This window comes from Anguilla rostrata, chromosome 5 (assembly GCF_018555375.3).
Source record: "Anguilla rostrata isolate EN2019 chromosome 5, ASM1855537v3, whole genome shotgun sequence".
Classification (NCBI taxonomy): domain Eukaryota; kingdom Metazoa; phylum Chordata; class Actinopteri; order Anguilliformes; family Anguillidae; genus Anguilla; species Anguilla rostrata.
The window spans coordinates 26,810,753-26,928,995 of NC_057937.1; the positions used below are offsets into that span (position 1 = coordinate 26,810,753).

The 118,243-nt window shown below is 40.0% G+C and overlaps 1 protein-coding gene across 2 annotated transcripts; it reads left to right on the forward strand.

Annotated features, from left to right (window-relative positions):
• Positions 1–12,139: 12,139 nt before the first annotated feature.
• On the forward strand, positions 12,140–102,841 carry LOC135255009 (CD81 antigen-like). Of its 2 annotated transcripts, none has more exons than XM_064335683.1 (8): positions 12,140–12,415; positions 41,291–41,405; positions 77,164–77,261; positions 80,574–80,648; positions 95,530–95,628; positions 97,431–97,520; positions 97,842–97,934; positions 98,175–102,841. In XM_064335683.1, exons 1-8 carry the CDS (start codon positions 12,350–12,352, stop codon positions 98,235–98,237), a joined length of 699 nt encoding a protein of 232 aa, XP_064191753.1. In that variant the 5' UTR covers positions 12,140–12,349; the 3' UTR covers positions 98,238–102,841. The 2 variants fall into 2 exon arrangements, with proteins under 2 accessions (XP_064191753.1, XP_064191754.1); XM_064335684.1 differs by having other exon boundaries at positions 12,141–12,415; positions 97,851–97,934.
• The last annotated feature ends 15,402 nt before the right edge of the window (positions 102,842–118,243 follow it).

The following is a 118,243-nucleotide window of genomic DNA, read 5'->3' on the forward strand; positions in this document are numbered from 1 at the left end:
GAGAAAACAAGACTTGAAAAGACTAATAATTTATTTTAAAAGCACCATCAGTACAAAAATGAGTAGTGGCTCACCTTCCCTCTCTCCTGTCCCTATGACAGACACTTACAATAGGCTGAGCCAATCAGTTGCACCTGGGTTTCAATTACACCAACAAGTGAAATCAATTAACAAACACAATCAATTAAACAGCCAACAAGCCAGTGAAGGGCCACTCCTTCACACTTCCTCCCCCTTCTCCAGTCTTGCATACCCCGATTTACAAGACAAGGGGCAGGCGCTTCCGAAGCAGTCAGTTCCTAACGTTGCATTCAACCAGAAACAGCCCATGATAGTGCAGATCACATCCTCCCCCAGATTGTCGAGGCCAGCCCCCCGATTAGGGACATCAGGTAGCTTCTCCCTCTGGCATCAACAGTTCTGCGGGGCCAGGACACCACCTCCCAACAGGCTATAGGCTCCTCATACTGGTTTCCAGAGTTTCTGTCCCACGGGGCTCCAGACCATTACCCCTTCCAACAGAGCCAGCCACAGCTCCTCAGCCAATCAAGGGTTTACCAGCTGCTCTATCTGGGGTCTGCCCTGGTCCATCTTCAGCCCCACCTGGATCTTCCTTCGGACCTCTCAGCGCTTTGCGTCTCGGCATGTGCTTATCCACAAAGCACCTTCCATGTCCAATAAAAACTCAGTGTAAAAATCTTTTTTTAAAAGCCTTTTAAAAATGGGTCACCCTACATGGATAGTGGCTAAATCCCACTTCTGACACCAAATGTAAAAAAGGCTTTAAAAGCAACTGAGAAAAAAAAGACTAATAATTTATTTTAAAAGCACCAGCAGTACAAAAGTTAGTAGTGGCTCACCTTCCCTCTCTCCTGTCCCTACTGACAGAGAATTAAAATAGGCAGAGTCAATCAGTTGCACCTGGGTTTCAATTACACTAACAAGTGAAATCAATTAAACACAATCAACTAAAAAATTAAACACAATCAATTAAACATCCAACAAGCCAGTGAAGGGCCACTCCTTCACAGGGCGGCACAGTGTAGTACAGTGGGTAAGGCTTGTGACCGAAAGGTCATAGGTTTGATTCCTGGGTAGAACACTGCCGTTGTACCCTTGAGCAAGGATCTTAACCTGCATTGCTTCAGTATATATCCAGCTGTATAAATGGATGCTATGTAAAGTCGCTCTTGATAAGAGCATCTGCCAAATGCCTGTAAAAGTTATGTAGATTGTGTGTATGACCACTGACTCGTTGCCAACAGCTCTGATTCTTTCCTTTTAACTTAGCCCCAGATTTTTGGGTTTCTGACCATTCACTCTTGTATTTGTTTCCGATTCTCACCTAGCCCCTCTGCTTTGTTTGCTGATTGATTGGATTTTGTGTTTGACTGTACGCCAGGGGTGCACAACAAGGGCCAATCCATTTCAGGATTTTGTGCGGACATTTGCCAACATTTATTTAATTAGCCCAATCATATCTTGATCTGACATGTGTATAAGTACCAGCTAGAGCCGCAGACTGTAAGTGTATCCTAGAGATTGTACTGTGCTCAAGTACAGGAATGAAGCAGTGTAGTTTATAGAGCTGTAACAAATGGTAATTGGTTGGAACAAAAACCAGCACACAGGTCGGCCGTCCAGGACCAGAGTTGTGCACCCCTGCCTTACGCTCATTCTTGACCTTGACTCACTTTTTGCCCTCTGCTCGCCATATAGTGCTTCAGTTAGTTAGTGTATTCTCAGCTGGACTAAAAATACTTCCATCACGAAACAAGTTTGTTAATTTGCTTTGTTATTTTTCCTTTATTGTTTTTGAAGCTACTCTGCGTGCAGATTTAACGCTACGTAGGGGGTACGATATTCGGGCTTTTGGTTTCTGACTATCAGATAACTGTCAGGAGTTCAGTGCTCAAAGCCGCCCCGTGCCCAGTAATCTCTGAAGACTAGCCAGCATTCAGTCAGATTTGGATAGGCAGATAGTGACCGGAGTTACTAGTCGATTTTCTGTACGATTCCCTTACCTATTTCCCTTATCATTTACCCTGTTACAGTCTGACATTAGACCAGGTCATAACACAACCTTTTATTTTACGCTCACTGTTCTTTTTTTTTTGCTCACGAGCTTGGGATCTGCACGAGTACAGTTTTATTTTTTGCTCGCAAGCCTTGTAGCAGGGCATGCAACTTTTGGTATTATTCTGACTGCATACTTTAAGGTGTTGCAAGCATTTTTTACAGATTGATCCAGGCATTCTTTTTTACTGTGAATAGGGGCAACATTGTGAAGTATAATGTTGAAGCACATAAACAAACTGTATTAACACAAATTGTAAAGACAGTGCTATGACTTGGCAAAAATCTATTCATAAATAGGCTATAAACAGTGCAAATGTTACAATATATCCATCCACCCATCTATTATCTATACCCGCTTATCCTGGGCAGGGTCACAGGGGGTGCTGAAGCCTATGGAGGGTATGCACGTGACGTCACAGTAAGTGGAAGTCACTGCAGTTACACCCACTGAGTGGCAGAAAGAATACTGAGTGGCAGCGCTAGCGTTCAGCTTGACTGCCGCGAAAACACAAAAAACACATCTAAAATGGGAAAGAGCTGTTGTGCGATTGACTGTACAAATAGATTCAACAAGAAATCGGAGCTATCTTTTTACAGACTGCTGAAAGCTAAAGAAAAGAGAAGCAAATGGGTCGCTGCAATTCGCAGAAACAACTTGAACTGGCTAGAAATAGCTGTACAAAATAAGTATTGTATCTTACTGAAACTGTGTTTAGTAGTTGTCTATGACCATGAAATGCACTTTTTGTACGTCCCTTTAGATAAAAGCGTCTGCCAAATAAATGTAATGTAATGTAATGGAATCCAGGCACCGAAACGTGGATTTGCGGTTGTCGTTTTGTGTCAGGTATGTTGGATTTTTGGGTAAAATCATACCTAAGTTATGTACTGTATTGACTACTCATCAATTAAATATTTATCATCTTTCATTTATATTCTGTGTAACTGTAAAGTTTTTGTCAGCATTTAGCTATTAGAAAAACATCCATGATGATGAGCCTTGTGTTCTACAAACAAAGGAGGTATGGTTAGATAGTGTTAGCTAGCCAAGCATATAAATTAAGGTATGATTTTACCCAAAGATCCAACATACCTGACACAAAATAACAACTGCAAATCCATGTTTTGGTGCCTGGATTCCAATTGTTTCTGCGAATTGCAGCGATCCATTTGCTTCTCTTTTCTTTAGCTTTCAGCAGTCTGTAAAAAGATAGCTCCGATTTCTTGTTGAATGTCCATGGACCACTGGTTCTTTGGTAAATTGTAAAGATCACTGTTGAGTCCAACTGCCTTTAATTTAAGCAGATAATCGTTTGTTTTACTCGTTTGTTTTGCAGTTTCCTCTACTAAAGGCAGCCATGTCGCAGCATGTTTTGCCACTCAGTCCGACTGAGGGGGCGTATTCCGGTGGGAAAGTGACGTCAAAGCATGCCCTCTATCCCAGCGTGCATTGGGCGAGAGGCAGAAATACACCCTGGACAGGCCACCAATCTATCGCAGGGCGCACACACCATTCACTCACACCAACCGGCAATTTATGGTCTCCAATCGGCCTACCTGCATGTCTTTGGACTGTGGAAGGAAACCCACGCGGACATGCGGAGAACATGCAAACTCCACACAGAAAGGCCCTAGATTCGAACCCACAACCTTCTTTCTGTGAAGCGACAGTGCTACCCACTGCACCACCCTTTCATCAATAATAATTATAATTAATATTTTCATTATGGGGTACTGTTGAGCTTCACAGAAACACACACGCTAAGGTGTATTTTCCTTATTATAATTTTGTTGAAATGGCCTGCCCACTTTTTACACAAACACTGTGCCGCCCCTGTTACATATGGCAACAGTAATTATCTTATAGATGGGCATTCTATATCTGCTAGTTTGTACTGATACAGAGAATTGAGTTTGTATGGATTCAGCCTGATAGCCTGTGCTTAGTCTTTGTTTTCTCTCCTCTCTCCTGTCCTCCTCCACTCATCTCTTTCTGCCCTCTCTCCTGCTTCAATCTGCTGTCCTGCTCCACTCGCCTCTACTACTCCTGCCTCTCTACTTGTCTAATAAGGTTACATTTGAGAATGAGTAATGTAAGATAATTCTATCACATCACAAATGTTTGATCATGCAACCAGTAAGAACATTAAAATATTGTAGTAGCCACCACTAACGTTACATATTTTAGAACTAGAAGGCATTTCTTTCCCTTCAAAACTTTGGGGCGTAGCTAAGAACCTTGAGCCCCTCCCTAGCTAAAGTAACGTTAGAGCGAGAGCACCTGTTAATGACCTGGACCGCTAGTGTATTTACTTCGTATTTATTAGAGAGAACTGGACATTGTTACTGTACCACACGCAGCTACTGAAAGCAGAGGAATAATAAATAAACAATGTAAATAAACGCACAGTTCACCGAAAATGGTTCCTGCTCATTGATTGCTAGGGTTGCTAATAAACTTTTCTGTATCACCCGTAGTTGCTGTGAACATCGCGGTGAACAATCTGTTATACCGATAATGGCTATCTTGGCTGGCTGTGCAATGAGGGGAAACAGTACCTTATGCCAGGACGGCAAGCTGGGCGCTGGGCGCGGCGAATGCAGGCCTCTTGCTTCGGCGTCCACAGGGGAGAGCCCAAGCCCTCAACGTTGTACTGTTCAAGTTTTGTTGTTTTCCTAAAGCCCCGCAGCTATCTCGATAAAAACACTCTTCTTCTGTAGGTGTGTGTGTGTGTGGAAATAATCGTGCGTTTAACTCTGGTCTCAGCGCTCTTGGTCTTGAGTAACTTGGTTTTGCTTCAAAGGCTCAAACTCTGTTCCTCTTCCGTTTGGTGCTCGCTTCATTTCTTCTTTCTTTTTCCTTCTTTTCTGCACCGCGAGAAATCCCCGCCTCCTATGCAACCAGCATCATCCCCGGTTACCGTTTCCCGGGGTGAAGCTCCAGAGCGCAAATACATTTGAAGTGAAACACACACATTGCACATGCAAACCAAGATAGCCATACAGGACCACTACTATGGATATATGGGATTGCTATAATAATTATTAATACTAACAATAATAATAATAATGAAGCTGGGGGCATCAGTCATGTGGACACTAGCCTCGGAACATAGACCGTAACAGTACCCCCCCATAGGCCCAAAACACAAAATGTACCCACTATCCTTATACATAGTATCACCATTTTTTTTTTTGGCAGAGGGGAAACCGGGTCTATTTCCAATCGAACCACTCTTAAAACTAACAGGAAAATCACTGCACATTCCATAGAAAAATCACATCTACAAAACCACATCTAATAACATAGTAAATGGGGTGCAGGCGCAAGAGTTACTCCAGGCCTTGGAGCAAAGTGCTTCTCCCCCTTTCCCCTTACCCCTGGGACGCCCCCAGAGGGAAGCTCAAACACCTACCCAACAAGCAGAAAATGATCCTCATCAGAACGTGTCTAGACCTCAGGTAACACCCCTGGACAAAGCGTCCGCGATCACATTGTCTTTTCCCGCAATATGTTTAACCACCAGTCCATAAGGTTGGAGGATCAAGCTCCAGCGGAAAACACAGGCATTTGAGCTCTGAAACTTTGAGGGTTGTGGTCGGAATAAACCACAATGTCTTCTGCCACACGAGACACATAAACTTCAAAGTGCTGGACCGCCAGCACAAGGGCAAGGGCCTCCTTTTCAATGGTGGAGTAAGCTCTCTGAGGGCGGTTGAGCTTTTTGGAATAAGAAGCCACTGGCCTCTCGATGCCATCAGCCACTGCCTGGAGGAGGACGCCCCCTACTCCCACATCAGAAGCGTCCACCGCCAGACAGAAAGGCTTCTGGAAGTCAGGCGCCATGAGCACGGGCTCGCAGGATAAGATAGCCTTGGATGCAGTCAAGGCCGTCAACAGGTCAGTAAGTGGTGCAGTCGCGAAATTTGGAACAAACTTTTGGTAAAAACCACTCATACCCAAAATGCGCATCAACTGATGGCGGTTTTGAGGACATGGGAAGTCAGCAACAGCCTGGACCTTGGCTGACCGAGGCAACACCTGACCTCGACCAACCCGGTGGCCCAGGTAGGTCACCTGTCCCTTCCCGAACTCACACTTTGGGAGGTTGACCACCAGGCCAGCGTCAGCCAGTCGCTGGAAGAGCTTGCCGATCGTCTGCATGTGGTCTCCCCAATCGTTACTATACACCACAACACCATCGATGTAAGTAACAACGTTGGGTAGCCCAGCGGTAACGAAATTCATTAACCGTTGGAAAGTTGCTGGGGTATTCTTCATTCCGAAAGGTAGCACCCGGCAACAAAACAACAAATCGTGTGTTGCAAAGGCTGCTGCCTCCCTGGCGTGAGCGCTCAGGGGGACCTGCCAGTACTCTTTTAACCTATCCTATCAATGCGGTCCTCAATGCGGGGGATGGGATAGGCATCAGTTCTTGTCACCGCATTGACTTTACGATAATTAATACAGAGGCGGTGAGCCCCACCTTCCTTGGCCACAAGCACCACAGGCGAACTCCATTCGCTCACACCAGGTTCTATTGCACCTATGGCGAGCATGTACTTCAACTCTTGTTGTACAACCTCTCGCTTCCAAGGGTTCAGGCGGTAGGGGTGTTGTTTAATAGGGACAGCTGTCCCAGTATCGACGTTGTGGGCGACCAGTGTTGTCAATCCCGGGGTGTCCTTAAACACTCCCGGGAGCGACTCCACCAGCCGCACCACATCATCGGCCTGGGACAACTCAAGATGGATCAACTGCTCTCTCAGAACCCCCTTAGCCTGTGTGTTCTGAAGCCGGGCACTCACCGGCTCTGGGGGAGAGTAGTCAGGCTCCTCCACTTCCTCAGAGTCACTGACCACAACACAGCACACGGAAGCCACTGGTTCACGTCCCACATAGGACTTATATATATATTATATATATATAATATATATATATATTATATATATTCACGTGGCACAGCCGTGACTTTACGCAGAGGCCTTTGGTGCCAACCACATAATTACATGGCCCGACTCGCTTGAGGATGGGATACGGCCCCTCAAACCGTACACCCAGCCTCACACCTCCAACTGGCAGCAGGACCAGCACTTGGTCTCCTACCTCAAAGGCGCGGGGCTTTGCCCTCTTATCGTATTGTTTCTTCATGCGCCCATTTGAGACCTCAAGGTTCGGCTGTGCGACCTTGCACATGGCCTGCAACCGGTCGGTAAAGTGGGCAGCATACTCCAATGTATCCTCTGGGGGTTGCCCACCCACCAGGCGCTCCTTCAGGAGGCGCAGGGGACCCTGGACCTCATGTCCATACAGTAACTCAAATGTAAAACCGGTGGACTCGTTGACACTATCCCGAACTGCGAACATCAAGAACGGCATGGCGGCATCCTACTCGATGGGAAACTGGTCACTATATGCTCTAATCATGTCCTTCAATGTTTTGTGAAACCGCTCTATGGCGCCCTGAGATTGGGGGTGGTACGCTGATGACGTCACCTGCTCCACGCCTAATTCGCTCATGACAGCCTGAAACACCATGGAAGTAAAATTTGTGCCCGGGTCAGATTGAACCTCCCTCGGTAAGCTATTAAGAACTGAGAGAGAACCTCAATGACCGTGCGGGCCCGAATGTTTCGAAGCGGAACAGCCTCAGGAAAGCGAGTGCTCACATCCAAGATGGTAAGCAAATACTCATTTCCCCGCATTGTCTTAGGCAAGGGTCCCACGCAGTCCACCATGACCCGAGAGAATGGCTCTGAAAAGGTGGGTAATGGATTGAGGGGGACCGGTGGCGGTGCATGGCGGGACTTGCCTGCCCACTGACATGCACCACACGACCGACAGAATGCAGTGACATCCGCCCTCAAACCAGGCCACCAGAAATGTTGTGTGATCTTCTCCATAGTACGGCGGACACCCATATGCCCTGCCACAGGCCTTTCATGCGTACACTCTCTCGATAAACCTGGGGTAGCACTACCTGGTGCACAACATTCCACTCCTCAGCAGGCTCCGTAGAAGACCGCCACCGCCACATCAGGACACCATCCTGTAAGTAGTAGCCCTCCGCTACCACCACATCACCGGCCTGCTTGTCGGCCAAACGGAAAAGGGGAGCCAGGCTGGCATCGGCTGCGTGAGCCTCTACTAATGAGTCACGGCTTAAACGGGGGTTGCCTCTGGCTTCCTGAAGGGTGGTAAGAAACACATCTGCCACACTGGCTGTTGGCTCCCCCGTGTCCTGGGGAGGCCCCTCACTGCCGGCCCTCACCTGGGTACGGGTGAGCACACAAGCTGGGAAAACCTCTGGGAACTACCGCTCAAGCTCCTGCGTGTCCAGCCCATCACACGGTTCACTGTTGGGCCTTCCCCACCAACACGCTCTGAACCAGCAGCAACTAACGCTCCGACGGCCACTGGAGTTCAGTCGCCACTTTCTCGAAGGCTTCGAAGAAAACGCCAACTTCCTCCTCATCAAACTTTGGCATGAACCGCACAGCCGTGCCAATGTTAAAAGGCGGCTCAGATGGACCAGGAACTACACCTCTCTCTAGCCTCAACTTCTCCATCTCAAATGTATGTCCCCTTTCCTTTTCCCGCTGCGCTAACTGCAATTTTTCCAGCTCATATTGACCTTGCCTTTCCTCGTTATCCTCCGTCTCCTGACGCTCCCTTTCTAATTTCACCACCTCCAACTCTCTATCCTGTTCTGCCCAGAGCTCCTCCAAACTGAAAGACTCCACGATTAACTTCGCCAGCTCTTTCTTTGTTATGCTTTCCGACACCACCTCTCCATCCATAGCAGCCATTTGCGCCAACTGCGGCCTTGTCAGAACTCTAAACTGGGTGCGAGTAGATGGCACAATTCCCCCCTTGACACACAATTGACACGCTCATGTCCCTTGCCAAACGTCCACCACAAATTGAACAGGTGCAGAGAGAGACACTTGCATGCGTCTTAGGGGTGCTACTCTGGTAGACCTCACCACTACCAGCACTAACACAACACGTGCACTCTGCACCGACAAGCGAGACCTTGCCCGAGGACACCGTGCGTGGACCTGGACTAGCTAGCACGACAGCTGATCCAAAACAGAGTCACAAACACCACACCTCCGCACCAGTCACAACACAGCCCACACATTTCACCAGAACGCACTACACGGCCTAAACACAGGGATAACTCTCCCAGCAGGTGCGCCACCTTCACACTGCAAACACCGCTCTTTGAGGTGCACTTCAGAGAGACGGATGACACCCCACAGAGTGTCACACAAGCAAATGCCTGGAAAAGGAGGGTGTTCAATAACAACTAGCCTAGCTAGTAACACATGCTATGCAGCAAACAAATGTCCACTAGAGAACAGAAACACTGTTTCCAAGAACATCAATAATACCAAATCACTCAATATTACACATTAGTAATAGCTGGACCAATAAAGCATGCTATTATTCCCACAATTCGCACGGTTCGCGGTCTCAGCGCTCTTGGTCTTGAGTAACTTGGTTTTGCTTCCAAGGCTCAAACTCTGTTTCTCTTCCGTTTGGTCCTCGCTTCATTTCTTCCTTCTTTTTCCTTCTTTTCTGAGCCGCAAGAAATCCCCGCCTCTTATATCATCCCCGGTTACCGTTTCCGGGGTGAAGCTCCAGAGCGCAAATACATTTAAAGTGACACACACACATTGTACAAGCAAACCAAGATAGCCATACGGGACCACTAATATGGATATATGGTATTTTTATAATAATTATTAATACTAACAACAATAATAATAATGAAGCTGTGGGCATCAGTCACATACACACTGGCCTAGGAACATAGACCATAACAGTTACCTATTAAAATGTAAGTCCTGTAAAAATACACATAATAAACTGTCTAAATGTAAAAAACCAACTTCATACGTATACATTTAGTTATATTAATACAGCCTTATTTACTATTTAAGACAAGCAACACGCTCGGAATTATCTCATCGCGACCCATTAAACCCAATGGCGCAGACGTTGCTTCATAATTTCAAACTGCTTTCCTAACAGCTCCTTTTGCCTCCTGCGACTTGGGTTGCAACTGTGAATATGTACGGATTCCTGGACGTGCCGACAGCGACCACCCTTTCTCATATGAATCTCAAATACGCAAGACAGGACAGTTATACAGTATGCTAGAAAATTTAGGTTATGTCAAGTTCCATTCATTTATATGGGGTGGTCGATACACGTCCCCTTAACAACCGAAAGCTAGCGCTGGGCCACCTCTGACTTATTTGCTGGCACTGAAAAAAATTGCAAAAGTACTGAAAAAATAACCAATGGAGGATAACAAGGACATTTTTCCCTAGATAACTAGGTACAGGTTGTTACCAATATTTCGCCTATTTCATATATAGTTGCAAATCTGTTTACGTTTTCCTGTCTATCGAACGAAGGTGGTCGATAATAGGTGCTCTCACTCCACCTGACTATCTTCTTCATCGACATCAGGCATCTTTCTCTTCTTGGAGAAATATTTTAACAAATTAATCTCAAAATGCAATCAGGAATATTTTAATACATAGCTTATATAAACATCATTGACAATTATTTTACCAATGTTTACTGAAGTAACGTTACCGGTATTATGATTCACTGAATTCGCTAACATTAACGTTACCTAGCGTTAGCTGGAAAATGTTAAACTGTAAAATCTATCTAACTTAACGTTAGCTAGTTAACTTCACCTTTTTTCTTGTTCTCCGGTAACGTAATCCTATCCTCTGCCTTGTTTGTCACTCTGCCTGAGGAGAAAATGCTGTACTCGCCCTGTTGTTTATGTGGTTGTCATGACACGTGATCCGGCCGACCAATGGTGTAACTTCATCACTCAGTCACCCAGTCACAGACATTCGCGTTTGTAGGGCTGGCCCCACTGTTGTGGTCCAGCCAAAAAATGGTATGTATAGAATTTCAATTTTTGGATTTTACCATCCATTATTCCAGATTCCTACTGATAAAACGCACACAAATCTTTAATATAAATTTACATTGTGCCTCAATAATTGTGCCTTTTTTGAACCACTCCCACTTTTCATTCACACTCTTGCAATCAAGAACTTGCACCCAGTCTATACTATTAAACTTTTCTTGCATCATGTTAAAATTAGCTTGTCAAAACATTTAAAAATTCAGGCCATATAGGAGGTCTTGTTAGTTTGCAAAAAAGTAAATGCAGAATGATCACTAGTCCCAAGTGGCTCAATTACCTCTATGCTGCAAATTCTGTCAGGATCATTACAAAGCACCAGATCCAGAATTAATTTCCCTATTGCAGGCTGACTAACATACTGTGCCAAAAAGGGTATTCTTCCTCACTTCTTCCTTGTCCTGTCATCAGTTCCCAATGGGTAGTTGAAGTCACCCATAATAATAGTATCAACTTGACAATCTTGTTTTATGTTTCCAGAGAGCATTGAATTCACAGTACTGTCTGAAGCTGGTGGTCGGTAACACACACCAGCCGTAAGGCCCTTTTCATATTCCTCTATGAGCTTAATCAAAATATCCTTTGCATGATCTGGTCAATTTCTGGAATTTCATCCCCATCCTCCTCCCCAAGCCATGTCTGTAATCCCAACAGTGTCATAGTCTCCACTATTCATAGCAGCCTCAAGTTCCAAAAATATATTTCTTATACTTGTAGCATTTAAACCAAGATTTCAGATTATTATTTCTACACATCCTCTCCCGTTCCCTTACTAAAATGTTGCTTAAATGTTTTATTTCGGTGTTGACATACGATGAGTAAGCCAACAATATGTATTTAAAGTTTAACTGGGTTTAAAATATGACTGTAAACCGCTTAGTAAGAAAAGGACAGGCGTTCCATTCTAGCCTATGGGGAAATCGCGAGTTGTGGCGCACTGGACGCCATATTGTTTTCTGCAATTTATACTCCTCCTGCTTCTTAAATTCGTGTCTACTCCCTGCCTGGAATTGGGGGATTGTCCGAGTAGGTCGCACTGAAGTTGGTAGGCAATCTTTACGTCTCACTCACGCTTTCTTTATTAAAAAAAAAAAAAAAAAGGGGGAGGGGGATATCTGGGTGTTGCCTGTATGCGCCGACAGACATAGCGGTTCTCTCAGTTGTGACGACCAGTAAGATCTTATTCTTATCCCTACGCGTTACTTTGCTAACTGTCCGGCCTTGTATGTTCATTGTTACGGGGACATACTTAGAACGTATTTGTGGTGTGCGCTAAAAGGGACATTGTCAAACTTAATACAGCAAGGATGGGAGTAGAAGGCTGCACTAAAGTCATCAAATACGTGCTTTTTTTCTTCAATTTCTTTTTCTGGGTGAGTAGTTTTTCTTCTAAGCTTGTACATTCAGCATGTTTTTTTTATTGTTTTTTTAAAAAATTTTTTTACATTTAGCACGTTCCTTAGTCAACGTGTGTGTTGCTATTTTTGTTTTCATCAGCAGCTGGCTACCAAACAGCACCCCGCAAAATTATTCCACCATGTACTGTTTTAACATGTAATACTAGCAAAAATTTGCACGCTATAACCAGTACCAATATTTTCTTCTGTATATTCGAGGTTCTTAGAATATACTTTTTGTATTTTTTTGCTTGGCTGCGTTGGATAGCGGGGGTGTTTTGTGTGGTTAACGGGATATTCGCCGTATGGTGTATCTATGGTGCAAATTATGGATTTTATTTAATATTTCTGACTTAGCCCACTTGCCTGTTTGGTTATGAGCATTTGTTTCGTTAATAATTGTATCATTTGTCATAATGTATTGAAGTGATTTTCTTCTGTTATGTTTGCTAAATAGGAAATCATTTTGGGCTTGGACAATCGTTAAACCAGCTAGGTTAGCAATACCTTGGCTAGCGAAGGCACGTTGACCAGATGACGATGCAAGTGTACTATTTGTCTTTTAAATAAAGTAAGAATCAATCATCATGATCATGGCTGCTTTAGAAACACTTGTGCGTTTTACATTAACCAGTTAAAAGTACAAATGCAAATGTGTCGTTAGTTCCATTCGCTCTGCCTGTTCTAGACGAATACGTAGGATCTAACCGTTACCCAAATCGTATGAAAGCGTGATTTGGCTACCATGATGCTAGCTAGCGTTATGTCCCTTGCACGGAATCACTATTAGCTAAATTTGTAAGAGAGTGCCGATCACCAGCTATACATGAAACCTCGTCTGCCGACATAACTCCAGATGATCCGTGTAGAACATTTTTAGGTTTAATTTGGCTAACTTCGAACTAGTTGTCGGGGTTCCCAAAGTAATCACTGTGTCATTAATTTGTAAAGTTGTGGAACTATTGGTATTTCTACTTAAACGGAAAAGGAAGCCACGCCTTTATTTTGTTGTTTGTGGGTATGTTTAATCATTCAGAGCAGTGGACAAAGAGCTTGTAGAGTGTTTAGTTTTTGGTTATAGAATCGTTTCTTGCCTCTGAACCTTTTAACTCTGTTTTTTAAAAATGTTTTTTCAAAATGTCGGTGCTCTAGAACTCTGCTTTCAGCTAACAGTAATGGTTGTTAGATAAGCATTCGAATGTCCAGGTAAGAACATTCTAATCACATATTTGTGATCTTACACCTTAAAGAGTAATTGCATTTGCCCCACCTACTGCACAATTATGAAAAATGCCTCCTGAGGTGGGTGGTGTAGGTGTGTCCATCTTTTTTGCATAAAGTATACTGTGTGCAGTTTATTTGTACTGTGTAGGCTAATGAAACTCAGTTCAAACTGTCAGACAAGTCATTGCGGATCAAATATGAACCTAGATTGAGCAATTACATGGCCTATTTCTTGCCTCAAATGTTTTCAGAAACATATTTTAGTGCACCGTTTAGGTGGAATATGAGAATATGTGTTTCTGAACATGCTGTCTTGTTTCTCCGGTTTGTAAAGTGTTGGTCCCACAGACTATAGAAAAATATGGACAAAGTCACTGACTCTCCATGGGCTTGGTGAAAAGGGTTTTGAAGCCCGGGAAGTGTAGTTTGTGGGTGCCGCCATGTTGTACAAATTAGAGATTGCAGTAGGGACTCGAAGTCCAGCTGTCCACTAAGCGTGTGAGATACAGTGACTCGGTAGTGACGCATGCTGTCCCTGATTCATCCACAAAATATTACTAGCTTGTCTAAATAGCACAATAACTTAACAAATCGGCATATTTATGAGAAGACATTACAGATAGAAAAAACACCTATTGCGACTACTTTTTCTTGTGGAAAAAAATGATTGTTTTTTTGACCGCATTGTTGCCATTGACTTAGATTAAAAAGGGTGGCTGAAACACCTATACTGGAGCCAACCATAGTGGCGCTATTGAGCAATGTCTCTCAACAAGACAAGGAAAAGAGCTGGCAGTGTTCCATCGTATTAAAAAATAAATGGGCAAATTTATGAGCAGCAACAATTTTCCACTAGATATTTTGATTGACGTGACGTAGTAGTATTTCCAAAGAGGTACTCGGATATCAAGATTGGGGCGGGCTAGAGTGGAATGCAGATAGCATTTTTCAAACATTAGGAGGCAGAACCTGATTTTTTTCTGATGAAATTAGGTTATTTAAGAAATACTGAAAGAACAGCAGGGATTAAAATGTTTCATTATAAAGTAGGCATATAAACACGTTTACAGCTACAAAGTTATCTAGAGTGTAATTACCCTTTAAAGTGTAATTGCACTCACTGTTTCAGCCTGGCTCTGCCTACTACGCAGTTCTGAAAAATGCCTCCTGGGGAGGGTGGTGTAGGTGTGTCCATCTCATAGTATTCTATAACAATTTGCATATAGCCTAATATTCCCCTAACAAAAAGAGTAAATACAGGCATGCATACAGTATATTAGTTGTATTGTAGGAATAACACCAAATATTGGTTCATGTTGCTGAAGAAAAAAAATGATGATGCCTTTCCCCCCCAATGATAGTGATTGCATGCAGAGTGAAGCGGCTAATTTTTATGTTGTATTAATGCAAGCAATCATTATTATCTGGCTAGTCAGAAAATGTTTTCATGACTTTTTTTTTAAGTTGGGTAAACTTCTGGATGTTCTTATTTAAGCAAACTCAATAGTACAGGCATAGTCTGACAGAATGACTTAAAATTTAGGACAGTTTGCTGAGTTTGACTTAATAAATAATTGCAGGCTGTTTGAGCCATTTTCTTCATGCCCCCACTGCCTGACAATAGTCAGGTGTTGATACCGAATGCGAATGTGTCTCCTCTGGCACATCTCTCCTCTGGCACTATGTAGCAACTGAACGATCAAACATTATCACTGGAATAAACTATATTTACACTGTAGGCTGTTGTGCTACCATGGATAAATTGACGACAAATTTGCGCAAAGCAATATATTTGAGGAAAATAGTTCTAATGATATTGAAACAGTAACAACAACAGACCACTGATACTGTAGGCAAAGCAGCGGAATGAAATAAATCCAATGAAATTTGCTCCAATGAAATCACAGAGGCCTACATTCCAGTTGATCCGCCTTGCAATTCCACAGTTGGGAGCAAAACGTTGTTCAGTAGTCAGCTTGTAAGCCCAGAATGTCTTGATGGCTTTGTTTGGTCGTGGGTTTGGCTACATAGTGTACTCCTTTATCGTATGCCAAACCAGCTCAATGGGATTCCCATTACTCATTTTCGAAACAAAAGGAACCCAAGCAGGTTAAGTGGAGAATTTTCCACACATCAAAATGTTAAACAATAATTGTTTATTTGAATAATTCAATAATTTCAGTAATTGTTCTATACGAGGAACTAGACGCTGACAGGAAAGACGTGGCTATGGGTAATTTATCTTGAGTAAATTCTACATTAACAATTTTACTGTATAGCTACTTGTTGCAGACGGGGAGAGTTGGTATAAATGTAGCCTAACAGTTTTTGAATTTTACTCATCTACTCATTAAAAAATGTTTAGCCTAGCACTATGAAATTTTACTTTAAACAGCTCTGGCATGTCAGTAGTAGCCTACATACCCATTTCAGTTTGCCTACGTTCATAACTTAATCAAGTCAGATTAGTTATGCTGGATTTTTACTACCATTACTGTAAATGACTGTACATCAAAACTTCCTGGTAGCCTATTGCTGTAAGACAAATGTACTGACATGTGAATTAAGTTATGTTCATTGTTTTACTGTATTGCAAAAGGATGCATTTATTGGAACAAGATTAGACTATCTTGCATAAAATAAATAAAAATTTAATTTGGCCGTAGCATATTTATGCATTAAAAACAAACACAAAACCAAATAGCAAAAGCAAAAGTGAGCTGCGAGGTGGGAGCTGGGATCAGAGAGCTGGGATCAGTGAGCTGCGAGGTGTGAGCTGGGATCAGTGAGCTGGGAGGTGTGAGCTGGGGTCAGTGAGCTGCGAGGTGTGAGCTGGGATCAGTGAGCTGGGAGGTGGGAGCTGGGATCAGTGAGCTGCGAGGTGTGAGCTGGGATCAGTGAGCTGGGAGGTGTCAGTTGGGATCAGTGAGCTGGGATTAGTGAGCTGCGAGGTGTGAGCTGGGATTAGCGAGCTGGGAGGTGGGAGCTGGGATCAGTGAGCTGGGAGGTGGGAGCTGGGATCAGTGAGCTTGGAGGTGTGAGCTGGGATCAGTAAGCTGGGAGGTGGGAGCTGGGATCAGTGAGCTGGGAGGTGGGAGCTGGGATCAGTGAGTTGGGAGGTGGGAGCTGGGATCAGTGAGCTGCGAGGTGTGAGCTGGGATCAGTGAGCTGCGAGGTGTGAGCTGGGATTAGTGAGCTGGGAGGTGGGAGCTGGGATCAGTAGCTGGGAGGTGGGAGCTGGGATCTGTGAGCTGGGATCAGTGAGCTGCGAGGTGTGAGCTGGGATCAGTGAGCTGCGAGGTGTGAGCTGGGATCAGTGAGCTGCGAGGTGTGAGCTGGGATTAGTGAGCTGGGAGGTGGGAGCTGGGATCAGTGAGCTGGGAGGTGGGAGCTGGGATCAGTGAGCTGGGAGGTGGGAGCTGGGATCAGTGAGCTGGGAGGTGGGAGCTGGGATCAGTGAGCTGCCAGGTGTGAGCTGGGATCAGTGAACTGGGAGGTGGGAGCTGGGATCAGTGAGTTGGGAGGTGGGAGCTGGGATCAGTGAGCTGGGAGGTGTGAGCTGGGATCAGTGAGCTGGGAGGTGTGAGCTGGGATCAGTGAGCTGCGAGGTGTGAGCTGGGATCAGTGAGCTGCGAGGTGTGAGCTGGGATTAGCGAGCTGGGAGGTGGGAGCTGGGATCAGTGAGCTGGGAGGTGTGAGCTGGGATCAGTGAGCTGGGAGGTGGGAGCTGGGATCAGTGAGCTGGGAGGTGTGAGCTGGGATCAGTAAGCTGGGAGGTGGGAGCTGGGATCAGTGAGCTGGGAGGTGTGAGCTGGGATCAGTGAGCTGCGAGGTGTGAGCTGGGATCAGTGAGCTGCGAGGTGTGAGCTGGGAGGTGGGTGCTGGGATCAGTAAGCTGGGAGGTGGGAGCAGGGAGGTGGGAGCTGGGATCAGTGAGCTGGGAGGTGTGAGCTGGGATCAGTGAGCTGGGATCAGTGAGATGCGAGGTGTGAGCTGGGATCAGTGAGATGCGAGGTGTGAGCTGGGATCAGTGAGCTGGGAGGTGTGAGCTGGGATCAGTGAGATGCGAGGTGTGAGCTGGGATCAGTGAGATGCGAGGTGTGAGCTGGGATCAGTGAGCTGGGAGGTGTGAGCTGGGATCAGTGAGCTGCGAGGTGTGAGCTGGGAGGTGGGAGCTGGCTGGAGCTACAAGGTGGGAGCTGGGAGCTTGGCTCAAGATGCTCAACTCACTCTTGAGGATTATACCCATTCTCTAAATTTTCAGTGAACAATGTACTACTCTCGTGCACTTTGCTGAATTATCTGTCATATCTGTAGAAAACTGCCAGCTAGCTAACTTGGAATAGCCTATTCATCGTGGTTTGTTCACATTCAATTATGGTGCAGTAGCAAAGTTAGCCACAGTCAATTTTGAAAACACTGTCATTTTGCAACTTCATTCAAATTAACAGCATTATAGTAGTACTCATTCACAAAATGAATTAATTAATGAGCTAACTGGTAACGTTATATTCACTATTGATAACCGGTTGTGCTTTGAATTCTCTGTGGGGAGGTCTGGCAGACAAGATCACAGTTTATATAGCCTACAACATAAAACACTTTTGAGATAAGATTCGAAAATATGAAAAATCTAGACGATTTTTCACAGCGCAGTACAGAAAAAGTACTAATGTTTTGGTGCGTTGTGCAACACCAGCTGATCACAAGTTTAACTCGCCTCACCTGGTTTCTTGGGTGTGAACAGGTTACTGATTTTAAGGTGAAAACAAAAACCAACAGGCAGTTTAGCCCACCAGGATCAGGGTTGAGAACCCCTTCTTTAGGAGAATGAGTGATTTGTTTTTTTGGGCCTCTCTTTTGGGTTGTAATGTTCTCCAGCTATGTGTAGCCATTCCAGGAAAATATGCTTTGCTTCCAGGCCTTTGGATTGTCTGATGTTTGACTGCATAGAACTGTGGATCCCTACCTTTAAAAGCACAGGACCAGCCTATTATGTGTAGACACTCTTTGAGAACTGCATTACATGAAAATATAGCACTGGCCTAATCTATGGTGAAATATGGAATAAAAAGCGAAAAGGCTATATTGCAACAGAACTGCTTGTATCCTAACCCATGCAGTGATGGATATTTGTGGATATGGTAAAAATAGTGGCCCAGTTGCTAGCTATATGTTTTCCACATGCTGTATGTTGTAACTTTTTTGTCGACTGTCTTGCTGGGATTTCAATCTCAATTGGTTTTTCCTGGTTAAATAATGGTAAAATAAGATTAAAAAAAAAATAAAAAACATACATGAAATTCACTTCTGCTGCCCTTGTGAGCTACTTCATAATTTGTGAACCACTGTTTTAGAAAACTAACAGTTGCTAAGTGATCCCCATTGTGGAATTCCCCATAGTGGATGAATCACACAAGTAGGAACTGTAATATAGAAAAAAAGAACAGAAAATATGGCAGTGGAATGAAAGGATTGCGAACCAAAGCCACAAAATCATATCTTAGTGAGTGAATCTTTCCACTGAAGTGATCTGGCATTTCTCTGGGGGAACAAGAGTTTCATAGTGGACTGTTTAGAATTGGATTGTTGTTTGGAGTTCCCTGCAGACAATTAGCCTTCTTTGCTACAAACAAAACAAAGTTTTTTGGATATGTTTTCATCAGGTTTCTGTCTTTGCAAGTATGGGAGTGACTTTTTGCAATTTTCTCTAAATGTTAGTTACAAGTTGATTTTTCTTTGTGTTTACTTGAGTACTCATTAGATTATTATTATTATTATTATTATTATTATTATTATTATTATTATTATTACTTTGCTTCTCATAGCACAGTCAGTCATTGGCTACATGGTGCAACATAATTGATCCGATAGACCTATGTTCCAAAGGAGAAACTCACATGAGCTCCATGGCAGATTTTCCATGTCCACCCCCCTTTTCTTTTGTACGCTCTTGGTTAATGAATTGACACACATATCTCATTGTCCTAATCTGCTTTTCCCACCACAATGTGTGGCCAGGGCTCTGTAGTTCTTCATTCAGCCTCAAGTGAAGTATGGTGAGTCATGAGGGTAGGGGTGTTTGTTGATGGTCTGGGAGGAAATGGTATTGTAGACCTGATGTGTAAGTTATATTGGGAGACAGGTTGGGTGGTACTGGAGTTGGATGAGTGAGGGCATGTAAAAATACTGATGGGAGAAGCTGAGAGATTGAGATAAAGTTTGCACAACTAGATATGATACCCTCCCATATATAGCCTATATATATATATATATATAGGCCTATATATATATATATATATATATATATATATATATATATAGGGGAGGTTAGGATATCATTTCAATTAAGTCTGCTGTAATAAAAAGTAAAGCATAGCAATGGGCTTTTTGCTGTTATGATGTTCTGGGAGATATGCTTGCCACCCTTGGTGTTCTATTTTCTCTTGAGAATACACGTTTAACAAGTGGAAAAAGTTCTGAATTATAGCCTAGATTTCAAGGAGGAAATAAGTCACTTCCTGTATTCCTCTCTCAAAAGCCAAGAAAGCAAAATCATGTAGTCTCCAATCTAATTCTCCAGTTACTGTGTTATAAGCAATTTGGCTATACTTTTGGTTTTAAAGTTTTGAGAAACGCCCTTGTTATTTATTAGCCTAAATGAATGTTCCTATCTGTCCACACTATTTTTTTAGGACAAGACTGCTGTAATTTTTATACCTTAACCATGAAATTTAAATTGTATTGTGACCCGGGGCATGCATTCAAGCAAGTCATGTAATCAGGTAGCAAGTCATACTTCATGCATAGAGATGTTAACTATGCTGCTCTACCAGCATACCCTGCATTCTGCACCCAACCGACTCAATGGACATATGTCAGAAATAGTCTTCTCACAAGACTACTGTAAAAATAACATAGGTGTGAGAGAGGCTGTACAAAACAGACATAATTTGTATGCCCTATCCTCCAGATACACAGAACAGGTCCGACTGTATGTATTAGGGATGGGTACGAGTAATGGATTGATCGATTACTCATCAGATATGTGCTTACTCAATCTTTTATTTTCTCATGAAGCCTGTGCATGTACAACTATGTGTTGAAACTTGGCTCCATTTATTAATAGTTGTACATGCATAGCCTTTTTGAGAAATAAAAAAGATTGAGTAGGCACATATCCGACAAGTAATTGATCAATCCATTACTCGTACCCATCCCTAATTGCTGCAGGGATTTGCTTCCATTCAGCCAGAAGAGCATTATTGAGGTTGAGCACTGATTGGGTGATTAGGCCTGGCTCGAAGTTAGGTTTCCAGTTGATCCCAAAGGTGTTGGATGGGTTTGGCTCTGTGCAGGCCAGTCAAAACCATTTATATATGGACCTTGCTGTGTGCCCGGGGAAATTGTCATGCTGAAACAGAATAGGACCTTCCCCAACCTGAAAAAAGCATCAGACCAAGGGTTGTCCAGATACTTTTCCTCATACAGTATATACGTACAGTAGTATAATTTCTTCTACAATGTAAAATAACAAAAAATCTTATTTGTGAATACAATTTTCTAAATAATAATAATAATAATGCATTTTATTTATGGTGTGCTTTTCACACAGCCAAAGCACTGGATGTAGATAATAGTTCAAGCATATTGTAGTCATTTATAAAATTGGAACACAGCTCATTTGCCAATTATTTCCACTATAAAATGATTGCTAGTTTACACTTTGATGTGACACACAAACTTTCAAGACTTCAGGTCATATGTTCATTTACACATATCCATAATATACATTTATGCACATTAGTACACACATAAGCTGATGATATATGGTTACATAAATTAAAAAAAATTGTGCATTCAAAACCAGGGTGAGGGTGTGTGCGTGGATGCATGCACACATGGACGTATGTGCGTGTGCGGTCGCAGCTATTGCGGATTTCCGCTTGTTAAAAATAAAAAACGTGATTATTTACAGTCATGCGCAGTTACTTGAAACTCTGAAATAATATATATATTATAAATGAACATTTTTATTTGATTTTGACTGATTTCTCTCATTACTGCAACACCTTCCGCAATCTACAACCTAATATTTTTGATATTTCATTGAAACCTGACATATTTTCAGAATGATGTGGCAAACTGGAAAGAACATAACGTATAGATTCTGCACATGCATTTAAAAGCAAACTACTATTCTTGCATTCATTAAATTAACATTAAATGAACACCTGTTGCTGTAATGATACATAGCCTAGGTTTCGGAAATGAGGTTGATGATTTCGGTAACGTATAGCCTACTAAGACTGAGGTATGGTTAAAAACATAAAATTTAATGTAGAAAATAAATGAGATAATATTGGCACAATCATGGATTCAAGTATGGAGTGAATTTAGTGGCAATATTATTTACACATGTTTCACAACTCGTGCGTGTTTTGTGTACCGCAAAACACAATTCACACGTTTTACGCATTGTAAAACTACAAATCCTGTTTTACAAATCTCAAACTGTAAATTGCAAAATACAAATCTCAAGCTGTGGACACACAAAATGTGTTTTATGTATCACAAAACTACAAATCCTGTTTTACAAATCTCAAACTGCAAATTGCAAAATACAAATCTCAAGCTGTGGACACACAAAAATACAAATCGTTTTGGCACTATTTTTCCATGTAGTAATGGAAAAAAATCCACACGTGTATGCACAAATCAGAGTTATGGTACCTACAGCCAATCAGAGGAAGGGGAGCTCACAGCCAATCAGTGAGAAGCAAGGAATAGCCTTTTGCGGCCCATACCCAGAGACTGTAAAAAATCCCATTTCGCAGTGATTTCATAATGGCGTGTGCTATTTACAGCTGCACTGATCGACCATAAAATAATCCTCCTCTGAAGTTTTTTCGGTAGCCAAGTCATTTTTACCATTTCCTTTAGCCTACTTAACCAAATAATTAGTTGGCAGAAAGCGTAATCAGCTAACGCTTATTTGCTATATTGAGTAGTCCAGTATGCTAAAACAGTTCGCAACTTCGGCTACCAAGCCATTTGACTAGTCATTTTGACAAAGTTACTATAATCCCGATTTTGGGATAAACTGCAGAATTTTCAGTTTCACGAAGCAAATTAAGAGTCTTTAGGTTTATGATTTCATTTGCTGGATAACATACAACACACGGTGAAACCACACACACAGAATTTAATGAAATTAACCATCATTGTAAGACTGGCATTTAGAAAGGAACATGTTTTTAGCATTTAAGAGACCGACAAGAGCATTTAAGCCAGTGGTTCTCAGAATCGGTCCTCGGGGCTCCTTGCGTATGTTGGCTTTTCTCCATTGGTTTTGATGATCTACAAGAAAAAAACAAATAATTAGAAATTCAATGTGGGCATACATTATTTTTGTCTTCATGCACCAGGTGGAAAACTTGCTCTACATATTTACATCTTGCGTTGTCATATTTACACGCCTGCAGATCAGTTATTAATATACTTGTAAGATTTGTTAATCACCGCTGACATTGTTAATTTTTATTAGTTTAGAAGTGACTTGTGAACGATCGGTCAGCTTGCGTCACCCAGCGAGTGAACACCACAAGCGGCGGTGGAGTAACGTGGCTCATTAACTGACTGTGGTGAAAACCTACGGTGATAACTTGCTCAGTTAACAGCAGGTCTACCAGACAGTTATATGAAAATTAACCTAGTCAAAAATTTAGCATTTGTTTGAATCCAAATTGCATTTGTTTGCAAATGTAGTTTAAATTCCATCTTCTGTTGTATACTACTTTTTCCCTTTCTTTTTTTCACGTACTGGTCCATCTTTCCTGAACATCCCTCTGAATGACCTAGGGAAAGGTGACTTCAGCATTAAAACTTTAACTTATTACTGCAGTCATTAGGAAACAAGTTATGAGTTTTGCCCAATTAAAAAATGTATCTGACCTAACCTTGTCATCTCTTCCTGCACTGATCTACTGCCACTAGCTTCCTGCCTGCGTGCACTATCCTGGACAGTTGGTAGAGCTTCCCTGGGCATAATTGGCCTTGCTGCAGGAGGTGGTCTCTGGGTCTCCTCCAGTGTGCGGGCAATAACAGAGACCAGTCCTCTGACTGCTTCTCTCACCTGGGAATTCTGTTGAGAGCATGTTGGAAAATATTGTAATGGGTAGTTATCTCTAGTGTTCAGTGTAAGAATACATTGTCCATCCACAGTAATAGCTAATCAAAGATGTTTAAAATTGATCTTCATGACAATATTAAACTATATTTGCGAACAAATGCAATTTGGATTCATACTGCTATAGACAAGAAACTCCAAATAAGTAGAAGCTAATGTTTAATCATATCCATGCTCCATATTATTTTTAGCTACAAGCAATTAACAGCCGAATAAGTCAATAACTACTTTAGCTAAATGTATATACAACAATAAGCTTATATATGCTACTTATATAGCAGTTTTCAAAACAAGGTTACAAAGTGCTTTAAGGATGCTTTATGGAAGTGCATAAAAGAGACAATCCAATAATATAATAAAAAAAAAACTGGGAAAATAGTAAAAACTGAGGGAGAGATAGAGGGATTATAAGCAGTAATGTTAATGTTAAGCTTGTTGTTGTCTGCCTTTCATATCAAATCATAGTTAACGTTAGCTAGCATAAAGTTGGTCCTAGACGAGCTGACAATTCTGAACCAACAATTATCCATTAAAAAGTTATTTTTATGCAAGCGACTAATCAAATATGTTTACGTTTGATCATTATATTCGGCATAAATACATTTCAATTAGATATTAGCTACTCACCTGAGCATCCGCCTTGCTTCATCAGCTCCCGTCCTCTCCAAGTATGGGCTGCAAAAGGCTATTCTTTGCTACTCACTGATTAGTTGTGAGCTCCTCTTCCTCTGATTGGCTATAGGTACCATAACTCTGATTGGTGCATACACATGTGGATTTTTTTCCATTACTACACGAAAAAATAGTGCCAAAATGATTTGTATTTTTGTGTGTCCACAGCTTGAGATTTGTATTTTGCAATTTATAGTTTGAGATTTGTAAAACAGGATTTGTAGTTTTACAATGCGTAAAACACGTGTGAATTGTGTTTTTCGGTGCACAAAACACTCGTGAGTTGTGAAACACGTGTAAATAATATTGGCACTAAATTCACTCCATATTCAAGTTCAATCAATTTCATTTTACAGTGCTTCAAAAGTACATAACATACATAGCTTCACGGTAATGAGATCAACTTGGAGGTAGAGTGCACGTGGCCGTTGTATGGGCGTAACCATCACAGTCTAGTCCTATCACCACCCCAACGCCTCCTGCTACCCTCTCTATCCCCCTTCCAATTCCAGTGTTTTACACACGTTTGTTTGTGTACTTTGCCCAGCTCTCAGGCAATACAAAGAATGTACATAAAAATGCAACTGTACTGTTTATTTCACAAAATTCAAATGAGCTAGCTTCAAAATTATTTTATAAATTTCTCCCCCAGCCTATTCCCCACAACTGCAAAAAAACTGTGTACTTAACTAAAAGCAGTGAAATTTTGCAATAGTTTTCCAGAGATGTCCCAAAACCTCTCCAAATTGCATGTCCAAAAACCTCTCCAAATTTTGGATAATATTTTGAACACATAATCTACACCACAAAAACACATTTTCTTCACTCAAAATAACATATTTTGAACAGATAAGAGAATCAGTTATAATGTTTTAAGTGTCAATATCTTACAAGAATTAACATTATGTTCAATGCGGAAATATGTGCGTTAGCTGGCAGGAATTCTAATTGAAAACTAATATTTGTTCGGATTGAACGCGCTTTGCTGACGGTCTCTGCCTACGGCAGCAGCAGCGACTGATTGTAACTTGCATCTGCAAGTGTGTTGTTCACATTCCGAACGTGTTAATCAATGGGAAATTATCCAATGTGAAATCATAAACGTCTATCCGTCCTCTCTATCCCTCTCATTAGCTGGCTAGCAGTCTCTCCATATATCTCTGTCTGCCTCACTAGCTAGCCAGGAAGTTGAAACTTCCATCCAAGCGTCATTTTCAGACACTTATCCCTGTACTCTTTTTAAAAAATAAAACGTTGTATAACACCGGATGTAATTGGGTAGTTGACAAATATTTGTAAAATTTGTAAAATACCATTTTTATAGAAAAAATACATATATTTATGTGGTGTGAAATCTGATATTTTAGAAAATATAAGGGTCACTAACTTTGTCAATTTTTTCATTGTTTTTTTGAACATTTTCACTGAACTGCGCCGTAAATGTGTCCTATAGTGTGACATAAAAAAAATTAAGAAGAAAAGCTTAATAAATATACAAATAGCATGGGAAAGATTTATCTTCATTTTTAGACACTTATTTTCATATAGTGTTATTTCTTTAATATGAAATTATGAATAACACATTTTTTTTCTCTATGACTTGTTAAAGGAGTAACATGGTGGTTTTCACACTTTCTCGGTTTTATGTGCTATTTGCAAAAGAGGCATTGAAGAAACACAATGAGTAAAGTATTAAATATGTCCGTTCTTTATTTTTGGAGAAATATGCGTTTTAAATTTATCTTCCTATTTTCAACCGGTTGAGAATGTTATCGACTTAGTGCGTCACCACTACCGTAACCACTCCCCTTTCCACGCCCCGTAAAGAAATCTGACTGGACCAGAGACTGTAAAAACCATAGACCGTATAAAAAGGTAAAAACACACCGTCATGCTACAAGTTTAGGTATCAAACAACAAGGCTGAATCCTTCTGACGTAATTTACATAGAAACTATACGCTCAGATCGCCTAGTTTCACTCACTGTGGCCAAGCGGAATCGATAACGTTTCAGAAAATAGGCTATATAACTTTAAAAGGTTTAATTCAATCTTCTACTGGGACTTTTGCCATTTATTGAGGGTGTGAAAGAAAATTTCGGTGCCGCTGACTATAATAGAATGTTTTTTAGATTTACCGTTCGATTGAGCAAGTATCATTCAAAGTCGGCTACATTTTTATGAGTTAGTGCTGCCCGATTGTGTTAGCTACTTCACATTAACCTTGTACGCCGATCAGTAAAGGCTAACAGCACAGTACCACTTAATTATTGTTACTTCTATCACCACTGTAATGAACTAAAAAAAAGGCGACAAACTACCTTTTCTGTGAGAAATGTATTGTCGAGCTCACGCGCATACACTGCTGGCGACATTCTAAAGCTCCGTATTGCCCTCCCTACTGTGTCACTCAGATTGCTGTGATGATAGCTCATTCTAAATCATATTTGGGGACCCATGGATAACTCCTGACCCATAGTTTGTGCCGCTGGCTTATAGTCAAGACAATGCAAATATTTGACTAACATTAGGTTCACTTATTAGAGTGCCTTTTAAGGACTATTAGACTATCTCTGGTTGGTTATATTCATTTATAGCTAGCTAGCTAACGTTAGCTAGATATGTAGTTTGCTTTCATAATGTAATGTTATCGATAACGTTTGCTAGCTAGTTTGCTTTCATAAGGACGTTATAGTTTTATCTTAACTTGGCTAGCTAGCTAGCAAAAATTATTATTGGATATAAGTCAACGTCCTTAGCTATCGATACTTGATATTCTAAGTTAGCTAGCTTGTGAAAATTCAGTCTACCAAGATGAGCGCGTATCATGGAGGTAGCTATGGTAACGGGGCACGGTCTGACAATCATAGCTAACTGACAGTTCTCACTACCACGCCCAGACAGTTCTGGTGAACTTTTATAGTGGGAAATTTAGGCTTAGAAAAATATGTTTTAAAATACATTTAAATGATTGAATAATAAAAAAAAAAATATGCACATTTGTTTTGTTGTTGCCTAAAGACAACTGGCAAGTGTCACATTCAACCACCATGTTACTCCTTTAACAATGGACCACGTTTTCAATAAATGTGAGTCAAACTTTGCTGTCATCCTTTCAAAACTTTTGAAAATTATACAAATTTAAAATGAGTGTGATGATTATATCTCCCCTAATGCAATACTCAACTGTTTTCTTTAAAAAGATATTTTGAGATAAAAACACATTGTTGGTTCTTTTGTGTGTCACACCATAGGATATTATGTCACACCAAAGGTAGCCTAGTTATTGCATTAAAGAGAAAGTGAGATGTATTACATTTAAGTGTTTTTATTTAACTTTGAATATGTCAAAGAAGAAAGAACATTTAATTTTAGTACAAACAATATTAAACGTTTTTTTTTTAAACAGACAGAATTTCAAAAGTCCATCTTAGAGGTGGTGTCATTGCCTTTATTGATTGAACAGAAACCAATCAAGAGGTGTTAGTCGAGCAGCACAGTTCATTGGCTCTGGTTCAGTTATGACACCAATTATCTTCTGCCGTGAATAGTAAATGCAGTCAGGTTTCTCTGGCCACACAAATGAATTCTTCTCACCTTTCTGGGTCATGCAATTGACTCTCATCCCCATGAATCACCATGACCTGACCAACATATGGCTTGCCATCATATTGTACAATCACAAATTTAACTTCTGTGCACTTATCTTCTTCCTCACAGGAGTCATCCGATTCAAGTTGGCATTGCCTCCAATCTGTGGAGCATTTCCAAATTCAGTTTTTTTGGTTTGTGGCAAGAGCATACTTCGGGATATGTACAGAAACAACTTACGTCTCTGTACAGGATCACTCCTAGAGATGATGACAACACTTGGTGTGTATTGAGGATTCCTGGGACCGGTCGAACAGATGGGGGAAGCATTTTGTCTTGTGATGTGTATGCAACTGCAGTATGGATAGTAACTTGTTGCCGATTTCCCTCAAAATGAATGCATTTATTGTTCTCTGAAAAGTCAATGTGTAGGACCATTTCATTTTCAGCAACCTTTTCTTTAATTTCCCTAAATTTTCTGGCCTGGTCCAATTATACTGGTGGCTTCCAATACCTTCCAGCTCATGCCTGAACTGCTCAACTAGTTGTTCAACAGTTGTTTTCTTGATCCAATTCTTGTAGACTTTATCACCAACAGTCACATCCTCTCTTTGCCACTATTCCCATCTTGCAGCATCAAGGAGGTTGTGTTCGGCCAGCTGAGTCTCATCAAAACAGCACTTTGTGCATTCCCTGTACATGCATTTTTTGTTTTCAGCATTGCGTGTAACGACTGAGAGCAGCAACGACAAGCTGTGTGTTTAAAACATGCCTCTGTGTGCCATGCTGTCAATGAGGAGCCGCATATTCTCATGCCGATAACAAACACACGTATTGCGGTCAGTTGCTTTAGCCTGTGATATAAAATGGCCTATATCTCACAAACTGTCTGTATGACATTGAATGTCTTCTACTGGAGTCTTTACAGTAGTCACTGTAGAGGTCTCGTAGAGATTTTGTGAGAACTTGTCGCTGCCTCTTGATCACCCTGCCAACAGTGTCTTTCTTTCCAGCCAGAAGTCTACTGTTTTCATCCCTTGACAAGGACACAACTTCTTGTTTCTTCTCAGTGGCTGTTTTTTCTCTCTGCTGGTACACTAAATTTCTCACTCGCCTTTTTGCCTTATTTTGAGTTAGGCGATGCATTTTTCTTCTGATTCGCATTGTTTTCCGTTCTTCAGTTGTGATGCGTTCTTTCAGTATTTTATTATCCCTCTGCAGTCTTGCTAGTTTTCCTTTCATTATTTTTGTTTGGTTCTTCCATTTTGTTGATGTGGCCTCTGTTGATGGAGGAATAGGCTATATCTTTCCACATTAAGTGGGTACCACTGGTTGGAGAGGTAACACTGCTTGAGGGGGCTCCACTGGAGGTTCCACTGGTAATTCAGCCACTGCATCCTCCAGTAAGCTTTCTTGAGATTGTGTTTAGAATAGCACTGAGTGCCTTTTCTCTTGCCCTGCATCTTCTTTTAAAATTCTTTCCACTTTTTGCGCAGTTTGTTCTGCTTCCGTTTTGGCAGCAAGTTGATATCAAAGGTTTCCACTCTCCCCTCAGCCTTCTTTTCATGATACCTTTTTGGAAAATTCATAGACAATACATTACAACCTAAGTAAAAAAAAAAAAAAAAAATCAAATAGCCACATTGTTTATCCCTGAAAATGTGGTAAACATTTCTGTCAATGACTATAATTAATTACAATTAAATGTTACTAACAACAAAATGTGTTCTAATGTGATAACCCTACAGTTAAAAAGTTTTATAAAAAAAAAAAAACAATCTTAACTCATTATAAAATGATTAGCTTGTTATGCACCAATGTTATTAAAACTTAATTTAAACAAGACTAGGTGAACCTAGTGCAAGCCGTGCCTACGACGTTCAACAACCTGTAGTCACTCAGTCAATCAGTATGTTACTGAAACTCTTCTAGAGTATTCTACCAACTTTGAGTATGACCAGAGCATATGAGTCAGGCCTGTTGGTTTTAGAGAGCACCTATCACACGCATCAGAAATGTTTGCAAATATCTTCGATAATTTAAATTTACTAAAATGGATCCTGTGAAGTATTTTAAATTGAATGAGGCTAAAGCTGGCAGTATACTCAGTAAGAAGAAAGAACTTCAGGATTGAGAACCACCGGCGAACATGTCCACGAACACTGTTGTCGGTATACTCAGTGAGAACACCGCACCGTTTAAAGTCACTCCACGCCGCTGTATCTAAACAGATGTGATTGTTGGAGATTGAATGTTCAGTTGCAGTTGTTAAAAACCTGTAAAACAGATAGCCTAATCAATATTTAAGATCCCAAGAGGCATATCCAGAGTCAATATTGGCTGGTTTAAAGGACTCATTATTACAGTGGGGAGTGGCCTGGGGTAGTGAGGTACAGCCAAAATGCTGTTTAATTTGTGGAAATGACCATGGGATTGGAGGAGTGATGTCTCAATTTGAATAGGATTGCACCACACACCAGGGCTTTTAGAGATGAGGAGTGACCAGACTTATTTTCTAACTGAACTCAGCTACTATCTAGATATGTAGTCCAGAACATGAGTTTATGGTTATTAGCTTCCCAATAATATGATTGAAACTTTGGAAGGCCAAGTCCACCCTGTGGTCACAAAAATATGATAGGAAATTAAACTAGGTATAATGACTAGGCGTGTGGCATGATTCATTACACTTGAGGAAAATAGTGCATATTCATCTCCAAAACACTTAAATTGCAAATGCCTACTTTCATGCATTTTCTTTCTGTTGACCAATGACATTTGGGTGGTATTGTGAAAATTATATTAGTGAGAATTAAAAAGTGAGCACTAAGTGGGAAAGGAAACAATTGTATTTTGTTGTGCGCACTAAAACGTGTGTCATGCATTTCTTAAAACAGAGGATGCAATTTAAAAAAAAAAACAGTGCTGATGAACTGATACACTCCCCTTCCCCAGATACAAATAATGTTCTTTCTGCACACCACTTTTAGCAAAAGTACTTTTAGTACTCAAGCACTGAAAGCCATTCAAATGCTCATCCCTAATATATAATTGATGGACTTGTGATGCTTCACAGCCAGTAGGTCCATCGCAGTCTGTAAGAAACCGACAGCAGTGCACATAATTACACCTGATTAATATAAAACTTTGATGCAAAAATGTTTCATGATCCAAGAAATATCAAAGAAATGTTCTACCAAATGTAGACTAAGGGGTGTGTCTCAGCACTACAGCTAAATAATTAAATTTGGAAATAGTGTTTGATGTAGACATGCAAAGGAAGAAAAATGTGATCAATCTATATTATTGTAGAAACAATACAGTGAGTCACTGGGTAATCATGTTAGGGACCTGAAGACTAGGTCCTACAAAAACTCTGTCCTGTTTTATGATATAAAGACAAACAGTAAAAATTAAAAATGAAACTAAAAAGTAAAATCAGCCAGTTCACAAACACAACCAAAGATGGCAGGTCACTGTAAAGGAAGTGGCTGTTCAGAAAGCAGATGTAGAAAAACAGTGCACATGAGATTACTACTGGTTTGATTATTGGCTTATTTAAGTCTAAGATCTGTAACTACAAAATGAGAGTAGCCTGTTTAAAGATTAGGTAATATTGTTGATAACTACATGCCATACTGTCTAGGGACCCTGGACATTGATGGTTACACTTAGAACCTGAGTGCCTTCTTTGCGTCTGTTGTCAGGCAGCTTTGTATCTTTTACTTTCATAGTTAATGTTTTCCTTGACTTATAACCATAGGTACAGTACAAGAAAATTTCTCGTGGCTAACATCTCATGTACACATCTACAAAGCTGACTTTTTCCCAGCTTTATTTAGAGTTTTCTTTGTGTTGCATAATTTTTTTAGAGGCAGTTTTGAAAACAAAAGATTTGGCAATTCACTGCTTCTCTTCCAGATAGCTTTACATAGTTGCAGAGTACAAGAGCAGCTACAATGTAACAGGCATTATCAATTTTCAAGTATGTGTTGTGTGATACTGAAGGAAATTGTAATGAGTACATCGTACTTTGCCCCCTACCCCCAGTGCTTATTCCTGGGTGACTAAGTGCTTAGTAAAAAGTGAAACTAAGTGAAACTCAGAAGAGTTTCTAGTGCTCAATGCAGAGGAAAGAATGGACCTTTTTACAATTACAAGTACAAATTCACAAAACACTACAGGTTATTTTGCAACATTACAATTGTCTGTAAACAATGATAAGCTGATTTGTCCTTGTGCTTGAGTACTTTTTTGAGTGCCTAAAAGCCTGTTTTACAGCAGCAGACCCACTTACTGTAAATGCGTCAGAGCATTTTATTTTCTCTCGCTTTTCTTGACAGAAACACTGGGACGGGGGGTGGGGGTGGGGGGGTGAGAGATTAAAAAAAAAAAACTGGCTTGGCTTACTGGGCTAACAAGTCAGTGAAATGTAAAATGTAAATGTAAAAAACATTTTCATTTTATGATTAATCTTGTGTTTGGCTTATAACAGTCATACGTAAACACGCATCCCAATTCACCTCCTAATCCTGCTTTATTATAGCTATGCTTAATTATAATTGTCACTAATGTAAGGGTGTAATGTAACATAAAGGGTAGGCATCGAAGCGATAGGGAGCATAAAAAGCAGCAGGTGTGGGACGCCCTTGTGATCTGCTCTGGCAACCCTGATCAGAATTTACAAAAACTGAATTATTGTCTATAATAAATAATCACCATTTGCAAGAATATCACTTTACAGTTGGGCACAGTGGGCTGCTTTGAACCGCCACATTTGCATTACAAATAATGATTTCCACAGTGCACATTCGTTGGAATTTTCATTGTTTGAGACAACAGCAAACAAGATAATACAGTGATGACCATCCTCAATAGAAGGCCTGACCTGCTGCTGCCAGAGGTTGCAAGGAGAGCTTTTAAGATTCTTGCAAGCATACTGCTTACATGAGTATATAGTATATAGAATTTACAATAAAGATCATACCTGAGGTGAAACGGGTTGAGGAATAGTAACCATTTTATTTTAGGTATGTCATTTACAGACTTGTGTTAAAAAAGGGGGTGCTACTTAAGGGTTTAACAGAACTATGCGAAATGGGTAAATAAATCTGAAATCAGAGACAGTTTACATGTCGGATCTTTAGTCTGATTGGTTATCGCACCATGTTCCCTGTCCTTGTCTCCAACAAAGTCACCTGGCATTACTCTCAGCTCCCAAAATGAGCCGCTTGTGGGTGTGTTTTCTATTTTTAGAAAAAAAAAGAAGAGCGGCAAAGCTGCTGGAACGCTACCGTTTTTGTTCTGATTTTTATTATTAGGGGTTTGAGCAGCGAAGCTCCTTCCTTCTGTCTGCTGTTTGGTGCAGATGTTTCAGGGCCTCACCCTTTGGCAGTGGCTATATTTGTCCGGTTGCTGGGCAACAGTGTTGGAATGAGCCTTGCTGGCCTAAGATTGAAATGAGCAGTGGCATATGAGAGAGAGAGAGAGAGAGAGAGAGAGAGAGAGAGAGAGAGAGAGAGAGAGAGAGAGAGAGAGAGAGAGGAGAGAGGAGAGAGAGAGAGAGAGAGAGAGGGAGGGAGGGGGAGAGAGAGAGAGAGAGAGAGAGAGAGAGAGAGAGAGAGAGAGAGAGAGAGAGAGAGAGAGAGAGAGAGAGAGAGAGAGAGAGAGAGAGAGAGAGAGAGAGAGAGAGAGAGAGAGAGAGAGAGAGAGAGAGGAGAGAGAGAGAGAGAGAGAGAGAGAGAGAGAGAGAGAGAGAGATCTGTATGAGGCACTGGATAAGACCACATCGTGCAGGATCTGTATCAGGCACTGGGTAGCACAAGTATCATGCCCTGAGTACCACCTGTATCACGCACTGCGTAGGATCAATAGCAAAAGGAGTCACAAGAAATCAAGTCATCTTCAGTCATCCTCTCCAGTGTGTTCCATTGCCTCTGCAAAGCCAGAAAGTCAGCAACACAAAACAGGATTTTTGTGTGTATGTTGCTAAAACTTTTAAAAACAGATAGATGTTTTTACTGGGGAAGGTGTCTCTTTTATTCAGTTTTACTCTATGGCTCTATACAACTGAGAGAGCTTGGGCTACTATGTGAGTAAAAGAGGGGGAGGAAGACTGAGGAGACTGGAGGGAGGCAGAGAGGGAAAGGGCGGGATTTGAGACTTCTTTGTTCTCAGTTTTCTTCGGTTGCCCCTGGGTTCCTTCACAAAGTGTCTGGTTTTCTTTCATTTTGACTGTAGAAGCTTGGTACTTTTAAGGATTCAATCTAGTGAAGCTCAAATAACTGCATGCCACTGAATTATCCACACATATCTCTAGCCTCTCCGCTTCGGGGATCTCTGTTCCTTTCCTTCGCCCCTCCTTCCCCTCCTCCTACGTTTTGTCTGCTCTTTACAAAGAATGGGAAAAACTACACAAGTTTCAATTTAGGTACCAGGAGGGACTTGCCACCATTAAAATACCACCATTGTCCTGATAATCCTACAGTGTGAGGAGGAGAGGTGACAGGAATGATAACCTCAAATCTTAGGGACAACTCAAAGTAAACGTTTCCCTTTTTCTGATTCTTATTTTTAAAAAATAATTTCCTCTGAGTTTTACCACTGCTCTCTTCACATCCCCACCCCTTTTTATTAAATTAGTACAACTTTGCACACCCAGAATGTACATCTATCTTTGTCTTGTTAAATTATTGTTGTTCAGTGCTTGATTGTTTCAAAAAAGGAGAGGTTGGAGGCCTGGAGGGAGCTTAGGCAGAGGCCTCTGACCACCAGACAATTCCATTTAGGGTGGGGGCACAATAAATACATGTACACATTTTAAATATTTCGGCCTATAACGTAAATGCTTAATCTTACAAACCTATCCAGACATATGTTTGCCTATGTTTGCCCAAATAATGTACTATAGGCTTGATATTCACATGAAGTTTCGCCAAAAAAGTACAATAGTATCATTTCTTCTGCAATGCTAAACAATAACATATCTTCTTTCTGAAGAAAACTATTTCATTCATGCATTTCATTCAAGATGTGCTTTCCATACACCTGTCAGACATGTAATTCACTATTTGGCCGTTCTCAGCCAGAGGAAGCTTCCAAGTGCTCGGCCAGCGATGCCTGGAGATAAGACAGAGCAGGAACTGGGGGTTTACCATCTGAGGTGTGAATCTGTGTGGTTGCGTGTGTGTCAGAGGGGATTTCCATGCCCCTGCCCCCTCCTCTTTTTCACCAATTAAAATATGTGGCTTTCTTTTGGTTTGTGGATAGGTTTGGGCAACTTGGAAGGTAGTTTTGTAACAGTTATAAGTGGGCATCTGAGTCATGCATCTAGCAGGGTTTCCCCCAGAAAAGTTGTTAGGCCCGGTGGCAAGTATCTTTTGACAGGGCCCGGCGCGGCCCGGCGGCCAAGTGTCTTTTTTGACGGGGGCCCGGCACAGGCCAGACTGATGGCAGCATTAAGGTGGGCCCTATAGTTTCTGTGATAACAGAATCGCAGACAGAATCGCGGAATTGAGAATTTAAAAAAGCTATAACACAGATTCCATTGGGCCCTACATTAAGTCCGTGCTAAAAGCTGACTGGAGATTTGAAAATATGACTACGTAATGTGAATGTTGTTATAAATAAGTCATTTATTCAACACACATTTAAAAAAATCTACAGCATAGCAGAGTCTTACAAAGAATCTGACAACAATGTACAATCTTGGAATGCTGTGTTTTCAACAACAACAAAAGAAATTAAATTAAAATAAATATCAAAGTTTTTGTACTCTACAAAAAACTTGAAAAAAGTCCTGATTGGCTACTGATTCTTACAGCCTTGGAATGCTGGGCACATTTCAACAACAACAAAATAAATTAAATTAAAATAAATAATATCAAGGTTTTTGCACTCTACAAAAAACTTGTATTCAAGTCCTGATTGCCTAATGAATTTTACAGCAAGCCTTGGAATGCTGGGCACATTTAAACATTTAAAAAACTGTCTAAGGTTTTTTGGCTTTTACAGTAGGCTACCTTTCCTCCTTGACATTATTCCTAAATAGCACAAAGGTAGTATCTGTGTTACTGACTGTTTGGCTAGCTAGCTAAGTTAGCTACATGACCACGTCGTCATAATATTTAATATAATATATATAATATTTTTACGACCGTGAAAACTGCCTGACTTGTTTACATTTTGGACAGATGTGGCTCCTGAGTAAATCTATCATTGTTTCCGTTGCAGCAGTTTAGACACAAGCAAAATCGAAAAAATCCTGAAATTTATTCTTGCCATGAAGAGTGTCTGACCCTCAACCGTAGCGTTTTTTCCCAAAGATGGTATTTCTAGATATAGCCTAATTTTGCCGCTGTGTTTACACATTTCTACGGTTGCTGGTCAGGCACTCTTCACCGTAAGAAGAAATGTAGGATTTTTCCATATTACTTGTGTCGAAAGTGCTGCGATGGAAACAAGGATGGATTTACTCTGTAGCCACATCTGTCCAAAATGTAAACAAGTCAGGCAGTTTTCACGGTTGGGAAAAATTTTATGACAACGCTGTCATGCACATCAATGTCATCAAGCTAACTTTATTAATAAACAAGTGAAGTCGTTATTTCGATGGTGATTAATAAGTCATGTAATGTTACAACATATCGAACATTCATTTCATGCTACTAGTTTAACGTTACCTACACACTGCTTAAGTTAATATAAAAAGAATGTACTTACCGACACGATGAAGTGATAACGCAGTTTGTAACGAGGTTAGTTAGCCTACTAAATTAGAAATGGTGGCTTGCTAGGTAACGTTAGCTTGTGATAGTTGGAAGCATCAAGTGTTGAACGTCACTCTACGCACAATGAGGGTAAAGAACACTGATCTCAGACCTGCTGTTTTCCTATAGTGCATTCACGTTTTAACCAACAGATGTCACTGGTGAGCTTTTCAACCGAGCCGCCCAACATCTTAAAAATACATTTAAAAAAATAAATAAATAATTCCCCGATGCTTAGGCCCGGCAGGGGGGTCAACTTAGGCCCGGCGGGCTTGCAATATACTGGCGGAAACCCTGCATTCTACATTTCATCTCTGGTTCTTTTGGACTATTCTGCTTTGGGACAAAAGCTGTGGTCTGGTATCTTCTCTCATTCATTTCTTGTATGACTCCATTTCTGTAACCTTTATTAATTGTTTGAGGTAGTTGAACCTCATTTTTAGATTAGACGTGAATATTTGTTGTCACTTAATAAATTTCTTAATTTTAACCTGGTTGTGAGTTGCACGTTTTGATAAAGGTTGATCCAAACAGTTTTCTCTGCCTATCAATGAATTTGGCGATTTGATTGATAATTCATATCTTTGATTATAATTACCAAATTAAATCAAATAAAAATGTTTTACATATTGGGTAAGTGAGGTGTTTTAACTGTTGCACTTGTGTTTGGGATTCAGAGTGCTGGACGTCAACAAGAGTGTTAACGGTTAAAACCGCTGTGTTCAGAAAATTAATTATATTTCAATTAAACCTCACCTTGCTGACACACCCGAAGCACTGCATGCAGGCAGTTGTTTCAACATATTCTGTGTTCATTACAAAAAACATACATTGCTGTAAAACAGCTCAAATTACTTAGCAAGTTTCTTCCTGCTATAAAAGATTGCCATTTCACACTTCGATATGACACACATGCTTTGAATGACCACATTCTCTTCACATGGTAAGATGCAACAACACAGGGCCAACTTGAAATAAGTTAATGCATTGCTATCCTTAAACCATTTTGAAATTCTGTTCAGTGAGTCTGATTTTGCACTGTAGCTGGTTAATACCAATGCAGTTCTCCCCTTTATACGAGCGAGACCACATACTTGCTAGCTAGGTGGTTAGCTAGCTGGCTAGGTAGTTAGCCTCAGCCAAGTAGGATGCAATATTTGCCTTCTCACTAGTTATTTTTTCAGACTTACGTATCGTGAGCAGAGTAGATAGAGTTTTTATAACCTTTGGTTTTTGTAACTACTTTCTGTAACCTTTATTTTTGCTGCTGGCTAGTGTTAAGTTCTGAGTAAGGACCCACACGCAGACCAGGGAAATCCAAAAAACGTTGTCTTTAATCAGTCCGAGGTTCGAAGCCAGGTAATCAGAGAGAGGACGGTGCTGAATCGAGTTTCCAAAAGAATAGTGAAAAGACAGGCAAAAAATCAAAAACCAGGAGATCAGAATGGCGTACAAAGGTACAAAGGGACAGGCAAAAGAGAAGTCAAGGCAAAGCGAAGGTCGAACCAGAAGCAAACCAAAACCAAAAGGGGCAGGCAAACTCGAAGTCGGGCAAAGGGGTGTCGCAGGAATCTCGATAGACAAAGGCTTACAAATAATCGGCACAATGAATACGATCAACGTTCTGACTCTGAGCTGGTGGAAAAGACTGACATTTATACACTGGGGAAGGTAACAATCAAGGAGGGGCTAAGTGAGTGAGGGAGGAGTAACAAACAACATCCAGGTGAAGAACATTAGGAAAACTAATTCAATGACAGGGGACTGACAAAACGCGGACTGGAATCACATAGACAACAATGATAATAGACGGCCTGGGTGAAGCAGGTAAAACACGTGCAGGGAGAGAGGTGCAGTCAGAGCAAGAGACAGGTGCAGGCAATTGCAGAACTCAGCGTTAGAGCAGGCTAGAAAGAAAAGGGGCGGAGCTACAGCGCAGCATGGAAAAGGGGAGACTGGTTAATGTATTAGTATAGTGATCTAAACTATCAAAAACCCAGAACTAGTGTGTGTTAGTCCATTAGTAATATTCACATGTTAGTATATTAGTGAGGTTAGTACTTTACAATCTATAAGTTAGTAGGGATTAGTAGAAATTAGTAAAACTAGAAACAGGCAGGAAGTAAGTAAAGCGAGACTGGAAAGAAGGGGGGAAACCACGAAAACCCGGAACCACCCGAATAGTGAAATCACACAAGTACAGGGGAGTGAAGCAGCTCAGGGAACACAGACACAGAGACAGTACTGGGGAGACAAGTGACCGGGAAGACAGACTACAACAGGCTAGTTGCACATTTGGGCAGGAGATTTGGCCCGAGACGTTGACTTTTGTACATGGGTGGTTGACGTGACATGGGCTTTTTATGTTCCTAGATCAAACATAAAAAAATAATAGTTAAATAAAAATATTTTGAATATTGTTGATTAGTGCATTATTAGAACAAACTGGAGATTCAAGTAGTGCCCCAGTATTTCTTCACAAAATTTTGAGCCAAACATGAAAAAGTTCATTTGGTATGACCATATTGTAACCATGTCTAGAACATGTTTCACTGTTTTCAAACTTGAATAAAATGAGGGAAAATATAAATAGTTCTTATTTTTTAAGTTCAGTGTACGGTCACATGTTTTCTAGTCACTGAAATTTCCTGAAAGTCCATTCATATTATTGGAGATAGTTCTGATTGAAAATATTTTGTCTGAGAAACTAAAATCATATGGTATGACACGATACTGTAACTTTTAAAAAACCAAATAATTTAACACCATTGCTGAGAAAGAGTCCTAACTCAACCAGGAAGAACGGATGACATCTCTGGTGTTGGGCTCCAGACTAACTTTTTTCGTCATTGTCACGGAATCATCCAAAGAAACTATTGTAACCATCCTGAACTGAATGTGGACCACCCCAAATTAAAAAGTTCTGAAATTACTACATGGCGAAACCAAAATGCTTAAAAAATACTCTTTAATAAAAGCTAAGAATCTGCCCTGTAACCACATGTGAATTATTTGATTACAAATCTAAAATTGATATACAGAGCCAAATAAAAAAAAAAAGTATTTGTCCCAATCATTACGGAGGGCTCCTTATAACAACTGTAACTATAAATAAAATATGTAGTTAAAAGTAATATGGCAAAGGCAACCAATATTCATACCAATGAGGCTGTTTTGGTGCTTGCGTTACTGTAATAGGCTATGCTAATTTGCAGAATACTTTTGAGCTACTGCCAAGTTTTTTGTGGCTAATGCTGGTGAACCATCGGATTTAGAAACAGCTGACTGTCTGAGCATCACGGTTCAGTAAGGATGTAAAGGTACACTCAGCTCACAATTTGATACAGTAAAATAGTTTTTATGAGTTATATGAATTAATAACGTAACCTGAATTATCCTGCATGTCTGGTATTGACGTTAAGCTTTGTCTTCAGCTTGGAGGATGGAATAAAAATAACACACACCCCATCCAGACATTCAGAATGAAACTTATCAATCGGAAGATGCAGATGCTGTGTTGTGATATGTTTTACAGTGCATTTTAACAGGAACTGAGGTTATTTCAGTGCCCTAGGGCAGTTGAGTTAACAGTCTGAGCATTTTGAATATGCAGAAGTCTCTCCCCTTTCTCCCAATGTCAATTGTAAATAAACCAAGAACATCAAAAAAATGTAATGTTTAAATGTACACAGTACATAATATCAACATAATATAAAATTGAAACAGTACATAATATCAACAAAAAACATAACTAATAATTAACATAATATGATTTATGTGTGTGTGCATGTGTCTGTATGTGCGTGTGTGTTCAACTGTCAATGTCTTTGTGATGCTGGAAAATAATTTAACCTGCAAAAGCATGGAGGGAAATGCTTTTCTTAGGTAGCAATCAGTCTGAAATGATAGTGGTATTTATTTATTTGTTTGTTTGTTTGTTTGTTTTGTCATTTTGTCTGTTGAAGGTCCATTAGCTCGGATGTTGGTCTTCCACTCAACCTTATCCATTACGTCAATTGAAAATCCAGTTTTTAAAACATATTCTAGTTGTGTCAGCATCAACTGTCCTTTATCTGCTCTATTGAGGTTAATTCCTGGCATTAAGGGCTGGATTTTGCATTTTTCAAAAAAATAAATAAATAAAATAAATGTGGAAAAAATGTATGCTCTGCCTTTTGAATGCTTTGCAGCTGTATGGTGAAGAGGCCCTTTTACGAGCATTGATCAGTAATTTCCGCTGAATCACTATAATATGGACATGAGGGAAAATAGTTTTTATAATTACAGTTTCATTGCATACTTCACTGAAAAATGGCAGCACATAGTACCACATTTCTTTTTACTTTTTGCAATTGTGTACAGGAGTAGCCTACAACTTAATTTGAATCTCTCTCTCTCTCTGTCGTAGCTGGCAGGAGGAGTCATCCTTGGGGTGGCTCTATGGCTGAGACAAGACAGTCAAACCAGCAGCCTGCTCACACTTCAGCTTGATGGCAACCAAGCACCCAACACCTTCTACATCAGTAAGTGTACATAATTGCACAGCATGAATGTGTATCATGTAACTTTTCAGCTGCATCCATACCTCTTCCTCAATGTTTTAGTCTACTCTTTACACCATTTTCTTGGTGTACACCAGGGTTCAAATAATTGAATCACTTCCAATTCAAAAATCTTAACATTGTAGAAATTTTTTAATTCATGTATTAACCTCTTTGCACAGATGCCAAATCTGGGCAATCTTCACTCATTTAGGGGTGTTCTATTTAAGGATTTATAACTCCAGATGTGGGCATCACAGAGACTTGGAAAATGGCTTACATGATGTAAGACACTTGTACAATTTACTAAGTTGCTTAGTTTAGTTTATTTTCATAACTTAGGCATAAATTAAGTGTCTCAAATAAAAAAATCTAGTTCTCCTTTGATTTGCAATGAAATTCTGAGAGTCCCGAATGTAAAACAAAAAAAGTAAAACTGCATTTCCAGGATGCACGTACCCTTTTAACGTACCCTTTAAGCCCATGGGTGTTCCAAATAAGCCCACTTCATGATTTGTTGATAAATAAATATATATTTAAAAAATCTTAACAATACAAACTTGTTCTGTTCAAATCTGTAATCTCTTAGCTCTCAATAGCTATTTTCATTTTGTCTCCACTCCTATCCTATGGCCTGTAAATGGCATTTGAAATAGGCATGACCAGCCTTTTTGCTGTGTTGTCAACACAGAAAAAGCTAAACTTACAACATGTCTTCTTTGGAATGTAGCCAAAAAACTATTTACGAACAAAATCAAAACTATAGTTGAAATTACTCTTCAGTACTTCATCTTTCAATATGTGTTGTCATTTTGTCTGTATCTCTATCCTATGGTGCACTGTTGGCATTTGAAATTGGCCAAAATTTCTGGTCCAGTCAGCTGGTTGAAAGTGCAGGTGTTTTTATGAAGATTTCTGAAGACCGACTGACTGAATGAAAAACAATTTCAAGTTCAATACTAATGTTCTAAGGATAGTAAATGAGTCAATTTCAGGATTTACAATTAAACAATAACTTTTCAAATGTTAATCACATTTAGGATAGTAGTTTGAAAACATTGTAAAAACACATTTTAAAACCATTAAGTTCATTGTGGAGTAACATTAAAACATACAGTTCATTATGAGGAGACATCAGTCATAACATATTGAAGCTCATGTATCATTAGCCTATAACTTAAACAAAATAAACAAGAAAGATGTCAACATTTCTTCAATTTCTACTTTCTCCTAGACTAAACGTAGGCCTATGCTCTTTGAGGTGATTGTATCGTTTTAGTAAGGCTATCATTTGCTCCATGCTCCATCTTAGTAGTGTAACATAACAGGTTATAGGGTGGTCTAAGCTTTATTTTATTTGTTTGCTTCAATCTTTAGCCCACGTTGTGGTTGTCTTTGTCTTACGCTAGCAAGTCGTTCATGGCTTTCATCTTATTTTTGTAGATTTTCAATGACCTCGTGATTGCGCAAATAGAATGGTCCAGGTCCCTACAGCCCTGCTTTGCAGAGGATGAACTTGCGCTTCTATCATGCGTGGGCATGAACTGTAGTTCTTTCGTGTTTTAGTCATCTTAAACTAAAACTCATCTGAAAAGTAAAGATTAAAAAATTATTGCTAATGTAAGATAGAATACAGGCCTATCCAGAATTAATTGACCTATGCAATATCACTGATATTTAAATATGGGTATTATCTGAATTATGGAGCTGATTCATGAGGTGAGATCAAAATTAGGGAGGAAAATGTTTCAAAGGTCAAAAGGGAGAAAATCCCCATTGAAACACAGTAAAGTGGGCTTAATGGGAACAGGTGGGCTTAAAGGGAACATCAGTGAATTTATGGTTAAAAGACAGAATATTTGATTCTACTCACATGACATTAAAAAACAACTATATGAAATAAATCTATATATGGTGCACTAACATAATATGAAAAGTATAAATTGATCATGTAGAGAAGTAATTAGCTATACTCATTTACATCCACCTCAGACAGTGTGATTTTTTTGCTAGAGTCCCCTTTAAGCCCACCAGGTAAAAATGTTAATTAAAAAATAAATAAAGATAAACATACACATTTATTGTCTATTTAACAGTATAATAATATAAACTGCATACAAAAATATAAACTATACATGCTTATCATGCTTTATGTCATTGCAATGAACCATACTATGTAGCTACTGTATTGATGCAGCATGTGGTCTGTTTGCTAGCGTGCTAAAACTCATATTTTGATTTCAAAAGACACAATATTTCTAATTCAGGTAATATTCTAACATATGTCTCATTCAAAGCACTAATCACTTAAATTTTGATAACAAGTGAGTACTTTCCAAAAACAGGAGTAGAAATATACAAAAAATGTTATTTTCTGAGGGTACCAAAATCACCTAAGTTTTTTTGCAACTTCTTCTGGGATCAGCAGGCACATGCCATACATATGCTTCGATAACTCAATATCGACAAATGTGATTGACTTACAATAAAAAGTGCCATTTACGTAACAAGCGGCTTAATTCGAAAAAACATCACACAGCAAAAAATGATGATGTAGTTTTTTTAAATTTGACTCAGAAGTTGCAAGTGGGCTTATATGGTACGTGGGCTTAATAGGGACGTTTACCCTATTTGGTGTAAATCATAAAATAATCATATATTTCACTACAAATCAACTGTTTTGACTCATGAAACTCATTTTTGCATCCTCTTCATGTGGGAATTACTTATCATCAGTATAGGGAGATATACTGCATAACCTCTCCAAAAATGTAATAAAATGCCTTTTGTCTATTATAAGGCATTTAAATTAGTCAGTTTATCACCAGAGCCCTGTTAGAAATGTTAGAATAGGAACAAATGACATAACGCAAAAGAATTTTAATGTACTTGAGTACACACATTACATTACATTTATTTAGCAGACACTTTTATCCAAAGCCGTGTACAAATGTGCATATCATTGTCAATGGAACAACTGGAAAACACAGGTTCGATAAGGTACAATACTCATTTCGTACAGTTATTTATAAAGGTACAAACCAATGAATGTCTCAGCTCAAAATAGTTGTATCTTTAATGTATTGTGCACAAAAAAAGAAAAAAAGAATGTATACTATTGATGCAAGCTTTTACATAAAATATTTCAAGTTTATTGAGTGTCATTAATGCTGAGAATTATTTTACCCACAAAAATAATTGGTCATCCTCCTCTTTTGTCCTCCCTTTCTTCCTCCTTCATCCATCTTTCTTAAACTGTCGAATTGAAACAAAATAAAACCAGCGGCGACTGGTGAGCTGAAAATTGGTGATGCGCAAAACTTTCCTTTAAACTAATCATTGATCTCAAACTGTTTTAATTAATTTTCAGTGATTAACAAGCATGCAAACGATCTGACTAAGCAATTGGAAAGGGACCCACAGCTTCTTCGCGTTGTGTTAGGGAGATTAAATGATAAATGTGATTTAGAAAAATCTGTTTTAATCACTAAGCAGTGGCGGAGTCTTCCCCTGATTTTCCTTGAGTATCAATGCAATTAATCCACAAAATAGGCTACTCAATAGCAATAGCTACTATCATATATAGCCAGCTCTCCCCAAATAGGCAGTTTTAGTGAGTAGCCTAGGCCTTATAGCCTACATTTATTTTCATTTGCAGTACGAAATTGTGCACATTTTTAATCAACATTATTTGTGGTTACATGCACTTCTTCCTCTGCGCTCAAATTCATGGCAAATATCTGCAATTTATAGCTTGTAAACAAAATTGAAGTGCAGGTTTTGTTTTTGCTGGTTATTCTGAAAGCTAACACGTATATAACAGACTGGTGTATCTTGTTTGTTAAGTGTAGACTACTTGGTGATTAAAACGGATTTTTAATGGATAAATTTAATTTATGATATAATCCCCCTAACACGGTGTGAAGACGCTATGTGTTAGGCTACTTGCCATTTGATTAGTCCGATCGTTGGCACGCTTGATAATAAAGGAAAAATGACTAATGAAAACAGGTTGAGATCAATGATTAGTTTAACCTTAAAATTGCGCCCCACCAATTTTCAGTTCACCAGTTGCCACTGAATAAAACGTTATGTATGTGGGAAATATTCAATCCTAGCTTAGCTGCTGACCAGCAACCTGCTGATTTTGCTCAAGCAATCAAAGTTGCCATTAATAATAGCTGGCGTTCGTGGGGGGTTTATTCATCTCTCTTTAAAATGTTGCATAGATGAAATTACATGTTAATGAAATTACCTACCGCGTCCGCTTCCAAAAACACAGGACAATCAATGATATTTTTCTTTCTGTGCCTGTCTACATAACGACTGTCCTCCTGAGTTTTTTTTCTTCAGATTTTTGATTGGTTGAGCGAGTGACTGGCTAGAGGGAACACATGGATTGGAGCATACGAAAAATGTTAGTTGTAAAATTAGTTATTTGTAAAACTGCCTTCCAATTGGGGGTGCATGCCTTCCACCCACGTCCACCCCCAATTTAACCCGTGGTAGTGAGGGAGAGGTTTGTTCCACCACTGGGGAGCTAGGGTGGAGAAGCTCCGTGATAAGGGAGGGCGAGAACCCTTTATTCGGATGGAAAGGGGTACAAAGCGCTGCTGCAGAGCGGAGTGGTCAAGCAGGCGTATAGAATAGAATCATGTCCTGTAAGTAGACAGGGGCCGTTCTGTTGGCTGCAATGTAGGCAAGGGTCAGGACTTTGAAGCTGTTCCTGGCAGGGACTGGTAGCCAGTGGAGTGACCTCAGCAGAGGAGTGACGTGGGAGAACTTAGGAAGGTTGAAGATGAGTCAAGCAGCAGCATTTTTAATCATCTGTAGTGGCTGTATGGCACAAGCTGGCAGGCTTGCAAGGAGATAGTTGCAGTAATCTAGATGGGAGGCCACCATGGCCTGGACAGGTAGCTGGGTAGAGTGCGTAGTCAGGTATGGTCGAATCTTCCTGATGTTATACCAGAGGAATCTGCAGGACCATAATGTTGCCTTGATGTGCTCCTTGAGGTCCAGCTGGTCATCCAGGACCACCCCCAGGCTCTTTGCAGAGTGAGAGGCAGTCACTGTGGTGCCATCGACCATGATTGAGAGCTCACGTAGTAGGGAGGTCTTGTATGGGAAGAACAACAGCAGTTTCGTTGAGGTTGAGCTTCAGGTGGTGGCTGGCCATCCAGGTTGAGATGTCAGCCAGGCAGTAAGATATTTTATTATTAACCTGTGAGGCAGCGGGGGGGAAGAGAAGAAGAGTTGTGTGTCGTCTGCATAACAGTGATAGGAGAAGCCATGTGAATTAATAACTGAACCAAGAGATTTGGTGTATGTGGGGAACAGCAGAGGACCCAGTACAGATCCCTGTGGTACTCCCATAACAAGGGGATGAGGAGCAGAGGCAGACCCCAACCAGGTGACCTGGTAAAAATCTGCAAGATAGGAAGCGAACCAAGACATGGCAGTCCCAGAAATGCCCATCTCAGCCAAGGTGGAGAGGAGTAGTTTGTGGTAGACTGTGTCAAATTCTGCAGATAGGTAAAGTAGGATCAGGACAGAGGAGAGGCGTGAGGCTCTTGCAGTAGCAAGTGCCTCAGTCACAGCCAGGAGGGCAGTCTCTGTTAAGTGCCCGGATCGGAAGCCAGACTGATGAGGTTCTAGCAGGTTGGTCTGATGGAGAAAAAAGGTTAATTGTTTAAGCACTGCTTGCTCAAGAGTCTTGGACAGAAAAGGTAGAAGCGATACGGGTTGATAATTCATTATGTCAGAGGGGTTTGAGGTGGATTTCTTGAGGAGTGGGGTAATGCGAGCCATCTTAAAATCAGAGGAAACATGACCAGAGGCAAGGGAAGTATTAACAATGGAGGACAGATAGGGAAGAATCTCGCTGGATATGGACTGGAGGCCTGTAGATGGGATGGGTTCAAGCGGACAGGTGGTTGCACGATGAGAAGCAACATCGGAGTCCTCTGGCCTCTTGAAGGAGGTCAGTGTGGCCGTGTGTTTGTTCTGGGGGGTAGGGGGCTCACTGGATGGGCAAAGGAGTTCCGGATATTAGCCACCTTTCCTTCGAAGGCAGCCAGAAAGTCATCTGCAGAAAGGGAAGAGGGAGATGGGGGTGGAGACGGAATGAGGAGGGAAGAGAAGGTGGAGAATAGTTTCCGTGGGTTAGAGACGCGTGCACTGATCTTTGACTGTAAAAATGAGGTCTTAACTAATGTGAGGGTAGATGTGAAAGTTGCTAGCAGGGTGTGATATGTGGTCATGTTATGAGAGGATCTAGATTTTCTTCACTTCCTCTCTTCAGCCCGCAGTGATGTTCTGCTAGAGCGTAGTGACTCAGTCAGCCATTTGCAGGGGGGTGATGAGCATGCTAGTTTGGAGACAAGAGGACAAAGTGAGTTAAGGGACTGGGAGAGGCATAAGTTGAGGGTGGAGGTAGCAAGGTCAACAGGCAGGTTAGAGAAAGAAGCAGGAGGAGGAATTGTAGAGACAGCAATGGAGATGAGGGAGGATTGTGACAAAGTAGAGAGATTTCTCCTGAATGTTACAGTGGGTGAGCTGTTAAAGGAGTTGTGGAGCAGTAAGTAGGAGAGCGAGAAGGAGAGAAGGAAGTGGTCTGAGACATGGAGAGGCGTCACCGTGAGTTGGGGAATGGAACAGCTTCTGGTGAATACAAGGTCTAGTTGGTTAACAACCTTGTGTGTGGGGGGAGTAGAAGACTGGGAGAGGGTAAAAGACTAGAGGAGTGTGGCAACCCTGGATAGTTGGGAGCTCTCTGGTGGGAGGTTGAAGTCTCCCAGTAGAATGGCAGGAGTGCCATCCTCAGGGAGGGCGCTCAGGAGAGTGCCCAGCTCATCCAGGAAGCAGTCGAGTGGACGTGGAGGACGGTACAGAACAATATGGAGTTTTGTAGGATGAATTACAGTAACTGCATGAAATTCAAAGGAGGAGAGATTAAGGTTAGGACTATGGGAGACACAGAATTTCAAGGACCATACACCTGAATATGTAGCCTAATTACACACTCCTGTGCGTAAAATAAACCACCACTTTTTTCTGTACTCGACAGTTTGTAATCTTTTGTTGCATGCTCAGGGATGTTACAGAAATCTTGCTATTTATAATAAGTCATATATATATAATGTATAATGTAGGCCTATATAATTGAAATATTTCAAACAGTAATACTTGTATCCTCTTTGAGAGAATCAATGCTGTCAGGCTCAGAGGAGCCTCCCATGCCCTCCTCTTCCGATTCTCTCCCCAAATCCAGATTAGCAAGTCAAAGATATGCCTTAGCTATCCTAAATTATAAAGATTAATAATGTTTTCGAAATACTGAATTAAAACAACACCGGGTGCATGTCTTTTCCTGCTAACACTGTGGCAGGGCTCTACACTAACATTTTTTTCCAATGGCCTCATGTGCTCCTGAGTTGAAAGATTTTGGAGCATAATGCATCCCAATAAGTAGATGTGCTCCTAAATTATTTTTTCTAGTTATTATATGTATATTTTCGGGAGCAAATGCTCCTAAAATATGAGGACTGTAGAGCCCTGTGTGGCTGAATGTGATAGCTGTGACAACCAAACCAAGCTTGGCCTTAAATCACAGTTCCAAGTGCACAGTTAGACTCCATACATTGTTGGAAAGCTTATAGTGTCTTCTACTGGATAAAAGAACTGTCGATCAAACTAGAATGCACTGGACCGGGCCACAATGGCGTGAACAGCGTGGTATGGTTTTACGACAGCTATCTCAGAAGGTATTCAGGCATTGCAAATGAGTGTACATTTCACAAATAGATTGTCCAAGACAATAAATAACCACTGAATCTTGAAACGGCCATCTCTATGTGTAAAACCAATGGTAGGATTGTGTATTTATTCTCCATTTAGTAGCTGAAATTGGTAGTAGAATGACATGGTATAATAACACAAGAATTTCAGTTTTTTTTTTGTTTTGCTATTTAATGCATAGCATTGTTCACCGCTGTTTTGGCATACTTCCAGCCTACTGATGGCTTTATCTTGTTGCTATGATGGAAAACAAATTTTTGGTGGTGAAAGAATATTTTTCTGAACTCCCAGATAGGTGCTATTGTCCAGTTTGTCACAGTTGGTCGACATTGTGCTGGGGTGCTTGTTGAATTGACAAACTACACGACAGTGGTGGCAATTAGAAACTCCATATTTAGCATCGTTGTAGTATATCATGTACTCATTTCTATTCTTTTAGGTTTGTTGTTTCCACTCATAGAATGGGTCACAGTAGCAGTGAATGTCTGAGTTAAGCTTATCTTTATTATTGCTCCTTATTTCCAATATAGAAAACTAGAAAGAAAATTTTGAGGACAAACTTTTAAGTTGGCTTGAAAAAGCCAAGTATGGTAAAAGGACTAATGATAGCTAAGTAGCTAAGTATCTGCAAATAAGCCCTTGCTATATACTGTTAAGAAAAAAGACTCCAGTATGCCAACCACCATCAACACTGGGCCACAAATATTGGGAAAAGGCAGATGCGCATCCTTTTACACCAGAAGATCATAGTTGCCATTTCACTGAAGTCTGTATATACATATACATATACACACACACACACACACACGCACACACACTCATAATTGTATCATGCAGTACAGTACTGCATGATGCAGTTAAGCAGTTAACATCCTATCATGCTCTGTGGCATTTATGAAAATTCTGAGCAGGCCCATTTGACAGTTTTGGATCAAGATGGCAGGAGGAAAAGATGTGACTTTGAAAGAGTGTTCATTATTGGGGCACGGATGGCAGGAGCTTCAGTCACAAAGACTGCCCAAATGGCTAGTGTTTCAATAGGAACAGTGACTGAAGTGACGTCAGCATTTAAATCTATGGGAAAGACATCTGTAAATACGGTCGGAAATTATAGTCGAAGGGGCACATTTGATGAGCGTGATGCTTGTGCTTTGTGCAGTATCTAAGAAAAAACAGAAGCGCAACTTTTCCTCAGGTGACTGAGAATTTCAGTGAAGGACATTATCAGACTTTGTCAGCAGGAACAGTCCATCAACAACAACTACAACAAGAGGGATATTATAGTAGGGTTGCAGTACATAAACCCCTCTTTACAAAGATGGATCCACATTGACCCCTATGCTGTGTGGGACATATTTCTGGCACAGTTTGGGTCCGCTTGTCCCCTTAGAGGGAAGGGTCACTGCAAATCAATATAAAATTATTCTGAGTGATTTTTATCCTATGACAAAACATCTCTATTTTGTATGGGAGTGGTCTCTTCCAGGATAACAATGCCCCCATCCACTGGACATGAGTGGTCACTGAATGACTTGAGTATGAAAATTATGTGAATCATATGCTATGGCCTTCGCAGTGACCAGATCTCAACCAAATTGAGTACCTGTGGGAGATTTGGACTGAAGTGTGATACAGCACTCTCCACCACCATCATCAAAAGACCAAATGAGAGAATATATTTTGGAAGAATGGTCTTCCATCCCTCCAGTAGAGTTCCAGTGACTTGTAGAATCTATGCCATGGCGCATAAAGCTGTTCTGGTGGCTCTTGTTGCCCCATCACCTTACACTTTGTTTTTGGTTCTTCCTTTAATTTGTCACCCGTCTGTATATACACAGTATATATATACATACATACACATACACATGTATGTATATATAATACATATACGTGTGTGTACATACATATATATATATATATATAAAATTTTGTGATTAATGTGTGTGCGTATGTGCCTGTATTGCTGTATTGTTTGTTCAACAAAAGCATGAATTAATTGTTCAGATTGTTAGTCATTACAGCGTTTCTGTATACCTTCCTCATTAACCACACTTTCGTCAAAAATAAGTGACGTTATCGTGTCTGTTAGGGGTCTAACATATGTGCTATTGTGACTTTGCAGCAGTTTTAGTCTTTTGATCATAGTTTATCCATCAGCTATTTTTTTTTTTTACAGACAGGCTATAGCTTCTGAGTAACTGCTCATCATTTACTGAAACTAAAGTGTTTTTGCATTGTGGGCAACTCTGAAGAGGAAATCTAATTTTCCCTAATTGTGGGATTGGACCTTCTGCTGAAGACATAGTCATTTGTCCAATTTTGGCCAAATGTTTTCTCAGTGTTCAGCTGCTACAGTTTTTTAACCAGTTTGATTTGAAATACGTCTTTAAAGTGTCTGTTGAACCTTTTTACAGCTATTACCCACAAAGCTTATACACCCCTAACTGGAAAAAACAAAAATTGTGTTTACATTTTAAACACATGCTGAAGTAGTATCAATGGGCAATTTTAAGAACATAAAGAAGAAAAAAAATATGTTAGACATGACTGAAGCTTGAAGTCATCTAATGGCTCACAGCAGGTGAAAGTCGGAATCTATTTTTGACTGAAGCCAGATTAGCCAGTGGGAAACTTGTGTTTTTGGGGAAATCAGATGAAATCCAGCTCACATGACACGTCACATGTAGGGAAGGGAGAATTCACGTATAGCGGAGTTAGTGGACCAGGTTACTTCAGCTTGTTGCCAGGCACACTCTGTGTGACCACCGAGCTGTGGCTGAGCACTGGCAGAGAGACTGTATCTGGCCTATAACAGCATGACCCATTACATTACAGCCATTTAGCAGACGCTCTTACCCAGAGTGACTTGCACAACTTTTTACATATCATTTACATTGTATTCATTTTCTACAGCTGGATATATACTGAAGCAATACAGGTTAAGTACCTTTCTCAAGGGTACAATGGCAGTGTCCTACCCTGGAATCAGACCTATGACCTTTTGCCCGGTTCCTTGCCAACTATGCCACACTGCTGCCCAGGGTCATTCCATTGCCTTCGGCACAGCAATGGAGAAACCAGCTGTCCGGTCTCTTTTGTTCATTCAGGCCATGAAGCTTTAAACAAACAGGACACCTCAATGCAGAAGATAAACAATCTTCTTCCTTTTCTTTACCACCTTTTTCCCTCCATGCTTTTCCAGATTAAATTATCTTCCAGCATCACAAGGACATTTGCATGTAAGAGAAAACCATTGCTTCTTAAAAAGAAAATGCACAGTGAGGGCAGTACATGTAAATAAGATGCATAATTCAGAATGAAGTTACATAGTAAAGGATCACTGTAAGTGCGCTACAAAGACCTTTGCAAGTGTTCTGAAAAGTGCTTTATCAGTATGTCCACTGATGGATGGCGTAGCCTACATTCCACAATGTGGTTTTGTGTGATTTTTAAAAAATTGCTTGTGCCTCTCACATCCACTGGATAATTTGTTTTGGAAGGCCTTCACGTCCCAAGTTTGTGGAGACTTGCTGGCTTTCTTTTAGCCCAGCAGCTTTCCAATGATGGCTGGCAACAGCTGAACTACATGCAGGCAACCAGACCTCCTTTTAAGGGGAGGTGAGAGACAACGATTCAAAGAACAGGGGTTGGGTTTGTTGTGATATTATACTGTGAACCAGCAAGAGACTGAAAGCCAATCCCTCTCCTGCATGCTCAGGGAGGGGTAGCATGCTTGGCATTCTGAGTGACACCCATCCCACTGGTGGAGCTTGACCAAGTGAAAGTGGAATGAATGAAGCTCAGTTTCCTCCAGGGCAGACTGTGCATCCCGACTAGTCTTTCATCAACCACGGGTGCCAACACTGGAGCAGGTTTGGGCAGGTCCTTGTCCAGCTACGGATAGCAACACCAGAGTGGGATTGGACAGGATTGACAAGTAAAATTGTTCATCAGCTGGTCTCATTACAGAACGGAGAGGATCTTCTGGCTTATTTCCCATACCTGGGTTGAGCATGGGAATAGGAGGAAACAAAGTTCAGTTTACAAAGACAACATTAGAAAACCACAGCAGATCTTTCAAGCTTTTCTTGAGTGGGGTGGGATGGGGTGGTGATGGGGGTATTTATAAACTAACTATGGTACGACCAACAGCTGACATGCTACAGTTCAGACAGTGTTAAAAAAAGGGGTGGCCACAGAATGCCACACTAAATAAAATACATACGTACAGCTTGAGTATGAATCTTAAAACTTTGTCATTATTAAAGAAAAAAAAAAAAAAAACAAACATTGCTGAAACAGAAATTTCATCTACACTGTGATTGTACGCTGTCACGTTAAGATTTGCCTTCACTGGAACAAAGAGACTTAGCACAAACCATGAAAAATAGACCCCAGACCAAGGGGTGTCCAGATACATTTTGTCACATAGTGTATCAATTTCAACACTAAGGAACTTACTTTCAGCCTCCTGATATCCACAACTTTAATGGAAGTGGAGAGATGTGCACCTTTCTTCCTAAAATAAAAATAAAATACTAAAATTAATAACCATGTCCTTGCTTTTTTCACATTCTAAAAAGCTTTGCTCACTCCAATCTCTAAAATAAGACTTGGATGCTTGGATGGCTGACTTGTGCTTAAAAGCCCAACTATCTTTCATCTGCATATTTAATAAAGTGGTGTGTTAGTTGCAAAGGTCTGCATTTGTTAGTGTATAATGTATAGATGTCATTGTGAGGGGACAAACTGCTGGGGTGCTTTTGTATTAGTATGCAAAATATAAGCCATGATCAAATTACATGTGATCTGCTGATTTATCTGCATTGAAAAGTAATAGCAAAATGTTTAACTTCAATGTGTACTATACATATACGTCCAGTGGGCTAACAAATCTGTTTTTTTCCTGCATAGAGAATTACAGCCTTAATCATTTTCCCTTTCCAGCTGACAAAAATGTGACAGGTGCAGTGGATTACTATCATTTGAACATGCAACAATGGCACTACTTCTGAGTTTACTCTGTAGCGTAATCAAGACTAATGCACCTCAAGGACAAAGCAATGATGATGAAGAAAGCTACTGTGCTGCTGTAAAGCTTATTGACATGCATAGTTAACAAGGAAGGAAAGCATGTCCTCAGCCAACCTAAGCTCTGAAGCACCAAATTTAAACCTGTACTGTGCAAGTCTGTGCTGTAAAGGCAAAACATTGGTTGAAACTGGGTATTCCAGCGAGACAATAATCCTAAACATACCTCCAAAGTTGTAACAAAATGGCTTAAAAAAGTATTGGAGTGGCCGACACAAAGCCCAGACCTGATTCCCATAGAAAATCTGTGGACTGAAATGAAAAAGCATGTCCAAGCAAGGAGGCCCACAAACCTGACTGAGTTACACCAGTCCTGTAAGGAGGAATGGGCAAGAATTCTGGCAAAGCATTGTGAGAAGCTTGTTGAAGGCTACCCCAAGCGTTTGATTCAAGTTAAACAGTTAAAAGGCAATGCCACCAAATACTAACAAAGTGTACGTAAACATTTACCCACGGAAAATGTGGTGTAGTACATAAAAGCTGAAATAAATCTGTCTCTTAGCTATTATTTTGAAATTACCTCTTATGAAAATAAAGTAGATACCCTACTTGACTTGATACCGGAAATGTATGGTAACATGAAATGTGTGTGTGTTGCGAAAAATTGATTTTGATTGTCTTTAACCTAGGTGTATGTAAATTTTTGGCCTCAACTGTACAACTCAAAATACTTTATTGGCATAAGCATAATGAAAATACATTTTAAAAGAAAAGGCCTGAGAAAGAATCAACAGCTTTTGACTGATAAAACTGAATGGGCAACTAGCATTTGGGACATTAGCAGTAACACTTATGACAGAAAGATCACAATGAAAAGTGCACATACAGCAGATCCTGTTTTCCTCTTCCTTTTCTACAACACAGCAAGCACCATTATGCTTCTGGACTTGCGATTTTATAGCTCCACAGTGCAAGGAAAGATTTGGGAGGAAGTGATCTCCACTGGAAAGAATTTTAGCATAGTTTCTTTCCACTCTTCAGATCAGGCATGTTGAGGGTAACATGGACCATGAGGTAACTGCCACCATGTTCACCTAGCTGGCAGACACTAATCAATCTTAGATTCTCACTTTGCTAGGTCCCCTCACACCCCTGGAAAAGCTCCCAAATGGGTATATGTGTCCAGCTGACTGTATTCAGCCCAACAGATGTGTTTCAGCAGCACTGCTGGTTAGGAAAGGTAGTTTTCTGTTCCTTTATTTTGAGCTCTGTGCAATAACTATTTTGGTGTGCCAGAAAGCCTAAAACATACACTTGAAATGGCTTGTTCGATGTAATGAACAAGTGAAGTATGCCATTTGAGTTTTATGTGGGTTTTTATATTAGTTGGGCTAATAAACATTTTCCAGCATGTTTATCCTTGGGTGGCCTCTTTCTACCTTTTTTAGTCATGAGGTGTGTTTCTCTCAGCACACTGTGTACTTAAGGCTTTCTCTTTTGTGGATGTTATATTCACGCAGTGTGACAGAGTGTAGCTCTAAAGCTTGACATGTTAATGAAGCGGTCCATGACAAAAAATGCTTTTGTATTGCTTACTTACAAATGTAAAATTAAATAAGCTAACTAGTCATAGTTTGTATCTGAGCAGTGTAAGAAATCTGCTTTGCTGTTTGAATGTCTTGTTCCCTTCCTTCCCACCACATAGTAAACCTGCGAATACAACAATGTGCAGGAAAGAGATGATGGAAACAACATGGAAAAGGAGGGCCAGGTCTGCACATGCGCATTTGTGACAGTGGCAGGAAATCTCTCAAATCCTCTGTCTAAAGACCCAGACCTGCAGATATCATCAGTCAGCACAGACTTTTAAGAGGCCCTGTAACCCTGATGTAGGCAGGCCCTTGTTCACACAGAAACACAGCATTGAAATCTATATCCTTTGGAATTACAACCAAGTATAATGGGAACCCACTTAGCTTTAACTGCCCCACCCTTTGGTTCGTCTAGGGATCTGCAGATTTTTAGACAGTTTAACAGTTTGACAGTCTGGATGTGCCCAATAACTTCAGAGTACATATTCCCATGTAAGTCTGAAGACATCAGAGAACTGTACCATATATGAAACTTTCATTAAGAAAGCAGAGATTTGAAGGGTTGGGCTGTGACTCATATCCTCTGTCATGTACAGCTGTGTTGTTTGGGGTATGGTAGAATCAATGGAAAAAATATTCAGTAGTGGACAGTTAAGTGGGACATTAATTTTCACCTCCATGTACAGGCTTACATGGATCAGTGCTCGCCTGTCAGGGTTATATAAAGGTGCAGTGAGCTTGACCAGGTTGCCACTAATATAACAGTGTGTGTGTCCAGTTAATAAGTTAATCATAACTTCTTATGAATCTAATATTCTAGTGAAGGTGGAGTTCCAACTGGAGGCAGAAACTCAAGCTCTGACCTATAAATAACATAACTGTCTAAAACCAAAAATTCACACACCTGAACTCCCAAACTGTACCTTCCATTTCCAGACAGAGCCAGGGAGACTGGGGTCTAAAAGCAGCAGTTTACTATCCTTGTATAATCACCGCAGGTCCCCATTTTCCCACTCACCAATGCTACACATACAGTCATTTGCTGTCACAGCAAGCCAGTGTGTGCCAATCTTAATTTATCAGCGCGACTGGGATCCAAAATTTGATTTTTGAAAAACAACATAAATACTGTGTGTGACATATCTGTTGAACCTTTAACTATTCAGTGGACCAAAATTATGTTTAGTGTATTTAGGGTTTTAATGTGATACAAAGACAATTTTATTAAATTAATGAACAACTTCCAGACATTCTATCAATAATAGGAGTAGGACCCCAATGGCACTAAAATCAGATCCACGGTCAAGTTGTCCATTATTCTGACTTCTCAAATTCTGGAACAGTGGTCTTGAGTGCAATTTCTCAATTCTTTTTGTATGTTTTCACTTGTAATTTGTGCTGTAATAATTAGATCTGATGGGTGGGTCAATTTTGTTCAAATTTAGTTAATTAGAGTTAATTCAGGAAGACATATTCTAATTACATACTGGGACTTTTTCCAGACATCAAGGGTGTTACAGAAATGTTCATTGGCCATAACTGATTTCAATTAAATACATGATTAAAGCTGTAAGTCTAAAGAAACCGTTATTTGAGACTGGTGCTGTTAGCTTGTGCAAGCTACAAGATTCTTTGTTATACTACCTCTCAGCATTTCATCTGGTACTGACCTCAATCTTAATATTTTCTACGAGAAGAGCTATGGTGGAGGTCTGTGGTGTACTAGACAAATGATCATCCTTCCCTTAACTGTTCTAGAAGTGCTAACATAACCTCCCTGATTCTGATCTAACACCATGTCCCTGCATCGCGGCCATGGTGATCTAACTCACGTCCTGGCCTTTAAGCCATGTTGATCTAGAGCCAGGAAGGACACTGACATCACCCATGTTTTGGCTGTTATGCAGCAGCTATGAGGAAATGTCTCTCTTTCAGCTGAATTTGTAGGGCTGCAGTGAGGGTGGACCTTGGAACAATGAAGAACCAAAGGCAAGGCAAATTACAAGTGTCAGCGCAAACTAGAGTGTGGACAATTAACAACCTTAACTGGAATTATACAAACTTGAGAGCTCTGATGAAATGTTACTTAGTTCTTCAAACTACTTTACTTTTTAATATGACGTTATCAACCTGAACTGTGTAGCTGAAAGTACAGGCCTACCTTGCCAATGGAAAGAGGAATGTTCTACAAAGGTTTCTAAGGTATACCTTTCAAAGCGAGCTTGCTATTTTGCGAGTGTTTCCCAGACTATACCTTAGCAGTTGCCTTGAGGGACAGTTTCAAAGGTACGTCGTAAGGTGGAGCTGGCCTTCACTGTGGTGCTGAAAAGTGCATCAGTCGATGCCACGCGAATCGATTATCTCACTTGTAAAGGCTTATGAATTACCTTTTAGTATAACAAGTGTTGTCATAATCATTTTACATCAATCTAATATTGCAGAAGAGGAAGCTATGCCTGCTAAAGATCATCTGCTAATCTCTTTAAGAGTCAAGACGAGACCTTGTAATAGTTTCAATAAATACATATACAGTAGGCTACAAAAGATAAAATAAAGAGCATCAACCGGGACATATAAGCCATAATCTGGGACTTCTTGGAAGCCCAGGAAAAAGGATACAGGCTACATATGGTTTATAATTATTTTGAAACAAAGGTCTAATGTTAATTTGTTTTTGTCACACAGTATATAGGCAATTGTAGCAGCATATCCACTGATTTCCGCAGACTTTCCTCTGCAGTGCAAAAATGATCATAGATGAAAGGCAAAAGCGCGTGTGTGGAAATTGATCATGATTAATTCTATACCAGGTATGCCTTATGAATAGGCCTACCTGTTAAAAGTGATATGTTCACCCACCTTGATTTGCTGTTGGGTAGTCTTAAGTTTAACCAAGAATATCATTATTGTGTTGTTTACTGAAAATCGTAAAACAACATGGTAAGAAAGAAATGTTCTGTAATGTTGATATTTGCCCAGTGCTATTTTGTTTTATATAGGAGTTGTGAGCTAAAGGAAAGGGATGTAGAGCATTTGTCCTGTTTGTTCATTGTGAGCCACCGTACCTGTATGGGCTAGGCCAATCAATGTGCTTTAGTTCCGTCTAGTTCGGTCATGCAAGTATACTCACTCAATGTCGGCTTTGCTCACATGGGTTTTATATTCTTAATAAACCGGCGGTTTGTTCCAAGTCAGTATGATCATTGACTCACACACAAACGAACTAATTTCTACAGGGTATGCAGTCAGAAAAGCCATATCCTCAGTAAGCTCCACTACTTAAAAATAATATAAGCTTATTTTTTTCACAAATTGGATTAGTATTATGGATAGGCCTATACTTTATTACCATCATGATGGCAATAGATAGGTGAAACGACAACATTCTCATGATGTGCTATGCACAGAATCGTTTGGATAATTAATTTTCATAAAGTTAATATTAAACTATCTATGCATGCAGATGTAGGCTACTAGATGCACACTGTAGTACAACTGCTGATTTGAAAAGCAAAATGTTGGCCTAATAAGGCTAAAACTGACAGGATGAGCAGAGCGCATCGCTAAGGGACAGCTACAAGTGCCTCAGACCACCCTTCTAAAGGTATACCTTTCAGAAAGTATACCTTAGCTAAGGAGGCGCTGGGAAACAGCTTGACAACTAAAGGAAGACGGTATACCTTACGACGCACATAGCGCTAAGGAGGCTCTGGGAAACACAGCCCTGATTGTTAATGCAAATAGCCTGCTCACCCAAACAACGTGGCTGCTACCCAGTATATACAGTTGCGGTCAAAAGTGTACATACACCTGGGCTAAAGACAATCTAACTCAATTTTTCACAAATCCACACATTTCATGTTACCATACATTTCCTGGGTTAAGTCAATTGGGGTATCTACTTTAAATTACCATAAGAGGTAATTTAAAAATAATGGCTAAGAGACAGATTTATTTCAGCTTCTGTGTACTATATCAGATTTTCAGTGGGTCAACAACAACAACAAAAACAAAAATACTAACAATTTGTTAGTATTTGGTGACATAAACCGGACTTGTGGAGGTCCAAAATTATTTTTCTGAGGTATTGACTGAGTTTCTTTAATTTCCCCATGGTATCAAGGGCAAAAAGGCAGTGACTTTAAAGGTAGACCCTTAAATACAGCCACAGATGCCAATGAACACCCAGTTAACTCCTAATTATGACAATCTGCCAATCAGAAGCATCTAAAAACTCATTATATCAATTTCCGGAATCTTCCAGACTGTTTAAAGACACAGTCAATTTGGTGTATGTAAACTTCTGACCCACTGGAGTTCTGAAATAGTGAATTAAAGCTGAAATAAATATGTCTCTAATCGATTGTTTTAAAATTACCTCTGATGTGAACAAAGTAGATGCCCCAATTGACTTGCAAAAACAAATGTATGGCAACATGAAATGTGCAAAGTTGTGAAAAACTGAATTTGAATATCTTTAGCCTAAGTGTATGTAGACCTTTGGCCTCAACTGTATGTACTTCTATGACAAAGTGCATGATATTCATATAAAACTGAGGTGCGATAGAAAGTGAGAGAAGATAAATCATGTGAGAATAGCAGTAGAAAAATGGTAGAATAGCAGTAGGGAAAAGGCAGTAAAATTGTAATTAAACCTAGATTACTAGACTTAATAATGGTATGCCTGATTCCAGGGTGTGAGGCTGTTTGGAAAGGCAGCTTGATAGGTTTGTTGTACATAAAGAGTTGTCTGAGCCATTTCACTGCACTTTGCATTTCATTACAGTCAGTTGCCATGGTTATTTTCCTTTGCTTTGCTAGACCTTTTTAAGCAAAAATAGTTGTGAGTGAAAGAGCTGCAATCTTTAGTACAACCAGTATTATGGGGTCATTCAACTGGAGACACAACAAAACAAGAGGTGATAGAAAATACTGTGCATTCACAGGGTGTAGGCACAGGAAAAGGAGAAAAAAGAAAAGGCCTGGATCTTAGGAGGGCCTCCTCTCACTGTGTTTTTTAAAAACCAAAAGGAAAATTTTCTTCACGACTCCACCCTGCCATGTCCCTACCCCCATCACTGTGACCCTGCCTGCTGGTGGAGAATTTTCCCTTAGCATGCCAGTTTTCAGCACATGGAAATTAAGTTGCATCTCCATCTGTTTTTGTTTAGTGTGAGCTGGGCTGTTCTCCGTCTCTCCTCCCCTCTTGTGTGGGGGGGGGGGGGGGGGGTTGTTTTCCACTCCAGTCTCACTTTCCCGCAGCAGAATGTCACCAGGAAGGCATATTTCTGAAGTTCTCTCTTTGTTGTGGAGGGCCAGATGATGAGGAATCCCATATTGCTTTCTTCACTGACTTCAATGTGACAGCTGGTACTATGCAAACAGCTGGATGCTTACATTAGAAATACTATTGGACCACTGAATGTGGAGCCCCCTACTACAGAATTAACAGACTGCAGAGACATACAGGCTGTGTCTGTACAGGGGTGAAAGACTATTTGAAATGTGTACTGGCCACAAGTGAGGGTAGCTGTAGTTAACTGTCAGGTCACAGACTGTTCAGTCATTATTCAAGGCAGAGCTTCTTAAAATGAAATCAATCTTTTCCAAAACCCTTTGTTTTGAGATGTTGAGATGTTAGTTAAACATAAAAGTGATCCTGTTTTAAGGTTTGAGGTTTATTGTGCCTTTATCTGAATATGGCCAGAAATAAACCTAAAGATATTAAAGAAATAGTTAACTTTCTGAGGTTTTTTGATACTATTTCAGTTTTAGTGTTTGTTTTTGATTGGTCCAGACAGTATTTGAGTGCAATGAAGGATATTGCATGTATTTAGATATATTTTGACAACTTTCCAGCTTTGCACATGGCAAGTATATTGCTTTTGGTAGTTCATGGTCTAATGTAAGAACATGCACATCGAGTATCTCCACTGCAGCTTGTACAGTGACATTCTCCCTCCAGGCGTTGAGCAGATATACACTACCCTAGTCTTCAAAAAATTATATTCACTTTTTTTGGTTGAACCTTTTTTCTGTGGCACGTGCTAATTGAAACCACACTGATCAAGGAAATAAGTACTGGTATGATATAAAAATGGATATTTATGTTGTAGATATTATGTACAGTACTGGCACAAATTATGGAAACACTGCATTTACAAAAAGAGATTGACAATGAATACAATAATTTGCTAGAATTTATCTTTTTGGCATAATAAATATATAGGCTAATATGTAATGAATGTAATATGAACATAAGACAAAAACGATGAAATAGCATTTGTGCTACAAAAGTAATAATCATTACTCCTTCCTATTTGTATTACTTCATACCTATATAATTCAGTAATGTATCTTGTAGGTGTACATTTTATAATCAGCTTGAACGTATTTCTTTGTCCAGTATTTTTCTTAAAGTCAGACTGAAATTTGAAATACTGTATCATTATTTATATTCTATACCATTGCAAAATTGTTTTAAAATGTTTTTTTTTAAATGATAAAAATTTTTACTTTTGGACATATCACAAAAATGTTACTATGGAGGTAGGATACTGCGTGGGCAGGGTCAAGGGCGTACTCCTTGCGTTTTGAGTGACAGCTAGTGGGCGGACCGTCTGTGGCTGAGACTACAGCTAGAGTGACCGCTGGTTTTTCCCACGGCGCGCAGAAAAATACTTTAAAAATACATTTTAAAATGACAGAAAAGTAGACAGCTGAAGTCAGCATTCCCTCCCAGTAGGCTAGTACAATGAACTCGGGCGAATTCAAATTACGATGGCGAGAAAAAAAATAAAAGTGCGGATGGTGGGAAAATGTTGACTGTGACAGCCATCAAGATAAAATAATAGGGTGACAGGCTACATTTCAGTAGATAGGTAAAGCAGGGTTTTCCCTAGGTTTTCAGAGGGCTTAGGTGCTCTGAACTATATTTTGGAACATCGTTTTTTTATATATATATATATATATGAAAAAATGCTTTGACCAGCGGTTTTCATCAGAAAAAGACGTTATGTGTGAACATAGCCTCTGTTGACCAAGCCACATTAGATACTAACGTTAGTTCAGTCGAGGTATCTTTATGTAATGTCAACTAACTAGCATCGCTGGCTTACGTTGTCATAACATTTTTCCCGACCGTGAAAACTGCCTTACTTGTTGGACAGATGTGGCTAGTGGGTTAATCTATCGCTGTTTCCGTCACAGCACTTTCGACACAAGCAAAATCGGAAGCGCTATCCTAAAATGTCTTCTTACCATGAAGAGTGCCTGACTCGCAAATACCATATTTGGTATGCTATATTCTGTAAATGCATTTAGATCAAACCTACCATGCATAAAAACGCTCGTCAATCACCCACTTCTATTTATAATGTCATCATAGCGTGGAGTGTTTAGAACCATAAAGCCACCTCTCCATTTATTTATTTATTTATTTTTATTTTTTTGTCAGCGCATAGAACTCTCACGGTTGTTTTTACATTCATTTTGAATCTGATATGTGTTTTTATGTTCATTCGGCTTAAGGAGCTGCAGAAAACCCTGTAAAGCTAAATGAGTTGTCATATTGCACAAAGTCAACAAATCTCCGTAGCTAGTTAGATAAATAATATTTGGCTTTCGTGAGTTGTTGCTTTATATTTCGTGTGATAATTATGTTGATGCTAAGATTGCTTTTCAACTATACCAGCTAACGTTAGCGAATGTAGCTGTTAGCTATCCTCCTTGTAAGCCAGGCGAAGGTAATTCATACACTCAGTAATTATACATCTAAATATAATAAGAAACTTACTTTGTGGTTATGCTCCATATTGCTCCGTACTGTGCTTGATGGAATTGTGGGGACTGCTCCAGGGTTCAGTCACAGTTCTTTGCAAAATCCATTCTGTTTTTGCACCCAATTCAAAAAGTCGTCTGGTTTAAAATGCAGACTGCAGACTCTTGTATTGTTTGACACTAATGAACCTGATAAAAATTCTACCCACTTGTTTTTTTACATTTGTGTCCTTCGGGATTGCAGTGAGTCACTATTTGTGCATCCTTCAATGCAACAGTGCCGCTTGCAAGGTGCCATGTTTGCCAGACTTGACAGTGACAAATGCAGCCTAGCCCTCAATGTCAATCATAAGCAAATACACGCTGTGATAGGCTGCATGCAAGTGAGACTGCTTCCTGACGTCAGGAAGTGGCAATTTTAAACATGTAGAAAAAAAGCACAGTAGGTGGCGCAGTGATTTTTAAAACACCAATTTTTATAATTGAAAACAAAAAATTATAAATTGTAAATGATTTGATAATACAGCTGACACTGCCTATTTTACCACCAAGGGTAGTACAAAATATAAGCGAAGCAATTTCAGTCTGACTTTAAAGAAAAAGTTTAAGAGAGACTGTATTTCTTCAGCCTACACCACTCGTTTTTACTACAAAACGCATCACAATTGATTTTTTGCTGTAGTAGCTGCATGTCGCTTAACTTATTTACTTATACTGATTATAATGTCTGATTTCATTACTGCAGGGTTAAAAAAAGACTCACAAGACAATCTCTGTTCCCTGATGGTCTGCTGGTTTTACAAAAATGCTTATATTTAACCACTTCCAATCATAGGATCACTCCAGGAAAAGCAATCAAATTTTATGGTGAAAAAATCTAATTTTGTGGGGCTTTCAAAATAGGGTAATTTAGGATGACCCTGGGGACAACATGCTGGTTAACATTTGTGTGTGAATCTAACATCAGAACAGCCCAGACCTCTGCACTGAAAGTTCAGTCATCTCTGCATAAGGCTAAGGTACATGTCTCCGGGGCCCAGCTGCAATCATGAGTCAGAACTGCCAACCTATTTCCTGCTTTCAACACCATGCACCTTCAAGCACAAGAAGGGAGATGTTTGAAAGTTTCACATATTATGTCAATGACACTTTGGCTGAGAAACCCGTTTAGTGTGGTTGGTTATTCCAGGCTCTTTGCATGCTGTCGCTTGGGCCCCCCTTGGTCACTGTGATCATATTCTGCTTTTATTAACTCCCACTTATTACCAGAAACTGAAATCCATTAAACTGACAGACAGTTTAATGGACAGACAGTTATACACAGAGGAGGAAAGGATGCCTAATACTCTCCCACCTGCTGAAAAACAATACAGTTGCCTTTGTAACTCTTATTACGCTAGTTGGACTGCACCAGTTAAGTTATTGGGTAGCCCGCACATAAGTAATTTATCTTTACGGTATGCAACACCAGAACTCATTACATGACGTCTGGCACATTAGTCACATTGTTATGGGGAAAGGCAGCCACCATGGGATGTTTCTCCAGCTGGTCACTTACCAGATGACTACTTTGTCTGTCTAGTCTTATCTGGTATTCTAATGTGCAGTTAACATGCAGTGTTACAGTACATGCAAGGGCCAAGCAGAGCATTTGCTGCTCTTAGTCTTCACATGACTGAGGTGAGCAAAATGCAGAAAACAAGGCTGTAAGCATGGCCATGCAGCAAGACCATGGGGTTAAGGTCTCATTAGGTTAAAGTATAACACTAGAACCGGCTAAGCAGGTTCTGCAGTGAAGTAGTCTAGTGCAATTGAAATTTACTCACTTCGAGTGGAAGATGTTGCCAATCAAACCTTCTCCATATTATGTGACAGGGGCTCTATGCTAATTGCTTGATGGGTTCGGAGAGGCTGCAAAAGCGCTCTAAGCACTAATAAGACGTCAGTATTTAAAAAGGGAAGTCTTGTTGGAAGTTTAGTGGTGGGGATGGGGGGCTGGTGTTCTCTGTATCTTCAGAAATGTATGGTGTTATATCAATCCCAGATCAGCCTCACCAGATCATTGTGTCTGGGAGACGTGGCCACTCTCGTGCTGGCAGGTTGCCAGTGGGCTGCGTGTCTGCCAATGCACTTGCATTAGCATTGGGATGTTTGTCGCTTTGAGCAGTGTCAGGTGGGTGAGTCTGCAGCAAGTGTCTTGTCATCGCACAAACTAGCAGGCACTGCAGCCTGCAGTAATCAGTGCTGTTCCGCCCATCTGAGCTTTCAACTAAGTACCAGAAGGCAGCAATCCTTGAGCAGATTTAAACATGACACCTATGGACCATCCCTCTATTGAAACATTATGGAGGGATGTGGGATCAGGGGAGGGTGATGTCTCTTCTCTCAATGCTTTGTCATCATTTCCATTACGCCAGTTGCAGTGCCAAACAGAGTATCTAAAGCACAGTCGATCACAGTACAACTGTGAAGAGAGATCCACCGTGACAGTGTGGATCAATAAAAGATCCCAATAGAGAGAAGAATAGGGTTGGGGTAGTAAGTAAGTGCACAACAGGCAATCATGAGACTGACAATGTTTTTGCAGTGTCCTTGCAATTACGTGTGGCTATGATGCCACATTTCACCCAGGACACAGTGAAGTATGACCATGCAGTAGTGGAGAGTAGTGTTGTCACGATACCAAAATTTTGACTTCGATACTGATACCAGGTTTAGTATCACGATACTTGACACTGAAACAATACTTTAAACTTAAACGATACTGATTCAATACTCGGTACCTAACGATACTGAAATTACCTTAATAGATCAGAAACGTAATGTCCACAAGGGTTGACCTCATTTTCGAATTCTCGGTTTATTAACAACCTGGTGTATTAACAACCTTTAAGTTGAAGCCTGTTCAACATATTAATAAGCATAGGCCTATAGTGTTACAACACTAAATAATAGAAAAATATATTAAATATATTTCAAAAGTGTAAACTAAAGAATCTTTAAACAGGTCTTTCATTTTAAAATAGATCTAAAAACAGCATATTTTAATAACAATAAAGCATCTTCCTATAATAAAATATGTCCAAATTAGAACACCTATAGTGTTAGAACAACACCATATTAAATAACAGAAATAAAACCTTACTCCCTTGCCTCTCTGATGTTATTATAGCAGCAGCCAATCCTACTAGCTGGCTAGCCAGCTAGCTTATTCGCTAACCTGTTGTATTTTGTACTCCTCCTCCTTGAAGAGGTAGCTAGCACTATGCTATTTAGCTGAACTTTTTTATAACGCACCAAAATGAAAACTTTCAAATTACAGTAGCTAAATAGCTACATTTGTCGTTTTCAAATATGCTGCGCTACCTGGGCATGCAGTTTACAGCTCATCATCATCCTACTAGCTGGCTAGCCAGCTAGCTTATTCACTAACCTGCCATGCTTTGTACTCCTTGAAGATGTTGGGGTGTCACTTAGGTGCATGGCAAGGTTGGATGTGTTTCCTCCCTTTGCTGTCACTGCTTTATAACACCTTTTGCATACAGGTTTAGTTAATTCTGTGGGTTCCCCTTCATCGTTGACTCGGTATGCAAAATGGTCCCACAACAGACTTCTGCCCTTTTTGTTAACAAGTAGAGGGTGTGGAGGTATTATTTTGGAACATGAAGACATGAGCCTGAGGCATTACTTTTCTGTCTCTCTCTCGCTAGTCGCTACTGAAGTGAACTGAGTCGAAGCTTGCGCTGTATCAACAAGGATGAATGCACAAGCGCACATCACCTGACTCCGCTACCTTAGTTGCTACTGCCATCTAGCGAAGATTCAGACAAATTACACCTTTCATCCTCTCAATCAGTAATGCGGGAGTCACATTTCCCTGACTTTTACATTTGACCTAAAAGTACCGAAAATTCTAATACCGAGCGGTTTTTTTTTTTTTAAGTACCGAAAAAGTACCGAAGTTTCGGTTTAACTGTGCAACACTAGTGGAGAGAAAGGCACTCATGCTAATAAGAGGAAGGGGGTTGTAGAAAAGAAAAATTAGAAAAAATTTTAGCATGACTTAATTAGACTTCAGCCATTGATCTATAAATCAATTTGGCTACTCGGATACACAAATGTGGGGTTTTCAGTGGCAGAGCTCATGCTTTGTCTCGGTTCTTTACCCAATTACGAGAAGACTTTGAGAGTGAACTGCTCCTCAAACTGCTACCTGAATAACTAACCCAGACACAAAAAGAAAGGGTTAAATGGGAAAATGTTATAGAAGGCAGATGTAGAGCAACATCAATTCATATTTGAACGGTTCCATGAATCCACAGACTTGCTTCTCATACAGAATGCCTATGGGGGTATTATTGTCTCAAAAATGAATAAATACGTAAATGTAACTGATGAACAAATAAATGCAGGTGATCCACAAACAAATGCAGCGGATCCACAAATAAACATAGTCAATCTACAAATGTAACAATCCACAAATAAATGCTGCTGGTTCACATTAGTACATTTGCTGTTGCTTGCATTCATTTGTGGATTTTTGAGACAATCCTTGAGGCCTGATTTGCAAATAAATCCACAGGTACGTTTTTCCCCACTAAGTCTAGTCCAGCTAATCAGATTTTAAGACATCCTTTCACAAACACCCCAATCACAGCAGGTATACAGGATTCAGGATTGTGTTGTGCAGCACCAAGACACCCGCTTGGTTGGGAAGATTGCTGTAATGGCATATCTATAATAAATGAAGGAAGCCTTCAAACCTTGAACCAAAGTGAAACCACATCATCTTATATTTGTACTACCCCATTAGATCTGGAGAGGGGCTGATGAAAAAAGCAGTAACTTATGATCAACATTATGATCATTGTCAGGGTCTGGTTGAGTTAGGACCCAAGAGCAGAGTAAAAACACAGACACCAAAAGGTAAATTTCCAACAAAGACTTTACTTTCAAAAACACAAACAGAGAACAAACAAAAGGCCACAAGGGGTAATTCCCAAAAACAAAAAAAAAAAAAACAGTAAACACGTAACGGAACTCAAAACACTCGAAACACGCAGAGAACTTGGAACACTAGAAAACTTAAACACCAGAAACTAAGAAACATGGGTAGCAGATACGGGGAACAGAAACAGTAGGATTCAGTACTGAGTGACAGAGAAGCAAGACTTAAATACACAGGGTAACAAGACACAGGTGAGCACAGTGACAGATTAAACACAGGAGAAAGCAATAAGACAAACGGACACAAGCTACGATGATGTCACCCTCTGGCGACCAGTAAGGGAAGCGGGCAACACAAAATACAATGATGAATTGTCACCCTCTGGCAACCAGAAAAGGCATAACCGTGACACTCATAAAGACTTGCAACACAACTTCTTAAATGTAACTAGTTAGCTTGCTTATTGTAAGCCCTGTACAAGTTTACAATTTGCTCATATTGGCTGCTACAACAGGTGTCCGTGGTGGGCCTGCCATTAATTCCTAGTGCAACGCATGCTGACTTAGAAGTTGGGAGTTGGGTGGTGGATGATGGTGGAGTAGAGAGAGGAGGAGAAACAAGTTTCTGTTGAATCTGATATCATAAAAAGGGGCCAATACACTTTCAGAGTGACTTTTTGTGTTGTCACCACCATAACAGTTACTCTGAATAAGTAAGCATATGGATGCATCTATGGTTGTCACCATGATTCTGCAGTTGAAGAGGTGGAAATGGCACTAGAGTTGTCGGCCAATGAGAGGAATGTTTTGGTAGGAGGTTTGAGAAATTATCAACTAAAGGGAGGGGAATGAGATTGTCGGGGAAAGGACAATATAGCCTTACACGGGGCACCACTTATGCAGGCGAAGCGGTATAACTGCACAATTAAAAATCAGTCTCATAAAATTACAGTTATCTAGACTATTTGACCATAAATTTGGAACTTCAATTAATCAAAATTACAAATATTAAGGATCCAATAATTAAATCAAAGATTTACGATAACCTGAAGGATATAGTTCTGGATAGGCTATTTTTACTCAGATTCTCATGTTCCAGCAACATCGAAACAGACACGGGTTTAATACAATGATTTAGCTATTAAACAAACGTACAAACAGAACATACACAAACTAATCTAAATGGGGAAACTGCTAAATACGGGAAGGTAGGGGTGCAGTTGCGTGTGATTTCTCACGTTTGTCAAGAAATCAAGGGATAGTTGACAGTCTGTTACTATGCTAAGTGTGCCATGTTTCTTTTAAAAAATAATGAATCAAGTTTTTTTTTTTCCAGAGAAAAGTGAGACATCCTTAAAACTGTTAATCAGATGGCCTTATGTCATGAATAGAAAGTTTATTCTATTTTCTATCCATAATAGAAAGTCTGCAATTTTAGATTTGTGAAGGGCAGTTCACAGAAGTCTGTCTCTTATCAGACCCCAAAAGAAAACTTGACTGTTTGCTATGCTGACAGGGAGTCAGCAAGTGTGACAAAGAGACAGTGCTCAGTTGCATCCAATTGGATCAGCATTATGTAAAACTTAGGTTCTCCATAATACAGTGTAATCATGTTTTGTATTGTTGCAAAGCCAACGTCATGGCGAACAAGTTGGTGTCTCAACTACAAAGGTTAACCCAGTGTGATATGCTTACAGGGGTAGTAGAAGCAGGATTCATTGTTGTGCTGTTTTTGTCATGATTGTGTCTTTATTTGATGACTTGGGGGTTTTTCTTGTATATAAGGAGAGAAGTGCAATGGTTTGGGGAGACTCGTCAACACGGTCTCCCGCGTATATAAGCCATTTACGCGTATAGCTATCTCACCACTGACATTTTGCACCATTATACTGTATATTGTCATTATTACTGAACAATAAACTGCATTTGTTTTAACCTGGCATTCCTCATTGACTCTTAACACTACACACCTAGCAGTTTAAGGTCCTACATGTAACATACACATAGAACTGAGGATATCTGCACCCCATAGAAATTCGCCTATATGCTAGTAAGATAGCAGGAGACACGTCCACATCTACTAGCTACGATAGGTAACGATCCGTATAGAGCCACACTGCTGGCGGACAGCCTCCTCCTTCTATGCGTAATTGTTAGCACAGAGGAAAGGTTAGAACAGTATTTCTGGAGTCAGATAATTAAGATAACATTAAATTAATCTTGTGTCAGTAGCACTGGATAAGACTACATGCGTTTGTTCGCCATTCAGATACTTCTGCTGTTTGGTTTACAGAGGGGTTTCTTGCAGTTGGTGACCTCGATTTGGCAAGTTTTGGTTTCTTAATATTGGTGACCACAATGCACGATTTAGTGCATCTGAGCAGTTTCTTACATTTGTAATGAAGCAATTCACATGTGGTCAAAGTGCAGATTTTCAGTCTTTCTCAAATCATTGTCTTGTTGTAGGATGAAGCGCCGCCCAATGACTGGGAAAGCATTTTGTTGAACTGACGCAGACGAGATGCATCTGTAAACTTCAGAAATCATTCTGCTGCTGCTATCAGCAGTGACATCATCAGCAAAGACATATGTTCCAGTACCTTTGGCAGCCATACATGCCAAAACCATAACACCACCATGTTTCACAGATAAGTGGGGGGGGGGGGGGGGATTTGGATCATGGGCAGTTCCTTTTGGCCTCCACACTTTCCTCTTGTCATCACTGTGATACAAGAGAATCTTGGTTTTATCTGTCCACACCTTTTCCTAGACACTGCAGACTCTTTTAGGGACTTCTTAGCAAACTAACCTGGCCATCCTCTTTTGTGGCCAATTAGTGGTTTGCAACTTGCAGTGTAGCCTCTCAGTGTAGTTGAGTGTGTGAAGTCTTCTGTGGACAGTAGTCACTGACACATCCATGCCTGCCTTCTGAAGAGTGCTTCTGATCTGTCAGCCAGGTGTTCAGGGTTTACTTATGGTGAGAATTCTTTGGTCGTCAACTGTAGAGGTCTTCCTTGGCCTACAAGAGAGCTTAATAATGTACCAAACAGATGCTTTTGGTAAGCTTAAGGTTTGGCCTATGTCTTTGACTGTCTTTTTTATTTCTTAGCCTCCCTTTTTTATTTCCCATTGGCCCAGCTCTGGTTAAAGAATGCCATATTCTTCAACTAATGTAGCCAACTAGCAAAGTTGCCTATGCAACATATAACAGAACTGTAAACTATTACAGACAAAGTGAAATTCTACACATTTAACTTGTAGGCTAGATTAGATTATATTCATAATTTAGGTTGAAATAAAGAGCCTCAAATGTAATTATTTTGCCAAAATGAAGTTGTTCTCCTCCAGTTAGAAATGAAATACTGAGATCACATATACAGTTGCCAAATAATGTGAACCCTTTGGATTTACCTGGATTTTTACATTAATTACTCTTTAAATCTGATCTTCATCTATGGAAAAAGTATGTGAACCCTTGTATCTAGTAACTGGTAGGACCTATTTAGCAGTAATAACCTCCACCAAATGACCTATGGCTGCTGATCAGACTTGCCCAAAGGTTAGGAGGAATTTTAGACCGTTCCTTCTTACAAGACTGCTTCAGTTCATTGATATTTCTGGGATTTCTTGCATGTACAGTCCTCTTCAGGTCATGCCACAACATCGCAATTGTGTTAAGCTCTGGACTCTGACTTAGCCATTCCAAAACATTAATTTCCTTCCATTTCAACCATTCTGTTGTTGATTAACTCGTGTTTTGGGTCATTTTCTTGGCGTCACCCATCTTCTACTAAGCTTCAGGTGGCAGACCACTACCATGACATTCTCCTGTAAAATTTCTTAATACAATTTTGAAATCTTTGTTCACCAAAGCCTGCAAGCTGTTCATGCCCTGAGGCAGCAAAGCAGCCCCAAACCATGATGCTCCCTCCACCATGCTTGTGCATTTCTGCAAAAAAGTACAAATTTAGTCTCATCCATCCATAGAACCTTGTCCCAGAAGCACTGTGGAACATCAAGGTGGTCTTTTGCAAACTTGAGACATGTAGCAATGTTTTTGGAGAGCAGTGGTTTCCGGGGTGGTGTCCTCCCATGAACACCATTTTTGTTTAGTGTTTTTCTTATAGTGGACACATGAACAGAAAGTTTAACAAGTTCAAGAGATTTCTTCAGGTTCTTTGTTGCTACCTGGGGGTTCTTTTCGACCTGTTTCAGCATTGCATGCTGTGCTCTTGTACTGTCCTCTTCACAATAGGAGTTATCTATAAAATCAGAACAAATTGATAGGAGTTACACCAGTGTAAAATGCATGCGGCCGTTGTACATACATACCCCCACTTTTTATTTGCGTGTTCATTTGTCTCACAGTGCTCCCAGGTGGACACTATGGTTCAGTGTGTCATGCTTGTGGGTACATTTGCATGAGACTGAGATTGGGAGGGGATGCTTGTTAAATGGACGATCTACTTGACAATGGTGGCACTTAGAAGCTCTGTATTGAGATTGTTGTTTCCACTCATAGTTTGGTTACAGGAACAATGAATGTCAGACTTGAGCAATCTCAGCATGTCGGCCACCAGTGGGCTTTAGGCTTTTTTGTTTGTGGTTAAATATCATGATCATAGCCAGAACATAGTCTATTATATAGAAAATATAATGTAGTTTTCTTAATGAATTGAAATAAAAAGAAAGATTCACTCATTTAGGGCCATACAGTATTTACTTTGGATTTGTGGTGCTTTTATAGACACTAACAGAAAGCCTTTTTCCACATTTACTAAGGTGGCGCATCGGAGGTTTGAGCTAGTAAAACATGAGAAAAGCAGCATTCCTAAAATGTGCGTGTTTGAGTTAATGTATTTTAGGGCGTTCTGAAGTTAGACCACAAAAATATGGGAGGAGAGAATGTAAATTTATGCATATTACATGCTACAGATAATTTATCATGGCTGTTGACCCTTGCAGCAAAGGTAACAGCATCAGTTTTTTAAGTCTGCGAAAAGCAGGTGTTAACTCATTGGTGCAATCCCCTAGTGACCATGACGCCGGCATCCTGAGATTGGTCAACTCATGCTTTCAGTGCTCCTGAAACAAAACTATGAGTTGAAAACACAAACTCTGTGTTCTAGCTTAATTAGTAGACGATTCAGGACAACTATGCCGAAGACAGAGTTTCTAAGTGCCACCATTGTCGCGCTGGTCATCCATTTACCAAGCACCCCCTCCCTGCAGTCTCATCTGCAACTACACCCCCCGCCCATAACACTCTGGACAATAGTGTCTATCTGGGCATTCATAAAATATTCTTTCACCGCTAAAAATTTGTATTCCGTCATAGCAACAAGATAAACCCAACAATAGCCCTAACATATGCCAATACAGCTGTGAAAATGCTACTCACTGAATAACGAAATAAACGAGAAATTTTCAAAAAATGATACCATGTAATTCTACTGCCAGTGTCATCTGTGACTAAATATGGAATAAATATAGAACCTTACCATTGGTTTTACATGTAGAAAAGACTGAGATCATACATTGTCCTTTTTGAAATACACACTCATTTGTGATGCCTGGGTACCTTCCATAGTAGCTGTGTATAATACAAAGCATGCTGTTTACAGCATTGTTGCCCTTTTTAGTACTTTCTGGCTTTATTGACGATTATTTCATCCAATAGGCGACAGAGTAAGCTTTCTAATGATGTATAACATGTCTAATTTTACTTTTGGAATAGCGTTTAATAGTTCAGTGTAACCGAAAGTTTTGTCTCATTGCCGCCTAACGCATTCACTCTGTGATTGCAGTAAAAGACACTGCACTCAGTGAAACATAATCATTGAGTTCCATCATATTTTGGAAAATATCATCATTATTGAGGACTTCTGAGCACAGCTAAACCATATGTTTGCTGATAGAACTAGCTGACATAGTTTTCTGCAGTAAGTCTGAATCAGAAGCGGAGAACGACAGCATGATTCTCTTGAGGAGGACAATGACTACTGAACACAGATAAGATTTTACTATCCATATGTATGTATTACTGCTCATAATATTTAGGATATATATGTTATTTTTTTAACTGAATGTCTTTAAATAGGTTGGTGCTATTTTATAATGAGGATATTTTACACTGTAGCGTCATTTCGGTTATATACATTTTTTTTTTAATTGAGTGTCTTTAAATAGGTTAGTGCTATTTTATAATGAGGATGTTTTACACTGAAGCGTAAGCGTTTGTCGGTAGCTCAGTGTTTATGTCTCATGCACCGGATTTGATGTGAAACTGGAGCAGCGACAAAAGGTTTCGGTGGACGGTGGAATATTGTTTTAATGTCGACCCATCCACATGCAAGAGAACATTACATACTGTAGAGTACAGAAAAACATACAGTACGAGAGTTAATGATTATACATTTAGGTATACACCATAGGGTCTAGTTTTTATCAGTGAGGCGAGGGTCTGAACGTCGGGGAAGCAATGGAGGACAGTGCCAGCCAGAGTGCATGCTAGGCTATTAAAGGTTTGTTAGTAAAAGCTTTTTGAGAGGATGAATAATTAGTTTTCTTTGGCATGGATCCATTTGAAGACAGTATCGGGTGATACCATTTTATCGGTAGGTTTTGAGTTTCTGTGCAAACGTGCGAAAACACGCTGGTATAATAATAATATTGGCATAATATTGGCAAATAATGATGGCAATACATGTATAGTCCGCTTTGTTCCGTTGCTACCATAACATAACAAACTATCTTGTGTCTACAGCTGCAGTTTCTCGCTGCAATTTCTAATATTGAATATAAACAAAAGACGCAATTTATGCTGTAGTCTGCCAATGTCTAAATAAATAATACGGTACTCCGAGCGCAGGTAGCAGGGGTGGCGAGTTGATATTTCATTTTTTGTTACTAAAAGTTTGTTAGTAAAAGCTTTTTGAGAGGATGAATCATTACTTTTCTTTGGCATGGATCCATTTGAAGACAATATCGGGTGAGTTCGTTTAGTCTTTGAATCCGTCATTATGCTGAGAGAAATCGTATTCTCAATTTAATCTCTAAATTGACTGTAAGCTTAGGTTTGTAACTAGGTAGTTGTTTCGTAGGTGACTTAACTATTGCTTGTATTTTTGCATAGACTGCGTTGTTGCTGTTCTTGTTTGTGTTAGTGTTAATCAGTTTAACCTACAGGGTCCAAGTTGAACTATGCGGTTCTTCCCTGCACTTGGAACGGTAGGCTACTGCCCTCTAGGGTTTTCGACACACTTGTTCCTGGTTATGGTTATACACTTCGTTGTACGTCGCTCTGGATAAGAGCGTCTGCCAAATGCCTGTAATGTAATGTAATATTCCGTAACAACAAGATAAACCAGACATTAGCCCTAAAATATGCCAATACAGCAGTGAAAACGCTGCTCACTGAATAACGAAATAAACGAGACAAAGTTTTTTAAAATTATGCCATGCCAATCTACATTCAATATCTGGAACTAAACATTGAATAAATATACAATCTTACCACTGGTTTTACGCGTAGAGATGTCCCTTTTGCGAATGAGTGGTCATATATTGCCTTGGACAATCCGTTTGTGAAATATACGCGCATTAGTGACGCCTGGGTCGGCTATCTTAAAAAATGGCTGTGCGTAATACCACACCTGTTGCTTACGGCGTTGTCGCCCTTTTTAGTGCAATTTGACTTGATTGACAATTAGTCCTATGCTTATTGATATGTTGAACAGGCTTCAACTTAAAGGTTGTTAATAAACCAAGTTTTTAATAAACCGTGAATTCGAAAATGAGATCAACCCTTGTGGACATTACGTTTCTGATCTATTAAGGTAATTTCAGTATTGTTAGGTACCGAGTATTGAATCAGTATCGTTTCAGTATCAATTATCGTGATACTAAACCTGGTATCGGTATCAAAGTCAAAATTCTGGTATCGTGACAACACTAGTGTGACACCTTTTTAGTTGCGGCATGGAAGTGCTGCAGCTGTACATACACACTGGGCCATATATGTGTTACAACATCCCATCTAAGTGTTACCACATCCCATCTAAGTGTTACGACATAGTAAAGGCCTTTACGGGAAGCGGCCAGGACACATCCATGGCGACGCAACTAAGTCTTCCGACAGCGTCTCTTAGCACAACATTGGCCATAAGTCATCAATATTTTATACAATCATCATGATATTCAGTAGATATGTTGGGTGAAGGCATATGATCATGAGGAAAAAGCCATTTTAAAATCGCTCCATAGGGGGCGCGATGGTGCCAATGCTTGGATCCCTCCCAATGCCGCTTGCGGCTTTAATTGAGAAAATATTTAGCCGAACACTACGGAATTGTACTTCAAACAGCTTTGACATGTCAGTAGTCATTCGCCATTTCATTTCATAACTTGTTTGGGTCGTGTACAATTAAAGGTACACGCAGTGCGATGATAAATTCATACCTAGTTGGTATGGTTGTGTGGAATAATTGTAACAGTAAACAAAAATGTCCTATGATGTGCATATGCAGGTTTTTTTTGCAAATGTAATGTCATGTATGCATTTATTTCACCTACCCCTTCCTCTCTCCTCACAGGTGTCTACATATTGATCGCTGTGGGTGCTGTAATGATGTTTGTGGGGTTCCTGGGCTGCTATGGCGCTATACAGGAGTCACAGTGCCTTCTTGGAACAGTGAGTCAACTTCATTTGAGCCACTCATGAAAGCAGAGAGAATTCATTGGTTATTCACAATTGCAGCTATACCTCTATATGATTCAAAATTTAGTTGGGAGATGTGCAAAATTAAAGTCAATACAGTATTCTCTAATGGTGTGAAATCTTCCAAAAACAAGTAACAAAATCTACACTTGAGAATTTTTAAAGTTTATTTCTGTGGCCTATACGCTTGGTAAAGGCTATTTTCAGGCATAGTTAACACTCATATAGGGGAGAGTGGGACCAAATGTAATGTGAGACAAAATGTATCACAAACTTTTTAGGTGGATGCATCAAGCTTGAACAATGTATTTCAGGTTACGCATGCGGAATTACCCTCACTTTGTCTCCAGAGATTTCAATAATAATTTCTGGAGATATTGCCAAAAGTCTGTTTTGGCCATTCGCATTAATTTTTTTTTTCCGGAAGTTTTTTCGGCTACTGTATTGTGTGTATGTCAAGTAATACAAACGTGTGCAATCGTAAAAGTCTTTTAGTGACTAATGGATCACATAGTTTTGATATAGCGTTTGATATATTACAAAAAAAATAATTAATTGGGTCCCAAAGTTCACCTAAAAATCCAGCTGAAAGAGCTGACTCCTTCACAAATGACCAGTAGTTTGCACATTCTCAAATGTTGTTTGAAGAACAAGAAGAGTCTGAGTGTGTTCGCCAATAGGCGCATTTGTATGACTCTCCGCATCGCAATTATAGACACCCAGAATTCGCTGAATTCTTGAATAAAATCCCACCACTCTGTATGACAGTATGAACAGCAACACTATCCGACGTGGTTGGACAACACGTCGTACGAACCATTACATTACATTTTATTTGGCAGATGCAAAGCGACGTACAAGTGCATACCAAAGTTCACTGGAACAACTACAGAACACAGGTCCGACAAGATACAATTCTCATTAAGTATCAGTTATTCCTAGCCATGGACACCTAGTCTAGTTTGTGCAGTAAGCAAGGCCTAAGTCAGTAAAGTTATGGCCAGTGAAACTAGAAGTGAGGCATGATTACAAGAGATAATTTAGGTTGAAGTATGATTACAAGACAACCAGTTCCATTAAAGCCCATAGACATAGTTATAGCCCATAGACATCACCAGGTGCTGAGGATCGTCTCCGATGATGCTCTGCCAGGCCTGTACTGCAGCCATCTTCATGAGCTGCTTGTTTCAGCAGCTATCTACCTTAAGTTCTCTGCTGCATATTAAACGCATGTTCAATTGTATTCAGATCTGGTGAATGACTTGGCCGGTCAATAATTTTCCAGTTTTTGATTTTGAAAAACTCCTTTGTTGGTTTAGCAGTATGTTTAGAATCATTGTCTTGCTGTAGGATGAAGCACCATCCAGTGAGTTTGGTGATATTTGCTTGACCTTGAGCAGATAAGATGCTTCTGTCCACTTCAGAATTAATTCTGCTGCTGCTATCCGCAATGGCATCATCATCAAGACAAGACAATTGAGCCAGTACCTGCAGTAGATGTATATCCCCAAGCCATAACACCCCCACCACCATGTTTCACAGATTGAGGGGAGGGATTAGATCTTGGGCAGTTCCTTTTGGCCTCCACACTTTGCTCTTGCCATCACTCTGATGCAAGTGAATCTTGGTCTCATCTGTCCATAAGACCTATTTACAGAACTCTGCAGCCTCTTTTAGGTACTTCTTAGCAGACTGTAACCTGGCCATCCTGTTGCTTCTCTTGGGACCCTCACTTGCTGCCTTTTCTTATGCATACTTAGCCCTTGCACAACCAGACTAATCGCACTAAATGTCATCCGTAATTTAAAATATTGCCATATTTTATTTGCAACACGTTAAAGCCCCTATAGCTACATAGATTTCTTTTTTTTTTTTTCTTTGGCCGTGTCTCCAGATAAGAATTAAATCTTCACAGCATTTTTCGCGCTAAATTGTACAGGGGACTCAGTGAATGAACGGAATGAAAATAGTTTAAAAAAATGTTTGTGCAGCAGTGATCTCAGTTACAAATATTTATGCTATCAGAATGATTTGCCAAATAATATAATCACATAACCGGGTTTTCCCTAGGTTTTCAGAGGGCTTAGGCGCTCTCAACTATATTTTGGAATAGCGTTTTTTTTTTTAATATATGAAAAAATGCTTTGACCAGTGGTTTTCATCAGAAAACACAGCCTAACTTTGTTTAGCTACCAAGCCACATTAGATACTAATGTTAGTTCAATCGAGGTATCTTTATGTAACGTCATAAAATTTTTCCTGTCTGTCGCTGTTTCCGTCGCAGCACTTTCGAACACAAGCAATTCGGAAGCGCTATCCTAAAAAAATTTTTTACCATGAAGAGTGCCTGACCCGCAACCGCAGTAATGTGTTAACACAGCGGCACAATTATATCGAGAAATAACATCTTTGGGGAAAAAAAACCCACTGTATTCTGTAAATGCATTTAACCTACCATGCATAAAAACATTAAAACGCTAGTCAATCACCCACTTCTATTTATAATGCCATCATAGCGCGGAGTGTTTAAAACCATAAAGCCACCTCTCCGTTTTTTTTTGGGTTTTTTTGTCAGTTCATCACCGTTATTTTTACATTCATTCTGATACGTCGCCTTTTTACGTTTATTCGGCTTAAGGCGCTCCACAAAATCACTTAGGCGCTGCGCCTAAGGCTTTCTATGGTAGAGAAAACCCTGTGAACTTAAATTAAATGGTCGATTTGATTTTTTTGGAGGAAAATGAATCGTTTAGATTAATCGACTAATTGGTAAAATAGTCGATAAATTAATCGATAGAAAAATAGTTGTTAGTGGCAGGCCTACATCAGTGTTCAGTCAGAGATAATAAATAACACAGACTGTCATTTTATTTATTTATTTATTTATTTATTTATTTATTTATTTATTTATTTATTTATTTATTTATTTATTTATTTATTCCTTCCTTCATTCATTCATTGACTGGTTGATTGCACTGAATGCAGAATGACAACTGTAATCTAGTTGGTAAAGCAGATGCACATTAACCAAATGCTGTCAGTACTATAGTTTTATTCCTTGCATACCCTTTTAACTGTCGCATAAGCCTAACAGCTTGGTTGCGGTAATAACAGCGTATAACAACTCCTCAGAAGTTCATTGACCATGGTATGGCAATGGTTTGTAGCTAGATTTAAACAAATGTTGCTAATGTTGAATTTACACAAAACACCATAAATTGAAATATAACTAAGGGGGTAATAATAATTCTGCTCTCCAAATTGTTTTTTTCTGCTCCGTCCTAGTTCTTTGCCTGTTTGGTGATCCTGTTTGCCTGTGAGGTGGCTGCTGGAATCTGGGGATTCATGAACAGGGCCAAGGTAAGAGAGCTCAGAGACACATACACTCTCGTGTAGAGTGAATTACTTTGCATTCCATGCATTGTGTTTATTTAGCAGACGCTGTTAACCTGAGTGAATTACAGTGCATGAGGGCATCAGTGTATTCACGTGAAATATGTTCAATCATGCCAGACTTGGCTAACAACATTTGCAGACCACCACCTAAGATGCAACATCACTAAAGCAGTAATGGAAGCTAACTATGCTAACCAAGAACCAAAATACAAATTGTGACTACATGCAGATTACCATGCCTGGTTTCCATAGCAAGCTCAAAGAAGAAGAAAAACCATCAAAATACCATAATCAGAATTTTTAGATGCAGTTTGAAGAGATGCTGTGTTGTTTTGATACTTTTTTGCATTCACAAATGGCCAAGAAATATTTTTAAACGATTCTTGCGAACAAAAAAAAAAACATATAAAAGCCTGTGCTGAAATTGTCTTGCTTTCCCCCTTGGCTAAACAGCAGGTTTTTAGTGGGTGGGGTAAACTGGGTGTTAGTTACGTAACAAAAACCTTCAGTCCAGTGAAATCTTTTCTACATGTAAATGACATCCTTGGCACTTTCGTGCAGGTAAGTCAATCTAAGTAGAAAATGCCTAAGCATTGTGGAGAAAGCAATGCGCTTGTTTCTGAAGAGACCTACAAGAAATGGGTTTTATTTCTAGAGCGTACAGGCACTGAAATATTGCAAATTCCTGTGCAGTTTGTATTTGCAGTGCCCATTTTCACCTGGAGCTTGTTGCAGAACACGGTGGATCAGTAAGTAGGCCTACAATTAGCTAGCGATAATTAAATAGCTTAAGCTTAAACATTGATTCAAAGACCTTCTTTGTTCGAGTGTAATGTCCGGAGTTTGAGACTGCTATAGAGTCTAATGTTAGTGTGCAGTAGCTCAGTGTTACAACGTTATTACTCGTTTAATGATCTTCAGGTTTAAGTCTAGAATGGTAAAGCCTAGTTTATGTTGCTTTCATTCGTTCTGTCTGGTAGTGTAAGGTTACTGCTTTAATCGGCTCTTACCTAGATAGCAATGAGGAATGGTTTACATATGACATATCTTACAGATATGAATGTTAATGAGTGCAGGATACACGCCCACCCTGTCTGCTGTATAAGTCACAATAATCTAACAGTGTTGATTACAATTTTATGGTTATAATTGGGTTAAAATGTGAAAGAAATATTAAGAAGACAATCAATTTTAACTTCTGGGGATTGTAACCATAATTTGAATCCAGTTGCCTGGACCTTTAAGCACATGCACACTCACTTTAATTTACTTAAAGGTACAGGTAGACAAATGTTTGGAGAAAGTAAACAACTACACAAATACAGTGGGCTCTAGAATTATTGGCACCCTTAATAAAAATGAAGAAAAAAGGCTGCATATAATAAATGACGCAGATAATAATCTATATGTTATGTTCAAACATGTGGGAAAACTATATACTTTTATTTCAATACATTTACTCTCATGCTTCAATGTTTTTTTTATTAAGTAATCTAATTTTTCTGAAAACCATAGGTGCCGTAATTATTGGCACCTCTAACAATTATTGTAAGTAAAATCAAACAAAATGAAATTGGCAATATAATTTACTTAATTTAGTTCATCTCAGTCTAAAGGAACTATATTGTGCCATTCCATCACTTCCAGTTTCACTAGAGAATAAAAATGAGGTAACAAGCATACAAAATCCCTTTGTCATCCATCAGCATGGGAAAAGCCAATTAACTGTCAATTCAGAAGAGACCAATGGTAATTTACCATCACAAGTCTGGTAATGGGTACCAAAAAAGACAAACGGTTAAACATACCACTTAGCACTGTAAGGGCAATAATAAAAAGGTGTAAAACATATGGAATGGTTGCAAATTTGCCAGGAAGAGGAAGCAAGTACATGGTGTCCCCACAGACGGTGAGGAAGATAGGGAGGGAGGCCATTAATAACCCAAGGATCACTGTTTAATAATTGCAGAGTTTGATTTGTTTCTTGCGGTCAAAAAGTAAAAAAAAAAAAAACATAAAATGGCACCTCCATACCAACTAACTCTTTGGAAGGGTGGCACGAAGACAGCCCTTACTGAGCACAATAAACAAAACCAAGAATCTGGCGCTTGCCAAAGCTCATTGGAAGTATGACTGGAAGAGAGTGCTATTGTCAGATGAGACCAAAATTGAACGTTTTGGCCATACACACCGTCAACATGTTTGGCGGCAAAAGAGGAATGCATACAGGAGAAGCACCTCATACCTACGGTCAAATATGGAGGTGGGTCATTGATATTTTGGAGATGTTTTGCTGGCAGTGATCCCGGGGGACTATTTAAGATAAATAGCACAATGAATTCAACAAAGTACCACAAAATTTTGGCAGAAAATGTGGTTGTCTCTGCTAAGAAACTAGGACTTGGTCATAGGTAGATTGTCCAGCAGGACAATGACTCCAAGAATACATCAAAATCTAAACAGAAATGCTTAAGTGAAATCAACATCCATGTTTTCCAATGGCCATCTCAGTCTCCAGACTTAAATTCCATCAAAAACCTGTGGTCTGAAATGAAGGGGGGGGGGGTCCATAAGCGCAAACCCAAAGATATCAATGATTCTGACATTGGAGCAATGGTCAGAAATCCCTCTAAATGTGTTCTCTAACCTTATCACAAATTATAGGAAAAGACTCATGGCTGTCATCTTTGCCAGGGGTGTTTGCACAAAGTATTAAACCAGGGGTGCCAGTAATTGTGGAATCTGCTTTCTGGGGAAATATTTTTTTTATTTAAAAAATGTAAGACTTTGGTTGATTCCAATGAATCATTAATCAAGCACAATAGTGTACACATGTTGGAAAATAAAGCTTATGTCAATAACTATTATTTTTTAGTTTAGCATTTTTGTGCATATTTATCAAGGGTGACAATAATTCTGGAGCCCACTGTACATAAAATTACCATGCATGTACCTGATGCATCTGCCAAAGGCTATAAGAAAAGTGAGATTGGAATTTATTGCATGCTATATTAGATGTGGTTTCTCCTGTCTTCATTTTCTGGGTGACTGACTATACCGAGGAGTGGAGCAGACATAATTTGACTGGAGCATGGAGTGGGGTTTCAAAGTATAGAGCGTCTGTCTTTTCCCTCACTCCAATATTGCTCACGCACAAGTTTTGTGCACGAGGAGACAGACAACTCAGCCCAGTACGCCTACGCTGCTTCCCCATTTTCAAAATGTCTGCCCCGTAGGAAGCAATTAGCTACATTTGCTAAGCAGTGTGTTAAATATTGTTGCATGGAGACTGACAGATAGGTGTACCATAAAAGGCAAGAGTGGATGTGGTGATATCGTCCCATTCCAGTTCATAATTTCCTTGTCTAGTCCATAATTCCTCATATGTGTTGAATGTATTAAATATAGGGTGCATCAAATCTCACTGAAACTTTCAAGTCAAAGACTCTCCAGTTTCATTGTAATTGTAGCGTATTTAGGGGTCCAAGCAGCGAAGCTGGTGGAACCCTATTGTATCTGTTAGGATTATTAGGGGTCCAAGCAGCGAAGCTGGTGGAACCCTATTGTATCTGTTAGGATTATTATTATTATTATTATTATTATTCTCTGCTAAAAGTGTCTGAGGCTCAGCAACCATACGTCCTAGACCAACCAAATTTGGCAGGTGGGTTCCTATGGCCCCCCACTACTCAGGCACTACAAATAACCCATGTCGGCCAGATGGTGGCGCTATAACAAAGGGTCATGTTTAAAAGGTCATAACTCCCACACTGTAAGTCAGATCAACACAAAACTTAATCGACCGATGCATGTGAATGTGCTCTACAACTTTGCTATTGGGACTACATATGTCCGCCATATTGTTTGCCTTCCATTTGGACTTTTTATTAGGTGGGGTGCGGAAGAGCTGGAGCTCCAAAACTAAACGGTTATGACATCTAGTAAACTTCTTTACGGCAAGCGACATCCATGGCGCAAGTAATCCGACACCGTAGGGTCTAGTTTTTATCAGTGAGGGGAGGGTCTGACCGTCGGGGAAGGAATGGAAGACAGTGCCACCCAGAGTGCATGCTAGGATACCAAAAGTTTGTTAGTAAAAGCTTTCTGAGAGGATGTATAATTACTTTTCTTGAGCATGGATCCATTTGAAGACAGTATCGGGTGAGTTCGTTTAGTCTTTGAATCTGTCATTATGCTGAGAAATAGCTAAACCATTTTATTGATAGGTTCTGAGTTTCTGTGCAAACGCGCTAAAACACGCTGGTATAATGAAACAATGACGGTAATACATATATAGTCCGCTTCGTTCCGTTGCTACCATAACATAACAGACTATCTTGTGAATACAGCTGCAGTTTCTCGCTGCAATTACTAATATTGAATATAAACAAAAGACGCAATTTATGCTGTAAATCGTATTCTCAATTTAATCTCTAAATTGACTGTAAGCTTAGGGTTGTAACTAGGTAGTTGTTTCGTAGGTGACTTAACTATTGCTTGTATTTTTGCATAGACTGCGTTGTTGCTGTTCTTGTTTGTGTTAGTGTTAATCAGTTTAACCTACAGGGTCCAAGTTGAACTATGCAGTTGTTCCCTGCACTTGAAACGGTACTTCTCTCTAGGGTTTTCAACACACTTGTTCCTGGTTATGGTGATACACTTTGTTGTACGTCGCTCTGGATAAGAGTGTCAGCCAAATGCCTGTAATGTAATGTAATGTAATATTTCGTAGCAACAAGATAAACTCGACATTAGCCCTAAAATATGCCAATACAGCAGTGACAACGCTGCTCACTGAATAACGAAATAAACGAGACACTTTTTGTCATTCATGTCATTCTACAGTCAATATCTGGGACTAAACATTGAATAAATATACAATCTTACCATTGGTTTTACGCGTAGAGATGTCCCTTTTGCGAATGAGTGGTCATATTGTCTTGGACAATCCGTTATATGCACATCTGTGACGCCTGGGTTGGCTATCTTCAATAATAGCTGTGCGTAATACCACACCTGTTGCTTACGGCGTTGTCGCCCTTTTTAGTGCACTTTGGCTTGATTGACAATTCATTTATTCCGTAGGTGAGAGTATAAGCTTTCTAACGATGTATAACATGTCTGATTTTGCAATTGGAATAGCGTTTTATTGTTCAGCGTAACGGCATATTTTCTTATCGCATCCACTTGCGCATTCACTGTGGCGTAGCATTAAAGACGATGCACCTAACGAAACGTTGTCAACGATTTTCATAATTTCTTGGAGAGTACTATTATTATTGAGGACCTCGGGGCATAGCTAAGCCATTTCTTTGCTGATAGACCTATTTGACATCGTTTTCTGACGCAGAACAGAAGCGGATAGGACTTTGTCATTGATTTTCTGTCTCTATACTACTAAACACAGATAAAATGTCATCTTGCTATGTAAGTATTACTGCTCAAAATATTTCGGTTACACACGTTATTTTTTAAATTGAGTGTCTTTAAATAGGTTAGTGGTATTATATAATGTGGATATTTCACACTGCAATGTAAGCGTTAGTGTAATAGTTTTTGTGACCCGTGGAACAGTGATGACGAGAGTGTTGGAACGTTGCTAAAACGTGGTGGACGGTTGAAAATTATTTTCGTCCCATCCCCATCCGTCATTATGCTGAGAAATAGCTAAACCATTTTTATTGATAGTAATTGAGTTTCTCTGGAAACGCGCGAAAACACGCTGGTATAATAAAACAATGACGGTAAATATAGCCTATCTATGTAGTCCGCTTCATTCCGTTGCTACCATAATATGACAAACTGTCTTGTGTCTACAGCTGCGGTTTCTCGCTGCAATTACTATTGAATATAAACAAAAGACGCAAATGCTGTAGTCTGCCAATGTCTAAATAAATAATAAGGTATTCTTCGCGCAGCACGCATGCTAGCAGGGTTGTCGAGTTGATATTTCGTTTTTTGTTTCGTTTTTTTAAATGTCGTATTTATTAGGCTATATGAAATATGTATTATTATCCTATCTGTCTCTGAGGTGCTTTGAAATGTGCATTCTCTGCTAAACTGACCAATGGATTGGAATATGTGTCTGACGTAGTGTTGCACGGTATACTGAAACTTCAGCACTTTTTCGGTACTTAAAAAAAAGAAACTGTTCGATATTAGAATTTTCCGACATTCGGCAGTTTTGTGTCAAATGTAAAAGCCAGGGAAATGCATCTCACACATTACTGATTGAGAGGATGAAAGGTGTAATTTGTCAGAATCTTCTCTAGATGGCAGTAGCAACTAAGGTTGTCAAGTGAGGTGACTTGCGCTTGTGCACTCACTCGTTGATACAGCGCAAGCTTCGACTCGGTTCACTTCAGTAGCAATAGGTGTTCTAATTTGGAAATATTTTATTACAGGAAGATGCTGTATTGTTATTAAAATATGCTGTTTTTAGATCCATTTAAAAGGGAAAGATCTGTTTTAAAGATTATTTAGTTTACAACTGTTTAATTTTTGGAATATATTTAATATATTTTTCTATTGTTTAGTGTTGTAACACTATAGGCCTATGCTTATTAATATGTTGAACAGGCTTCAACTTAAAGGTTGTTAATAAACCAGGTTTTTAATAAACTGTGCATTCGAAAATGATTCGAAAAGGTTAACCCTTTTGGACATTAGGTTTCTGATCTATGAAGGTATTTTCAGTATTGTTAAGTACCGAATATTGAATCAATATTGTTTCAGTATCGAGTATCGTGATACTAAACCTGGTATCGGTATCAAAGTCAAAATTTTGGAATTGTGACAACACTAGTGTGACGCCTTTTTTAGTTACAGCATGGAAGCGCTGCAGCTGTACATACACGCCGGGCCATATATGTGTTACGACATCCCATCTAAGTGTTACGACATAGTAAAGGCCTTTACGGGAAGCGGCCAGGACACATCCATGGCGACGCAACTAAGTCATCCGACAGCGTCTCTTAGCACAAAATTGGCCATAAGTCATCAATATTTTATACAATCATCATGATATTCAGTAGATATGTTGGGTGAAGGTATATGATCATGAGGACAAAGCCATTTTAAAATCGCTCTATAGGGGGCGCGATGGTGCCAATGCTTGGACCCCTCCCAACGCCGCTTGCGGCTTTAATCATTTTATTGATTTGCAATGCAAGTCTACCTATCAAGTCATGCACACATACACGGTTAGATATTGTGTACACTGTGTTACGACATAAGCTATAGTCGCGACAAAAAGGGAGACAACACAACAAGGTATACTTTTAAACAAAGGAATTATTTATTAAGACGAAAACAATGATACATGTATGAGTGAAATGTAGGGTATTTGTATTAAATGTGTGTGGATGCGCGTGTGCAAATATGGGATGTGAATGTACCACGCAAAACCTGTGAAGAAAAGAGGGTGAAGGGAAAAACCCGCGGGCCGTCCAACCGCCAGACCTGGTGCAGGATTACCTGGAACAAAGTGAGAAAGAAAGAGAAAAGCGGCCCAGAAAGCACTGGGGCTTCCTTAGTATAGGGTTTACCCCCAGGTGCTCTCAATTAGAAAGGGGTGCACCGCACACACTGGCCGACTCCTGTAACTACAATAAGAATAAAATAATATTAGAGACAGTCGTCACACCCCCACCGTTAGAAGGGGCGCTACCATGCGACCCAAAAAAAAATATTTCAAACCATTACCAATACTTTTCACTGTTAAACAATTGAGTATCTATGAAGGGGCTCGGGAGAGGGCGTCCGCGAGAACATTTTCCCGCCCTTTAACATGTAGAATCTGCAGGGAGTGGCCCTGCAAGAAAAGACACCAGCGCATGAGCCGTTGGTTTGAATTCTGCATCGTATGCAGAAACGTTAAAGGGTTATGGTCAGTATAAACTGTAAGGGGATTAGAGGTAGAATCCAGATAAACTTCGAAATGTTGTAACGCCCAGATAAGAGCGAGGGCTTCCTGCTCAATCACGGAATAGTTTAATTGATGTTTATTAAACTTGCGTGAGAAAAACCCTACCGGATGATTTATACCCTGCTCGCCTGACTGCATAAGGACAGCTCCTGCGCCCACCTGGCTAGCATCCACGTACAATATGAATGGCTTATCGTATCGCGGAGCAGAAAGAATTGGTGCATGACACAGTAAGGACTTGACCGCTTCAAAAGCCTCCTGACAAGTCTTGGTCCACACAAAAGAGACTTTACCGCTTAACAAGTTCGTTAAAGGCGCTACGACTGTGGAAAATTTTTTACAGAATCCGCGGTAATAGCCAATCATACCCAAAAACCGCATCAAATCTTTTTTGGACTTTGGAGGTGGATAATTATCAATGGCTAAAACTTTGGCCCTAACAGGGCAAACCTTTCCCTGTCCTACCACTTTACCTAAATAAGTGACTGTAGCCTGGGCAAACTCGCACTTGGCTAGATTTACAGTCAACGCAGCATTGGAAAAACGGTCGAGCAGGGCACCGAGACGGTGTACATGTTCAGGCTAAGTGTCGCTAAACACCACCACGTCGTCGAGGTAAGCTGCGCAACCATCAAGACCATCCAATATCTTATTCATAAGGCGCTGGAAAGTGGCCGGCGCGTTTTTTAACCCAAAACTCATAACGGAGTAAGCATATAGTCCGGAATGAGTTACGAATGCTGATACTTCACGGGCACGCTGAGTTAAGGGCACCTGGTAATAACCCTTCAACAAATCAAGTTTGCTCACAAATGCCGCTTGCCCGACTTGATCGACACAGTCCTCCATTCGTGGCAAGGGAAAACAGTCGGCTTTTGTCACGGCATTTACTTTCCGATAATCGGTACAAAACCGAAAAGACCCGTCAGGCTTATTCACCAACAGGCAAGGCGAAGCCCACGCCGACGATGTTGGTTCAGCAATACCGTTGTCCAGCATATATTTTATTTCTGCCTCCAGATGTTTTCGTTTCGTCAGGGACACACGATAAAAGCGCTGTTTGATGGGAGCTGCAGCGCCCACATCAATATCATGCTCAATGACGTGTGTGCAAGTTGGCGTATCAGTAAATATGCTTAAATTACCATTAATTAATGCAATCAAGTCGGCACGTTGTTCCGCAGACAAATGGTCAAACCGGGACTTTAATGTTTTCAGAAATGCTGTGTTTTCCAGTCTGCCCTGAAACAGGCCTTCAGCTCTTATTGTGATATCCTCCTCGCCCCCACAGGAGACGGAACTAATCACAGCATTAGGCACGTCCGTGCTAGGCACTGAACCTGAATCACAGCCCACGGGAAACACCATGGCCATATTCACAGGACCAGAAGCAACAGGGGTTGTCACTTCAACAGAGTTGGTTGTGTTATACGCCTTCAGCAAGTTAATGTGACAGACTTGTGCCTTTTTTCGTCGATCGGGAGTTCGAATCAAATAATTTCGGTCTGAAATAACCGTTTCGACCTCATACGGACCCGCAAATTTTGCCTGAAAGGGACTACCAATTACAGGCAATAAGGCCAACACTTGATCTCCGGCCTTAAAACTGCGCTCTTTAACGTTTCTATCAAACAAGCGCTGCATTTTTGTCTGCGCCTTACCCAGAGACCGCTTAGCTGCTACACAAGCACGGTACAAACGGAGGCGGAAATCACTAACGTAGTCCAGCACATTTTCTGGGACTTCAGCGGATTTCCACTCATCGGCAACCACAGCAGTGGGACCACGGACAGAGTGTCCAAATACAAGTTCGTTAGGACTGAATCCCATACTTTCCTGGGCAACCTCTCGAACAGCCAGCATCAGCCAAGGCAGACCGTCCTCCCAATCACGACCCATCTCCGTACAATATGAACGCAAGAGGGATTTTAAAGTCTGATGAAAACGTTCGAGGGCGCCCTGGCTTTGGGGGTGGTAGGCACTAGATTTATTGTGCTTAACTTTTAACTGTTTTAACATTCTAGCAAACTGTTTGGAACAGAAGTTTGATCCTTGGTGTGTTTGAAGAACTTTCGGAATGCCGAAAATACTCATAAAATGTGTCAGAGCCTTCAAAACAGACTTTGTGGTTATTGAACGCAACGGATAAGCTTCAGGGTAACGGGTAGATTGGCACATGATGGTTAACAAATAAGGATGCCCACTACGTGAGACCGGAAGAGGTCCAACGCAGTCTACAATTAGATGGGTAAACGGAGTTTCCAACGCCGGTATTGGACAAAGAGGAGCAGCAGGTACTCTCTGATTCGGTTTACTGGTAATTTGACACGTATGACAGGATTTAATATATTTGGCCACATCTTTTTTTACACCCGGCCAGAAAAACCTACGCAAAATCCGGTCATAAGTCTTTCTTATTCCCAAATGCCCAGCAGTTTCGTTATGGGAAAGTCTAATTACAGCTTCCCTATATTTAGCGGGGATGACCACCTGCGTAGCCTCACCTACGAATGACTCTTTTACCCATGTCCACCTGCGCTGTAATAAGCCTTCCTGAGTAAAATAATACGACTTTGGCTTCCCTGATTTGTCAGCAGTATCAGGGGGTATTACATCCAACTTAAGATCACCAAAACCAACACTAGGACGTGAATACTGAAACAATTTCGTCAGGGTATCATCCGCTCTTTGCTCCTCGATCAACTCACCACGAGAGACATTCGTTAAAGGACCCAAAGAGAGATCAGTGTTGCTCTTAGAATCAGCAACTCCAGGCGTACGTACAGATGAAGCCATCGAATCAGAGTCAATTTTTACAAAAAATGTATCACCCAAATCATACTGAGAACTATTTTTCCGTGCACGTGGACCCGACTCAGAGGGAATATTATTGCGCGCCATAGAGCGGGTTACAGCACAAGCAGTAAAAACATCAGGAAAACCCGCCCCCGCGTCGTCCGATTCCCCTGACGGACTGGAGGATACCAAAAAAGGCGGCGACATTCCAGTGACATGCGGTCCCGCAAGATCATTCCCCAGAATTAAGGTTATGTCACCCATCGGAAATTCAGGGCAAACTGCAAGCACCACTTCCCCACTGACAAAGTCGGAGTGGAGAACAAGGTGATGCCTAGGTACAACCACGTGACCAGCAACACCACGAATAACTACACTATCTCCACTGAAGGACTTGGGGGAAAATGGTAACACATCAGCCAGTATCAGAGACTGAGACGCACCTGTGTCTCTCAGTATCCTTACAGGGACTTCATTGCCATCCCCCAAGAGAGCTACTGAACCATCAGAAATGAACGGAGAGTAACTAGGGTTAATTTCAGATGTTTTAGCTTCCTGCAATATCCACTTAGAGTCCGGAGGTGAAGCTGAACCCGAAGAATTAAAGGGCGAATGCGTAACCGAAACCAACGCAACAGGTTTCGAGCTAGAGGGGCCGGAAGAAAAGGGTTTTGGCGAGGCCTTAGTTGGAAACCTGTTTCCAGGACATTCACCTTTAAAATGTCCCCTGTCATGGCACACATAACAAACTCTAGTTATGTCAAATTTACCGTCTGTGCCAGGAACATCTCTCCCCCTAACGGGTGGGTGACCCTCCACACCAATTGGTTTAAGTGGAGAGTGCGGAGAAAAATAGTTACGAGGCGAATCACCACGGAAACGATTCGAAGTTGCCATCTCTTTATGAATCAAAACGAATTCATCTGCCAAAATAGCAGCTTCGGAAGCGGTACTTACTTTTCGCTCGGTGATATACGTAGCAACAGCGTCTGAAACAGAAGTCTTGAATTGTTCCAACTCAATTAAATCACACAGTTTTTCAAACGTGTCCACATTCGAAGCACTCACCCACCTTGTAAAAGGTATGTGTAACTCTCTAACAAAATCAACATGAGACTGCTTATCTCCCTTTTTCCAATTTCGGAAACGCTGTCGATAAGCTTCAGGTACCAATTCATACGCCTTTAGTACAGCAGATTTCACCTTGGCATATGTTAAAGAATGGTCCCATGCAAGTGAAGCATAAGCTTCCTGCGCTTTTCCAGTCAACACCGCCTGTAGCAAAAGCACCCGATTGTCTTCAGACCATGCTCGAGATTGGGAAAGTCGTTCAAAAAGGACAAAAAACATGTCTGGGTCCTTCTCATCAAATTTTGGCATTAACCTCAGCTCATCACTGATTTTTTGTCTTTCTGGTCCCTGGCTGCCAGGATAAAACATTGATTCTTCCCCCCCTGTTAAAATGGAACTTTCGGCCTTACCCTCACTGACCAGCTGCAGTTGGGAGTCGCGAAACTTTACCAAGTCCCGATGTTTTTGCTCTTCAAGCCTTATTTTGGCCAACTCAAGCTCATTTGTCATTTCTAATTTTTTGAGCTCTATTTCCGCCAACCTCAATCTCAGAGTACCCTCACCTGCATCTTGAGGGTCTGACATACTGGTATTTAGAGGCCTCGCTCCACGGAGAGCTGATGTAATAAATCTTTCAAAAAGACGATACTATGACTAGAACTAGCCAGTTCTTGAGGAAGCCCCAAGACTGCGCGAGTAGTAACAGTTCCGCTTTTGAAGGAGCCGAAAACTACTCAATGACGGGCGGAGTAGAAATTCGTTTATTTTCGGATCTTTATTTAGCTCAACAAAACCTTGACGCCTAGTATGCATAAATACCACAATCTCCACTCGGCCCGTACCACGCGGTGTCGATGCAGACAATGGACTTAATTTAAGGTAAGAAAGTACCACACAGCGCGTTCTGTGCACCCCGTGCGCCCTCTATGAGGCCACGCACTGACAATCCAGTATTTGTGGAAGAAAGAAAAAATATATCGGTCAAGTTCAGCTGACCGTCCGTTTACAAAATGCTAAACAGCGGAACAAGAACCAAGCGTATACACAATACTACACCAACGCCACCAGTAATTTTACTCTGGACAAAATACCAACAAAAGCCAGAACCGGCGATTTAGCCAAAACTTGGCTGAGCGCTTTGTCCCACACAATACCTAACCCTCTAAACCTGCTCCGTCTAACAGTGGTGCTAATACAGGGATCTTTAAACGCGAGGGAAATTGCAGAATTTCAAATTACCCCACATACAATTTTAGGCAAAATCCCCAACAACTGAGGGATAGAGGGACCATTATATGCCCCCTCCAGAGCAACAACGAACGCGTCCCCCGTCCCAGTTACCACTGTCCAACTTCACTGACTGGAACAACGCTCAATCACCAGCCCCGAACATTAGAAGGTACTACTCACCAGGCACTGGGGCTTCCTTATTATAGGGTTTACCCCCAGGTGCTCTCAATTAGAAAGGGGTGCACCGCACACACTGGCCGACTCCTGTAACTACAATAAGAATAAAATAATATTAGAGACAGTCGTCACAACTGTGAAAACTAAAGTAATAAATGCACTTGTTTCCCATCACTTTATGGGTGTCTCCCTATAATGGACCATTTTCTGTAAAATTAAAGTAGCCTACACCCATTAAATAACAGATGCAATATATTGGCTTGTTTCTGTAAAAACACACAATGTCTAAATAGGGAAGAATCACCATAAATATAACAGTTTTTGAATTTTACTAATTTCCTCAGAAAATACGGTATTTTTTTACAGTTTACCTTAAACAGCTTGACATGTCAGTATTCATTAGCAGTTTCAAATACATTGAAATTGAATTAATTGAGTCAAATACAATTAAAACCACATACAGTACACACAGTCTGATATTCACATAGTCGGTGTGATTGTAAAATTGGTTCAGATGGCCCTATAATGTGCATACGCAGATTTATTTTCTGCATATACAAGTGTTAATAAAGGAAACACATTTTCAATGGTAACATGAGACCAGCCACATCCTCAGATTATGAAGCATGGGGTTTTATTTACGTATGAAAAAAGACTGTGGGTAAACATTGATACACAAGCAACTTAGTAACTTACCGTTAAGTGAGTTGTGGTAACATCCAAATCAATGAGGAAAGCTGCTGATGTTTGGTTTTTTCACACCCAGGTAAGCTTTTACATAGCAAATAGCTTACCATAAATGTAGTGTGTGCTTATTATAATGCCTCTGTCCAGGTGGCTGTTTCTTTTCCATTAACCACTTGATGCATCCAGAGACGAGGCTGTCAACTATGAAAACCACTTTTTCAAGGAGAGATAACTTTTTTAAATGATGTATGATTAGATTTATTGTAAATAAAAATATAGCCTTACACTTCAAAATGACTTCCAGAACAGATTTTTATTTAGCTTGCTCAGAAACAGTTTTTTTGGAAATAATGTCCGCAAAGTTTATCACATTGCTCCATTCCTTTGGGAGGTCACAGAGGACTGAATTTCACATGTTCAAACCTGAAATGGCTACGGAGCCGCATTGTACATTAAGTTGTTTTCCTTGTTACATTTATCAAGCATTAGACTTATATTCTAGGCTGCTAATATTTACTTATTTGTTTGAACCACATACATTTATAGAAACATGCATTACATTAATAGAAGCTATTTGTGTTACAGCTAATAAGGGAATTGTGTTCTTCAAAAGAGCTACTGTTATGAAATTCCTCTTGTCATTTCCTTGTTAGACCAATTTAATTTTCTAATCATGTGTAGCCTAAGAGGAAGTGCTGTGTTCATTACTGTCACTGTTGTAAAAATTGTTGTGCGATACCATTCTGTGAACACTGATTTTGGAGCGGAGTGGGGAAAAGGGCGTGGAGTGAGGGAGTGGAGCGCAAACACATGCTCATGAGCAAGGAACAACATTTCCTACGACTCCACTCAGTTCACATGCTCTGTACCAGGTTTTTTCCCCTGCTGTTGGCATCATCCATTTATAGCCTTTGAAAATAATCAAAAACACCACGTTTTTCTGCACACTTATTTCAGATCGCCAATGAGATGATCAACTTCTATGATGCAGCTTATGACAAGGCCCGTGGCAACAATCAGGCAGCTGCTACAGTGCTGAAGGCCTTCCATGAGACAGTAAGTTATCCTTTTAGTTTTTGCAGATGAGTTATGCATCTGTTGAATTTGTTCAAATATTTACATTTGTTCAGAAATTTTAATGGTGGAGTTTGTTGAATATTTTGAGTAAATTAAATTAAGGTAGGATGTCAGCTGATTGACATACAGCTTTAGCCCTTCACAAAATCAATGTCAATTATGTGCACACGTACATGCTTTGTATTACATACTAATCATAAGAATAAACAAGTAATTATTTTTACAATATTATTTACCTGTTTCTTTTGTCGGACTACAAAATATACAATTTGCAGTGTGCTTACACTGTTTATTCCTGTTTCTGCAGTGTTCTTACTTTATGGCGCTTAGCTGCATCCTGCATAGAATACTGACACTGTATAGCAGCAACATTGTGTATGTATAGCAGTTCAGCTAAGGGTCAGTTGGTGAGGAGATGGCAGAGACCACAGGCTTTACATCACAGAAAGATTCACACTACTTCGAACTTGTGGGTGAAAAGGATAAGAACTTCACAGTGAAATGTAAATTGTGTAAATTGTGGAGACTCTGCCCAGATCAGTGTTAGAGCTCAGCAGGCTATAAGAGCCTGTGTTATTATTTTCATATAGCCTTGTGTAGGCTATGTCCTTGTGTTTCAGCTAGGTCTGGAGGTCACCTGTGGATAAACTTTTTCTTTATCCTTGTAGATAAAGAAAGTTACCTTTTGTTGCCTTGTTGATGACATACATTTCTGCAGTCATTCAACTGTGATGACTGTGCGTCTCTCCTAAATAAATACAATTACCAACTTTATATTTTGTGGCGGCCGTGCTGATATTGTGGCGGGTGCGTCAAAGATGAGTGAGTGTAGGGGAAACACTGATGTCTCTGCCCAGTACACTGTCGGTTATTGGTAGCAAGTTGTAGATGCCCTCTTGATGGTTTTATGTTTACTTTAACAATAGTGAACTTTTATTGAACTTTTAACTTTTTCATTGCAGTTGTAAAATGCTGTCTTAATGGCTGTAGCCTTTATGAACTTATTTTCTAGGCCACACGCATTAACCCCTGTACCCTTTTGATTTTATGTTTCTTATAATTAAACAATTTAACAAAATCATTCATTTAATGAAGAACTGTAAAAGGCAAATTGCATGTTATACGCAACAGAATTACAGATTATGGGTCATAGACTAGGCCATTCATTACATTGACGGTAGACATTGATGGTCAGGACATTACATCACGCCCTCTGGGCATAAGACAAACCAACATGTGCAAGGCATTGCAAAGGGGTTTTCATTTTTGTTAACACAAAAGTAATCTAACAAGTTGCCTTTCTCAGTAGATAACGTAGTATAACAAGTCACTTTTAATGGCAGTAACATTACAATGTAACAAGTTACTTAAAAGTAATGTTCCACAACACTGTTCATAAGTATGGAAAATAAAAGGAAACCCCATGTGGAATGGATTCATTATATTTATCAAGGTTGGAGTCCTACCTGAGATGTTTATTTATAAACCTATGGCACCTAGCAACAGACAATTCTGCTCCAGAGAAGAGAAGCAGAATGTAGGCTCAAATAATTTAATGCAGGTGTTCCCAAACTCTGGGTTGTGAATGTGACAAAAGATTACTGCATACCGTATTTGAGAATAGACTATAGTTTGTTTGCTGTCATTTTAAATTAGGGCTGTGTCACAGGAAATCTATTTCCTCATTATGTGGGTCCAGGGCAGAGAAGGTTTAGGAGTCTAGTATATTGAACACATATGGTGGTGTGTGATTTGTGACATTTTCCCCCCCCCCCCCGTAGCTGGACTGCTGTGGAAAGGGTGACGCCTTGAGTATTATCACTGGCCTTTTCCAGGACATTTGTCCCAAGAGTACCCTGAGCATGACAACGGTAACCTACCGCTCCTCCCAATTTCCCCCCCTCCCCTCCTGCATTGATCCCCATACCTACACTTATCTCCAGGCCCCAAAAATAGGATAGTAGAGGGTTATTATTAGGCCAGAAGGAACTGTACTGTATTGTATATTGCATCACAACCCTCTTAATTTCTTCAACATTAAGTAGCCATTTATTGATTAAATATCCGGTGGGGCAGAGGGAAGCTAGCAGGGTGTGTGTGTGTGTGTGTGTGTGTGTGTGTGTGTGTGTGTGTGTGTGCGCGCGCTTGTCTTTGCGTTAATGTTTTAACCCTATTGTCATTATCTTCTGAAGATCTCTCAGAACTGTCACACCAGACTGAAGGAGATCTTTTCTGACAAACTCTACTTGATTGGCATTGTCGCCCTGGTGGTTGCTGTCATCATGGTACGTAACTTAATGGGCTTTTTGTGCTCCAAAAACATTAACCAGTCTGGATGATTGCCTTCACATGACTTGTGCTCAAAGTGGTATCAAAATACTATTAGCCATGCATATCCTACTTGTCAGGCATGGGTGCTAGGAGTGTTTGGATCCCATAACTGTATACAAAATACAATGAATTTGTACTTCCTTTTGGCATGGGAGGCTCTATGTCATGCTTTTCTTTTTGTTCCTTTCCCACAGATTTTCGAGATGATCTTTAGCATGGTGCTGTGCTGTGGAATCCGCAATAGCCCAGTATACTGAAGCTAAGGGGAAGGGGCTGAAAATCATGAAGGAACATTGAAAAAAATAATCTTCATTTTATATGGTGCACCACTTTCTTATGTAGTCGCTTAAGCAGTTATTTCAGTCTTACTAAATACATTTCTTCTATAACAAATCTTTAACAGTGCGGTAGTGTGTTATCGTCACAGTCTGATCATCTGTATATTAAGTAGCCAAGAGTCTTGTGTAAGAGGCTAATTGATATATATGAATGACCTATGACACATATTTACACACACATAAAATATTTAATGTACATGTAAAACCTTTCATTAATTTTGTAGTTTTCTTGTATTAACTGCTAGGCATTGCCCCTGTGCTGAAGTTGAAGACATATATTCTCTGTTTTATTGTTCTTTTTATATGTAGATATATAAACTGTATATATTGACAGTATTTTATCCCTGGCTAGCATGGATGCATTAACTTCCCTTGGTTCTTCTCTTGTTTGTTAACCTTGTTGTTTATTTCAGTAATGGCCACTAAGAAACAACTCAAAGAGCAGAAATGTACTTTTTTCAGGAAAGGCCATTTTGAACTCAGTGCACGGGAGGGTAGCAGAAATTTGGGTTCATGTATTCAAATTTTTCAGCCTGATCTTGTTCTTGGTGTCCCAGAAACCATTTAAGGGATTAGAACATTGAGCTGTGACACACAATCACACAAAGTTCTACCAGCCAGCAAACTCATTGCAACTTTCTTCTGCTGACATGTGCGACAGTTTCATCAAAGGAATAAAACCAGAGTTCATACCTGAATGTCAGACAGCAGTAGCTACATTTCTACCAGTTGATCAGTACAGGTGTGCAACTGTGCAAAGCTTTATATGCTTGTGTCTATGCTTATGCTTCTTTCCCCAGTCATACAAGATCCTCTCCATACCTACAGTCCTATTCAAGAGGAAGATACATGTTTGCAGAGAAGCAGCCTAGCTAAGTTGCAAATCAGGAGGACATTGTCAGTTACTTTTTACCAATCATTTTTTCATGCAGGTGTCTTGTTCTTGGCAAACTATAGAATCACTGGAACCTGAATGAAATCTTATCAGGCTACAAAAAATATGCTAATGTTTCCACTACTAGCCAGGGTGCTTGGATGGTTGTCCAATTTAGTTCTTGTCTAGCTGTGTTGCTACTTGCTAGCTAGCTATATATAAATGATATTATTTCAGCATGCACTAGTTTCCTCTTTTTAGTCCAGTTAGCTGGCTATAATCATGGCAGCAGCAAGCCTTGCTAGTTTTCTCATTTTCAGTGCCAGATACCAAGGCCACTTGCATGACTAAAAGTAGCTAGCTGAGTTTGCAAGTTGCAGCATGTGCTCTCCAGCATGAACTGGATCGAGATGTACATCTTATTATTTTTATATACTTTTTTTTACATGTTTACGGTTGCACTGTTCAAGAACAAAGCTGTCAATGCAGAGACCATCTTCCCCACATCCACAAATGATACTGTTTCATTCTGCTGCTGGAACGTACTATTATTTTAAACCCACATACTGCAAATGCTAGAGGTTAAACCCTTGTCGTTGCAACATCCAGAATAGCATATCTGTGGTAACTCCATCTCCAACCTTGTTGAAGGATCAGGAAACGGCAAAGGTTTGAGGAATAGCTTTAAGCACTGGTTTGGCTAGCATGCATTCTTGGAAAAGAGAACTTAAAAAGGTAAAAGGCATGATAAAGCTCTAACACCATCTCCTGGTTTGGACTGACAGTGGAAAAGCAGTCACTGTGGAGTAAAGTTTGGGAAACCTGTCTTACATCCATAAGATTGTAGGCTTTAATCCCAGGTGGAATTTGCAGAAAGTATTAACCCCCAAGTATTTTCCTAAAATTGTGAGCGTATTACTAATGCTGGACTTGAGAACTTCAAAATGAAATAATGTAATCATTCAGATAAACTAAATCAAGAGTGACTCCCATATTTCTTAAGATCAGAAATGTTAATTAAGCATTCTTGTCCATCCCAATGCCAGGCACCATTGAGGATTACTAGGAAATATCCTGTTTGGAGTTTGGTCAGCATAGTGTCTATAATACTAAATGTATGTCAGGGACTCAACATTGACAGGGTTATTTGGTTAGGATGGGAATTCATTTCTGCTTACCTGTCTTGTATTTCATGCTTTCTGATTTTTAATCGATCTTAGCCATAGAGGGGTCAGTCATGGGCCCCCTAGCCTTACACGCTGAATGTGTTTTATCCTTACTCGCACCAGCTTTAAGCAAAACTGTTACAGTGCGGTTTTTCTTTTTTATCTTTCTGAGAACTTTTGAGTCCTGTGGCATGTTTGTAACTGCTGATGTGTGCCAATTGTAGTGTTACATGTAGACTCATTCATTGCCAAAGTGGGTTGGCAAACACTGGACAGCCAGGGGAGTGGGAAAGGCAAGTTTCCAATCCCTTCACATGTTATCAGGCTGACAATGTCACTGCATTTCAATTTCTGATTCACTAAGAATGAATTACCACTGCATTTTGTGATTCAACTGCACCAACAATGAGAGAAGAAAGTTCAATCATTTCTCTGATTTACATTAAACAGCTATTTCCAGTCAACCAAGCCCACCAGGAAGAGGAGATACTGAGGAGATGTTGGTTCAGAAAAGAGTTTCATTTGTTACATTTAAGGTAGTTCACTTTCTGTTTTTTTTAAATATATAATTTCAGTTTTAGTGTCTGTTTTTGATTGCCCTAGACAGCTTTTTGAGTGCAGTGAAGGAAATCTTCCATATTTTCTCATGACCCACCAGATTCACGAAGGCAGATATCAGACAGTAATTCCAAAGCAGCCTGTTGTACAGTGACATTACATTTCCACGGACTGTGGCTGTTCAGAGGTGAATAAATAATACATCATTATTTTCCTACTTTAAGGTTTTATTTTACATTAACAAATTACAATTTATTATAAAAAATAAACATTTTATATTGTTCCAATACAGGTGACCACAGGTTGCATGCAACATAGGAAATAGTTTCAAGCAAAAATAGTATTAAACATACATTTTTGAAGGATAATTGGGTAATGTACATACCTCTGGTGGTATAACATCACTGCTGCTTTGGAGTTACTTGACATACATTTTTTTGTTTTTAACTACAAAGCCCAAATCCCCTACACATGTCATTTAAAGCTGGCAGATCGTCTGAAACTTATATATATCCTTCATCGTACACAAAAACTGCAAGAGGCTATTGATAACATGCTCTAAATAAAACTGATGTAATCAACAACAAAAAAACCCAGAAAGTGAATTTTCCCGTTAAGTAATCCTTCTCTGTCCACTGGAAAGCTGAAATTGTTGTCCAAATCAAAATATGGTTATCAAGGGTTTAAGATTTACAAAAGATGAGCATTCCTGTTTCTACACCTCAGACTGCTGTATCTTCCATAATTTTGAAAAGTCCCCTTGAATGAATGGGAAAGCTAGCCATGCAGCTCTGACCCTATTGAGATCCCAATCACAGTGAGTGATCATGGAGAGTGTGTGTGTGTGTGTGTTGCGTGTCCAACCCTGGCCCTAGCCCTATGCCCAAGTGTCTCATGATATAGCTCTCATACTAGGGACCTACATACAGAAGATGAAGTGTCATTGGAGTTGGGTTCAAGGAGATGTGTTATATGGTCAGACCTGTGCCTTGCCCCCTCAAATCCACGTAGAGAAGTGAATGCTACAATAAGGCTGTTAGGGCCAATGGGATTAGACAGGTTGGAATGAGATAAAAATCATCTACCAGCAGAGAGCAGTGTTGCATTCTTCAGAGTCCTTGAATGTGGGACACAGCCCTGTCATCCATGCAGCATTGACTGCTTAATGACTGAAAACATGCAGTCTCCAAGCAACTACCACCAAGATTAATGGTTGAAAAAACAGCTCTTGCCAAATGTTTCACTTGAGTGAAACTATCTGCCTGTTTACTCACCCACATACGTACACACCCACACATTAAATGTTACATTTGTAAACCTACTTGTTACATGGCTTTTACGGCCATGTACAGTAATATCTTGTTAACACATAGTGCTTATGCTTATATATGGAACATGTCCTATAACATGTACAGCTACGTATAATCTTACTAATTGCTATGTAAAGAAAAAAATGTAAGCCTTTTTTCAGTTTTGTTCCTGGTACTGTGTTGAAAGAAAAAGGGGCAGACACTTAAAACAAAATATAATGGGACTGATGATCACTTGGATCAAACATTATATCCATGATCAGAGAGTTGGTCCTCGGCTTATGTGAGTGAGGTGTCCGAGTTTTCCTCATGATTCAGTAATTTAAACCTTGAGATTTTTAAAGATTAATAATCAATTTGTGAGGAACTCCATATGCTGAAAACTGCAGTACATTCTGTAGTGAAATGATGCTCACTGAAGAGACAGCTGTGATGTTCCGCTTATCTATACCCACAAAATGCTCCCCACTGCCTGCCTGTGGACTAAGTACAGCACTCTGATCCTCAGTGAGAATCCAAGGCCCATTATCATTTTGATGTTTGCTCCTTTTGAATTTAAGTTTTTGTTTGGTTTGTTTGCTCCGATATTTAGGATTAAATGTATTTTACAAATAATGTACATTTCCTGCGTTTTGTTTTCTTTTGGCAGCCTTTGTGACGAGAACTCTGGCCTGGGTTATTGGATTGATTGTAGTGTAGTGCAGACTATGGCAACAGCAGTAAGATGACAGTAGCATAGTTTGTGAGTTCTCATGCATGCACTGGTATCAGACATCCTGGGGTTTTTGTCTTTTTTTCACATTGATTTGATCATAATGAATGGTAACCCAGTTGTTAAAATGAAATACAGAACAAAGATAATTTAAGACAGGAAAATGGTCTTTGAGAGTAGGAGGAAGTATCATTCCTGGACGTGCAGAGCATGCCCAGAAATCAGCAGTGATCCATCTAGAGCAATGCTCCAGGGTCACAACATATAGCATCAGTACGGTTTGTATTATTTATTTATGAACAGGCATGCATTTCTAGAAATTGAAGGTCAGGTTCCAACTTGATATTTCAGTGAGGTCCCTGCAATTATGTTCTATTGCAACAGCAACAAGAAAGTAGTTTTTGGGTCAAATGATGCAGTATTTTTATTTGCAACTGCAAGGAATTTTTACCGGTATTGCTGAACGAGTCTGCACAGTGTGTGGTGGGATAAAATCTCTGCACACACAACAGCTGTCATGCAATTCACATTAAAGACTTAACCATTTACATGATTTACATCTCTGTCATGTGGAAGAGGCTCTACAGAGATTTTTGAGATGCCAGGTGCTGTTGAAAACATTTTAAGCGTCCCTCTACAAGCCCTTTCCAACCTCAAAGAGAGACGTGTACATAACCTGCTTAAAATGATTCTTACAATCACTTAAAATAACGGGTTTTCCAAACACACTTGAAATTAAAGTGTCTCTAGTTCACAAGTTACGAGCTGTCTAGATTACTTGTTCACAGCAAAGAACGTCTTTATGATCTCACTTGCTGCCGTCCACTCTGGCAGCACACACAATACACATATACTATTAATTATTTATGTATGCTTACAATCACAGCCTACAAAAGCCTAAATAGTGTAGTAGCCTCATAGTCTATTCTTTTTCATGTTCATTAAGAGGAACTATAGTAAAAATATATACCCATAAAAATAATTAAATGCTATTAATAAGCGAATTATCATCTAATTGTGTTTTATGAATAAAACTAATTGCTGCACCTCTGTACTTGTATAAATAAGACCAAAATTTTGCCAACCCTTGTGTGAAGAATAAGCAAAATTGTCATGGCCGCACTTCAGAGAATCCTGCGCCTGAACCGAAGGTGCAGAAGAATACATTGATGACGCAGAAATGTCATGAGAATAAATCTGCAATTAGGGGCTGGGTTCCAAATTGTATTCTTGTGTTCTACCTAGGGTGCAAAGTAGATGTGGAAGTAAAAAGTTCATGTGGCTAAGTCCAAACTCATGAACGCAACAAGGAAAGAATGCGAGATTTCACCGGTTCTTCATGTTCTTGGGAGGGCTAAATACAAAATGTTGTATTTATTCAGCCAAGAAAATGGATGACAGAAGGCAGGAGGATTTTGTGTACAAGTGTAAGTATATTGTATTTATGGATTTTTGTAGAACCAATGTGTTTCTTGCTAAGATTAGAGGTCAGTAGTGGTCAAAGTACAAGGGATTGCCATTCCCTGTGAAGCTCATAAACTCCAGTGGTTACTCAAGGTATTGCACTTTCGTAAGCCTTTGGTGCCAAAAAGCAAATCTCCCCATTAAAGTCCATTCAAAACTATGAATTTACTCTGGCCAAATTACATTATTGTGGACAGTACTTTTAAGCTCTACATTTTCTTCACATTGAACTAATTACTCCTTAGGCACTGAGTCCCACAGAAGAAGATATCATTTTAATTATAATTTTTATTTAATTCCAATTTGGTCCGCGTGGTTTTAAGTCACAGTGCGTACAACTGCTTACACGGGCACACTCGCGCATGAACAAGTATGAGGCTGTGATTGACTCATCGATGCTGAAAAGGGTTGAACTAAGAGTTGCCTGCACAGAACCACTGTATCAGAATATGTAGAAAAGCTTGATGACCTAAGATTACACGAATCCTCCACCATTATTGTTTTGATGATATTGTTATTGTGATATTATTAGTATTAATATTACTAATAATAATGTCACCTGCCATAACTTTCTTTCCCTTTTTTCATGGTGATGAATCATGGAGAATAAATGATTAGTAATAATATGCTGACGTGGCCATATTATTTTGACTACATTGTCATTCTGATATTACTACTAATAGTTTACTATCATTAAAAATGTTATTAGTTATAGTATTTTTGTCTTTGCATGATGATGGAGCTGATGATGACAATGAGTAGTCACATGAAAAATAAACAGGCCAACATAAATTTTAAAAAACTATATAGGTATATGTAATTTCCTCTTATTTTTTAGACAATGCTATGGTGCTGATTAAAGTGAAGTGGTGATGATGAAGATGATAAACATGTCAATTACAAAGATGATGATTGTGTGAATATATAATAATACATAGGACTAATTTATCAATATTTTATTTAATTTTTGTGTTTTACCCATTTATTTATTATTTTGTTGCTATATCATAGTTCAACGCACTCAGTAAGCATGGTCATGTGCTTGTGTGCAGTAGACCGTAATTAAACCTCAAAATCCTATATTTCTTATATTTAGTTAACGTTAGTTGTTAGGCTTTGACACGTTAGTCTGGACAGTAACAGAATTATCAGAGGACCTCCCAGTTCGCAGAAAAAACACTTTAAAGATTTTAATTCAGCCACAATTACTTGCATGCTTGGTAAAATCATACATATGGTCATTCCGGAGATGAATTACAATGGTAAAAAAATACAGTTGGATCTGACCTCCCCTCTAGTGAAACATCGGTAGTGAGTTTTACGAAGGAAGGGGCGGGCTAAAACAAATTTTAAAACCTCCAAAATAATCCCATTGGAATCTTATATTGTATGAAGCTGCATAATTCATAGTCTTTGAATCTTAAAATGTGTGCACTTCTAGGACTAAAAACCCATTATTTAGGACAGATTTTGCTAAATGTGGGAGTGTGTCAGACTTTAGTTGTCTAGATGTCGTCTACTGTATGGGAGGCATAAAGAAACTGTATAAGCAAATGTAATATTTAACATTCGCCTTAACTTTAGCTAACAGAGCATCAATGTATATAGCCTATTTCTGGTCCGGTCTGTGGCTCATCGGAACTGACTAGTGCTAGCTCGCTCCACACAGTTCTGTGATCCATATGCAGTTTAGTAACCATGGAAGTTCAAATTACTTTACGGTCGTGTTCTTTGTAGGCTATTCATCAGCTGCATGTGTTCCACAAATCAGAGTCATACGGTGAGTCATATGCTGACCAACCAGAGTCTAGTGTTGAATAAAACAACTTATCAAATCGTGTCAAGAAAAATGTGCCTGTAAACCCCTTAGTTTGGCAGGAGCTTCTCCATTATAGTTTATGGAGAAATCATGAGCTGAGGTGCACTGGACCCCATATTGGTTTCTGCAACTTCTGACTCCCCCTGCCTCTCCAGTTCCTATATACGCTCTATGGGTCTGGGTCAGAATCCAGAACGAGTTTAAGACTAGTCGCTGCCCCTGTATGTGTCTTCCTCCCCCCTTCCTCACTGCATTCTCACTGCATTTCAGTCTCGCTCGCGTACCAGCTAGCTTTTCCAAAAGTAGAGACTAAGTATGTACAGTAATGTACAGTCAAGTGTTGCCGAATGCTTCAATAAAAATATCAACTGCCTTTTTTATTACTTAATTACTTAACTTGCAGAAATGTTGGAAAGCAAATTATAAATGGCCTTGTCACAATGATTCACTTGTTTTCTTCCAAAAAACCCAGTATGATAGCTAGGCAGCAAAGTCACAGTTCTTCAGACGATGTGAAAGTTTTTTTGGAGCACACCCACATGGATTAACGTCATTGCTCTGCGTTTACCATGATCCTACACGTTTAGGTACCCAGTGCAGTGCACACACTCTGGTGCCAAAAGTACCCCATAGTCAAACATGGCAGCCTCCATGAATTGGCTTCATGTGCCATTGAGCAGCTCCCATAGGAATCCATGGAACCGGTAAATGGAAGCTGTCTCCAGTTCTTGTATATCTCGATGACAAGTACTTTCCATAGACTTGCATATTTAACTAGACAGGAGAGAATGCCCTCAGCCAACCTAAGCTGTGAAGCCCCTGAAGTAAGCTTGTACTGCGCATGTCTTCATTGTTAAGGGCAAATCATTGAGCTCCCCATGAAAGTGAATGGGGAATATCAGACTTTTGAATAAAACTTCCCCGATGGTATTCTGAAACCTGGTTGACGATTGTTATGTTTCATGTGAAAAGCAGATTTGGAAAATATGTTTAACTTTTGAGGCAAGTGTACAGTAAATAAATAATTTGCATATATTTTCCCCATATCAAGTATATGGATTGTTGAGGCCTAGAAGTGTAGGACGGACGGAGTGTAGCACAGTGGGTAAGGAACTGGGCTTGTAACCGAAAGGTCGCAGGTTCGATTCCCGGGTAGGGCACTGCCGTTGTACCCTTGAGCAAGGTACTTAACCGAAATTGCTTCAGTATATATCCAGCTGTATAAATGGATACAATGTAAAAATGCTATGTAAAAAGTTGTGTAAGTCGCTCTGGATAAGAGCGTCTGCTAAATGCCTGTAATGTAATGTAGAAGTAAAACTTCCCAGAATGTCCAAACTGCTTTGTAGAAAACATCCCATTGACCCAAATAAATCAGCTGAAATGGTGCATGCAATTAAATATCTGCCTTGGCGATGTATTTCATTGCATATAGGTAGTTTTGTGAGAGAAAAGGGAGTGAGAACTAACAGCTAATAAAAATGTCTTTGTGTGCGGCATACAATTGCACAGATCAGGGATAAACACCTGACTTTCTATAGGTAAATGTCTGTGAGAATAGGCTATTATGATGCAGACACTGTAGTCTGCAGCTAAAACAATCAGCTAAGTATAATGCCAAGCTGAAACCATGCACAAGTATTAGAGTACCAGAGTGGGACCAAATGTTATCTGTTAGGAGTTGAATTAACACTGGAGGTTTTACCGTGTGGTCAGTCGAGGTAACACAGCAATGATTATAAATATCAAATGATCATGTTACTGTGCTCTCATAAAGCAATGGCTAACACTGCCAAGGTTGCAAATCATGAACAACAGAGAGATTCATCTTCAATATCATTTCAAGAAACAAGATGTTTCCACAATGGTACTGTACTGTAAAGTTAAAACATTTCCAGATTTGTCAATATGTAACTTTAAAGTTCTGAAACAACATTAATTGAGGTTTCCAAAAATGCACACAATTTTTTTTGCCATAAAGCTGGATTAAATAGAATTTGGAACTAAAAATGTGAACAACCTTGTTATTAACTTGAAACATTTCTGTAATGAAATTGAGTTGTCACCTTGCATGTATATGCTGTTTTTCCAACATAAAACGCAGGTAAAGGAAAATGGTATTTCAGAAGGATTTAAGAAATTAAACCACAGCATGGGGCGGCTTGGTGGTGCAGTGGGTAGCATTGTCGCCTCACAGTAAGAAGGTCATGGGTTCAAATCTCGGCTTGGGGCCTTTCTGTGTGGAGTTTGCATGTTCTCCCTGTGTCCATGTGGCTTTCCTCCGGGTACTCCGGTTTCCTCACACAGTCCAAAGACATGCAGGTAGGCTAATTGGAGACTCCAAATTGCCCATAAGTATGAGTGTGTGGCGGCCTGTCCAGGGTGTATTCCTGCCTCTCACCCAATGCACGTTGGGATAGGCTCCAGCACCCCCTGCGACCCTGCTCAGGATAAGCAGGCGTAGATAATGGATGGATGGATGAAACCGCAGCATGAAACACATGAATGAATTTATGCATGCATTTAACAGCAAGGGAAGTAGGGTATGACTTGCATAATGTTTTGGTGTCATGATTGTGTATCACTCTGGCTATCACTTTCACATATAACATGATGCATCCGTAAAAGACGGCTAAATGACACTTACATCTCTGATGTTTTGAATCTCAACAAAAACACGTTTTCAACATACAAAACGTTAAACCTTGGACTCCGGAGAGAGCAGACGTGTCTCTGAGCTCCCACAGCTTTATCTATTTTCTACTTTCTTTCGCAGCTTCTGTCACAGTTTTACTCCTTATTTTAATTTTAAAAAATTTTTTTAATTATTTTATTACTATTTTATTTTTATTATTTTTTTAACAACACCAGCCAACATTCTAGCCTGAGGTTAAGCTACCTTCTGTCAAAGGACTGGAAATAAGAACCTGCATGGAATGCACAAATTGCGCGAAGCTTGCAGCAGAAATTGACAAGTTGGAGATGAGAATTAGCACACTCTACCAAATCAGAGAAGATGAAAAAAGATTGACTCATTCCTACAAGAAGCTAAGCTGGATGCTACAGGACACCCAGCACAGGACACTTTTCTCCCCCAGCACACACAGGCTTTTCCTCACTCTCAGTGCTCAGTGATTATAGGTAAAGCCCAGACTCATGGACCTGCTTCAGCATCTGAACTGGCTGATACTCTCCCCTGGCTTGATCGTGATGTGACTGAGCCAGCCCTGGGACCTCTCCCACTAACTTCATTCACAAACTCCACTAACTGGATTAAAGACCGAAAGCCTCTATACCCAGCATTAAATGGACAGATGTTGTTCATCGCTCAGACAGAAAGAGCAGAAAGAACAAGAATGCTACAAGAATGAATTACACCCATGTCCCGACGGAGCTTCGACTGGAAAACAGGTATGAAATACTTCGTGAAATCCAAAAACTGAATGTTAAACTGCCTGCTAATGCTAGTCCGAACACTAACACCAGCTGCCCTACTGGACCTAAGCAGCCCACTAGCGCCACCTCCGGCACCAGCAGTGAGTCTAATGTGAAGAAATGGCAGACTACTAACACTCACAAAAATAAGACTCATTGGGGACTCAATAACCAGAAACATAAAGAGCAAGATGATAGAAAATATTTTCATCCCAAATGCAACAGTCGAACGGGTAACAGACTTAACACCGCAAATCCTCTCCACCAAACTCTATGTACAGAAGGTTATTGTACATGCAGGGTTATATGATATCCTCCCTAAGGAATCACAGGGATCTGAGCTATTGAAAAAGGACTTTTCCAACCTGTTGAAGGTACTTTCTAAACTTCCTATACAGACATTAATCTCAGGCCCAATTCCTACTCTGAACAGAGGAGTTGGATCCTTCAGCAGGCTACTCAGCCTTAATACCTGGCTAACAACAGCCTGTGCCACATATGGAGTAGATTTCATTGACAACTTCAACCTGTTTTGGCTCTGAAATGGAGTTTTTAAACAAGAACTGAACTGGGACGCTCCTTAGCGTCAACTTAATCTATGGTGCAAACACAAGCCCCAAGGATGCTGATAACAAGCATATGCCCCCCCCCCCCCTCCCAGAGTTAACAACGGACAATGCTTGAAATCTCTCTACAAGGCCACAGCTGAGCGGCACTCTCCCTCAAGGATCACCAACAGGGGCATGCATTCTCCCCCCTCTGCATCTCCCACCTCCCACTCATCTGATCCTGTCCTAGGCCTGACCACAGGCCTGGAAAGACTATCTCTGTTTGCCCCACGGACCTCACCCCCCGAGCCTCCCCTCATCTCTCCTGTCCGCCAGGTTGCTGACTGCCTCAAGTCAAAACTTCTGGAGATGAATGTTTTGCTAGAGGCTTAGCCACCTGCCACCCCTTACATTACATTACATTACATTTATTTGGCAGACGCTTTTATCCAAAGCGATGTACAAAAAGTGCATTTCATGGTCATAGACAACTACTAAACACAGATTCAGTAAGATACAATACTTATTTTGTACAGCTATTTCTAGCCAAGAACACAGTTTAGTTCACACAGTGAACACTATTCAGACCTAACCTCTGCAAAGCCAACTAGGCAGAAGAATAAGCTACAGTATTAGGACAAATACAAATTACCAAAAAGTGCTGGGATGGGGCAACATGTAACAAGTGTCATGAAAAAAAGGGTGAAATATACAGCGTGGTGGTGGTTAGCCTAGGTATAGTCTGAAGAGATGAGTCTTCAGGCCACGGCGGAAGATGGGTAGTGAGGGGGAGGTTCGGAGAGGGACGGGGAGTTCGTTCCACCACTGGGGAGCTAGGGTGGAGAAGCTCTGTGATCCCTTTGGTCGGGTGGGAGGGGTTACAAGAGCAGAGCAGAGTGGTCGAGCAGGCACGTAGGATCGAATCATGTCCTGCAAGTAGATGGGGACTGTCCTGTTGGCTGCAGTATAGGCAGGGGCCAGGGCTTTGAACCGGATCGTGGCAGCGACCGGTAGCCAATGGAGTGATCGCAGCAGAGGAGTGATGTGGGAGAATTTGGGAAGGTTGTAGATGAGTCGGGCAGCGGCTTTCTGAATCATTTATAGTGGCTGCATGGCACAAGCTGGCAGGCTTGCAAGGAGAGAGTTGCAGTAATCAAGGCGAGAGGTCACCGTAGCCTGGACGAGCAGCTGGGTGGAGTGCGTCGTCAGGTATGGTCGAATCCTTCTGATGTTGTCCAGAAGGAATCTGCAGGACCGTGATGTTGCCTTGATGTGCTCCTTGAGGCCACCCGGATGGCCCATCACACCAGAGCCACGAGGACTGCAATATGATGTCCTCAGGGTCCCTGTCTTGACACTGGCACCCCACCCTACCCCCTCTCCCCTTTCCCCCTCTTGCTTCAGTGTCAGTGCCTGTTCTTATCACTCACAAACTACACAGAGCAACACATCCCACATGCACTGCTAATCTATCCAACCTGAGACCGATTTCTCCCTGTCAGCTTCTGTCTGTTTCAGGCCCTATTACTATGGCATTATTTAAAGTAATAATCTCAAAGATTTTCATTAAAATAAATGTCTGTTAAGTCACTATCTATCGCTTAATTAGGTAACACAATGGTGATTGAGCCTATTATTATATTAATTTATATTATTATTATTATTATAATAATTTATGATTAAAGAACTGGGTGTCTGTGGCGACATTCCCGGGAAAAAATCACAAGCGGCGCATAGATAGTGACCCATCGGTGGTTGGTCCGCCAGAGAGGGTAGGCGAAGCTAACGCAACAGGCTTGCTCTTCAACTCACTTGCGTGTGAGCGGCGTACTGTTTTTTCTGGTGTCTGCTAGCATTAAAGCTGGGGGGGTTATGGAACCCTAATAAGTTTTTGTGTAACATGAGAGGTCATATTGTTTGTTGATGTAGATTTTGTAACATTACTAAATTACATAGCTATTTGCACAGCTAACGCTAGCTACCGGACCATGTCAATAAAGGCAACATTAGTTTAGACAACGTTCCGCACAGTATCCATCTCTCATATCAGGTAACGTTGCGTTAGCTAGCTAGCTAATGTAATTAACACAATCTAATGTCAGCTAACAATTAGAAAAAACGCTAGCTAACGTTACCAACCGGTACCGACCTCGAATGCAATGCTACCTTGTTGCAGCGTTGCAATGTAGCTAACTGTAGTTTACTGATTGTAAACGTTCTAAAACTGCACTTGGCGATTTGATATGGTGGGTCTTTTGAGACCCTAGGCAACGGCTTCAGAGGCTCTGCAACTAACCAGTTCACACCACTGCAATTTTCTCTGCAACATTCTAAAACCGTTTCGCCTCGTTGCAAATCATTGATCTTAACTGGCCTTAACGTTACCGTTATTTACATTGCCATCAAGTTCATCAATATATAAGCCGGGGTATAGGTGGAGCAGAGCCTGGTCTGATTTCTGTGTAAAGATGTCAAGCCGGAGAAAACTAAATAAAAGAATACGGCAGTATGGATTAGCGTTGTTATTATTTTATTACGCTTCCTCATATGTTCCTTCAGCCTTGATGCCCTTGAAAATGAAAATCTCCTTATTCTGATTGCTAATTTAACACCCAGCTCAGCTTTATTCTCGAACTGTTTAGCTAGCAAAACCAGAAACAAGGCAGTTGTTTCAAAAATATCACACAACAATTATTCACGATGATGATGCACGAGATACATAATTGCACGAGCCACAGCAAATCCCGCGAATTCTACTCTGCAGTGTAAAGATGTTCATACCGAGCAAAAGGTGGATAAAGAACGTTTGTGGAAATTGATCATCACTAATTCTACCCCAGGTCTGCTACAGCATTTTAACCCGGCTCGGCAGTGTAAAGACAGCTTACGTTAGCCTAATGTTAGACAATGAATGAGTATGTACATAACGTTACTTGTATAACAACCATTTTTTATTCAGTAAATAATAAGCGTAATAGTTGGCGAGGCCTAGGTGCCAACTGACTGACGTCACACAGGCGACACTGGTTGGATCCGGTTGGATCTATGGGAAGTGTGGTCCAAAAACACACCTGCAATTACCACTTCTCGCCATTGGTACCGCCAAAGAGAAGTAAACTGAAATGTTTGAGATTGTAACTTTAATGTAAGGTCACTCACAAATAAGAGTTTTTTTATTAATAATATTACCTTGGATAAGGATCTGCATTTTTTGTTTCTTGTTGAGACCTGGCTTAACAATGACGGTGCGGCAACACTTATCGAAGCTTGCTCCCTGAACTATGACTTTTTTCAGTCAGTAAGGCAGGGTAAAAGAGGGGGTGGAATAGCTGCTATGTTCTCTAATCAGTTTAGCTGCACTGAGATCGATTTGGGTACATTTTCATCTTTTGAATATCTTGCCATTGTGCTTAAAGCTGACCCAGTCGTGCTTATTTTAACATTATACAGGCCGCCTAAGCAATCTTCAGTATTTCTTCCTGAGTTTTCTGAGCTTATGTCCATTGTGCTTACTAGTTATGACAAAATAATTTTAAATGGAGACATGAATATTCATATTAATAATAGTACTGATTCCAAGGCTATGGAATTTATGAATCTATTAGACAGCTTAGAATTAATTCAACATGTCAGTGAAGCCACCCATCAGCATGGTAATATACTTGACTTGGTAGTTTCGCGAGGAATAAGCATTGACAATGTTTCAGTGTCTGACATAACTGTTTCTGATCATTACTGTGTGTACTTTGATGTTCTGTTAAACATCTCCAGTAACAAAAAAGGAATCACAATTCAAAAGCGATATTTAGATGGTACAGCACAACGTAAGTTTTCTGAGCTTGCAAAATCCTTGGATGTCTGTACTGATAACTGCTCGATAAATGAGATGGTTGATACCTTTAATAGCAAGTTAGGTAACATGTTGAACGAAGTCGCTCCAGTTAAGGTTAAAAAGAAGCTTTGTGATAAAGCGGCACCATGGATAAATAGCACGATCCGTGAGCTTAAGCAATTGTGTAGAAGAGCCGAAAGAAAATGGAGAACAACCAGACTAAAGGTTCATCGGAGCATTCTTAAGGAATGCATTACTACCTTTAATAATGGCATACGCACTGAAAGAAGAGCCCACTTTTCAAGGGTCATTGCAGAGAATGGCAGCAACTCTAGGGTACTATTTTCAACTATTGATCGATTACTAAATCCCATGCCAGCCTCTGATCTTCTTAACCAAGCTTATGCCTCAAAGTGTGATGAATTTGCACATTTTTTAAATAATAAAATAACCATTAGAGCTGGTATTGTTAGAAACACTGGTAACTTAAATGATCTGTAACACACCAGCCATGATGAGAAGCTTTACAAGCATTTCTGAGGCAGAGCTCTGTAAGGTAGTAGTGCAGAGTAAACCTTCAACATGTCATCTTGACCCTGTTCCTACTGCATTCTTTAAAAATGTTTTTAAGAGTGTCTCCACACCTGCTCTAAAGATAATTAACACATCTCTGGAGACTGGAATCTTTCCCAACGCTTTCAAAACTGCATCTGTGAAACCCCTATTGAAGAAATAAAATTTAGATTCAAGTGTCTTAAGTAACTACAGACCTATATCCAACCTATCGTTCATGAGCAAGATACTTGAAAAGGTAGTATTTAGTCAACTTAACATCTTTCTAAATGAGAACAGTACTCTAGAGAAGTTCCAGTCAGGTTTTAAATCAAATCACAGTACAGAGACCACTCTAACTAAAATAGTGAATGATCTTAGACTTAGTGCTGATGCTAACAAGGTTTCAGTTCTTATTCTTTTAGATTTGAGTGCAGCTTTTGACACGATTGACCACAATATCCTAATAAATCGTCTTTAAAACTGGGTTGGTCTCTCCGAATGCACTCTTAACTGGTTCCGAACATATATTACAGGGAGACAATTTTATATTAATTTTGGAGATCACGTGTCAGAAAAATGTGACATATCTTTTGGTGTTGCACAAGAGAGCTGCCTTGGTCCCCTTCTTTTTTCATTATATATGCTTCCTTTAGGTCATGTCATTAGACAGCACAATGTTAATTTCCACAGCCATGCTGATGACACAATTATACATTGCATTTGAGCCAAATGATCCGAATGCATTATTCTCCCTGACTACCTGCAGCGAATCAATGGATGAGCAATAATTTCTTAAAATTAAACGAAGACAAGACAGAAATACTTTTAGTTGGCCCCAAAGCCAAAAGGGATGCACTCTTTAATAGGTCAGGAAATTTGGCTCCCCAGGTTAAAACAGAAGTAACAAGCCTGGGTGTAATTCTAGACTCTGATCTAAGTTTTAAACCTCACATCAACAAGGTGACAAAGACTGCTTTCTTCCATCTAAGAAACATTGCCAAGGTACGGCCATTTCTATCAAGACAGGATTCTGAGAAGTTAGTCCATGCATTTATTTCAAGTAGGTTAGACTACTGTAATGCTCTTTTTACTGGTCTTCCAAAAAAGTCAATTGAAAGATTACAACTAATTCAGAACTCTGCCACTAGACTTTTAACAAAAACAAAGAAGAGAGAGCATATTACTCCCGTTTTAGCTACACTGCACTGGCTCCCTGTATCTTTTAGAATTGATTTTAAAATCCTTTTACTTGTATACAAAGCTCTTAATGGTTTAGCACCCTCTTACATTTCAGATTCCCTGCTGTTTTATGTCCCTTCACGAGCTATCTGCAGGTCATCTGCAGCTGGTTTATTAATGGTTTCCAATAGTTCACAAAAGAAAATTGGGGATGCCGCTTTAAATCATTATGCCCCTAAACTATGGAACACCCTGCCAATTCATATCAGAAAGGCTAGCTCTGTGGACATTTTTAAGCGGAAACTGAAAACATACCCTTTTAATCTAGTTTATATCTAGCAGCACTGTTTTTAGCACTGTTTTTATTATTTTTATAAAAAAATAATTTTTGTTTTTACTGATTTCTTTGTCTGCATTTTATTTTATTTTTAAAATTTTATTTCTGTATTCTGTATTTTTATCTTTTCAATTCTTTGTAATTGCTTTGATGCTGAATGTAAAGCACTTTGAGCTACATTTTACGTATGAAAGGTGCTATATAAATAAAGCTTATTATTATTATTATTACAAAAATGCTTACAAATCTATAAGTCTATAAGTCATGAATTAAACGTTGCACACCACACTTGACACAAAGTACGACAACCACAAATGACCACATTCTCTTCAGATAGTCAGAAGTAAAAACACTGGGAAAGTTATATGAAATAATTTAGGAAACATTGGGTAGCACTGCTGTGGAACACAGGTTGTTTAATTTGTGTGAGCTAAGATATCCAATTGTAACTGTAAGCCTCATATTGATATGAACAATTTAAATGGCAGGCCTAGATTTAGCAAGTAACTTGGCATTTTTTTGTACATTTAAAACGGGTTTTGGTGAGACAAAACTACATTTTGTAGTGTGCTTGTAATGAGTAACTGATGATAATGCATATAAATGTACGAACCATAAGATAATTAAATCTAGAGAGACATATATACACATAGATACATGCAAACATACATTCTAGCTCAAATAAACACATAGGAGTGGATTCAGTCATTTTGCCTTTACCATGATTTACAAATAAATTAGTGTTTTTAAAAAATCTTTTTATGAAATATGGTGTTTTAATGGGTTACTAGACACGATGACCCTACAAATGATTTGTATGTCAACAGATGATCAAAAGGCCTGTCTAACATTAATTTTAATGTGGTGCTTGCTAGGTAGCTACAGTAAGCTAGTTAAAAAGTAGTAACAGTAGAAATGCCTTAGCTGTCAGTTTGACCGTTGTCCTCATAGTCAAAGAATTCTGTACCTTAAAAAATTGGGTTAATAGGTTGATACACCGATAGGCACTATGTTGGATTATTTGGACAGGCCATACCAGACTGAAGTGGAAGTCAGAGAGTTACTGCTGACTTTGTCGGTTGGTTTAGTTATTGCTAGATCACATTTCTCTAGTACATAGTAGGTGAAATAGCTGTTCAAAATAAGTATTGTACCTTACTGAACCCGTGTTCAGCAGTTGTCTATGACCATGAAATGCACTTTTTTGTATGTCGCTTTGGATAAAAGCGTCTGCCAAATGAATGTAATGTAATGTAATGTGACCAATATTCCCATAATACCCAAAGCTGTCTCTCCCAAAAATAAGGATTTAAAGCATTGATATATAGTACAGGCATTATACGACGTGACCCCGCACAAATTGCAGTAGAAACTCTTTCAACTATTCGAGTCTCATAAATATGTCATTTATAACATATCGAAAGTCCTAAGAAAGCCAAGTGGTGGAAAGTATTGAAAAATACTGAAATCGGTGATGCCACAATTTCCCATTGCTGCCCATGTAAAAAAATTGATTTATGCATGTCTTCTTGTCTGATGTCCACACAAATGGTTCAACACTGTCCACAATCAACCAGAAACTGTGTTTTACATGAGACATGGAGTTGAGTGCAGTACAGTGCATGTGCAAAAGGAAATTCTTAACCCTTAGATGCATAAGTGGGTCAAATGACACGATGGGTTCGTTTTCTTGCAATATCTTTGTAATGAAAAGTTTTTATCATTTCATATTCCAGGCATTCCTCAAAAAAACTTGTTTTTGATGTCAGACCACTTTAATTTTTAAATTTACCTTTTATACTTTTTAAGAAATTGTAGTTTTTGTATTACTACCCCAAGCTTCCATAAGTGGGTCAAAAATGACCCGCATGCATTTCCTATGGAATCTCATAGGAACCTTTGATTTTTATCAACTGTAACTGTCAGGTATAAATTTACTGTGGACCACACATCCAATATCAGTAATGTCACCACTCAGGAAGATTATTTTACACAGCAAGATCTGATACATGTAATATGGTACATATGGTAGACATACTTCGCAAGTTACTGAGAGCTGAATGTATCAGGAATTGGGCACTGCACCTTGAGGCAATATCAGAAATGCTTCCTTTCATGGCAGCATCTGGGCACAAT

Bases quoted from the DNA above. Each gene is read 5' to 3' on its own strand.
- LOC135255009 (XM_064335683.1), top strand. From the start codon at position 12,350: ATGGGAGTAGAAGGCTGCACTAAAGTCATCAAATACGTGCTTTTTTTC. The intron at 80,649-95,529 runs GTAAGAGAGCTC...CACTTATTTCAG, and splicing joins GATTCATGAACAGGGCCAAG to ATCGCCAATGAGATGATCAA. The intron at 97,521-97,841 runs GTAACCTACCGC...TATCTTCTGAAG, and splicing joins GTACCCTGAGCATGACAACG to ATCTCTCAGAACTGTCACAC.